Source organism: Polypterus senegalus, chromosome 10 (genome assembly GCF_016835505.1).
Source record: "Polypterus senegalus isolate Bchr_013 chromosome 10, ASM1683550v1, whole genome shotgun sequence".
NCBI lineage: Eukaryota > Metazoa > Chordata > Cladistia > Polypteriformes > Polypteridae > Polypterus > Polypterus senegalus.
In genome coordinates, this window is record NC_053163.1 from 118,855,274 (window position 1) to 118,999,452 (window position 144,179).

The following is a 144,179-nucleotide window of genomic DNA, read 5'->3' on the forward strand; positions in this document are numbered from 1 at the left end:
TTTGAAAGGAAAGGAATGTAAAATGGTTTTATATATTGCCGAAATGCTGTCTAAGTCCTTGAAAGTGATCAATATTTTTTCTAGCATAGAGGGAGGTGGAAGGTGAGAAAACTTGGGCAGGTTCTGTTGAACAAAGTTTCTAACTTGAAGATAGTGAAAGAAATGTGTTGCTGGAAAATTAAATTTTGAATATAATTGTTCGTAGACATCTATGTACAGATCTCTAAGTGGTTTAATCCCAAATGTTTTCCAGACATTAAAAACTGCATATATTTGCGAGGGTTGAAAAAGGTGGTTCTTATGCAGAGGTGCCACCGATAAAAGATTCTCTATCTTAAAATGCTTCCTACACTGGTTCCATATTCTGAGTGAGTGAAGCACAATTGGGTTGTTAATATATTGACTGTAAAGAGGGCCTGCAGGATTTTATTTCTATTGCAGAGCAAGCCTGTATATGTTCATCTATTTGTGTCAATGTTCGGGTTTTTATATGTTGTACGTTTGCTGCCCAGTAATAAAACTGAAAGTTGGGTAGAGCCATGCCAACTTCTCATTTGGCCTTTGTAGGGTCGCTCTTTGGATACGTGGATGATTTGAGGTCCAAATAAATGTGGTTATGGTTGAATCTATTTTCTTAAAGAACGATTTATTGGTGTATATTGGAATATTTTGAAATAAAAAAAAAAGCTTAGGGAGGATATTCATCTTAACAATGTTGATTCTTCCAGCTAGAGTGAAATGAAGGGTTGATCATTTATGCAAGTCTTGCTTAATTTTTTCCATACAGATGGCAAAATTGTGTTGATAAAAAGCTTTATATTTACTTGTGATATCTACCCCTAGGTATTTAAACTGATCTGCAATGATACAAGGGAAGGTGTCCAATCTGATATTTTATGCTTGAGAATTCACTGGAAAGAGCACACTTTTATTCAGATTAATTCTGAGACCTGAGATCTTTTGAAATTCTGTAAGTGCTGTTAGGACTGCAGGCACAGTATTTTATGGGTCTGATATATACAAAACCATATCATCTACATATAGAGACATTTTCTGTTCTAGTCGTTCTCTGATAATCCCCAAAGCAGCATTTTCAAGTCAGTTTTCATCCTGTAAAGCTCTGGGCCTTGATATCACCAGGGTATCCCTGTAGACTTCATTCTGTCCTAGAGGTTCTGCCATTAATGAAGGAGTCTGGCTAATATCAGCAGTAGCCTCCTGCACTTCTGCCAGCTACTAATATGGGGGTATGAAATCTTAACAACAACATTTTTTTTCTATAGCACATTTTCATACATAGGATATAGAACAAAGTGCTTTGCAAGATGTCAAAGAAACAGTTACAAACAAACCTACAAACAAACAAATTTTCAGCCTTTCATTATATTCTTGCCACCAATACAAAAATGAAATACATGTAAAATAATTGTGACAAATATATAATTTCTATGTCAATTTATTTTAAAATATGTTATACTTTAAAAAAGGTATATTATAATATCTTGTAAAAATGCTTTTAAAAATATAATTTTAAAAACTTGGGTGTGGGAGGAGTTTGGGGAGGCCATGGAGAACTACTTTCTGACAGCTTCGAGGAGATTCTGGTCCACCATCTGCCATCTCAGGAGGGGAAGCAGTGCAGTGTCAACACTGTATATGGTGGGGATGGTGTGCTGCTGACTTCAACTTGGGACGTTGTGGGTCGTTGGGTGGAATACTTCGAAGACCTCCTCAATCCCACTAACATGCGTTCCAATGAGGAAGAAGAGCCTGGGGACTCAGAGGTGGGCTCCCCCATCTCTGGGACTGAGGTCACCGAGGTGGTCTAAAAGCTCCTTGGAGGAACGACACCGGGGGTGGATGAGATACGCCTGGAGTTCCTCAAGGCTCTGGATGTTGTAGGACTGTCTTGGTTGTCATGCCACTGCAACATCACATGGACATCGGGGACAGTGCCTCTGGATTTGCAGACCGGGGTGCTGGTCCCCCTCTTTAAGAAGGGGGACCAAAGGGTATGTTCCAACTACAGAGGGATTACACTCCTCAGCCTCCCTGGAAAAGTCTATTCGGGGGTCCTGGAAAGGAGGGTCCATTGGATAGTCAGATTCAGGAGGAACAGTGTGATTTTCGTCCTGGTCTTGGAACGATAGACCAGCTCTACACCCTTAACAGGGTCCTGGAGAGTCATGGGAGTTTGCCCAACCAGTCCACATGTGTTTTGTGGACTTGGAAAAGGCGTTCGACCGTGTCCCTCGGGGAATCCTGTGGGGGGGGTGCTCTGGGAGTATGGGGTACCGGACCCCCTGTTCGGTCCCTGTACAACTGGTGTCAGAGCTTGGTCCCCATTGCCGGCAGTAAGTCAAGCCCGTTTCCAGTGAGAGTTGGACTCCGCCACGGCTGCTCTTTGTCACCGATTCTGTTCATAACTTTTATGGACAGAATTTCTAGGTGCAGCCAGGGCGTTGAGAGGGTCCGGTTTGGTGGACTCAGGATTGGGTCACTGCTTTTTGCAGATGATGTTGTCCTGTTTGCTTCATTAGGCCGTGATCATCAGCTCTCTCTGGATCAGTTCGCAGCTGAGTATGAAGTGGCTGGGATGGGAATCAGCACCTCCAATTCCAAGACCATGGTCCTCAGCCGAAAAAGGGTGGAGTGCCCTCTCAGGGTTGGTAGTGAGATCCTCCCCCAAGTGGAGGAGTTCAAGTATCTTGGGGTCTTGTTCACGTGTAAGGGAAGAATGGAGCGTGAGATCGACAGGCGGATCGGTGCGGCGTCCGCAGTGATGCGGGCTCTGCATCGGTCTGTTGTGGTGAAAAAGGAGCTGAGCGATAAGGCAAAGCTCTCAATTTACCAGTCGATCTATGTTCCTACCCTCACCTATGGTCATGAGCTATGGGTAGTGACCGAAAGAACGAGATTGTGAATACAAGCGGCTGAAATGAGTTTCCTCTGCAGGGTTTTTGGGCTTTCCCTTAAAGATAGAGTGAGAAGCTCAGTCATCCGGGAGGGGCTCAGAGTAGAGCTGCTGCTCCTTTGCATCGAGAGGAGTCAGATGTGGTGGCTCGGGCATCTGATCAGGATGCCTCCTGGACACCTCCCTGGAGAGGTGTTCCGGGCATGTCTAACTGGGAGGAGGCCCCGAGGAAGACCCAGGACACGCTGGAGGGACTATGTCTCCCTGCTGGCCTGGGAACACCTCTGGATTCCCCTGGAACAGCTAGAAGAAGTGGCTGAAGAGAGGGAAGTCTGGACATCTCTGCTCAAACTGTTGCCCCTGTGACCCGATCTTGGATAAGCGGAAGAGGATGGATGGATGAATGAATGGAAAATATAATTTAATGCCATTGTTGTATATTTCAATATATTTTCTAAAAATATAAAAATGTATGTCGTAATATATTTTAAAATACTAGAAATAATGTACTGTAAGATATATTTTAGAAACCAGTTACAATATATTTCAAATATAATGTAAATTCTATAGCCATGATATTATGTGTACATTATATATTTAATGATAGATATCTGTCTTTTTTTGTGGATTGAATTATAATTTAAAAATATATAAACCTGCCATAATTAATAAGGTTGTAAACTGAAGCCTACATATGCTGCCTCAGCTACCTAATTGAACTGATTTTAGTAGTTTTTAAATATATTGCAATATGTTCAAAAAATATGTGGACACACACACACACACACACACATATATATATATATATATATATATATATATATATATAGAACACATGAGGTTTTGATTTTTAATTAATTTAATCACTTAAAATGCAATGAATAACCTAAAATAGTAAAAAAGGCAAGCAGTAAACTGCCCGGGCTTTAAATTTAAAGTTGAGGTTAGCAAAAACTGAAATAAAGGATATTTCAGAATATTACAAATGGGCCTTTTTAGGGCACATCTAATAGATTACAATCTACAGATTTTCTGCAGCAATTAAAGTAAATTAAATTTACTTAAATTAAGTCTTGCAAGTTGAAGCAGTCAGTTTTCACAGGTGTCCCAACGTCTGTTGACTATTTAGAAACCCTCTGTTTGTCTTAAAGCAGAGTTGGGACAGACTGTTACTACACCCACTAAAGTACTGCTTGGACAATATGACAATGTAGAAAGTTATAAATTGCAAGAAATGGTAATTAACAAATGAAATGAGACTGAGCATTATTGCCTTTAGAAGTGTTGGACTTTCATTTAGTGAAATTGCAAAAAAACCAAATCAAAAGTGTCAGTGAGTACAGTGGTGTCCTACACAATCCAAAGGCAATTGGAAAGTGGAAGATCCTCTGATAGGAAGAGTTCTAAAAGACGTAAAGTCACTAGCCAATCACAAGACAAGTTTCTGGGGGTTAACAGCTTGCGTGATCACAGGTGCCTCTCAGCACAACTTAACAGTGCAGGTCGAGAACAGCAAGTGTCAGTTTCTATAGATAGATAGATAGATAGATACTTTATTAGGGTGGTCCGGATCTAATTATGCAATTTTCATTAAGCTATAACTTATTAAGTTAATTACATTTAAAATCACCCGAAAAATCCCGGATCATCGAGAAGTGTGCGAACTGACGACATGAAGAATCGTCTTCGCATCGAACTTCAATGGTCCCCGCATAAATCAGTGTCATGCAGACGATCTGGATTTGCATAAATTAGATCCGGACCACCCTGTACTGTGAAAAGGAGACTTTGTGCTGCACGTTTGACACTTTGAGCCATTCCTTAATGGACAAAACAGGGCCTTGAATTACCTGCTGCGGACTACTGCAATTTTACTGAAGTTTTTCTTCTTCAGTTACGTATCTACAAAAAATGTTACGGTATTGTTACAACATAGGAGTTCACATTAAAAATACAGAATGGATAAATATGTGTACAAATCTTTTGTCGTGCATAAAATTAGGATAACTTGAATAACCGGAAATTAATATTTTTGCACACCACTGTATGTTTGTGAAAGAGCTTGGTGGTAATTATTTTTAATAGTATATTCCCCTAATTCTGAAATGATCACGGGGCAGAAGTTAAGTACGCATTCGGCTGGCTTTTTATTCATCATTCATTTATTCATCAGCTTTTCAGTTTCTTGCCCCTCCCATTGCTGCTGATGATCACGTGAAGAACTAATATAGTTCGCATGCAGAACCGATCTAGTTCATACACAAGGCTGCGACAGGGTGTGTACGCATAACCAGTATGTGTCATATGCGAAACTGGTAGTTCACCCATAAAACCAATAGAGTTCAAGCGCAAAACCGACATGTTACCCACATGAAAGCAGTATAAGAAGAGCATGAAACGAATACAGTGCATACACAAATCCTTTACTAGACCAGCACACCAGTAGTATATGAACACATGCCAATTAGATCATACACAAACTGGTAGCATGCGAGCGTAAATCGATGATGTTCACTCACAAACCAATAACAATGGACTGGAACCAGTAATATACTCGTGCAAAGCAAAGCAGTGGTATGCTTATACAAACCAATATAGTTCACACACAAACGGATAATATAGGACACGAAACAATATACAGTAGTTCATATGAATGCAACAAATTAAGTATACACAAACCGATAGTAAATATTCATAAACAAATTGTGCTCACGTGTAAAACAATAGATTACGCACACAAATATATGATTTACGCCTTGTTTGGCTCCACATGGGGGGATTCAGGGTGTCTCGTCTGCAGAGGGCGTCTATTGTAATAGAAACGAACGGAGCCCGCGCCACATAAACGGCGCCTTTCATTATCCGAAACTCACTTCAGAAACTGCGCACCCACGGTTGTTTGCGCCCTTGTTACACAATGGACTGACCGGACAAGGCGTTCACTCACTGCAGCAGTCGAACTAAACGTCAGCCTGGCTATAAGGAGCCGCCGAAGCCCGTCCATAAGTCATTTCAAGCGGGAAAGACCGGGCCCCTGCTTTACGGCTGCCACCAAGGCACACAACCACTGTGTGTGTCTTGAAAACCATCGAGCTGGTTAAGTGAATATACAATAAATATTTCACTTTCATACTCGACTAAATTATATGATTTATTCAGGCAAACTAAATTGCATGGTTTTATTCCTACGTTGTATCGAAAACGTCAACCACAATTTCTTTTTAATATTTTACCACTAATTGCTGAAAATATAAAAGGCCAGTTGATCTTTTCGGTGATAATATATGTCACGTTCGGACAAGATTTGCGTCCTAGCAATAGGGCGAGGAGTTTTTCTGAATCTTAAACCGGGACACATGTAGATGATTGCCATTTAAAAAAAAACTGATGACCCGTTCCGCGTTGATTATTTTGCTCATGAAATCGAGCACCGATCAGTGCGTGGGGTCCCCCTTCGCTTTTCAGCCACCTAAGAACGGGCCAAATGATGTTGTGTCTGCATGCTATTCATAGTGGGATTTTTAGCGCTGCATTTGATTACCTCTCTCTTAAAGAGCTCTATTCATCAAATCACCCAAGGGATTATCCTAATATGTCTTTATCACAGTGGGTGACACCGATCCTACTGACGTTATTGAACGAGACATAGCCTGAAATCGGGACTATCTTGTTTCCCAACTTACTAATATAAAATACTGTACATACTTTTACAAGAGCAGCTGACGTAAAACACCAGAAAGGCACAACCCTTAACTTCACCGCTAACGCCCTTTTAAAGTACGACGGATACAGCAACAGAAACGAAGCGTATTAGGGCCACGGGTGAAAAAAAATACGGACACAGTGAAGAAAAAAAAAATCTAAATGTCGAGATTAAAGTCGACATGTTCACTTTATTCTCGACATTTCCACTTTATTCTCGCCATTTACATCGAGATTAAAGTCGACATGTTGACTTTATTCTCGACATTTCCACTTTATTCTCGCCATTTACATCGAGATTAAAGTCGACATGTTGACTTTATTCTCGATATTACCACTTTATTCTCGCCATTTATGTCGAGATTAAAATCGACATTTACACTTTATTCTAATAGTTTATTTTGTCAGTAGAATGTCGCAAACTAAACTTCATCTTTAAATGAATGTTCAATTTACTAGATTTTCTCAAACCCCTTCATTAATTAATGTAGCACAGTGTTGCCCGACCCAGTTTTTAATCTCTATGCGCTTCTTCAACTGACTTCCTCTTGCACTGAGAGGCGCAGACAGCGATCGCCGTACATTGACTTCATGATGTTCCTGCTCTAAGAACATTCAGAATACTAAGAGAAATACTTGATATCTTCTTCACGATGAAATGCAATAAAGCATGTATTAAACATGGGTGGTGGGGGGCACGGTGGCGTTGCTATAGAGCTGCTCCCATGCATTAAGGGGTTCCCAGTTGTATGTTCTGTGTAGTGAACTTTATGGCAAGTGTGACGAGGCTCCAAAAAACGATATATAAATAGGTATCGCACAGGTTTAACTGGAATATCGTGTAAATGTTGGGTTCGTGATGTGGTGGTCGGAGACACGAACGCAGAATTCAATGGATGTTCTTCTGAGCGGGCTTTCTTTATTACATGCGCGCTGTCTCTATCTAGCGTACTAAACTTCCAGTTCCAATCCTTGTTTTTTCTTTCTGCTCATAACCAATCACCACACGATAAACGTCTTTGTGAAATTAAAACAAGTTATAAACCTAGACCCCAGAGTTTTCAAAACTTAAAATGTACAGAACTTAAAATGTATAAAGCATATGGGGGCACGGTGGCGTGGTGGTTGCACTGCTGCTTCGCAGCAAGGGGGTCCCGGGTGTTCCCTGCCTTGAGTTTGCATGTTTTTCTGGTGGGTCTACTCGGCGTGTTTCAGTTTCCTTTCAAAGAGATGTAGGATGTGGGGTTTTGTTATGTATTATTGACCCTGCTACTTTATATGTTGCACGTATTCACCCTGCGATGTGTTGGCGTCTCATTCAGGATTTACTCCTGCCTCGCACAAGATGCTTGCTGGGATGGGCGCAACCCTGAATGGATGGCATAATTAAACATGTATAATGAAGATTTTTTTTTAATTTCTGAAAACTCCATCCCAGCAAGCACCGTGCCCCCATATGCTTTAATAATTTAAAGTTCTGAAAACTCCGAGGTCTAAGTTTATAACTTGTTTTAATTTCACAAAGACGTTTATATTGTGGTGATTGGTTATGTGCAGAAAGAAAAAGCAAGGATAGAAACTGGAGGTTTAGTACGTCAGATAGAGACCGCACGCATGCAATAAAGAAAGCCCGCTCAGAAGAACATCCATTTAATCCTGTGTTCGTGTCTCCGACCCACCAAGCCCAATATTTACACAATATTTAAGTTAAACCTGTGCGATACCCATTCATATATCCAGTTTTTGGGACTTTGTACTACACTGAACATACAACTGGGGACCCCTTAATGCAAGGGAGCAGCTCTATAGCAACGCCACCGTGCCCCCCACCACCCATGTTTAATACATGCTTTATTGCATTTCATCGTGAAGAAGATATCAAGTATTTCTCTTAGTATTCTGAATGTTCTTAGAGCAGGAACACCATGAAGTCAATGTGCGGCGATCGCTGTCTGCGCCTCTCAGTGCAAGAGGAAGTCAGTTGAAGAAGCGCATAGAGATTAAAAACTGGGTCGGGGAACACTTAATATAAAGCATTTAATGTGCTACATTAATTAATGAAGGGGTTTGAGAAAATCTAGTAAATCGAACATTCATTTAAAGATGAAGTTTAGTTTGCGACATTCTACTGACAAAATAAACAATAGAATAAAGTGTAAATGTCGACTTTAATCTCGACGTAAATGGCGAGAATAAAGTGGAAATGTCGAGAATAAAGTCAACATGTCGACTTTAATCTCGACATTTAGATTTTTTTTTTTCTTCACTGTGTCCGTATTTTTTTTTTACCCGTGGCCCTAATACGCTTCCGTAATTTCCAGGTTAGTTGCTTTTGGGATTTCTTTTTTTGTTCTCTATGTGTATATAGACCATTCCGTCCAGGCTTCGTTGCCTTTTTGCTCTTTCGATGCAGGACGGAATATGTGTAACCTGCTCGCGGCCGAGAATTGCTTTAAACGGGCCCTAAACGAAAATATGCTTGATTAAATTAATGTGTTGCCCTGTTTGTTTCTGTAAGATGATGCAATGAGAAACTATGGACAATTTAAATTAATTACAGTCTTCTATATATTTTCCAATACATCTTGATATATATATATAATGATTTTGCTGTCTCCGGGTGAGTTTTCAAATCAACTAAAATGTGAGAAGGTCTAATGCGTTAATAGCTTACTTACCAATAAGGCGCACTTTAAATGTGAAAGTGGCATGACGCCCGATAAAAACTCTTTGGAAAGGGCGTCTCCTACAAAGAAGCTTCTCAGAGTCAGGGGTTTACAAGGCTGTGTTATGGAGTTGAACCTCAACAAAATGTGTATGTAGATGCGGGAGTTTCTTATAGAAAAGGATGCTGCAGTATGTTAGTGCTTACTGCAACATATGTAAAGGAATCTTTATGTACAAATTGTAATAAGTAGCATTTTTAGCATGAAATTTTGGGAAGGGTCATACTAGAATTTTCCTTTATGTATGCAGATATCACCAGCATAAACTATAATTCATCTGACTACTAACAGCTGACCCTCAATGACTAGTGAAATAGGCAAGTTCATGCAAAACCTAAAACATTAGCCTGGTTTGTATCAATTGGCATTGGATCAATGATACCCTTTGACATCGTCAGTATCTAACAAAATACAGCCGTGTCACATTAGGTGAATTTCCCAGCAATGTTCAGTCGTAGCCTTCCTTTACATATTCTTACTAAGTTGAAGGCAGAGCTGCAGGCACACTCTTGTGAGTGGCGGTCATCTAGTCTGACATACCCTTTGACTGACTCCAACTAGTCTAGTTTGATTTTGTGTTTAGCTGTAGGTATGGACTCTGTATGCATAAGAGCTAACAACCAATGAATGCTCATCTGGAAGTACAAGGCCTATAATGCAATGAGCAGAAATAAGGAACACAGGTGTTTTAAACCTCATAAACAGAAAAGAATCTTATTTGTCCGATATCTTGTACTTTACACACCATGACAGGATGGAAAAACGAATTAAAGAGCCAAGACTGATGCTGAACTTGCCGTACCAGTTAACCCTTTGTACAGTACTAGCTCCATCAGGTAGCAGAGAGTGCTGGCTGTCAGAAAAAGTGGTGAGCATGACTATGTTGAAAAGTTGTCCTGCAGTAACTATACTTGACTTGTGGTGTAAAAGATGAACATGGTGTTGTGATCAGCAATTGCAGTTGGCAAATTTGTCACACCCTACAATTAAAAGTCACGTACTGTGGCATAGGCTTTAAATGTGAAGTAAACTGAGAGTCTTGCAACCACTTGCTTATTAAGAAAATCGATTGGTTATGAATTTCTTAAATTGAAATGGTATTGACTCAATTTTAGAACCAAATTTGATGAGGTGTAAAAGGACAAGCCACAATAACATGAAAAGAAGACACAACTGTACAAACAGCATGACTTGAATGTCACACTGCATATCAAGTAGCAGCAGTAACTACAGTGTGTTTGATGATCAGCATTTAAAAACAAAAAGAGTTCTGCATACGTATCTGTTCTTTCTGCACTTCTTTGAAACAGAAGCATCATACAACTGACTTGTTTTCCACCGTTGTGATTGATGTTTTCATTTAATTTTCTTTGGGCTTTCCTTTAGGCATAAAAAAGTCATCTTTTTTTACCCAGAAAATCAATTTCTAATGTTCTTTTTTTTGGAGACTTACTTTAAAAGTTGCTTTTTTTCACATCTTTTTCGAAAAATGTTGTTTTGCACATGAGGTTAGGACTGCCACTCTGAGAATTTTGTGTTGCCCATTAAATACAGCAATGCATCCCAATGCACTAGGATTGTATGATGGTGACATTATTGGTGTAACCACATAATGGTCACCTAGCACACGTCCATTTTATCTGGGACCGGATAAATAAGATAATGTCCTACTTTCCTTGCTAGTACAGGTTTTGATTATTAATATAAGATGACTGATTTTTGGTTAGTGTTTGTGATTTTTTTTGATTTTTCAACTATGTATTTCCTCCAGGTCATTCTCATAAATCTTTATTGTCTCTTTCTACAGTCAGTACATCCATAAAGTGGATGGAGCACACATAGGGATCCTTGGTGGCTTGGTGGTGTGGTCTCCACCATCTGTGGTGGATGTATATTAAGATGCAGTGTAATGTCCTGATATTGATCTCCTTTCATTTTTTCAGATTAGTATGTTTACCTTTAAGAGAGCCAATGGTACTGGACTTTTCATACCTTTTCACTGGTGTGTGCTGTATGGCCTTGAGTGGGAAAAGCTGGATTCTGAAGTGCAAATGTGCGATATGAAAGAAAAAAAACCAAAAAACAACAACAACAAAAACACAACAGTAAAGAACAGTCTTCATTTTAATATGGGAGATGACCCTCAAGCCTTATCATCAAGCTGGAAGATTCAAAATTGGAGTTGTTCACACAAACACAAGTGTATAGAGAACATTGCAGGGCCAATTGTCCAGCCCTTCAGACCAAAATCATCTTTCAGCAATTGGCATGAAAACAACTTTACATATTACAAGAGTCAGTCTTTTTCTAGGTAAGTAATAACATTGCGCATACAAGAGAAATTTGGGAAAAAGTGCTTAAGAAGACAAAGTTGAGTGTTTTTATAAATATTTTAATAATATATAAAATTACTGAGAAAAGGTTAATACTTCTCTGTTTTGTTCTTAATGTGGAAATGCTGTGGAATGTAATAGAAAAATGACCTTTGGGTTAAATAAAATTGCATATGTTTCTTTGACATCTTGTAATGAATTTTGAGCTACATTATTTGTATGAAAATCCATCCATTTTCCAACCCGCTGAATCCGAACACAGGGTCATGGGGGTCAGCTGGAGCCAATCCCAGCTAACACAGGAACCAATCCTGGGCAGGGTGCCAACCCACCGCAGGACACACACAAACACACCCACACACCAGGGCCAATTTAGAATCGCCAATCCACCTAACTTGCATGTCTTTGGGAGGAAACCGGAGGGCACCCACACAGACACAGGGAGAACATGCAAACTGGGAAGTGAACCCAGGCCTCCTAACTGCGAGGCAGCAGCGCTACCACTGCGCCACCGTCTTGTATGAAAATGAGCTATAGAAATGAATGTTGTTGTTGAATGAAATGAGAAGAGATAGTGAAAGGAATGAGAAGACAAGTGGTGCAGCAAAGTCATTGTATAAACTCATGACATTAAGAGGAATTAGGTGTCTTTCTGTTAGGTAAATATATATAAAATAAAAGGAGGCTATGTAACACTACCACTTACAGGTGCCGGTCATAAAATTAGAATATCTTGACAAAGTTGATTTATTTCAGTAATTCGGATAATTAGAATATCAATTAAGACCAATGCAAAAAAAGGATTTTTAAATATGATGGCCAACTGAAAGGTATGAACATGAAAAGTATGAGCATGTGCAGCACTCAATATTTAGTTGGGGCTCCTTTGGCCTGGATTACTGCAGCAATGCGGCGTGGCATGGAGTCGATCAGTCTGTGGCACTGCTCAGGTATTATGAGAGCCCATATTGCTCTGATAATGGCCTTCAGCTCTTCTGAATTGTTGGGTCTGGCATATTGCATCTTCCTCTTCACAATACCCCATAGATTTTCTATGGGGTTAAGGTCAGGCGAGTTTGCTGGCCAATCAAGAACAGGGATACCATGGTCCTTAAACCAGGTGCTGGTAGTTTTTGCACTTTGTGCAGGTGCCAGGTCCTATTGGAAAATGAAATCTGCATCTCCATAAAGTTCTTCAGCAGCAGGAAGCATGAAGTTCTCTGAAACTTCCTGGTAGATGGCTGCGTTGACCTTGGACCTCAGAAAACACAATGGGCCAACACCAGCAGATGACATGGCACTCCAAACCATCACTGACTGTGGAAACTTTACACTGGACCTCAAGCAACGTGGATTCTGTGCTTCTCCTCTCTTCCTCCAGACTCTGGGACCTTGATTTCCAAAGGAAATGCAAAATTTACTTTTATCAGAGAACATAACTTTGGACCACTCAGCAGCAGTTTTGTCTTTAGCCCAGGCGAGACGCTTCTGACGCTGTCTCTTGTTCAAGAGTGGCTTGACACAAGGAATGTGACAGCTGAAACCCATGTCTTGCATACGTCTGTGCATGGTGGTTCTTGAAGCACTGACTCCAGCTGCAGTCCACTCTTTGTGAATCTCCCCCACAGTTTTGAATGGGTTTTGTTTCACAATCCTCTCCAGGGTGCGGTTATCCCTATTGCTTGTACACATTTTTTCTACCACATCTTGTCCTTCCCTTCACCTCTCTATTAATGTGTTTGGACACAGAGCTCTGTGAACAGCCAGCCTCTTTAGCAATGACCTTTTGTGTCTTGCCCTCCTTGTGCAAGGTGTCAATGGTCGTCTTTTGGACAACTGTCAAGTCAGCAGTCTTCCCCATGATTGTGTAGCCTACAGAACTAGACTGAGAGACCATTTAAAGGCTTTTGCAGGCGTTTTGAGTTAATTAGCTGATTAGAGTGTGGCACCAGGTGTCTTCAATATTGAACCTTTTCACAATATTCAAATTTTCCGAGATACTGAATTTGGGACTTTCATTAGTTGTCAGTTATAATCATCAAAATTAAAAGAAATAAACATTTGAAATACATCAGTCTGTGTGTAATGAATGAATCTAATATACAAGTTTCACTTTTTGAATGGAATTACTGAAATAAATTAATTTTGTCATAATATTCTAATTTTATGACCGGCATCTGTACATAAACACTAATTTGAAAATTATTTATGCTTGAATAAAAAGAGTTGTGGGAATAAACTGATTACCACTATTGTTTCATAGTCAGTTTCAAATTCCAGCCAGTGCATTATCTCGTAGTGCTTGCATGTTCTCCTGATGACTTCTCTGACTTTTTGTGGGTGCTCTGATTTTTTCCTGCATCACATAAATATGCAGGTTTGTTGACTGGCAACTCTAAATATGCCCTGGCAGGTCAGTTTGTGTTCCATTCAAATACTCTGATCTTGTGCAAACCTGGTTTGATAAATAAATGAATGAATAATGTGGAACATTTATTACTCATATAGGCCTATATGTTTCCAGCAATATTTTTGACACATCATGTCCTTCAGTCTTCTTGTGTTTCTTCAAATGAGCAATGCTGTGTAGTCTTCATTTTAAAGTAATGTGCTGTATGACACGTTTGTCAGCTCCTTGTCGTATGAAGTTAGCTTTCAATCCTGATTGCCACTTTTGGGAATTAGAGTTTAATTAGAGCTGGCAAGTCTGGGTGTAGAGTATGGTGTCTTCCTCTTTGCAATTTACATTTGGGTGTACTGTGCTGATATGTTTTATTTAAATTTTATTTAGACACAGTGGCTGAGACATGAACACTCCCAGATTGTCAGCTATTGTGAAAAAAGCTTGATGGCCAAATGCCAACATTAATTTTAATTTTAAGATTTTATGTTAGTGTTATTTTGTGTTTTGTGCTGGTGTGATTAATACTGCTATTTATGGGTACTTAAGTTTTACTCTAATGTACTATGGGCATGTGTGTTAGTTTGTTTGGAGAGTCTTAGTTGTCCTAGCATGACTATGTGGTGTTGGAGTGCGTGTATCCTGTGATGTGATTAACTGAACCCCTCCTTGTATTTAGTGCTGCCAGAACAGTCTAAACACTAAAATTAGATTTCACAACTTTAGTTGGAAGATGGATGGATCAATGGAAATATAGGTTTATACATTGTTAAAATTTTGCAGTACATAAAACTGCTTCAGGTTCCTTACAATCTGAATCAAGACTGCCTCTCTATAAACACTGCCTTGTGCCTAACCAGTCTTTACATCTGGCAGTAAAATACAGAACATTAGACAAGTCATCTTGGCTGGGTCACACAAGCGCAAAACTGTTTTTTGGTATTTAGTGGAAATTTGTTTCACTTTAAGATATAATAATAATGTAATGAAAAGATATAAAAAATACATTATATGGTATGATAATACCCAACAGAGATACATCTTAAAAAGGCTTGAAATTAACCATGTAACACTAATATATAATATAAATACATTTTGAAGGTAAAATAGGCTTGGGGGTGATGTTATGGGAGGATTATTTAGGGCAAAAGCTATATTAGTGAAGGCCTTGGCGTGTACATAAATTCAATGGCCTGTTTTACTCTGCATTCTATTAATTGCTGCAGTAAATGTTGATTAAGTTTTTTTGGCCCATAAACTTTCATTGGAAACACTGACAATTGCACGGTCAAACCTTATACGTTTTATAATTAGCTAGAAAACCTAGAGGGTACATTGTAAAATCTCTGAGCAAAGTTAACAATTTAAAAAAGCAGAACCTTGAACTTAGGGTGGATACATTCAAATATTCAGTGCTGGACTCCTAAATAGTACAGAGTCTGCAGTCACTATAAGCAACAGATAGTTGAGGATACTGCTTGCATCTTGTCTTAAATACCAAGACATCCTCAACATGTACTTGACCAGATTATGATTTTTTAAGATAAATATCAATTTAAATAACAAAAGAAAATTGAAAAAGTATGTGGATGTACTAATCATGCTTCTAAACTTGCAGCCCAGTTAATGTTTGCCTGTTACCAACTGAAGAACATGTGAAATGCTATCAGTACTCCAAAGAGTAAAATGTCTTCAGATTTCTGATACAGGAACCTTGATGGTAGATATTTTTTTTGTTGATTTCTGTTTATTTTTTACTGCGGTGGGTTGGCACTATGCCCGCGATTTTTTCCTGCCTTGTGCCCTGTGTTGGCTGGGATTGGCTCCAGCAGACCCCCATGACCCTGTGTTCGGATTCAGCGGGCTGGAAAATGGATGGATGGATGTTTATTTTTTAGTTGATTTATTTAATTCTTTCATTATTGACCATAGGTGGCACTGTGGCGCAGATGGTAGTGCTGCCACCTCGTAGTTAAGAGACCCAGGTTTGCTTCTGGAGTCCTCCCTGCGTGGAGTTTGCATGTTCTCACCATGTCTGCGTGGGTTTCCTCCCACAGTCCAAAGACATGCAGGTTAGTTGCATTGGCGATTCTAAATTGTCCTTGGTGTGTGTGCGTGCCCTGCGCTGGGCTGGTGCCCTGCCCGTGGTTTGTTTCCTGCCTTGCCGCAATTGGCTCCAGTAGACCCCCGTGACCCTGTAGTTAGGACATAGCGGGCTGGTTAATGGATGGCTGAATGGATTATTGACAACACTACTGAATCAGGTATTCCTTAGAGGTTTATTCTCTCAATATACTCTTTTGCCAATTCTTGACTCATAATATTGTAACACAGAAAGATACAGAGATGTACAATTTAGCAGAAAAATGAAGTAAGGGGTAAACTTTTGCATTAGTATCTTTTTCATATGTGGCACTATTTGCAGAATGTCTTTTGTTGGTGGACCTAATCAATTTGAGCATTGTATAATCATATTCAGTGTTGAACTTACACACCAGAAGAAAAGACTCAACAACCCAACTCTATTATTCTTTAGTTATCACCATTTACAATAACACAGAACATCCAAACAGCAGGCTACTGCTGCTAGATAAATGGTCAGGAATGTGTATGGAAAAGTTGACTGGTTCTTTGCTGTTTTTTAATCATGTCTTGGGCAATCAGAATGTTTGTGTTTATTTAAACTTCCATGGATCCTTTTAACTTCATTATTTTTCAAGTCAAACTTATTTCTTCACAATCATAGTGCATATCAATTTGCCACATGAAACTGCATTTTAAAGTGAGTTTTGACAAAAATACACAAGTCATAGCATAGCTCTACCCCCTAAGGAACTGATTTCAAGTATACCCATCATGCTTCTCTGGGTTGTACTATATCTTGAAAGATGTGAGACATGAATATCTGTGACAGGTACCCAAAAGCAAAATGGTGACAATAATTCATATGTTTCACCAGGGCATCTGTGTACTGCCAGGAGGTAAAAAGTGGTAAGGCCACAAAGGAAGAGACTAACAAATTGGAAAATGAAGATATAAATCCAGAAAGTGCTTAGTGAAAAAACTACAAGTCAGTCATTAACGAGATCGCTAATTAGTTTTCAGTAAATCCTTTAACAATAAATGCACTAAGCTGTAAAGATTTTATCCACTAACTTAAAAGATGGATCCTTCACTGTGCCAGCTTTTAAACTTTTGCACAAGTAACAACACTTTTGGGGGTGGTGGTCTGGCAACTCGAGAGCACATCCTCAACTGTGTCTGCACACAATGGTGGCACCCATGTCAGGAACAAGTGTAGCAGCAATGACAAAACCATTGATGATTAACTTCTACAATGCAATTTTCACAATGAAAATAATTTAATATTGATAAAAATGTATAGAAATGTATTAAGAAAAAATTCAAGTGTCATAAAAAATGTTTTAAAGAGATGGTTGATTACCATTTACTGTACACCTTAAGAACTTTTCCAATGTTCAGGTTTGCTCTCCTAGTTTCACAGTTATCTTGAGGGTGATATCCAGAAGGATGATATGCTTCCTCCCCACCTCAGCTCAGAATAAATCAGGCTTAGAAAATGGATGGCTGGATGGATGTATACAATTCATTTTACAAAAGTAGCTCAAAAGCATTGTGAGACACCACTGTGGTGTTATTTACTTGTGAAAACAATCTCAGTCAGTGTCCAACCCGCTATATCATAACACAGGGTCACTGGAGCCAATCCCAGCCAACACAGGGCACAAGGCAGGAACAAACTCCAGGGGACACACACACACACACCCAACACACACTAGAGACAATTTAGGAATGCCAGTGCACCGGATCTGCGTGTCTTTGGACTGTGGGAGGAAACCGGAGCAAACCCACAAAGACACAGGGAGAACATGCAAACTCCATGCAGGGACGAGTCGGGAAGTTAACCCATGTCTCCTTACTGCGAGGCAGCAGCGCTACCCACTGCACCACCGTGCCGCCTGTGAAAACAGTGTAATTAATAATATTCTCAAAAGAAAATCTCACTAAACTTGAATTTGAAGAAAACTTGATTTATTAAGGTGATAAAATGTGCTGTAAACTTTTACTGCTGTAAAATAATATTATGGTGTAACTGTCTGACAGAGGAAGATCAGTAACAAAATCCATGGGTATTTCCTCTCATGTTCTGTTTTGAGGTGAAAAGGGTTGGAGCAAAAACCTTAGACCACCGGCTGGGGTTTTAATTATCACAAGTGTAGACCACAACATAACCCTTAATACGTTTTTTCATGTCAGGGCCACTGAAAATGTCTTTTGTATTAACTTATACAATTTTAATGAGTCAGGATGGCCTGAAATAACAGAATCATATTTCCGCAGAAAGACTTTCTGCCTCAGGTGCATATTCTAACTCAACTGGAGTTTGCTCCTGGACTATCTGACACTCCCTTAATTTAGAAACTTATTCACTCATATCAGAGTTTCCAGAAACTGTAGTTTGCAGCAAAGGTTCATTCCATAGGAATGACACATTTAGGCTCAAAACTTGTTTTATTTTCCTCATACAGTATAACTGAATCAACCATTGCCAGGCAGTCAAATATGTTATTAACTTTAACAGACGACACTAAGGTTGTTTTTAAGAAATAAAAACTGTTGTTTCCTGTTTCACCAACCCCAACAGGTAGAAGGTTTATTTATTTATTTTTTTCTTCTAATTTGATACACACAGTGTATGCCTGTCCAGAGTCACCACAATAAATGCATACATCTTCTCTTTTAACATCTCTGATGCTCCACTAAGCGTAAACCTGACTTGTTAAATTAATTTATGTTAGGGGATTGTTTTTCTAACTTAAATTTGTTTAGCTCAACTGAAAGAGCAAAAATGTCATCAAAAACAAGCAAAACCAGTGTGTTAAGCTCATTAACCTTTCGGCTTAGATTTGTTTGTTCATTTTGAAAATGTGTTATCTCTTCTACTCCATCTTTCAATGCAGGATTGTTATGGTCCATCCAAGGTTTTGTTATAATATTGAAAAAGAAGAGAGTGAGTGTCAGAAAGTAGAATGGGATAGAATAAAAGCACTAAAGAGTGTAACAACTCAAAACCATTATACAGGCAGAGAAACAAACAAGAGTAAGTGGCAAAACCAGAATCGTTAACCAAAAATCAAAGTAACAGTAAAATAAAAAATCCTGATACTAACTAGTATTTTTGTCCTCAACTGCTGCTAAATATAGTTTTGTGCTTAACAAAAAGAATAAAAAATTTGGGTGTAGAGTAACAGGCTTCGCCATCTTACATAGGTACTAAAGTATGTCATATCATGTAACTGGCAACAGACACAGAAATGGTAAACAGTATGGCCACGGCCATGCATGGATCGATACAAAATGGTGGCATTGATAAATAAACAGCACCATATCTCCATTACAATGATAAAAATAAATATAAGAAATCAAAGTGAAAAATTGCACATTGGGCTCCAATAATGGAATGAATGAATAGTGTATTAAATTGTAGCACAATAATTAAAGTAATACTACAATTTCATAAACATTTTGTAAGCCTTTAAGAAAGAATCTGTCCAACAATTAACATTTTTTTTACTATTGTATATGACCTCATAAAAAGGCATGAAGAACCAACTGATTCCCAATGAATTTCATTCTCTAGGGTCAATTTACACATTGCAATGAACATCTGACAGACACTTTAACAGATCCTTTTCTTTGTATGAAAGTTCAGTGTTTTATCATAAAGGAGTCAGTTCCCAATTGTTCCTGGGTTGTCAGATGTTCAGGAGACCCTTATATTGATAAACCTGTTTGTTGAGCCAAAAAAGAATTTAGTTTTAAGAGTCATATGTGGACTCGACTGTGTCACTGGGGAGCAAACAGACAGGCACATCAAATATAATGTGAAATTATTCATTGTAAAAGCAGTATGATGATTAAAGGAAACCACCTTTGATGAGGTTCACTTTCACTAAAGGACTCTCTCATATACACAGCCCTCTATTAATTTAATAAATGTAGATGCAAGAATTAATCTAGCAGACATGTCTTAAAAGTAACAGTTCTTTAATGGTGCTTTATGGTTCTTTACTATGTTGTGTAGTTCCTCGTAGCCCCATTGCTTGACAAAGCACCATTTATTTTTGGGAAGGGTCCTTTGCATATGAAGTTGTTTCTTTGTGCTTTGGAAAACTTACTAATACGTACGAAAAATAAAGTGAACTCTTTAATATAGGCTACCTAGCAGGATACTAACAGATGATGAAAACTTGGACTTAGTCTGTGTTACTGTATGCAGCAAGAGTCTTTTTAAAATCACGACCCATTGGTATATCACAAATCTTTTACTGTCTATTCACAAATATTTATTTTATGGAACCTGTTATGGGTCTAAATAAATAAAGGTACTTTCTGGAACCTTCATGTTGACAGGTCTTTTGGGAACCCAAAATAGTTCCCCCCTGACATCACTCTGAAGAATCACTCTGGCACCTTTATTTTTTAGAGTGACGGCTACCTGGAGAATGTGAGAGTCCCCTCAAATAGACACTGGGACAGGATTTAGTGAGCTTCGTAGCATCCTTGGAAGTATGAAGTTCAAGGTAGGAACAATAGACAGGGCACATTTGCATAAACACATTATGTTTTTTTTTTCTTATGCTGATTGTGTTTTCTAATTGTTTGTGTGACAACCTGTAAATTTCTCCAGCATGCTATTCACTACCTAATAAGTGCAGGATGAATTCCCAATAAAACAACCACTATTAGGACCTCAATAAAATTTATTATATTTTTGCTGTTGTACTGCCTGTGTGAAACACCAGTAAGTAGTGTAGCTTAATGGATGACATGTAGTACTTGAAACTGCACTGCTGGCTGACTTTATACCTAGAGAAAGCCTCTTTTGTTGTCTGTGATCTCTTGCTGTGCTTGGGATACTCTAAAAATGTGTTTATTTTATTAGAAAAATGGTTTATTGGCCAAGAAAATCATATTGTAAAATAAAAGCACAATCTGCAATGATACTTTTGTCACTTATCTACTGTAAACGGAGAGTAAATCACATCCAAGTATATGCTGGGTCAAGCACTTCAAGGAGGCACCAGGTAGTTTCTGAAAAATACAGAATTTTTTATTTAAATATCAATTCCCGAGCTATAATTATTTCTGGCTGTAAACTCTTGCAAATTCTATTTGTCCATGGGATGTTTTTAACCTTTCCAGTGTGGACAGACAAGCATCATTTGTTCTTGACAGTTCCTGCCTCGCCCCAAATGATACAATGTTATTTAAGCTTCACATTCTTTAACAGAAATGTCTTCTGAAGAAGCAAAAGTCTCCACCCAGAGTTCGACAATGCCTTCCTATAAAAAACAGTCCCCTTATGTATTTGTTTTCTTTTTTATTTCCTCTTGGTACATATTATATATGCAAACAAGTCCAGCAAGTATCAGACGGCACCAATAGCATATACATATATGTGAATATTAAAGGCAGATATTAAATCTGTGTGTAGTGTGGACATAAGCATCAATATTAGGAGAATGCTTTAAAATAATCCATTCCAAAGCAGAGCTCATTATTTTGTGACAGAAATGTCTGAACTGTGCATTGGTTGGTCTCTTTCATTCAGTTCTCTGCCAGGGACAATTACTGAGCTCTGATCAAGATGGAAGGACCAGCTTATAGGTATGCCTGTTGTTTGCCCTTTGTTTAAAAAAACAATATCAAGAGGAATATCAATAGTCATCCCCAATGTAAACAAATAATACTGTAAATAAATATGACTCCTTACTGACTACCATGTTGCTGTGATGTGTTCCTCACTGCCAGTCTTTACAGTATGTGGCTCAAGCATAAGTATTTTAAAACAAATAAGGTCTCCTGTAAAATGGGTGTTTATATTGTGCCTCTTCACTACTAGAGTGCACAGAAGATTTGGACTGCATTTTGTGAGAAGTGTGATAGCTCTTCCTCCACTACTTGAGGATCATTATCTGCATCACTTCCCCTATTCTACTTTTTTATTCTTACTTCTTCTTCTTCTTTCGGCTGCTCCCGTTAAGGGTTGCCACAGCGAATCATCTTCTTCCATATCTTTCGGTCCTCGGCATCTTGTTCTGTTACAACCATCACCTGCATGTCCTCTCCCACCACATCCATACACCTTCTTTTAGACCTTCCTTTTTTCTTCTTCCCTGGCAGCTCTATCCTTAGCATCCTTCTCCCAATATACCCAGCATCTCTCCTCTGCACATGTCCAAACCAACGCAATCTCGCCTCTCTGACTTTGTCTCCCAACCGTCCAACCTGAGCCGTCCCTCTAATGTACTCATGTCTAATCCTGCCCATCCTCGTCACACCCAATGCATACCTTAACATCTTTAACTCTGCCACCTCCAGCTCTGTTTCCTGCTTTCTGGTCAGTGCCACCGTCTCCAACGCATTTAAAATAGAAGGTCCTGTAGACCTTCCCTTTCACTCTTGCTGATACCCTTCCGTCACAAATTACTCCTAACACTCTTCTCCACCCATTCTACCCTGCCTGCACTCTCTTTTTCACCTCTTTTCCACAATCCCCATTACTCTGCTCTGTTGATCCCAAGTATTTAAACTCATCCAGCTTCGCCAACTCTACTCCTTGCACCCTTACCATTCCACTGACCTCCCTCTCATTTACACACATGTATTCTGTCTTGTTCCTACTAACCTTCATTCCTCTCCTCTTTAGAGCATATCTCCACCTCTCCAGAGTCTCTTCAACCTGCTCCTACTATCACTACAGATCACAATGTCATCAGCAAACATCATACTCCACAGGGACTCCTGTCTAATCTCGTCTGTCAACCTGTCCATCACCTTTGCAAATAAGAAAGGGCTCAGAGCTAATCCCTGATGTAATCCCACCTCCATGTTGAATGCATCCATCACTTCTACCGCAGACCTCACCACTGTCACACTTTACCTCGTACATATCCTGTACAATTCTTACATACTTCTCTGCCACTCCCGACTTCTTCATACAATACCACAACTCCTCTCGATATCTGTATATTCATCTTCAAGTTTTTTGTCATGTTTATGGAGTACAGTCTTACTTGCGTGTCTAACCAATATGCATCTTGTCACCATTCTTCAGGATAATGGTCATGGTTATGAATGACTTGATCTGCCATCACCAGTAACAGTAGGGTTACATTCCAGCTAAAAATATTTACTAGAACGGCTTTCATTGTGTCACATATTTGTTTCTTATTACTTTCAATAAAAGAGCACCACTCCCGGATTCATTTTTATCTTGTTTTGAGTGTTTACTGCCAGCTCTTCTCCTGACGTTGTTGGTTAAGGCAGAGTCAGCCTGACCTATTTTGCAGGTGGCAATGAAAATTAAAATATTTAATGGAGATATTGTATACTGTATGTCAAACTCTTTGGAAGGGAGAGAGTTTTCAGGGGTAGGAGCTTTAATGATCAACACAACACAGAAAACATGGGGAGGGGCCAAAGGATAATGCTATGAAGTTGCCAGGCCACCGTGATCTCTGTTTGTGACATTTTAATATGCCTCTTCGTGCAACTGCATTGCTATCAAATGGGTGTGTGTCAAAGTCAATTATGCTATAAAGGAGTTGTTAGTCAACAAAGAATTTACCTTTCGCAAAAGAATTTTTAAAATTGAAGTTTAGCAAGAATGATATCACTAATTAATTAGTAGCACACAGCCTTTAAAATGAAACCAATAAATGCCAAGGTTTCCTAAGTTCTGAATGTTTTTGCTGTTACTGCTGGAATTACTTTTTGCGGTAAAATGTTTATGGTGGATTGTTCCCATTTCCATTACTAATTTATGTCAATGATCATCAACAGTCATCCCTTTCTCAGACTTCAGTCTGGAGTCCATTGGGAGGACTAATGACAGGTTAGAAATGTAGGGGTATAGTATGTCAGTGTATTCTATGAAACCGAGGAAAGTGACTGCGTTTGGTTTTCGAAAGTCATATCCCTTTAGAGTATCCTAGCTCTTCTGAACTACTGTTACTACGGCCACTACTGGGGTTGAGAAAATTAGCATTCATTTTTTTGCTTCTGCTTGTTTCTTTTCAGCTTTAAATATGTGACTTCAACAAGCATTAGAGAAAAAAGAAAGGCACTACTACCTGTCTTAAAGTGACAAAGTCAGAGAGATACAGCAAGAGAGTGGGATGAACAGTGGATGAGCTGTTAATAATAAGCCAGTTTAGTTAAGCATGAGGTGTCAGGAAAGTCTGCATTCTACAGTTATTATTAACCATGAAACAAGACCCATGGGACATCTCCAGGCTGTCAGGTGCCGCCAAGAGTAAGTTAATGCACAGAACAGAAAGAAGAAGTGTAGGGCCCTTTATTAACAGGTCAGCACCTGAAGTGTGCCTGAGGGTGGTGTAGAGACTTTGCAGGTCCTCTTCTGAACTTAAAATTTTAATTTTGCTTTATTAAGATAGACAGGCAAAGGTTCGCTGGCACAAAGCAGAGAAATAAAAGAAAGGGGGGAAAAAACAGACAAAAATAAGAAAAAAAACTGGAAATAACAGTGCTCTTTAATGTATTGTAAAATGGGAAAAGGAGAAGTCACCCAACCATACAGCTTGTAATCTGAATTAGACCTACCCATTGTGTCTTGAAGAATTTTGTTTTGATATTTTTATTTTGGTGTATCTCCATTTGCTCACCTCACAACTTGTTTAAGGCATTTCTATCATTTATTCCATAGTTAATAAAGGCCACATCCTTCTGATGTCTAATAAAAGAGTGTCTACAGTATACACTATATTGTGGCTATATGTATATATGAGGTCTGGTCCATCAGGGCTTGAAAAGGTGAAATCATAGGTCGTAGATTGATTAGCAGTGTATTTTGTCAGTCCTACAGCAGGAGTTGTTTTGTAACAGTTGCTTTATAGTGCTGCTATTATCAAGAAATTCTGAACCATTTACCATGTTGGAATTTGAATGTACCTGGGATGGGGTCGACATTCAGAGTGTGACAGTATGTGTGTTATAAAAAGAAAACTAGTTGCTTGGTACTTCCAGAAATCTGACAGTACAAGTGTAAGCTTCATACTTTTTTCCCTTATGCTGTTGTGAACACTGTAGTAATAGAGATGTTCACTACATTAATTGGAAAGAGTGATGTACCAGGACATGAAAAATGCCAAAAAGGAGCCAGCAGAATCAAAGTCAAATACTAGAAGGGGTCAATATTCTAAAAAGTCTATGATAAAATTAGCCAACAAAACAAAGATGAAGGTCACAAATGGATTCCTGCAAAGGTCAAAAACAGACCTTTCAATAAAAAATAACCAAGCACACCATGAAGATTTTCTTTACATTATCCAAAAGCTAGGATACAGCCAATAATTTACATCCATCTTTTAGAGGCAGGATGTGATGATGTAATATGTCACATGACATGTGTCATATTACTGGCAATGGAAATAGCAGTAGTAAACAAGATGACCAAGGTCAGGAAAAATGAGCAAAGTGGTTATGTCACCTAACATAATGGTAGAAATGAATAACAATCATAAACCATATAAACCTCTAAGAACATAACACGTTAAAAACTGGAATCATGACACATGACAAATCTTTATGCTATATGAACAAATAGGGTTAGCACTAATATGAAATGTAAGTAATGTAATCTAATTTGGAAAATGAGAAATCTTTAGGTATATTTGAGAGACATGGTTCGATTATCGCAGGTAGTGATGAGAGGACCATTTTAAGTTAACTCAAATGAGTAGATTCACACGTGATTCCCATAAATGTTTTATTTGACAGACCAGCTAGCTTCATAAGACAGGAATGTGATGGATGTTTTCTATTATGTGTATCAAACTTGGAGCGCAGGGTGTGTATATTTTTGGTATAATTCCTAATCGTAGTACTTGTAAAGTGAGTACATGGTATAATAATCATTTTAAAAGTGGCTATGCTCAAAAGTAAGAAAATGGTTGGTAGAGACCAAATACAATATAGACCTGTGATTTTGGGAAGTAGTTTTACTTGTTTCACATGAATCTGTTAAGTACTAGGTAAGTATCTACTTATAAAAATGTAAGATCATCCATTATTTTAGGTTGGCCTGAGTAAATCTTGGTATTGATGAGCAAGAAATCTTATTTTGACTGTTGGATAATATAATTTTATGTTTTTTTCAAAATAGTTGTATCATTTGAGAATAGAAGGGTTATCTGAGGTAATGTTCATCCATCCATCCATCCTCTTCCGCTTATCCGAGGTCGGGTCGCGGGGGCAGCAGCTTAAGCAGAGAGGCTCAGACTTCCCTCTCCCCAGCCACTTCTTCCAGCTCTTCCGGGAGAATCCCAAGGTGTTCCCAGGCCAGCCGGGAGACATAGTCCCTCCAGCGTGTCCTGGGTCTTCCCCGGGGCCTCCTCCCGGTTGGACGTGCCCGGAACACCTCACCAGGGAGGTGTCCAGGAGGCATCCTGATCAGATGCCCGAGCCACCTCATCTGACTACTCTCGATGCTCTTTAAAAAGGGGGACCGGAGGGTGTGTTCCAACTATAGAGGGATCACACTCCTCAGCCTCCCTGGAAAAGTCTATTCGGGGGTTCTGGAGAGGAGGGTCCGTCGGATAGTCGAACCTCGGATTCAGGAAGAACAGTGTGGTTTTCGTCCTGGTCGCGGAACAGTGGACCAGCTCTTCACCCTTAGCAGAGTCCTGGAGGGTGCATAGGAGTTTGCTCGACCGGTCTACATGTGTTTTGTGGACTTGGAAAAGGCATTCGACCGTGTCCCTTGGGGAATCCTGTGGGGGGTGCTCCGGGAGTATGGGGTACCGGACCCCCTGATAAGAGCTGTTCGGTCTCTGTACAACCGGTGTCAGAGCTTGGTCCGCATTGCCGGCAGTAAGTCGAGCCCGTTTCCAGTGAGAGTTGGACTCCGCCAGGGCTGCCCTTTGTCACCGATTCTGTTCATAACTTTTATGGACAGAATTTCTAGCGCAGCCAGGGTGTTGAAGGGTCCGGTTTGGTGGACTCAGGATTGGGTCACTGCTTTTTGCAGATGATGTTGTCCTGTTTGCTTCATCAGGCCGTGATCTTCAGCTCTCTCTGGTTCGGTTCGCAGCTGAGTGTGAAGCGGCTGGGATGAGAATCAGCACCTCCAAATCCGAGAGCATGGTCCTCAGCCGCAAAATGGTGGAGTGCCCTCTCAGGGTTGGGGGAGAGATCCTGCCCCAAGTGGAGGAGTTCAAGTATCTCGGGGTCTTGTTCACGAGTGATGGAAGAATGGAGCGTGAGATCGACCGGCGGATCGGTGCGGCATCCGCAGTGATGCGGGCTCTGCATCGGTCTGTCATGGTGAAAAAGGAGCTGAGCCGTAAGGCAAAGCTCTCAATTTACCAGTCGATCTACGCTCCTACCCTCACCTATGGTCATGAGCTATGGGTAGTGACCGAAAGAACGAGATCGCAAATACAAGCGGCTGAAATGAGTTTCCTCCGCAGGGTGTCTAGGCTTTCCCTTAAAGATAGGGTGAGAAGCTCAGTCATCCGGGAGGGGCTCAGAGTAGAGCCGCTGCTCCTCTGCATCGAGAGGAGTCAGATGAGGTGAGGTAATGTTATTCCGGAATATGAGAACATCATCAGCTTTTAATTAATCAAAGTTTAGAAGGCTACCTACAGAAATTTGTGACATTTTTGTTGGTATGCAATCCATGAGTGAGGTTAAGAGAGCTTTTACAACAAACAAAGGAGAAAGTGGACAGACATAAAGTGAGCATCTCTGGACTGGCGATAGGACAAAGGTAAGCTTCAGACATGGTTTTGGCATGCAATCCACAGTGGCATCAAAATTTTAGGTAGATCCTAAATTTTAGAAGTGTGCATCAAAAGGATGTCTAAGTAGACCACTCAGTGCATATCAAGGTGGACACCATTATGTGTGCATTCAAAAATGTCATTATGGTAAGAATATCTTACACTCATGGCATCTCAGTGAGTACCACAACCTCTGCCTGGTTGAAAAAAACACTTTACAGTGGACACCCTGTGTGCACTACTTGAACCAATTACCATTGTTGCTACAGTATCAATGTGTCCAGAGAGTGAAGTTCAGTGACAGTGTCATTCAAGCATATTAATTTGATAGTGCTCTTCAGTGCTGTTAGTCTAAAAATTCAGTAAACGTAGTAACTTTTTTTCTGGATTAAAATATAAGACCATACTCAGGTCCATTATGAGATTCATTACTTTACTGTGCCAATAAATACACTATTTTTAATAGTGTCAACTTGCTAGGTAAGGTATTGAATGTTTGGCCAGTTTTCATATTAATTTTCTTTTTGGGGGTATCACAGAGTTAAAGCATTTAAGTGAGTTACCACAAAGTTAACTTTTTCTCCAGCACATTCTCTTTTTTATATTCCTCTCATTTGGTGTTAAATTTGGCAGCAGATCAATATGCTCAACTAGAACAAGCTGCTTCAGCTTCTTAAATTTCGGTCAAAATCTCCTTCAGATTTGCCTTCTTAAGAAAGACAAATCAAATTATTTCTGCTACCTTCCCAAATAAGTCATAAATTAAGACGCAGTAAAGGAAAGCCACATATTCTAACAAGCTATTTGGTTACAAACCTTTCATCAATGCAGAAGTGTAGGTTTAGAATGACAGTTGGAATAGAATCAGCACTATTTGTGTGCTTTGATAGCTCCTCTCTTGACCTATGCCAAAATTCACATTATGCCAAGAAGGCCAAAGAAGTAGGTTTATTTATACAAAGTAGACTTATTTACATAAAAATAAATACAAGTCAGGTTTATCTCATTAGAAGAGACATATACAAAACAATGGGAAAATAACAAATCCTGTGCCCTTCTGTGTAAACAGGACAGTTCCCTTCAATATTAGATGCAGAGATGGATCCTCCTCCCACCACAGTTTTTTTGCCTCAACACTCTTCTTCAGTATCTTTTGCCTGCCTCTTCATCATCCATAGCCACTTTTACTCTCATCAGTTGAGATCTTGCCAGTGCTCTTCCTCCCAACTTCAATCTCAGTAACTGATTATCCAGAATGGAGTTATAAGTCTCACCCAGGAAATATGTCTATGAATAACACAGGAAAAATGTTTGGGTTTGGGACAATCCTCTAGAAGTCCTATGGCCATATTCCACTTCCCCTATCTGAACAAGGTGTCCCTGCAATCCTGGACCTCAGTTCTGACTGATAAGGATAGGAAGCTCCCATGAGACCTGCCCACTATAACAGAGAAGATTTTGAAAAGCTAGAGAGGCTCCCAGCTGACACCGGTAATACATAAGAATGCCTGATACACTTGCCTCCATCCCCAGGCATCTTGCTACCTCGAAAATACTCTAATAATAGTTTAGCTACCTCTTTTGCAAACACCAAAGTTCTCTGTTTCAAACTCAACAAAATGTATGGACATGTCCCTATTGCATATTGACTGCAACAATTAATCTTTTTTTACCTATTTTAGAAATACTTGCAACTTCCTTTTTGCTTATATACCATTTGATGGATTTCCAAGCATCCGCAATGTTATCCAGAAAATGTTAGCATTATGCCATCTTTCTCTATGCTATATTCATTTTTCTACCTTCATTCTTCCGTAATTAAGCATTATTTTAATTTGAAAATAGTTATTTTTGAAGGATAGACAGTACAGTGGCAAGTTGTTAGAACTACTGCCTCTCTGCTCCAATGTTCTGGGTATGAATGTTAGACTTGGGCTCTGTCTGTATAGAGTTTGCATGTTCTTCTCATGCCATGTGCACTCATGTGTGGATTTTCTGTGGGTACTTTAGCTTACATCCTATTGCAGCATGGCATGTCACAGAGCCACTCAATATAGTGCCACTCAGATTTCTAACTGTAGGTAAAGGAAAGATGTGCAACTACAAAGTGCTTAATGGGAGTATGAGATAACTAACTACTCAAGCGAGATATCAACAAAGACATCCGTCATTAGTGGCTCTGTGGGTTGATTAGCACAGCACCTACATTCAGAGTATAAAAGTCTGGGCCCAGGGAGAAGGGGAAGATCAAAAATGAAGAAGGTTTACAAATGAGTGAATTGCCAGAGTAATCCAGTAAGAGAGAGAGTGGACTGTTCTCTGGGGGTCGATGCAAGCTTGCTGAGTGAAACAGAGCAAGGCATTCACAGGCTCTGAGGATCTCTCTGCACTTATCAGTGGTGGTGGCCAGGAGAGAGAACCAGGCCTTAGGGCCTGTTGATGGATATTGGCTGAGATGGCTGAGGCAGAGCCGAGAAGACCAGGTTTAGTGCCATCTTGCACCTGCTTAATCAAATTAGTGAGAGCAGGAGAAATGAGAAAAGAACACTGGTGGAAGAAACTGTGACATGGTTGATTCTGATTCTAACTTGGTCATGTCATTTTATAAACTTCTTAATCCAATCCATGGTTACAGGGGGGTTGGAGTCTATCCCAGCTAGCGTAGGTTGCAAAGCAGGAACAAACCCTGGACTGGGTGCCAGACCATTGCAGGGCGAACACACACACATACAAAACACACACTAGGATGAATTTAGTGCCACCAATTCAACTAACTTTCCTGTCTTTGGACTGTGGAAGGAAACCAGAGCACCTGAAGGAAACCCATACAGCCAAGGGGAAAACATGCAGACTGTACACAGTGAGGAGCCAGGACGTGAACCCTGCTCTCTTAACTGTGCTACCACTGCCAATTTTACATAACCACACAGCACAATGACACTGTTGCTTTTTGGTCTTAATAAATATGCACTGTTTACTGCTTGCACTATAAACTTTCCTCATTTGCCCTACTCCATCTCTGTTCATAAACTTCAAGATGCTCCAAAAGCAAATGGTGTCCATTGACTTCAGGCATGGGGCATCACACTCACATCCTGATGTTCATATTAGGTTAATTATCAACTCTAAATTGGCTCTGTGAGAATGTGAGTGTGGGTGATGAATAAAACTGTTTCAGGAATCAACTCCTAAGTTCTGGAGTTTATTAATTCCTACTTACATGGTACATTCTCCAAAGTTTATTATACAGGGAAGCACAAGATTAGTAACTAAAAAGAATACAAAACAGGATCTGAAATTGAGTTGCCATCTTTCCATTATGTAACATTTCACAAGGTACCAAAGTCTCCTTTGTAATTCCTTTCTGGTATTTCCTTTCTGGTACGTCTACAATTGCCGTGGTCCTCAGGTCCTCAACAGCTTCCTCATTTATCATTTGAAGTCACTACATTACAAGGGCTGTCTGTTTCAAAGAAACACTTTATAGACACCTTGCTACTACCCACAGTTTCTCTAGTGGTGCTTGCCAATATGGATATTTAATACATTTGTAGGGAGTCTTTGGAATGAATAATATCATTGTCTTGGAGAAAGTACTGTAGCCAAATCTGTATATAATTCCTAGTTTTTAACATAATTTTTTACTAGTCTGTTAGTCTTTTTATATTATAGAATATACCGTATATACCTGTACGGTATGTCTCCTATACTGTGAGTTTTCTCTGTATATACTGTTTGTGGAGTGATACGATATACAGTATAGTACTGTAGGTATATAACTATTGCATTCTGATCCTTGGCAGTGAAACTATTCTGGACTGAGATTCATAGGTACAGGCCAGCATAAGTTAATAGTCTGTCATACTGAACATGAAGTTACTGTCTCAGAAGCATAATGTGCTTGCTTTTAAAAAAAAAAGTTTCAGCAATAATGTTTTATAAGCTAATTATTGAATAATAATTGCAAAACTGGTTCTGTTTTTGGCGTATTAAGGAAGGTATTTTTATCAACAGAGATGTAACACATTCCTTTACCTTCGTCGCATGACCCAGCCCAACTAATTGTGAATGTCAAGCTTTCTGTTGCAATTAAAGCTGAAAGAAAGCCCTCCCACTGTCATTTTATTAAGTAAGACGTGAACAACACTTTGTTCAGGTGCATCAACTGAAAATCACAACTGCACAGTCTTTTTACAAGGTGGCAAGGAACAATGGACTGGCGTTTAAAGCTCATTTTGATTATGACCTGTTTCCTTTCAAGTAAGTCAGTAAAAATACAGCCTACATTTCTAAGTTAAAAAAGATTATATAGCCTATCAACTATTTTGTTGTAAAATGGGTAATAAGGTATATTCTATTAAGTTCATTAGGTAACATGAATGTTCTAAAATGTGAATGCAAATATTACTTATGAAAAATATATGTATGAACAAAACAGACATATTGTATGCTTAATCTGATTTATGTAGCTGTTTTCATAGGGAGCTAGTATTTTATGTGAAAAATACTTTTCTGTACTACAGTGACAGTAGAAAATGAAAGGGTTTCACACAAACAAATCTTAATTAACAATTCACTCCTTGATAAACTGTTTTATTTATTATCTTCCTAGTTTAGAATTCACCATCGGTTCCTTTTTGTGCAAAGCCAAATTAAATATTGTCTTCTTTTTTATTGGTGAGAGCAGCTTTTATAGAATTATTGTTATGAAGACATTATGAATATTTACAGCACAACTGGCTAATTACATTTTTGATAAATAAGCCTTATAATTTAAAACATGATATTGGTTTGCTGCTATAATTATACAATATGTATGTTGTTTTCTGAATTAGTCCTGAAAATCCTGCTCTCATAATAAAAAGATGAAATATAATGTGAATGAAATATAGTATTACCAGTAACGGCGTACTGCACGATAATGTGCAGTGAATACACCTGACTTGAGCATTCATACTCTTTCTCTGTATGTTTAGCATTCGTTTGCTCAGAGGCTGACGCGCTTGTTGCTTCCTGAGCAGCTCTTTTCTCCACCCTAGCGGCCAGCTGCTTCTTTTCTTTCGTCGGCATCTTTTCGAGTTAAAACTGATTAAGTTAGTTTTTGTGTTGCAATTACATAGTACGTTTTTCTTAATTTTTCACTTAAGCTGGCACTTAAGTCTTCAATCTGCCTCAAGAATAATTAAAGATATGAAGAGGTTGGGTAAGTGACCGCGAAGGTGGTAGGGAATGAGAACGTACGCATGCACCGCACGGCAGTCCTTCTGCATGCTGCAGAGAGCTGATTCTACAATTAAATAAAATAAAAATAAAAAAGACTAATAAAAATCATCTCCCCAAAAGCGGATAGTAGATGTCACGTAGTATATGTGTACAAAATTTCAGGTCAATAGGGGTAACGGTTTGCGAGCTACAGGTAATTTAAAATCCTGGACAGACAAACGAACAGCCATCGTAGCGTATTGTAACAGGACAGTTCTGTCTAAAGGTTGCAGTAACTCTAGATCATTTCTTCTTCTTCTTCTTTTTCCCTCTGGCTTTTCCTTTATCTGGATTCACTGCCGTTGAGGTGTATCTCTTTTTTCCATTAAATTATATTTTTGGCTATCTCCTTGTTACACCAACTCCTCTGCATATCCTTTACAAACACTGAATTCCAGCTGGTTTTCACCTTCTAATACCTTAGCACAATGAAAGTGTTACAGATGGATTATTTTTCTCATGTACAGCCCACTGCAGTCTTCTCTACATTCCTTTCTATCATATGTATTTCATCTTTTAACTTACTCTTATATATCTATTTGGTTTCAGAACTATTTTGTTTACCCCACAACAGCCATTACAGTATTTGATCTTCAGTTCTTCAGGCTCCTTTTTCTGCATTATGCAACATTTGTCTTGTGTATTTTTTCTTTATTCTTTGCAGCCTTCCTTTTGTCTGCTACATTTTCTCCTATTTTTCCATCCTCTTCTGATTCTCTGCCTAATTTCCGCCTCTACTGTTGGAATCATTGATAAGTGATCCCTAGACTTCTTCTAACTTAGCTGTTGAGTACTGATACACATAGAGCATAGTGATGCCAAAATACACACTTTTTTGTGATTTATGTATATAAGATATTCTAAACTTGTGTATACAGTATTTATACTCACACACATTGCTTTGTAAAAAGCTCTGACTCTTTTATGTGGTAAATTATATTACTGCAATGTGTAATACATCTTTTATTCAAATGTTGAGTTTATTAAAACAAATTAAAACATTAATATTAATAGAATTATTAAAATAGTTGGTAACACTTTATTTTAGGTACTGCAAAAATGCATCTATTACTCATTTACTATTATGTAACACGAATTTGGGTCTTCATAACATTTATAAAGCATCAGTAAAGTGTATTCATCTCTGCAATGTGACCTTCTGACAAAACATCACTTTGGAGTGGTCTGAGATGGCTTAACTGAGATCCATTTCTCTTGATATTACATATTTAGTATAAGACCTGTGGATCCTTTATATTGACAAGTAATTTTACCATCATGTCAATATGGCACACTGCACAGGGGTGAATATCCTGTGTGCTGATGTTTTATAAGTGTTATGAAGACCAAAAAACACTATTTAGGAAATGAGTAATAGTTGCATTTTTGTACTACCTAAAACTAAATTGCTACATAATAGTTTAAAATCCTTCTCAGAACAGTAGCATAATCAATAAATTCAGTGAAACATAAAATGAAAGATTAATCAGTCATCAATACTACTAGGTCTCAATAGCTTTAGGTCACACATTACACAAGCGCCCACTTGTATCCATACTGCAAATTTAATGTTGCCTGTTAGCCTAACAAATTCAGTATATCAAGCCATTTTAATACTGTGTTCTAAGAGATCAAAATTGCATTTTAGGTAATATGTAATTTTAACTAGTCAATAATAAGAAGTTAAAATGTGAATTATAGATTTTGATTGGTGAGCAGCCCTCGTGGCAGTTGTCCCGACCTAAAAACTCACATAGGAGGCAAAAAAATCAAAAAATAAGTAGAGGGAGGAGGAACATAATGAGAGCACAAAGTGCTTATAAACAAATGCAAAACAGCAAACCTATAGCTTCCCTGGCCTAACTAAATAATTATCAAACCACTGTCCAGTTTTTGCTCAGGTACCAGTTCTCACCACCTGTCAGTTAATTGTTTTTCCTCCCGACTTTCCACTGAAAAGTCCTGTGGCTGTGAGGGGACTTTAATCTCAAATCAGGATCATTAACAAAGAAGATGGGGTACACCTAGTCTCACAGGGGCCAGATGTGATTCTCGAACAAGAGACTTTAAAAATGCTGGGGTTTCAGGGAGAGAAGACTTGATGTTGTGAGAAAAGAAAAAGCTAAAATTGATGGTACTCATTCAGGAACGCAGTAGTACATGGTAACTGAAGCTTAATAATTCATTTATACGTTTTAATCAGCACCGTGACAGAGGAGTCAGACACACACACACACACACACACACACACGCCACTGCAGCTACTAGGCTCCTCACATTTGATAAGTGCTTCTGTCTGCTATGATACCTTTCTGTCATTCAAACTATTACATCACAATATGGTATAACAACAGCAAATAGAGTTTAGATAAGCATTGTAGTTTATGGATTTGCCATGTGTTAAAATGCTGCTGTTATTCTGGCATGGCATGTTTGCATTTCCAATTAGACAGTAATGTTAACTTTCTTTAGTAATTAGTAGCAGTCAGTTCTTTCAAGCTTACATTGACTCCTACACTATCATCTTAATGCTGAACAACAACAGAGAGTACACACAGCACCTGTGACAACATATTGTTCACATTCCTCACTCATCCATTAATGTCTTTCAATGCCAATATATAATCAGATGTTACAGAAAGGTTTTTCACTTGCATCAGATTATTTTTAACACATGCAATATGCTCTCTTCACACATGACACACATGTATATACCTAATAGAGTTTTTTAGGAGACATTTCAACTATAGACAATTCATAATCAGAAGCTTGCTCCCTATTGGGCCAGGTTAAAAACAACATCATTCCTCTTTGCAGTTCAAAATCACTGTCCCTACCTTGAATGCCGCCTTCATGATGCTTTGGATTAGTTTAGAAATTGTCTAATTGTTCCCATTAAGTAGAATTCACTCATGTTTTTTTTCAGACATGTATGTTACACATCTGGCTCAGTGAGACTAGGGTACACCAAGCTAGAATTTTCACTATTGGTTCCTGGTGTCTTTGCACCAAAAGCCTTCAGTTGTTCTTAAAAGGTCTACAAGGCAGCCAGCTAGGTAGACAAATATACTCTATTTGTCCCCACAGTGAAATGAAAAGTTTATATATAAAGTAGTATCTGTCCCCTGTGGCTTCACCCATGTAGTAGTGAAACAGGACAAACTTTTAAAATCAATTAAGAAATAAAAAAATGTAATTCTGGCTAATCAGACGGTAGGTACGCTTCAAAGTCAAACTTTTGCACTGTATCTGATGGTGTTCAGCTCTGATGGGAAAGTGTCAACCCGCGTGGGAAGAAAGAACGTGGCCGTGATATCTCTGGCAATCAGCAGCTACCCTCAAAAACACATGTAGCTCTGCTCTCTCTCTTAAAAAACATCAAACATTACTCCTTAACAATCTCTAAAAGATAATGTCTGTTGAACAAACCGGTATTGCTAGCTAAGCTGAGGCAAGGTACGCTTCAACACGTGGCGAGCGGTAGACCGACTTGAACGGAGGCTGGTGTGAGAGTAAGGAGGGCTCTGCTCTCCCTCCCCTCGGCTCTCAGCCACTCTCTCAGATTCTTGCAAATAAATCAGTACTGCAAGCAAACTATGATACTTAGTGCAATGAGAGAAGTCGCAAAATCAACCGGAATGTTCAAGAAATTATAGAAAAAAACACAATCTAAATTTGTTAAATAGTTTTCTCTTGAAAAGCACACAGACAGACAGACATTGGATTTTATATATATACTAGCCATCCCCCGCGGCTCAGCCCACGCAGTAGTGAAACAAGACAAACTTTAAAAATCAATAAACAAACAGGTTTCGCTAGCTAGGCTGAGGCAAGGTACACTCCAAAAAGCAGAGGTACATCGACTTGAACAGAGGCTGGCGTGTGAGTGTGATTGAGGGTCCTGCCCGGCTCTCCACTCCTGACTTCACGCTTCCCCCTCCCCTCGGCCCGGAGCCTCTGTCTCAGATTAGCGCTAATATAGCACTCCTGCGAGTGAACTATGATGTGCAATAAGAGAAGTTGCAAAATCAACCAGAATGTTCAAGCAAATTGTAGAAAAAAACCCAATTTAAATCCGTTAAGTAGTTCTCTAGTTCGCTAGCTAAGCGGAAGTGTAAGGTACATGACATTCAGTCTGTCGCTGAAGCTGCTCCTCTGTCTGGAGATGATACTGTTCAGTGGATGCAGTGGATTCTCCATGATTGACAGGAGCCTGCTCAGTGCCCGTCGCTCTGCCACAGATGTCAAACTGTCCAGCTCCGTGCCTACAATAGAGCCTGCCTTCCTCACCAGTTTGTCCAGGCGTGAGGCATCCCTCTTCTTTATGCTGCCTCCCCAGCACACCACCGTGTAGAAGAGAGCACTCGCCACAACCGTTTGATAGAACATCTGCAGCATCTTATTGCAGATGTTGAAGGAGGCCAGCCTTAATTAAAGTAGTTTTTTTTTTGTTTGTTTTTAACAATTCTAAAGGAGACTATTTAACATCATACCCTTGGTTTATTGTTATTGCTATTATTACATTAGGATCTACTATGTTTATCCATGGGCACTTTTTAACACCATTCCCTGGGTTTACTGTCTTAATATTTCAAGACTATTGAACATTATATGTTATTCTTATGTAGATATCTCTACATTTTAATCCTTAAATAATTAATTAATTATTAATTTATTAATTAATAATCCTAATAATTTCTTGCCTGCGATTAAATCTTTGTTATTTCGTTAAATTTTTGTTATTTCTGACCATGCCCCTCTGATCTTGGAGCTGAAATCATTATGCCCCACATACTCATCTTGCAGTTGGCATCTTAACCCACTTCTATTAGCAGATGAGAAATGTACAGAATTTATACCAAAACAAATCAGTTTCTTCCTAGAGACAAATACATCCTCAGAGGTGTCTGTTGGAATACTCTCGGAAACTCTAAAGGCCTTCTTAAGAGGACAGATTATTTCATATCTTTCCCACAGAAATAAATTAGAAACCAAGAAGGTATTACAGCTATATTTGTGCATGGATCAAACTACTGTATACCAATCCAGAAGCTTCAGTTTGTATTAACAACATTTTTTCAGACTACTTTAAACTAGAAAGTGGTACCAGACAAGAATGCCCCTTGTCACCACTGCTATTTGCAATCGCCATTGAACCACTGGCGGTTCACTGTCGAAATGCTTATCAGATAAAGGGGATTATCAGAGAAGTACTTGAACAGAAAATTTCTCTATATGCAGATTATTTGGTTTTGTATATATCAGACCCACAAAATACTGTGCCTGCAGTCTTAACAGCACTTACAGAATTTCAAAAGACCTCTGGTCTCAGAATTAATTTGAATAAAAGTGTGCTCTTTCCAGTGAATTCTCAACCATACAATATTGGATATTGGAATGGATACCTTCCCTTTTATTATTGCATATCAGTTTAAATACCTAGGGGTAAATATTACAAGTAGACATAAAGCTCTTTATCAACAAAATTTCGATGTCTATATGGAAAAAACTAAGCAAGACTTGCATAGATGATCAACCCTTCATCTCACTCTAGCTGGAAGAAATAATGTTGTTAAGATGAATATCCTTCTTAAGCTTCTCTTTTTATTTCAAAACATTCCAATATACACCAATAAATCATTCTTTAAGCAATTAGATTCAGCCATAACCTCATTTATTTGGAACCTAAAACATCCACGTATCCAAAGAGCGACTCTACAAAGACCTAAGACAGAAGGTGGCATAGCTCTACCTAACTTTCAGTTTTATTACTGGGCAGCAAATGTACAAGCTATAAAAACCTGGACACAAATAGATGAACATACACAGGCTTGGTCCGCAATAGAAATAAAATCCTGCAGTACCTCTCTATATTCCCTGCTTTGTGCCCCAATAAATGCAAGTTATCGCCAATATACTAATAACCCAATTGTACTTCACTCACTCAGAATATGGAACCAATGTAGAAAACATTTTAATATGGAGAATCTTTTATCTGTGGCATCTCTGCATGAGAACCACCTTTTTCAACCTTCGCAAACATATGCAGTATTTAATATCTGGAAAACATTTAGGATTAAATTGCTTAGAGATCTTTATATAGACAAAATCTTTGCATCCTATGAACAATTACATTCCAAATTTAATTTTCCAGAAACACATTTCTTTCACTATCTTCAAATTAGAAACTCTGTCAAACAGAACCTGCCCAATTTTCCCCATCTCCCACCTTCCTCTATGCTGGAAAAAATATTTCTCAGTCTCGAGGACTCAGACAGCATTTCTGCAATATATAAAAATATTTTACAGTCCCTCCCTTTCAAAGATCCAAGAGGACAATGGGAAAAGGATCTCTCATTCAACATTTCAGAAAAGGAATGGAAGGTAGCAATGCAGAGAATTCATTCAAGCTCCATATGTGCAAAGCATACAATTATTCAACTCAAAATTATATATCGAGCACATCTGTCTCGCTTGAAATTGTGTAAAACGTTTCCAAGGCAAGAGCCTACCTGTGAACGCTGCAATCAAACTCCAGCCTCACTGGGTCACATGTTTTGAGCCTGCACCAAATTAACATCATTCTGAGCAAAAATTTTCAAATGCCTTTCAGACAGCCTTGGTGTCACAATCCTTCATAACCCATTAACAGTTGTGTTTGGTGTTCTTCCAGATGGGCTTAAAGTGGAGAAGGACAAACAAACTGTGATTGCCTTTACTACACTATTGGCACGCAGACTTATTTGGCTAAACTGGAAGAATCCTAATTCTCCTCTTTTAAGTCAATGAATAACTGATGTTTTATATTATTTGATATTGGAAAAAAACAAATTCTCACTTAGAGGATCTGTGCAGAACTTTTTCAAAACCTGGCAGGATCTAATCAATAATATTTTAGAATATGCTCTTAAAGCACTGAGGAAGTAGATTCTCTCCCCATTTCTTTTTCTTCTCCATTTATCTGTGTCCGCCTAATCAACTCATCAATTTATTTATTTTCAGTATTTTTAAGTTTTAGTCCATTGGCCATGCTGTTTTTCTCAGGGGTGTGGGTTGATTTGTTTTCAATCCTATTTTTTTTGTAAAAAATTATCTAATTGTATGGAATGATTACAATAAAATCAATAAAAAAAGAAACAGTGTGGAGGGGTTTCCCCTAACGGAATGAAACCACCAAAAGGAGGGGTCAGTTCCCAGAGTTCCTTACGGCATAATGGTGAGAACCGCCAAAAAGAAGACGTTATTTTAGAAAGTTCGTCACAGGGCATGATGCAAAGCCTGGAACCAGTAGTAACAAAAATAAACATGATTAACATGAAATGAACTTGCTAAAACAGCCCTCAAAAGTGATAACTAGTAATTGTCATCCACCCATCCATCTATCCATTCACCGAATCCAATTAAACCAGAACTAATATCTTTGAAAGCCAGAATTTACCCTGACAGCACTGGGTACAGCATGGAAAACTATAAATTATAGATGACTTAATGATTTATCACAACATATCAGAAGTAATAGTACACACTAAATGCACATTAAATGCACTAAACATCTGTTATTGGGTTCCTATACTTCAGGGAAATTTAAAGTTCTCTCATTAACTGAAATCCTTTAATAAAACACATACACTGAAAGGAACTTACAATAACAATATAACTTTAAATATGCATCAGCAATATTCTGAATAAAATTGATATGTTTTTTTCTCATTGAAAACAGGGAAGAATTACCTTAGATTTTCATATTTATTTCCCATACTTAAAAAAGTTGATATCACTCCTAAGTGACAGGCACAATAAATGTTTATAAAAAATTAATTGTTCACCAGTTAGTATTATTCTGTGATTTCCATTCACTTTAATCATGCATTAATTCATGTACAGTACACCCCCAAAATTCACGGGGGTTACATACCTAGAGCACCTGCGAATTGTGAAAAACCGTGAATTTTGGATGTGGTTAAAAAAATGCCTATTTTTATAGTTTAAACCCTAAATATTCCCGCAAAACACTTTAATTTAATTTCAAACTCAGTTTAATACATTACCTAAAAAAAGAATGTACAGTAAAGGTAAATCTTTATACTGTACTGCTATGTCTCCCACAGTGATAGAATGTAAAATACAGATGTTACCGCTATATGTACTATAATTCATGTAAACGCGTTTTTATTGCCAGAAGCCTTAGAAGGTGTAGGGCATTTTGGCGGAATCTTGGGGCTCTAACCGTTAAACTGACACATACTTGGGGGTTAATGCATCCCTGGAGGCCAGTTTTTTGCTGCACTTTAAGTAAACGTCACAATTCATAAAGAAAAAGTGAAATTTTAATAGAACACATTTTTTTTTCATGCAAAGAGCATCACAATTACTGCAACACTGATCATTTTATACACTGCTAATGAACTGTAAAAACTATTTAAAAAACTACTGGAACAATATGTACAAAGTGCAACTGACGCCATGGAAGAAATTAAGTAAATCACCGAGCCAACTGTACTTGAACAGGCAGCACACAAACACACAGAGGTAAACACTGATGCTGTCTCAATCCCAGAAGGGGTCACGCTTGGGTCACAGAATTGCACAGAAACACAGGAGATTGTAGAGACAGGAACTTTATTCAAACACTTTAAACAAACAAACATGTTTCTTTCAGAAGTACAAGAGCTCAGTATGCAGCTAGTTATTGATTAAAGAATAGACAAACATCATAGGGGATCAACATCAGAGATCCGCACATTGAGTGGGAATGTAAAGGTAGTCCTACCGCTAGTTCCTGAAATGGTGAAGACGGGTTCAGGAGCGCTTCTTTCTTTGCAGGATGGCCATGAATCCACTTACAGTCCTCATGTACACAGGCAGACAGCAGACAATCCAGACACCAAACAAAAAATGATCCAGGACAAAATGAATAAGTACAGGTAAACCAACAAAAGGCAGACAGACAGACAGAAATTAGAAACACAAATTACAAAAACTTTTTTTTTCTTTTGGCCCCCTTTGTAAAAACCGCTCTGACATCCTTTAACCCCAACAGCCCAAGCACCCTCAGCAGAAGACCAATCAGAGCCGCTGCAGGGAATGCTGGGAGTCGCAGGTTCAAATTCTATTGCCTACATCCACCATCCCAAGCTGCGTTTCCACTACAGTTACTTCCTGTTCTCTCTACATTACAGTATTGCCACGAAAAAAGGCATAAAAATTGCGGAGGATATGTTTCTGCTAATAATAATTAGATAGGTTCGAAGGAAAAATCAGTGAATGACTGAGGCTGCGCACTTGTGAAGCATGACAGCGTGGGGGTCTACTGTATTGTTAGTAATTTTATATATATTTTTGAACTCTTCTTACAAGGAGCCAAACAACATAAAGTACTAAACTATTTCAAAATAGGGAGACGTTTCAATGTAAACCTTTTAAATATTAATGTTACATTTATATAACACTAGTAAGTAACTGTATGAACTCTATCATATACAGATCTGCCAGCTTTGAAAACAAATATATTTACAACAAATGCTGCATCACAGACATCTCAAGTACTATCAACCTTCACTTCAGCAACATCTTCTACAGATGCAGCTGTGCAAAGTACAAGCTCTTCTTCTTTACAAACTACATCAACATCTTCAACACCCATTTCAACAATAAGCTCCAGTACATCTACGACTGCGCAAACCACTGTCACATCAACATCGGTGACAGCTGAATCAACGTCATCCCCATCTACTACCGTGGCAGGTGCTTCAACAACAACACTAACACAGCCAACTTCATCAACCATTACTACAGGAGATGTGTCACCATCTACAACTGTTTCAATTACTACTCTGACCGCTTTGTTGACAGAAAGCACAGTGCTAAGTACAATTAGTTTGGCTACCACTGCAGTGCCAAGTACAACTACATCAGCTTCACCCAGTACATCTACTACTGTTGAAAGTACTATCTCCTCAGCAACAGTGACAACTGTTTCAGCTCCATTACCAACCAGTAGCAGTTCAAGCACTTCAACAACAGTTCCGGCAACATCAGTTTCATCAACCTCGAGTGCTGCACCACAGACATCTCAAGCACCATCAACCTCCAATTCAGCAATATCTACTACAGAAGCAGCTGAGCAAAGTACAACCTCTTCTTCTGTGACAACTACGTCAACATCCTCAATACCCATTTCAACAGCAAGCTCCAGTACATCTACAAATACACAAACCACTGTCACAGAAACATCAGTGACAACTGAATCAACGTCATCCCCATCTACTACCGTGGCAGGTCCTTCAACAACAACACAAACACAACCAACTTCATCAACTATTACTTCAACAGATGTGTCACCATCTCCAGCAGTTTCAATTACTACTCCGACCACTTTGTCGACAGAGAGCACAGTGCTAAGTACAATCAGTTCGTCTACTACTGCATCCATTGCAGTGCCAAGTACAACTACATCAGCTTCACCCAGTACATCTACTACTGTTGAAAGTACTGTCTCCTCAGCAACAGTGACAACTGTTTCAGCTCCATTACCAACCAGTAGCAGTTCAAGCACTTCAACAACAGTTCCGGCAACATCAGTTTCATCAACCTCGAGTGCTGCACCACAGACATCTCAAGCACCATCAACCTCCACTTCAGCAATATCTACTACAGAGGCAGCTGAGCAAAGTACAAGCTTTTCTTCTTTGTCAACTTCGTCAACATCTATAACACCCATTTCAACAGCAAGCTCCAGTCCATCTACGACTGCGCAAAGCACTGTCACATCAACATCGGTGACAACTGAATCAACATCATCCCCATCTACTACCGTGGCAGGTACTTCAACAACAACACTAACACAACCAACTTCATCAACTATGACTTCAACAGATGTGTCACCATCTCCAGCAGTTTCAATTACTACTCTGACCACTTTGTCGACAGAGAGCACAGTGCTAAGTACAATCAGTTCGTCTACCACTGCATCCATTGCAGTGCCAAGTACAACTACATCAGCTTCACCCAGTACATCTACTACTGTTGAAAGTACTGTCTCCTCAGCAACAGTGACAACTGTTTCAGCTCCATTACCAACCAGTAGCAGTTCAAGCACTTCAACAACAGTTCCGGCAACATCAGTTTCATCAACCTCGAGTGCTGCACCACAGACATCTCAAGCACCATCAACCTCCACTTCAGCAATATCTACTACAGAGGCAGCTGAGCAAAGTACAAGCTTTTCTTCTTTGTCAACTTCGTCAACATCTATAACACCCATTTCAACAGCAAGCTCCAGTCCATCTACGACTGCGCAAAGCACTGTCACATCAACATCGGTGACAACTGAATCAACATCATCCCCATCTACTACCGTGGCAGGTACTTCAACAACAACACTAACACAACCAACTTCATCAACTATTACTTCAACAGATGTGTCACCATCTCCAACAGTTTCAATTACTACTCCGACCACTTTGTCGACAGAGAGCACAGTGCTAAGTACAATCAGTTCGTCTACCACTGCATCCATTGCAGTGCCAAGTACAACTACATCAGCTTCACCCAGTACATCTACTACTGTTGAAAGTACTGTCTCCTCAGCAACAGTGACAACTGTTTCAGCTCCATTACCAACCAGTAGCAGTTCAAGCACTTCAACAACAGTTCCGGCAACATCAGTTTCATCAACCTCGAGTGCTGCACCACAGACATCTCAAGCACCATCAACCTCCAATTCAGCAATATCTACTACAGAAGCAGCTGAGCAAAGTACAAGCTCTTCTTCTGTGACAACTACGTCAACATCTTCAATACCCATTTCAACTGCAAGCTCCAGTACATCTGCAAATGCACAAACCACTGTCACAGAAACATCAGTGACAATTGAATCAACGTCATCCCCATCTACTACCGTGGCAGGTCCTTCAACAACAACACAAACACAACCAACTTCATCTACTATAACTTCAACAGATGTGTTACCATCTCCAGCAGTTTCAATTACTACTCTGAACGCTTTGTCGACAGAGAGCACAGAGCTAAGTACAATCAGTTCGTCTACCACTGCATCCATTGCAGTGCCAAGTACAACTACATCAGCTTCACCCAGTACATCTACTACTGTTGAAAGTACTGTCTCCTCAGCAACAGTGACAACTGTTTCAGCTCCATTACCAACCAGTAGCAGTTCAAGCACTTCAACAACAGTTCCGGCAACATCAGTTTCATCAACCTCGAGTGCTGCACCACAGACATCTCAAGCACCATCAACCTCCAATTCAGCAATATCTACTACAGAAGCAGCTGAGCAAAGTACAAGCTCTTCTTTTGTGACAACTTCGTCAACATCTATAACACCCATTTCAACAGCAAGCTCCAGTCCATCTACGACTGCGCAAAGCACTGTCACATCAACATCGGTGACAACTGAATCAACATCATCCCCATCTACTACCGTGGCAGGTACTTCAACAACAACACTAACACAACCAACTTCATCAACTATTACTTCAACAGATGTGTCACCATCTCCAACAGTTTCAATTACTACTCCGACCACTTTGTCGACAGAGAGCACAGTGCTAAGTACAATCAGTTCGTCTACCACTGCATCCATTGCAGTGCCAAGTACAACTACATCAGCTTCACCCAGTACATCTACTACTGTTGAAAGTACTGTCTCCTCAGCAACAGTGACAACTGTTTCAGCTCCATTACCAACCAGTAGCAGTTCAAGCACTTCAACAACAGTTCCGGCAACATCAGTTTCATCAACCTCGAGTGCTGCACCACAGACATCTCAAGCACCATCAACCTCCAATTCAGCAATATCTACTACAGAAGCAGCTGAGCAAAGTACAAGCTCTTCTTCTGTGACAACTACGTCAACATCTTCAATACCCATTTCAACTGCAAGCTCCAGTACATCTGCAAATGCACAAACCACTGTCACAGAAACATCAGTGACAATTGAATCAACGTCATCCCCATCTACTACCGTGGCAGGTCCTTCAACAACAACACAAACACAACCAACTTCATCTACTATAACTTCAACAGATGTGTTACCATCTCCAGCAGTTTCAATTACTACTCTGAACGCTTTGTCGACAGAGAGCACAGAGCTAAGTACAATCAGTTCGTCTACCACTGCATCCATTGCAGTGCCAAGTACAACTACATCAGCTTCACCCAGTACATCTACTATTGTTGAAAGTACTGTCTCCTCCACAACAGTAACAACTGTTTCAGAACCATCACCAACCAGTAGCAGATCAAGCACTTCAACTGCAGCTCCGGCAACATCAGTTTCATCAACCTCGAGTGCTGCACCACAGACATCTCAAGCACCATCAACCTCCACTTCAGCAATATCTACTACAGAGGCAGCTGAGCAAAGTACAAGCTTTTCTTCTTTGTCAACTTCGTCAACATCTATAACACCCATTTCAACAGCAAGCTCCAGTCCATCTACGACTGCATGCAAAGCACTGTCACATCAACATCGGTGACAACTGAATCAACATCATCCCCATCTACTACCGTGGCAGGTACTTCAACAACAACACTAACACAACCAACTTCATCAACTATTACTTCAACAGATGTGTCACCATCTCCAACAGTTTCAATTACTACTCCGACCACTTTGTCGACAGAGAGCACAGTGCTAAGTACAATCAGTTCGTCTACCACTGCATCCATTGCAGTGCCAAGTACAACTACATCAGCTTCACCCAGTACATCTACTACTGTTGAAAGTACTGTCTCCTCAGCAACAGTGACAACTGTTTCAGCTCCATTACCAACCAGTAGCAGTTCAAGCACTTCAACAACAGTTCCGGCAACATCAGTTTCATCAACCTCGAGTGCTGCACCACAGACATCTCAAGCACCATCAACCTCCACTTCAGCAATATCTACTACAGAGGCAGCTGAGCAAAGTACAAGCTTTTCTTCTTTGTCAACTTCGTCAACATCTATAACACCCATTTCAACAGCAAGCTCCAGTCCATCTACGACTGCGCAAAGCACTGTCACATCAACATCGGTGACAACTGAATCAACATCATCCCCATCTACTACCGTGGCAGGTACTTCAACAACAACACTAACACAACCAACTTCATCAACTATTACTTCAACAGATGTGTCACCATCTCCAACAGTTTCAATTACTACTCCGACCACTTTGTCGACAGAGAGCACAGTGCTAAGTACAATCAGTTCGTCTACCACTGCATCCATTGCAGTGCCAAGTACAACTACATCAGCTTCACCCAGTACATCTACTACTGTTGAAAATACTGTCTCCTCAGCAACAGTGACAACTGTTTCAGCTCCATTACCAACCAGTAGCAGTTCAAGCACTTCAACAACAGTTCCGGCAACATCAGTTTCATCAACCTCGAGTGCTGCACCACAGACATCTCAAGCACCATCAACCTCCACTTCAGCAATATCTACTACAGAGGCAGCTGAGCAAAGTACAAGCTTTTCTTCTTTGTCAACTTCGTCAACATCTATAACACCCATTTCAACAGCAAGCTCCAGTCCATCTACGACTGCGCAAAGCACTGTCACATCAACATCGGTGACAACTGAATCAACATCATCCCCATCTACTACCGTGGCAGGTACTTCAACAACAACACTAACACAACCAACTTCATCAACTATTACTTCAACAGATGTGTCACCATCTCCAACAGTTTCAATTACTACTCCGACCACTTTGTCGACAGAGAGCACAGTGCTAAGTACAATCAGTTCGTCTACCACTGCATCCATTGCAGTGCCAAGTACAACGACATCAGCTTCACCCAGTACATCTACTACTGTTGAAAGTACTGTCTCCTCAGCAACAGTGACAACTGTTTCAGATCCATTACCAACCAGTAGCAGTTCAAGCACTTCAACAACAGTTCCGGCAACATTAGTTTCATCAACCTCGAGTGCTGCACCACAGACATCTCAAGCACCATCAACCTCCAATTCAGCAATATCTACTACAGAAGCAGCTGAGCAAAGTACAAGCTCTTCTTCTGTGACAACTTCGTCAACATCTTCAACACCCATTTCAACTGCAAGCTCCAGTACATCTGCAAATGCAAACCACTGTCACAGAAACATCAGTGACAATTGAATCAACGTCATCCCCATCTACTACCGTGGCAGGTCCTTCAACAACAACACAAACACAACCAACTTCATCTACTATAACTTCAACAGATGTGTTACCATCTCCAGCAGTTTCAATTACTACTCTGAACACTTTGTCGACAGAGAGCACAGAGCTAAGTACAATCAGTTCGTCTACCACTGCATCCATTGCAGTGCCAAGTACAACTACATCAGCTTCACCCAGTACATCTACTACTGTTGAAAGTACTGTCTCCTCAGCAACAGTGACAACTGTTTCAGCTCCATTACCAACCAGTAGCAGTTCAAGCACTTCAACAACAGTTCCGGCAACATCAGTTTCATCAACCTCGAGTGCTGCACCACAGACATCTCAAGCACCATCAACCTCCAATTCAGCAATATCTACTACAGAAGCAGCTGAGCAAAGTACAAGCTCTTCTTTTGTGACAACTTCGTCAACATCTATAACACCCATTTCAACAGCAAGCTCCAGTCCATCTACGACTGCGCAAAGCACTGTCACATCAACATCGGTGACAACTGAATCAACATCATCCCCATCTACTACCGTGGCAGGTACTTCAACAACAACACTAACACAACCAACTTCATCAACTATTACTTCAACAGATGTGTCACCATCTCCAACAGTTTCAATTACTACTCCGACCACTTTGTCGACAGAGAGCACAGTGCTAAGTACAATCAGTTCGTCTACCACTGCATCCATTGCAGTGCCAAGTACAACTACATCAGCTTCACCCAGTACATCTACTACTGTTGAAAGTACTGTCTCCTCAGCAACAGTGACAACTGTTTCAGCTCCATTACCAACCAGTAGCAGTTCAAGCACTTCAACAACAGTTCCGGCAACATCAGTTTCATCAACCTCGAGTGCTGCACCACAGACATCTCAAGCACCATCAACCTCCAATTCAGCAATATCTACTACAGAAGCAGCTGAGCAAAGTACAAGCTCTTCTTCTGTGACAACTACGTCAACATCTTCAATACCCATTTCAACTGCAAGCTCCAGTACATCTGCAAATGCACAAACCACTGTCACAGAAACATCAGTGACAATTGAATCAACGTCATCCCCATCTACTACCGTGGCAGGTCCTTCAACAACAACACAAACACAACCAACTTCATCTACTATAACTTCAACAGATGTGTTACCATCTCCAGCAGTTTCAATTACTACTCTGAACGCTTTGTCGACAGAGAGCACAGAGCTAAGTACAATCAGTTCGTCTACCACTGCATCCATTGCAGTGCCAAGTACAACTACATCAGCTTCACCCAGTACATCTACTATTGTTGAAAGTACTGTCTCCTCCACAACAGTAACAACTGTTTCAGAACCATCACCAACCAGTAGCAGATCAAGCACTTCAACTGCAGCTCCGGCAACATCAGTTTCATCAACCTCGAGTGCTGCACCACAGACATCTCAAGCACCATCAACCTCCACTTCAGCAATATCTACTACAGAGGCAGCTGAGCAAAGTACAAGCTTTTCTTCTTTGTCAACTTCATCAACATCTATAACACCCATTTCAACAGCAAGCTCCAGTCCATCTACGACTGCGCAAAGCACTGTCACATCAACATCGGTGACAACTGAATCAACATCATCCCCATCTACTACCGTGGCAGGTACTTCAACAACAACACTAACACAACCAACTTCATCAACTATGACTTCAACAGATGTGTCACCATCTCCAGCAGTTTCAATTACTACTCTGACCACTTTGTCGACAGAGAGCACAGTGCTAAGTACAATCAGTTCGTCTACCACTGCATCCATTGCAGTGCCAAGTACAACTACATCAGCTTCACCCAGTACATCTACTACTGTTGAAAGTACTGTCTCCTCAGCAACAGTGACAACTGTTTCAGCTCCATTACCAACCAGTAGCAGTTCAAGCACTTCAACAACAGTTCCGGCAACATCAGTTTCATCAACCTCGAGTGCTGCACCACAGACATCTCAAGCACCATCAACCTCCACTTCAGCAATATCTACTACAGAGGCAGCTGAGCAAAGTACAAGCTTTTCTTCTTTGTCAACTTCGTCAACATCTATAACACCCATTTCAACAGCAAGCTCCAGTCCATCTACGACTGCGCAAAGCACTGTCACATCAACATCGGTGACAACTGAATCAACATCATCCCCATCTACTACCGTGGCAGGTACTTCAACAACAACACTAACACAACCAACTTCATCAACTATTACTTCAACAGATGTGTCACCATCTCCAACAGTTTCAATTACTACTCCGACCACTTTGTCGACAGAGAGCACAGTGCTAAGTACAATCAGTTCGTCTACCACTGCATCCATTGCAGTGCCAAGTACAACTACATCAGCTTCACCCAGTACATCTACTACTGTTGAAAGTACTGTCTCCTCAGCAACAGTGACAACTGTTTCAGCTCCATTACCAACCAGTAGCAGTTCAAGCACTTCAACAACAGTTCCGGCAACATCAGTTTCATCAACCTCGAGTGCTGCACCACAGACATCTCAAGCACCATCAACCTCCACTTCAGCAATATCTACTACAGAGGCAGCTGAGCAAAGTACAAGCTTTTCTTCTTTGTCAACTTCGTCAACATCTATAACACCCATTTCAACAGCAAGCTCCAGTCCATCTACGACTGCAAAGCACTGTCACATCAACATCGGTGACAACTGAATCAACATCATCCCCATCTACTACCGTGGCAGGTACTTCAACAACAACACTAACACAACCAACTTCATCAACTATTACTTCAACAGATGTGTCACCATCTCCAACAGTTTCAATTACTACTCCGACCACTTTGTCGACAGAGAGCACAGTGCTAAGTACAATCAGTTCGTCTACCACTGCATCCATTGCAGTGCCAAGTACAACTACATCAGCTTCACCCAGTACATCTACTACTGTTGAAAATACTGTCTCCTCAGCAACAGTGACAACTGTTTCAGCTCCATTACCAACCAGTAGCAGTTCAAGCACTTCAACAACAGTTCCGGCAACATCAGTTTCATCAACCTCGAGTGCTGCACCACAGACATCTCAAGCACCATCAACCTCCACTTCAGCAATATCTACTACAGAGGCAGCTGAGCAAAGTACAAGCTTTTCTTCTTTGTCAACTTCGTCAACATCTATAACACCCATTTCAACAGCAAGCTCCAGTCCATCTACGACTGCGCAAAGCACTGTCACATCAACATCGGTGACAACTGAATCAACATCATCCCCATCTACTACCGTGGCAGGTACTTCAACAACAACACTAACACAACCAACTTCATCAACTATTACTTCAACAGATGTGTCACCATCTCCAACAGTTTCAATTACTACTCCGACCACTTTGTCGACAGAGAGCACAGTGCTAAGTACAATCAGTTCGTCTACCACTGCATCCATTGCAGTGCCAAGTACAACGACATCAGCTTCACCCAGTACATCTACTACTGTTGAAAGTACTGTCTCCTCAGCAACAGTGACAACTGTTTCAGATCCATTACCAACCAGTAGCAGTTCAAGCACTTCAACAACAGTTCCGGCAACATTAGTTTCATCAACCTCGAGTGCTGCACCACAGACATCTCAAGCACCATCAACCTCCAATTCAGCAATATCTACTACAGAAGCAGCTGAGCAAAGTACAAGCTCTTCTTCTGTGACAACTACGTCAACATCTTCAATACCCATTTCAACTGCAAGCTCCAGTACATCTCCAAATGCACAAACCACTGTCACAGAAACATCAGTGACAACTGAATCAACGTCATCCCCATCTACTACCGTGGCAGGTCCTTCAACAACAACACAAACACAACCAACTTCATCTACTATTACTTCAACAGATGTGTCACCATCTCCAACAGTTTCAATTACTACTCCGACCAGTTTGTCGACAGAGAGCACAGTGCTAAGTACAATCAGTTCGTCTACCACTGCATCCATTGCAGTGCCAAGTACAACTACATCAGCTTCACCCAGTACATCTACTACTGTTGAAAGTACTGTCTCCTCAGCAACAGTGACAACTGTTTCAGCTCCATTACCAACCAGTAGCAGTTCAAGCACTTCAACAACAGTTCCGGTAACATCAGTTTCATCAACCTCGAGTGCTGCACCACAGACGTCTCAAGCACCATCAACCTCCACTTCAGCAATATCTACTACAGAGGCAGCTGAGCAAAGTACAAGCTTTTCTTCTTTGTCAACTTCGTCAACATCTATAACACCCATTTCAACAGCAAGCTCCAGTCTATCTACGACTGCGCAAAGCACTGTCACATCAACATCGGTGACAACTGAATCAACATCATCCCCATCTACTACCGTGGCAGGTACTTCAACAACAACACTAACACAACCAACTTCATCAACTATTACTTCAACAGATGTGTCACCATCTCCAACAGTTTCAATTACTACTCCGACCACTTTGTCGACAGAGAGCACAGTGCTAAGTACAATCAGTTCGTCTACCACTGCATCCATTGCAGTGCCAAGTACAACGACATCAGCTTCACCCAGTACATCTACTACTGTTGAAAGTACTGTCTCCTCAGCAACAGTGACAACTGTTTCAGATCCATTACCAACCAGTAGCAGTTCAAGCACTTCAACAACAGTTCCGGCAACATCAGTTTCATCAACCTCGAGTGCTGCACCACAGACATCTCAAGCACCATCAACCTCCAATTCAGCAATATCTACTACAGAAGCAGCTGAGCAAAGTACAAGCTCTTCTTCTGTGACAACTACGTCAACATCTTCAATACCCATTTCAACTGCAAGCTCCAGTACATCTCCAAATGCACAAACCACTGTCACAGAAACATCAGTGACAACTGAATCAACGTCATCCCCATCTACTACCGTGGCAGGTCCTTCAACAACAACACAAACACAACCAACTTCATCTACTATTACTTCAACAGATGTGTCACCATCTCCAACAGTTTCAATTACTACTCCGACCAGTTTGTCGACAGAGAGCACAGTGCTAAGTACAATCAGTTCGTCTACCACTGCATCCATTGCAGTGCCAAGTACAACTACATCAGCTTCACCCAGTACATCTACTACTGTTGAAAGTACTGTCTCCTCAGCAACAGTGACAACTGTTTCAGCTCCATTACCAACCAGTAGCAGTTCAAGCACTTCAACAACAGTTCCGGCAACATCAGTTTCATCAACCTCGAGTGCTGCACCACAGACATCTCAAGCACCATCAACCTCCACTTCAGCAATATCTACTACAGAGGCAGCTGAGCAAAGTACAAGCTTTTCTTCTTTGTCAACTTCGTCAACATCTATAACACCCATTTCAACAGCAAGCTCCAGTCCATCTACGACTGCAAAGCACTGTCACATCAACATCGGTGACAACTGAATCAACATCATCCCCATCTACTACCGTGGCAGGTAGTTTAACAACAACACTAACACAACCAACTTCATCAACTATTACTTCAACAGATGTGTCACCATCTCCAACAGTTTCAATTACTACTCCGACCACTTTGTCGACAGAGAGCACAGTGCTAAGTACAATCAGTTCGTCTACCACTGCATCCATTGCAGTGCCAAGTACAACGACATCAGCTTCACCCAGTACATCTACTACTGTTGAAAGTACTGTCTCCTCAGCAACAGTGACAACTGTTTCAGCTCCATTACCAACCAGTAGCAGTTCAAGCACTTCAACAACAGTTCTGGCAACATCAGTTTCATCAACCTCGAGTGCTGCACCACAGACATCTCAAGCACCATCAACCTCCACTTCAGCAATATCTACTACAGAGGCAGCTGAGCAAAGTACAAGCTTTTCTTCTTTGTCAACTTCGTCAACATCTATAACACCCATTTCAACAGCAAGCTCCAGTCCATCTACGACTGCAAAGCACTGTCACATCAACATCGGTGACAACTGAATCAACATCATCCCCATCTACTACCGTGGCAGGTACTTCAACAACAACACTAACACAACCAACTTCATCAACTATTACTTCAACAGATGTGTCACCATCTCCAACAGTTTCAATTACTACTCCGACCACTTTGTCGACAGAGAGCACAGTGCTAAGTACAATCAGTTCGTCTACCACTGCATCCATTGCAGTGCCAAGTACAACTACATCAGCTTCACCCAGTACATCTACTACTGTTGAAAGTACTGTCTCCTCAGCAACAGTGACAACTGTTTCAGCTCCATTACCAACCAGTAGCAGTTCAAGCACTTCAACAACAGTTCCGGCAACATCAGTTTCATCAACCTCGAGTGCTGCACCACAGACATCTCAAGCACCATCAACCTCCACTTCAGCAATATCTACTACAGAGGCAGCTGAGCAAAGTACAAGCTTTTCTTCTTTGTCAACTTCGTCAACATCTATAACACCCATTTCAACAGCAAGCTCCAGTCCATCTACGACTGCGCAAAGCACTGTCACATCAACATCGGTGACAACTGAATCAACATCATCCCCATCTACTACCGTGGCAGGTACTTCAACAACAACACTAACACAACCAACTTCATCAACTATTACTTCAACAGATGTGTCACCATCTCCAACAGTTTCAATTACTACTCTGAACGCTTTGTCGACAGAGAGCACAGAGCTAAGTACAATCAGTTCGTCTACCACTGCATCCAATGCAGTGCCAAGTACAACTACATCAGCTTCACCCAGTACATCTACTATTGTTGAAAGTACTGTCTCCTCCACAACAGTAACAACTGTTTCAGAACCATCACCAACCAGTAGCAGATCAAGCACTTCAACTGCAGCTCCGGCAACATCAGTTTCATCAACCTCGAGTGCTGCACCACAGACATCTCAAGCACCATCAACCTCCACTTCAGCAATATCTACTACAGAGGCAGCTGAGCAAAGTACAAGCTTTTCTTCTTTGTCAACTTCGTCAACATCTATAACACCCATTTCAACAGCAAGCTCCAGTCCATCTACGACTGACTGCAAAGCACTGTCACATCAACATCGGTGACAACTGAATCAACATCATCCCCATCTACTACCGTGGCAGGTACTTCAACAACAACACTAACACAACCAACTTCATCAACTATTACTTCAACAGATGTGTCACCATCTCCACAGTTTCAATTACTACTCGACCACTTTGTCGACAGAGAGCACAGTGCTAAGTACAATCAGTTCGTCTACCACTGCATCCATTGCAGTGCCAAGTACAACTACATCAGCTTCACCCAGTACATCTACTACTGTTGAAAGTACTGTCTCCTCAGCAACAGTGACAACTGTTTCAGCTCCATTACCAACCAGTAGCAGTTCAAGCACTTCAACAACAGTTCCGGCAACATCAGTTTCATCAACCTCGAGTGCTGCACCACAGACATCTCAAGCACCATCAACCTCCACTTCAGCAATATCTACTACAGAGGCAGCTGAGCAAAGTACAAGCTTTTCTTCTTTGTCAACTTCGTCAACATCTATAACACCCATTTCAACAGCAAGCTCCAGTCCATCTACGACTGCGCAAAGCACTGTCACATCAACATCGGTGACAACTGAATCAACATCATCCCCATCTACTACCGTGGCAGGTACTTCAACAACAACACTAACACAACCAACTTCATCAACTATTACTTCAACAGATGTGTCACCATCTCCAACAGTTTCAATTACTCCTCCGACCACTTTGTCGACAGAGAGCACAGTGCTAAGTACAATCAGTTCGTCTACCACTGCATCCATTGCAGTGCCAAGTACAACTACATCAGCTTCACCCAGTACATCTACTACTGTTGAAAGTACTGTCTCCTCAGCAACAGTGACAACTGTTTCAGCTCCATTACCAACCAGTAGCAGTTCAAGCACTTCAACAACAGTTCCGGCAACATCAGTTTCATCAACCTCGAGTGCTGCACCACAGACATCTCAAGCACCATCAACCTCCACTTCAGCAATATCTACTACAGAGGCAGCTGAGCAAAGTACAAGCTTTTCTTCTTTGTCAACTTCGTCAACATCTATAACACCCATTTCAACAGCAAGCTCCAGTCCATCTACGACTCCGCAAAGCACTGTTACATCAACATCGGTGACAACTGAATCAACATCATCCCCATCTACTACCGTGGCAGGTCCTTCAACAACAACACAAACACAACCAACTTCATCTACTATTACTTCAACAGATGTGTCACCATCTCCAACAGTTTCAATTACTACTCCGACCACTTTGTCAACAGAGAGCACAGTGCTAAGTACAATCAGTTCGTCTACCACTGCATCCATTGCAGTGCCAAGTACAACGACATCAGCTTCACCCAGTACATCTACTACTGTTGAAAGTACTGTCTCCTCAGCAACAGTGACAACTGTTTCAGATCCATTACCAACCAGTAGCAGTTCAAGCACTTCAACAACAGTTCCGGCAACATCAGTTTCATCAACCTCGAGTGCTGCACCACAGACATCTCAAGCACCATCAACCTCCAATTCAGCAATATCTACTACAGAAGCAGCTGAGCAAAGTACAAGCTCTTCTTCTGTGACAACTACGTCAACATCTTCAATACCCATTTCAACTGCAAGCTCCAGTACATCTCCAAATGCACAAACCACTGTCATAGAAACATCAGTGACAACTGAATCAACGTCATCCCCATCTACTACCGTGGCAGGTCCTTCAACAACAACACAAACACAACCAACTTCATCAACTATTACTTCAACAGATGTGTCACCATCTCCAACAGTTTCAATTACTACTCCGACCACTTTGTCGACAGAGAGCACAGTGCTAAGTACAATCAGTTCGTCTACCACTGCATCCATTGCAGTGCCAAGTACAACTACATCAGCTTCACCCAGTACATCTACTACTGTTGAAAGTACTGTCTCCTCAGCAACAGTGACAACTGTTTCAGATCCATTACCAACCAGTAGCAGTTCGAGCACTTCAACAACAGTTCCGGCAACATCAGTTTCATCAACCTCGAGTGCTGCACCACAGACATCTCAAGCACCATCAACCTCCACTTCAGCAATATCTACTCCAGAAGCAGCTGAGCAAAGTACAAGCTTTTCTTCTTTGTCAACTTCGTCAACATCTATAACACCCATTTCAACAGCAAGCTCCAGTCCATCTACGATCGCAAAGCACTGTCACATCAACATCGGTGACAACTGAATCAACATCATCCCCATCTACTACCGTGGCAGGTACTTCAACAACAACACTAACACAACCAACTTCATCAACTATTACTTCAACAGATGTGTCACCATCTCCAACAGTTTCAATTACTACTCCGACCACTTTGTCGACAGAGAGCACAGTGCTAAGTACAATCAGTTGCAATTTTTTTTCAACCTCCCCCCCCACTTCACCAAAGCCCGGGAAAAATTTTTTTCCCCCCCAAAATCCTTAAAAAACCCCCCAACAGAAATTTCCCAAAACCCCTTTTTAAAACCCCCATCCGCAACACTTTCCCCCCCCCAAAATTCCCAAAAAACCCCCCCCCCCTTTTAAAACCCCCAACGCTTTAAAAAATTTTTTTTCAACCCAACAAAAAATTTTTTTTCCCCAAAAATCCACCCTCACACAAACACTCAAAACCTTACAAAGGGGAAAACAAATCATCCCCCTCTACCCCCAATTTTTAAAAACCAACCAACCTTAAAATTTTTAAAATTTTCCCCTTTAAAAAATTTCCCCCCCCTTTTTTTCAAAAAGGTTAAATCAAAAATTTTCCCCACCTTTTCAAAATCAGTTCACCCAAACCTAAAAAAGCCCCCTTTTAAAAATACAACTTTCCTAACCCCAAGCATTAACCCCAAAAAAATTCCAAAAAAATTTATCACCCAACCAAAAGCCTTTTTTTTCCCCCAAAAACCCCCTCATCATCCCTTTTTTCTTAAAAACAACCCCCTTAAAACCCTATTCTTAAAATTTGTCCCCCCAAACCCCCCCACTTTCCCCTTTCCAAAAAATGTTAAAAATTAAATCAACCCCACAACCCTGCGGCCCAAAAAAAAACAAAAAAAAACCCTTCATACTTATTAAAGGTTTTCCCCATTCCCAACGTTTCTTATACCCCGTGGGAGGCAAGGTTGAACAGTTCCCACCCCCTTTTTTCCCCCGGGAAAAACCCACACCACCATCACTACTACTTTAAAAACCCCTAAAAGTACAACTTTTTGTCCATTCAACCAAACTTCAAGCATTCAACCCGGGAACATCGTTTTTTCCCAACCCATGCCACAAAAATCAAACCATAACCTTTTACAAAACTACTGGAGCTAGCAAAAAACCCCCTTTTCACTCCCAAATTAACAATTTCAAAAAGTCCATCATCTAGCAAAAAACGCCCAAAAAAAGTACAATAAATCCTACCCCATCCAATTGGGTCCCAACAAATAAACCAAAACACAAAATTTTAAAATTTTCACAAAGGGCAAAAACCCCGCCCCCCAAAAACCCCCTTTAAAACCGGAAATTTTCAAGGTCCGAACATTCCGACACACCTAAACCCCCAATACTCTCCGTGAAAATTTTTTCCCCTTTTTTCCAACCATAAAAATTTCAGACAACCCCATCCCCCGCCCAAAACTCCTAAGGGGAAAAAAAAAATCAAACCCCCTTTAATACTACGGGGGGCCCAAACAACTTTTTTTTTTTCCCCTTTTAAAAAACAATTTCCCCCAATATCCCCCAACCCTTTGGGGAACCGCCCTTTTTAAAAACCCCCCATCCCATTCCCGGGGTTTTTTCAAAACCACAAACAAAAAACTTTTAACTTTCTAAGGGTGGGTTTTCCATTCCCCCGTTTATTCACCCCCACGTTTCCGGGGAAAAAATCAAACAGTTTGCTACCACCTCTCCAATCAACACTCCAAAACCCAAATTTAAAAATTCCTTTTTTAAATTTTTACCCCTAAACCACACCCAACTTAAAAAATTTTGCCCAAATTCACACCCCGGTGCTGACAACATCTCCCAACCCTAAACCCCCATTTCCCAAACACAAAAAACCCAAATAAACTTTCTTCGGAAAAATTTAAACCCCCTTTCAAACAATCCGCCCTTTAAAAGAAACAGTAAAAAATGTACAAGTCCCTATCCCCCCCTTTAACCTGGGGGGGCCCCAACAACAACCCAAAAAAAAAAAATTTACAAATTTTAACAATGTTCCCATTCCAAATTTAATTCACCCAAAAAGTTCCGGGGCAAGTTAAAAAAATCAGTTCGCACCACCCCTTCGGCCGCCCCTTCACAAATTCACCCGGGCACCAATTTTTTAATTTTTCTCCCCCCAACAGGCACTTTAGCCTTTTTAACCCGAGCTAAATTCCCAAAACCCCCCAAAATTTTTATCAACCTAGGGCCCACGAATCAACACCCTCAAACCCCCCATTCCAAAACCTACAAAGCACCAAAAACTTTCTTTTACAAACCTCCAACATTTAAACCATTTTTCACCCCCAGCACATGCCTTCACAAAACATCATGCAACCCTAACCATCCCCTTCACCGGGAACCTTAAAAAAAAAAACCCCCCCTTTATCAATTTTCAGATTTAAAACCAAAAGTTAACCTTCACGGGCACCGTCCAAACCCGGGGGCCCCCCATTTCCCCCATTAAATTCAGAATTCACAAACCCCCCCTTAAATCTCTTTGTGAAACTTTCCCCAAACCCCCATTCAAAAACCTTCCCCAAAAAAATTCCCAACACGTCCCAAATGGTTTTCCCCCAAAAAGGGGAAACCCCCCAAACAAAAACAAATTTTTAACCAAAAATTTTCCCTTTTTTCTTTTTAAAAACCCTTTAAAAAACACCCAAAACATTTTTTTAAAAAACATTCGGCCGATCACATCCTTACCCTTTTTCCCCCAAAACCAAAACTTCCAACAAATAAAAACCCCCTCTTAACAATTTCCCAAACCCCCCACAAACCCTCTTATAAACCTTTTTCCCCGCCCCCCTTTAAAATCACCCTCACCCCCTAAAAATTTCCCAAAAAATCCGTTTAAACCCCAATCAAAACCCTTTAGCAAACCCCTTGCCTCCCAAAGTTTCAAACTCACAAAAAACTTTTTCCCTCATCCGGGAACTCCAAGCACCCAAAAAAAATTACAATCTAAAGGGCCATAACATTTTAATTTTTTCCGCCATTTTTTTAAATTAAACCATTCACAAAACCCCCTCCATTTCAAAAACTTCATCACCCTACCAATTTTTAAAAACCCCAAAATTTTCAATTTTTCCCAACCCCTAACATTTCAAACTTTTCCCCCATTCCGGAACAAGTTTTATCAACCTTTAAAGGGGCCCGCATCCAAGAACAATCCTTCACAAAAACCCCAAAGCGGTAAATTTTCCTTAAGTAAAATTTTTTCCCCCGGCAGTCATTTATCAAATAAACAAATCCCCAAATTTTTAAAAAAATTTAACCCCCCCTTTTAAAAACAAACCCAAAAACAACCCCCTTTAAAAAAACTTCAACAGGACTTACACCCTTTTTTTGAAACCCCCCAATTTCCCCTTTCCCCAACCCGCCCCTAAAATCCAAACCCCCAGTAAAACCCCCCAACCCAAAACCATCCATTTTGGAGTCCCCACAACCCAAAAACAAACCCAAAACCCTTTTTAAACCCCAAAATGGGCCCCCAACACTTTCCCCCCTCATGTCACAAAACATCAATAAATCCCTCCCAAAAACCCCCAAAACGCAGCAAAAACACCTTTTTTTTTCCCCTTCAAAATTTAAAACCCTTTCACAACCCATCTCATTCAAACCACGGCATTTTTAAAAAAAACGGGCCCCCAATAAACCCGGGTTTAAAAAAACACAACAAACCCCCCTTTTAAACAACAACCTCCGAACACCCAGGCCCCTTTTTTCCCCCCCCCGGGAAAATTAAAAAATCCCCTTTCACCGCCCATTCACCAAAAAAACCCCCCCCAAAAAACCCCCAATTTTTTAAACTTTTCCCAAAAACTAAACAAACCCTTTTAACATCCCTTTTCCCCCCCTTTCCCCTTTCCATACCCCCCCTTTTAAAAAAACCAGGGGCCCCCCTCCCTTTGCCCCCAACGTCCAAAACAATTCCCCTACTTCAACTTAAAACTTTCCCCAACCAGTTTTGGGTTTTCCCTTCCCAAAAAAACCCCGAATTAACAACAAAACAAAAACCCCCACAAAACCCCACCCAAACCCAAATTTAAGCAATTTATAAAACCCAAAAACCCCCTTTCCCTGGGAAACCCAACATAAACCCCCTTTCACCCGCCCATTCGCCAAAAAACACTTAATTTACACGGGCCCCCAATAAAACATTTAAAAATTTTTTCCCCGACTTTCCCCCTTTTAACCCAAAAACCCCATCAATTAAAAGTTGGGCCAACCCCATTTTTAAACAACCCTTCACGGGAACCCCCAAAAATCACCAAAAACCCAAAAACAGTAAAAACACTTTTTTCCCCCTTTAAAACCCCTTTTTGCACAGGCTCTCCAAATCCCCCCCAAAAAACAAACACTAAAACACAACCAAAAACCCCCCGGGCTTCCAAAAACCTAACACTAACCCCATTAAAACAACAGGGCACCTTCCAAAGAAAAATTCCCTTTTTCCCAAAAACAATTTCCCCCTTCCTGGGCCCCCCGCCCAAATAACACCCCATCAACTTAAAGGGGCCTTCCCCTTTAACCCCCCGAACCCCCCCAACCCCAATTCAAAAAACCATTTTCCCAAAATTTAAAACAACCCCTTTTCCCCCCTTTTTAAACCCAAAAACCCCTTAATACTTTCCCCCCCCAAAATTTAGCCCCCTACAACTTTCCCTTCAACCTAATTAAAAATTTTAAAAATTTCCTCGGGCCGTAAACCTTTACTCCATTAAAAATGGAAAAAACCCCACAAACCCTCCTTTTTCAACCCAAAAAACCCCAACCAAGGCCTTCCCCCAAAAAATTCACCAACGTAAATTTACACCCCAAAACCCCCTTTTTTTAACCAAACCCAACCAAATCAAAAACTTAAAGAAAATTCACCCTCAACTTTAAAAACTTTTCCCCCGGGGGGAACCCCCAAAACAACCAAATTTTCCCCAAAGGTTTCAAAATCCAAATTTTTTTCCCCATTTTAAAAGGGAAACAATCAACCCCCTTCAAATCATCAAAGCCAAAAAAAAAGCTTTTTTTCCCCCTAATTTAAAGCTTTTCCCCGGCCCCTCCCCTCCATCCCAAAAAAACCACGATAAGCAAAACAACCCCCCTTTTAACCCCCCTTCCCCCAAAAAAACCCCCATCCCCCAAAATTCACAAACAGGGGAAATCGCCCCCCCCTTTTTACCCATCCCAAAACAACAAAGGCCCCCCACATTCTCAAAGGTTTCCACAACCAAAAACCACACTTTTAAAACCTCTAAAACAAAACCCTTTTTCCCCAAACCCCCTTTCCCAAAAAAAACCAACCCCGTCATTTTTACCCCAAATTGCCCCTTCAAAAATCGTCCCTACCAACCAGCGGGCCCCCAAAAAAAAAATTCCCCTCATTTTAAACCCTTTAAACCCCCAGCCCTCAACTTTTCCCAAAACCAAAAACAGGGAAAAACCTTTTACACTCCCCCTCCACCCAAACAACCAACCCCCCTCCCTTTTAAAAAAATTCCCCAAACATACAAAACCCTTTTTTTTTACAAAGCAATTTTTAAAAACAAACCCAACCCCTTTTTTCAAAAAACACCCCCATCAACTTTTCCCCCTAACAAAGGGAAAACCCTTCACCGGGGAAATTTTAAACCCTACCAACCAACAAAACCCCCTTTTTCCAAAATTTTAAATTTTTCCCCCCCCCAAAAACACCCCTTTTTTTAAAAAGGAAGCCTTTAACAAATTCCACAAAGCCCAGCAGTTTAAAACCCTCGTCCCCGAATCTTTGAAATTTCCCCCCAACCCCGAATTCAAAAACCCTAAGAAAACGTTTTTTCCCCCCCTTTTTTTCCCCCCAAAAAACCCCGAACCCAACCCTCATCTCATTCCCAAAAAAGGGGGGGAAAACCTTTTTCTCCCACCCTGGGGCAAACCCTAACAACCCCTTTCCCCCCTATCCCCCCCCCCCATTTCCCCCATTACACACCTTTTCCCCCCCGGGGGTTTTTTAAATTTTCCAACCAACTTCAAAAACCCCTTCAAAAATTTACATTCATTTTAAACCCTTTTCACAAGGCCCTTTTAAAAATACCCCCCACAATTTTGGGGCCCAAAATCGCTTTTCTTTTTCATTTACTTAAAACCCTTTAACCCCCCTAACCCCCCCCAAAACCCCAACCCCCAAAAAAAAAAATCCCCACCCCACTTTTTTTCCCCCCAAAAAACAACCCCCTTTTAACTTTCACAATTTCCCCTAAAAAAACAAAACATTTCCCTTTTTCCCGGAAAACAAAACAATTTCCTCCCATTCTCAATTTGGGGCCCTCCCAACATTAATTTAAAACCCGCCCTTTTCCCCCAAAAAACCAGTCTTCCCCCCCAACCCCCCCCAAAAAAACCCCAGGTTTTTCAGGTTTTTTCCCCCCAAAAGAAAACTGTTAGAAATCCCTTTTTAATCAAAATTCAAGCCCCACTCCCCCCTCCCTGACCCCCCCCCCCCCCCCCCCCCCCCCCCCCCCCCCCCCCCCCCCCCCCCCCCCCCCCCCCCCCCCCCCCCCCCCCCCCCCCCCCCCCCCCCCCCCCCCCCCCCCCCCCCCCCCCCCCCCCCCCCCCCCCCCCCCCCCCCCCCCCCCCCCCCCCCCCCCCCCCCCCCCCCCCCCCCCCCCCCCCCCCCCCCCCCCCCCCCCCCCCAAAAAAAAAAAAAAAAAAAAAAAAAAAAAAAAAAAAAAAAAAAAAAAAAAAAAAAAAAAAAAAAAAAAAAAAAAAAAAAAAAAAAAAAAAAAAAAAAAAAAAAAAAAAAAAAAAAAAAAAAAAAAAAAAAAAAAAAAAAAAAAAAAAAAAAAAAAAAAAAAAAAAAAAAAAAAAAAAAAAAAAAAAACCAGTAGCAGTTCGAGCACTTCAACAACAGTTCCGGCAACATCAGTTTCATCAACCTCGAGTGCTGCACCACAGACATCTCAAGCACCATCAACCTCCACTTCAGCAATATCTACTCCAGAAGCAGCTGAGCAAAGTACAAGCTTTTCTTCTTTGTCAACTTCGTCAACATCTATAACACCCATTTCAACAGCAAGCTCCAGTCCATCTACGACGCAAAGCACTGTCACATCAACATCGGTGACAACTGAATCAACATCATCCCCATCTACTACCGTGGCAGGTACTTCAACAACAACACTAACACAACCAACTTCATCAACTATTACTTCAACAGATGTGTCACCATCTCCAACAGTTTCAATTACTACTCCGACCACTTTGTCGACAGAGAGCACAGTGCTAAGTACAATCAGTTCGTCTACCACTGCATCCATTGCAGTGCCAAGTACAACGACATCAGCTTCACCCAGTACATCTACTACTGTTGAAAGTACTGTCTCCTCAGCAACAGTGACAACTGTTTCAGCTCCATTACCAACCAGTAGCAGTTCAAGCACTTCAACAACAGTTCCGGCAACATCAGTTTCATCAACCTCGAGTGCTGCACCACAGACATCTCAAGCACCATCAACCTCCACTTCAGCAATATCTACTACAGAGGCAGCTGAGCAAAGTACAAGCTTTTCTTCTTTGTCAACTTCGTCAACATCTATAACACCCATTTCAACAGCAAGCTCCAGTCCATCTACGACTGCGCAAAGCACTGTCACATCAACATCGGTGACAACTGAATCAACATCATCCCCATCTACTACCGTGGCAGGTACTTCAACAACAACACTAACACAAACAACTTCATCAACTATTACTTCAACAGATGTGTCACCATCTCCAACAGTTTCAATTACTACTCCGACCACTTTGTCGACAGAGAGCACAGTGCTAAGTACAATCAGTTCGCCTACCACTGCATCCATTGCAGTGACAAGTACAATTACATCAGCTTCACCCAGTACATCTACTACTGTTGAAAGAACTGTCTCCTCAGCAACAGTGACAACTGTTTCAGCTCCATTACCAACCAGTAGCAGTTCAAGCACTTCAACAACAGTTCCGGCAACATCAGTTTCATCAACCTCGAGTGCTGCACCACAGACATCTCAAGCACCATCAACCTCCAATTCAGCAATATCTACTACAGAAGCAGCTGAGCAAAGTACAACCTCTTCTTCTGTGACAACTACGTCAACATCTTCAACACCCATTTCAACAGCAAGCTCCAGTACATCTACAAATGCACAAACCACTGTCACAGAAACATCAGTGACAACTGAATCAACGTCATCCCCATCTACTACCGTGGCAGGTCCTTCAACAACAACACAAACACAACCAACTTCATCAACTATTATTTCAACAAATGTGTCACCATCTCCAACAGTTTCAATTACTACTCCGACCACTTTGTCGACAGAGAGCACAGAGTTAAGTACAATCAGTTCGTCTACCACTGCATCCAATGCAGTGCCAAGTACAACTACATCAGCTTCACCCAGTACATCTACTATTGTTGAAAGTACTGTCTCCTCCACAACAGTAACAACTGTTTCAGAACCATCACCAACCAGTAGCAGATCAAGCACTTCAACTGCAGCTCCGGCAACATCAGTTTCATCAACCTCGAGTGCTGCACCACAGACATCTCAAGCACCATCAACCTCCACTTCAGCAATATCTACTAAAGAGGCAGCTGAGCAAAGTACAAGCTTTTCTTCTTTGTCAACTTCGTCAACATCTATAACACCCATTTCAACAGCAAGCTCCAGTCCATCTACGACTGCAAAGCACTGTCACATCAACATCGGTGACAACTGAATCAACATCATCCCCATCTACTACCGTGGCAGGTACTTCAACAACAACACTAACACAACCAACTTCATCAACTATTACTTCAACAGATGTGTCACCATCTCCAACAGTTTCAATTTCTACTCCGACCACTTTGTCGACAGAGAGCACAGTGCTAAGTACAATCAGTTCGTCTACCACTGCATCCATTGCAGTGCCAAGTACAACGACATCAGCTTCACCCAGTACATCTACTACTGTTGAAAGTACTGTCTCCTCAGCAACAGTGACAACTGTTTCAGCTCCATTACCAACCAGTAGCAGTTCAAGCACTTCAACAACAGTTCCGGCAACATCAGTTTCATCAACCTCGAGTGCTGCACCACAGACATCTCAAGCACCATCAACCTCCACTTCAGCAATATCTACTACAGAGGCAGCTGAGCAAAGTACAAGCTTTTCTTCTTTGTCAACTTCGTCAACATCTATAACACCCATTTCAACAGCAAGCTCCAGTCCATCTACGACTGCGCAAAGCACTGTCATATCAACATCGGTGACAACTGAATCAACATCATCCCCATCTACTACCGTGGCAGGTACTTCAACAACAACACTAACACAAACAACTTCATCAACTATTACTTCAACAGATGTGTCACCATCTCCAACAGTTTCAATTACTACTCCGACCACTTTGTCGACAGAGAGCACAGTGCTAAGTATAATCAGTTCGCCTACCACTGCATCCATTGCAGTGCCAAGTACAATTACATCAGCTTCACCCAGTACATCTACTACTGTTGAAAGTACTGTCTCCTCAGCAACAGTGACAACTGTTTCAGCTCTATTACCAACCAGTAGCAGTTCAAGCACTTCAACAACAGTTCCGGCAACATCAGTTTCATCAACCTCGAGTGCTGCACCACAGACATCTCAAGCACCATCAACCTCCAATTCAGCAATATCTACTACAGAAGCAGCTGAGCAAAGTACAACCTCTTCTTCTGTGACAACTACGTCAACATCTTCAATACCCATTTCAACAGCAAGCTCCAGTACATCTACAAATGCACAAACCACTGTCACAGAAACATCAGTGACAACTGAATCAACGTCATCCCCATCTACTACCGTGGCAGGTCCTTCAACAACAACACAAACACAACCAACTTCATCAACTATTATTTCAACAGATGTGTCACCATCTCCAACAGTTTCAATTACTACTCCGACCACTTTGTCGACAGAGAGCACAGAGTTAAGTACAATCAGTTCGTCTACCACTGCATCCAATGCAGTGCCAAGTACAACTACATCAGCTTCACCCAGTACATCTACTATTGCTGAAAGTACTGTCTCCTCCACAACAGTAACAACTGTTTCAGAACCATCACCAACCAGTAGCAGATCAAGCAATTCAACTGCAGCTCCGGCAACATCAGTTTCATCAACCTCGAGTGCTGCACCACAGACATCTCAAGCACCATCAACCTCCACTTCAGCAATATCTACTAAAGAGGCAGCTGAGCAAAGTACAAGCTTTTCTTCTTTGTCAACTTCGTCAAAATCTATAACACCCATTTCAACAGCAAGCTCCAGTCCATCTACGACTGCGCAAAGCACTGTCACATCAACATCGGTGACAACTGAATCAACATCATCCCCATCTACTACCGTGGCAGGTACTTCAACAACAACACTAACACAACCAACTTCATCAACTATTACTTCAACAGATGTGTCACCATCTCCAACAGTTTCAATTACTACTCAGACCACTTTGTCGACTGAGAGCACAGTGCTAAGTACAATCAGTTCGTCTACCACTGCATCCATTGCAGTGCCAAGTACAACTACATCAGCTTCACCCAGTACATCTACTACTGTTGAAAGTACTGTCTCCTCAGCAACAGTGACAACTGTTTCAGCTCCATTACCAACCAGTAGCAGTTCAAGCACTTCAACAACATTTCCGGAAACATCAGTTTCATCAACCTCGAGTGCTGCACCACAGACATCTCAAGCACCATCAACCTCCACTTCAGCAATATCTACTACAGAGGCAGCTGAGCAAAGTACAAGCTTTTCTTCTTTGTCAACTTCGTCAACATCTATAACACCCATTTCAACAGCAAGCTCCAGTCCATCTACGACTGCGCAAAGCACTGTCACATCAACATCGGTGACAACTGAATCAACATCATCCCCATCTACTACCGTGGCAGGTACTTCAACAACAACACTAACACAACCAACTTCATCAACTATTACTTCAACAGATGTGTCAACATCTCCAACAGTTTCAATTACTACTCCGACCACTTTGTCGACAGAGAGCACAGTGCTAAGTACAATCAGTTCGTCTACCACTGCATCCATTGCAGTGCCAAGTACAACTACATCAGCTTCACCCAGTACATCTACTACTGTTGAAAGTACTGTCTCCTCAGCAACAGTGACAACTGTTTCAGCTCCATTACCAACCAGTAGCAGTTCAAGCACTTCAACAACAGTTCCGGCAACATCAGTTTCATCAACCTCGAGTGCTGCACCACAGACATCTCAAGCACCATCAACCTCCAATTCAGCAATATCTACTACAGAAGCAGCTGAGCAAAGTACAAGCTCTTCTTCTGTGACAACTACGTCAACATCTTCAATACCCATTTCAACTGCAAGCTCCAGTACATCTCCAAATGCACAAACCACTGTCACAGAAACATCAGTGACAACTGAATCAACGTCATCCCCATCTACTACCGTGGCAGGTCCTTCAACAACAACACAAACACAACCAACTTCATCTACTATTACTTCAACAGATGTGTCACCATCTTCAACAGTTTCAATTACTTCTCCGACCACTTTGTCAACAGAGAGCACAGTGCTAAGTACAATCAGTTCGTCTACCACTGCATCCATTGCAGTACCAAGTACAACTACATCAGCTTCACCCAGTACATCTACTACTGTTGAAAGTACTGTCTCCTCAGCAACAGTGACACCTGTTTCAGCTCCATTACCAACCAGTAGCAGTTCAAGCACTTCAACAACAGCTCCGGCAACATCAGTTTCATCAACCTCGAGTGCTGCACCACAGACATCTCAAGCACCATCAACCTCCAATTCAGCAATATCTACTACAGAAGCAGCTGAGCAAAGTACAAGCTCTTCTTCTGTGACAACTTCGTCAACATCTATAACACCCATTTCAACAGCAAGCTCCAGTCCATCTACGATTGCGCAAAGCACTGTCACATCAACATCGGTGACAACTGAATCAACATCATCCCCATCTACTACCGTGGCAGGTACTTCAACAACAACACTAACACAACCAACTTCATCAACTATTACTTCAACAGATGTGTCACCATCTCCAACAGTTTCAATTACTACTCCGACCACTTTGTCGACAGAGAGCACAGTGCTAAGTACAATCAGTTCGTCTACCACTGCATCCATTGCAGTGCCAAGTACAACTACATCAGCTTCACCCAGTACATCTACTACTGTTGAAAGTACTGTCTCCTCAGCAACAGTGACAACTGTTTCAGCTCCATTACCAACCAGTAGCAGTTCAAGCACTTCAACAACAGTTCCGGAAACATCAGTTTCATCAACCTCGAGTGCTGCACCACAGACATCTCAAGCACCATCAACCTCCACTTCAGCAATATCTACTAAAGAGGCAGCTGAGCAAAGTACAAGCTTTTCTTCTTTGTCAACTTCGTCAAAATCTATAACACCCATTTCAACAGCAAGCTCCAGTCCATCTACGACTGCGCAAAGCACTGTCACATCAACATCGGTGACAACTGAATCAACATCATCCCCATCTACTACCGTGGCAGGTACTTCAACAACAACACTAACACAACCAACTTCATCAACTATTACTTCAACAGATGTGTCACCATCTCCAACAGTTTCAATTACTACTCAGACCACTTTGTCGACTGAGAGCACAGTGCTAAGTACAATCAGTTCGTCTACCACTGCATCCATTGCAGTGCCAAGTACAACTACATCAGCTTCACCCAGTACATCTACTACTGTTGAAAGTACTGTCTCCTCAGCAACAGTGACAACTGTTTCAGCTCCATTACCAACCAGTAGCAGTTCAAGCACTTCAACAACAGTTCCGGCAACATCAGTTTCATCAACCTCTAGTGCTGCACCACAGACATCTCAAGCACCATCAACCTCCACTTCAGCAATATCTACTACAGAGGCAGCTGAGCAAAGTACAAGCTTTTCTTCTTTGTCAACGTCAACATCTATAACACCCATTTCAACAGCAAGCTCCAGTCCATCTACGACTGCAAAGCACTGTCACATCAACATCGGTGACAACTGAATCAACATCATCCCCATCTACTACCGTGGCAGGTACTTCAACAACAACACTAACACAACCAACTTCATCAACTATTACTTCAACAGATGTGTCACCATCTCCAACAGTTTCAATTACTACTCCGACCACTTTGTCGACAGAGAGCACAGTGCTAAGTACAATCAGTTCGTCTACCACTGCATCCATTGCAGTGCCAAGTACAACTACATCAGCTTCACCCAGTACATCTACTACTGTTGAAAGTACTGTCTCCTCAGCAACAGTGACAACTGTTTCAGCTCCATTACCAACCAGTAGCAGTTCAAGCACTTCAACAACAGTTCCGGCAACATCAGTTTCATCAACCTCGAGTGCTGCACCACAGACATCTCAAGCACCATCAACCTCCAATTCAGCAATATCTACTACAGAAGCAGCTGAGCAAAGTACAAGCTCTTCTTCTGTGACAACTACGTCAACATCTTCAATACCCATTTCAACTGCAAGCTCCAGTACATCTCCAAATGCACAAACCACTGTCACAGAAACATCAGTGACAACTGAATCAACGTCATCCCCATCTACTACCGTGGCAGGTCCTTCAACAACAACACAAACACAACCAACTTCATCTACTATTACTTCAACAGATGTGTCACCATCTCCAACAGTTTCAATTACTTCTCCGACCACTTTGTCAACAGAGAGCACAGTGCTAAGTACAATCAGTTCGTCTACCACTGCATCCATTGCAGTACCAAGTACAACTACATCAGCTTCACCCAGTACATCTACTACTGTTGAAAGTACTGTCTCCTCAGCAACAGTGACACCTGTTTCAGCTCCATTACCAACCAGTAGCAGTTCAAGCACTTCAACAACAGCTCCGGCAACATCAGTTTCATCAACCTCGAGTGCTGCACCACAGACATCTCAAGCACCATCAACCTCCAATTCAGCAATATCTACTACAGAAGCAGCTGAGCAAAGTACAAGCTCTTCTTCTGTGACAACTTCGTCAACATCTATAACACCCATTTCAACAGCAAGCTCCAGTCCATCTACGATTGCGCAAAGCACTGTCACATCAACATCGGTGACAACTGAATCAACATCATCCCCATCTACTACCGTGGCAGGTACTTCAACAACAACACTAACACAACCAACTTCATCAACTATTACTTCAACAGATGTGTCACCATCTCCAACAGTTTCAATTACTACTCCGACCACTTTGTCGACAGAGAGCACAGTGCTAAGTACAATCAGTTCGTCTACCACTGCATCCATTGCAGTGCCAAGTACAACTACATCAGCTTCACCCAGTACATCTACTACTGTTGAAAGTACTGTCTCCTCAGCAACAGTGACAACTGTTTCAGCTCCATTACCAACCAGTAGCAGTTCAAGCACTTCAACAACAGTTCCGGAAACATCAGTTTCATCAATCTCGAGTGCTGCACTACAGACATCTCAAGCACCATCAACCTCCACTTCAGCAATATCTACTACAGAGGCAGCTGAGCAAAGTACAAGCTCTTCTTCTGTGACAACTACGCCAACATCTTCAATACCCATTTCAACAGCAAGCTCCAGTCTATCTACGACTGCGCAAAGCACTGTCACATCAACATCGGTGACAACTAAATCAACGTCATCCCCATCTACTACCGTGGCAGGTCCTTCAACAACAATACTAACACAACCAACTTCATCAACTATTACTTCAACATATGTGTCACCATCTCCAGCAGTTTCAATTACTACTCTGACCACTTTGTCGACAGAGAGCACAGAGCTAAGTATAATCAGTTCGTCTACCACTGCATCCAATGCAGTGCCAAGTACAACTACATCAGCTTCACCCAGTACATCTACTATTGTTGAAAGTACTGTCTCCTCCACAACAGTAACAACTGTTTCAGAACCATCACCATCCAGTAGTAGATCAAGCACTTCAACTGCAGCTCCGGCAACATCAGTTTCATCAACCTCGAGTGCTGCACCGCAGACATCTCAAGCACCATCAATCTCCACTTCAGCAATATCTACTGCAGTGGCAGCTGAGCAAAGTACAAGCTTTTCTTCTTCGTCAACTTTGTCAACATCTTTAACACCCATTTCTACAGCAAGCTCTAGTCCATCTACGACTGCGCAAAGCACTGTCACATCAACATCGGTGACAACTGAATCAACATCATCCCCATCTACTACCGTGGCAGGTACTTCAACAACAATACTAACACAACCAACTTCAACAACTATTACTTCAACAGATGTGTCACCATCTCCAGCAGTTTCAATTACTACTCCGACCACTTTGTCGACAGAGAGCACACTGCTAAGTACAATCAGTTCGTCTACCACTGCATCCATTGCAGTGCCAAGTACAACTACATCAGCTTCACCCAGTACATCTGCTACTGTTGAAAGTACTGTCTACTCCACAACAGTAACAACTGTTTCAGAACCATCACCATCCAGTAGCAGATCAAGCACTTCAACTGCAGCTCCGGCAACATCAGTTTCATCAACCTCGAGTGCTGCACAGCAGACATCTCAAGCACCATCAATCTCCACTTCAGCTATATCTACTGCAGTGGCAGCTGAGCAAAGTACAAGCTTTTCTTCTTCGCCAACTTCGTCAACATCTTCAACACCCATTTCAACAGCAAGCTCCAGTACATCTACGACTGCGCAAAGCACTGTCACATCAACATTGGTGACAACTGAATCAATATCATCCCCATCTACTAACGTGGCAGGTACTTCAACAACAATACTAACACAACCAACTTCATCAACTATTACTTCAACAGATGTGTCACCATCTCCAGCAGTTTCAATTACTACTCCGACCACTTTGTCGACAGAGAGCACAGTGGTAAGTACAATCAGTTCGTCTACCACTGCATCCATTGCAGTGCCAAGTACAACTACATCAGCTTCACCCAGTACATCTACTACTGTTGAAAGTACTGTCTCCTCAGCAATAGTGACAACTGTTTCAGCTCCATTTCCAACCAGTAGCAGTTCAAGCACTTCAACAACAGTTCCGGCAACATCAGTTTCATCAACCTCGAGTGCTGCACCACAGACATCTCAAGCACCATCAACCTCCAATTCAGCAATATCTACTACAGAGGCAGCTGAGCAAGGTACAAGCTTTTCTTCTTTGTCAACTTCGTCAACATCTATAACACCCATTTCAACAGCAAGCTCCAGTCCATCTACGACTGCGCAAAGCACTGTCACATCAACATCGGTGACAACTGAATCAACATCATCCCCATCTACTACCGTGGCAGGTACTTCAACAACAACACTAACACAACCAACTTCATCAACTATTACTTCAACAGATGTGTCACCATCTCCAACAGTTTCAATTACTACTCCGACCACTTTGTCGACAGAGAGCACAGTGCTAAGTACAATCAGTTCGTCTACCACTGCATCCATTGCAGTGCCAAGTACAACTACATCAGCTTCACCCAGTACATCTACTACTGTTGAAAGTACTGTCTCCTCAGCAACAGTGACAACTGTTTCAGCTCCATTACCAACCAGTAGCAGTTCAAGCACTTCAACAACAGTTCCGGAAACATCAGTTTCATCAACCTCGAGTGCTGCACTACAGACATCTCAAGCACCATCAACCTCCACTTCAGCAATATCTACTACAGAGGCAGCTGAGCAAAGTACAAGCTCTTCTTCTGTGACAACTACGCCAACATCTTCAATACCCATTTCAACAGCAAGCTCCAGTCTATCTACGACTGCGCAAAGCACTGTCACATCAACATCGGTGACAACTAAATCAACGTCATCCCCATCTACTACCGTGGCAGGTCCTTCAACAACAATACTAACACAACCAACTTCATCAACTATTACTTCAACATATGTGTCACCATCTCCAGCAGTTTCAATTACTACTCTGACCACTTTGTCGACAGAGAGCACAGAGCTAAGTACAATCAGTTCGTCTACCACTGCATCCAATGCAGTGCCAAGTACAACTACATCAGCTTCACCCAGTACATCTACTATTGTTGAAAGTACTGTCTCCTCCACAACAGTAACAACTGTTTCAGAACCATCACCATCCAGTAGCAGATCAAGCACTTCAACTGCAGCTCCGGCAACATCAGTTTCATCAACCTCGAGTGCTGCACCGCAGACATCTCAAGCACCATCAATCTCCACTTCAGCAATATCTACTGCAGTGGCAGCTGAGCAAAGTACAAGCTTTTCTTCTTCGTCAACTTTGTCAACATCTTCAACACCCATTTCTACAGCAAGCTCTAGTCCATCTACGACTGCGCAAAGCACTGTCACATCAACATCGGTGACAACTGAATCAACATCATCCCCATCTACTACCGTGGCAGGTACTTCAACAACAATACTAACACAACCAACTTCAACAACTATTACTTCAACAGATGTGTCACCATCTCCAGCAGTTTCAATTACTACTCCGACCACTTTGTCGACAGAGAGCACAGTGCTAAGTACAATCAGTTCGTCTACCACTGCATCCATTGCAGTGCCAAGTACAACTATATCAGCTTCACCCAGTACATCTGCTAATGTTGAAAGTACTGTCTCCTCCACAACAGTAACAACTGTTTCAGAACCATCACCATCCAGTAGCAGATCAAGCACTTCAACTGCAGCTCCGGTAACATCAGTTTCATCAACCTCGAGTGCTGCACAGCAGACATCTCAAGCACCATCAATCTCCACTTCAGCTATATCTACTGCAGTGGCAGCTGAGCAAAGTACAAGCTTTTCTTCTTCGCCAACTTCGTCAACATCTATAACACCCATTTCAACAGCAAGCTCCAGTACATCTACGACTGCGCAAAGCACTGTCACATCAACATTGGTGACAACTGAATCAATATCAACCCCATCTACTAACGTGGCAGGTACTTCAACAACAATACTAACACAACCAACTTCATCAACTATTACTTCAACAGATGTGTCACCATCTCCAGCAGTTTCAATTACTACTCCGACCACTTTGTCGACAGAGAGCACAGTGGTAAGTACAATCAGTTCATCTACCACTGCATCCATTGCAGTGCCAAGTACAACTACATCAGCTTCACCCAGTACATCTACTACTGTTGAAAGTACTGTCTCCTCAGCAATAGTGACAACTGTTTCAGCTCCATTTCCAACCAGTAGCAGTTCAAGCACTTCAACAACAGTTCCGGCAACATCAGTTTCATCAACCTCGAGTGCTGCACCACAGACATCTCAAGCACCATCAACCTCCAATTCAGCAATATCTACTACAGAGGCAGCTGAGCAAAGTACAAGCTCTTCTTTTGTGACAACTTCGTCAACATCTATAACACCCATTTCAACAGCAAGCTCCAGTCCATCTACGACTGCGCAAAGCACTGTCACATCAACATCGGTGACAACTGAATCAACATCATCCCCATCTACTAACGTGGCAGGTCCTTCAACAACAATACTAACACAACCAACTTCATTAACTATTACTTCAACAGATGTGTCACCATCTCCAGCAGTTTCAATTACTACTCCGACCACTTTGTCGACAGAGAGCACAGTGCTAAGTACAATCAGTTCGTCTACCACTGCATCCATTGCAGTGCCAAGTACAACGACATCAGCTTCACCCAGTACATCTACTACTGTTGAAAGTACTGTCTCCTCAGCAATAGTGACAACTGTTTCAGCTCCATTACCAACCAGTAGCAGTTCAAGCACTTCAACAACAGTTCCGGCAACATCAGTTTCATCAACCTCGAGTGCTGCACCACAGACATCTCAAGCACCATCAACCTCCACTTCAGTAATATCTTCTACAGAAGCAGCTGTGCAAGGTTCAAGCTCTTTCTATTCTGTTTTAGTTATTAGTTTCAAAAATAGGTTGTCCGTGCTGCTGAATCATCATTCTATGGTTTATTTATTGTCACAGTCATTGTCCATGTGATGTTTACACAATTGTGCATGGTTCTAAGATGTTCCTTTGGATAATCAGTGTTTCTTTCTAATTCTGAGAAATGTACATGATATATTAATGTCTCGTTAAACGATTGATGTAGCTGGGATAGATTTTGGGATAGATTAAGATTGTATAATGGTAAAATCAGGTTATAAAAACAGAATAATTGATAGATTAATTTAAAAAAATATATTTTCGTAATTTTCCAACTTACTCATGCTTTGTTTGGGTTACGGTGAAGTTCCGACGCATTCTTATGGAAAATGACTGCATTAAAGTGCAGTAGTTTGTTTATAAAATAACTTACACAGAAGCAACCAAATAGATAAAACAAGTGTTTAGCATACCTTCTAATTGTATTTTTTTTTCTTTCCCCAGGATTCTTGTACTTCACAGTCAACTTTACCCTTGCCAATTTGACGTTTACTCCAGCTATGTCTTCTGCAAACAACTCAATGTCTATCAATGTGACTTCTTTGGTAGGATGATAATCTAATGTTTTATACATCTTGACATTCTGCCTCTGCTATCAGTAGTCATCTTGTGTGAAACCCTATGGTAGCAAACAACTTCTCTTCGTTCATTAAGTCCCCTGAAAAAGTCTCTAACAGCCAATTGTTTAGTTATCCTCCTAACAGACCCTGCCTTCAGATTAGTCTGTGACCTTTGACTCCATTTGTATTAACATTTATGTTACAAAACCTAGGCCTTCATGTAACTGCCCCTCATGCAGCTATTAGCCTGTCCAGAATAAACAGGACCTTAAACAGTATTGTAGTTTTTTTTCTCTGCCTGCTCAAGTTATCACTTACCACTTTATTTTATGATTTAAACATTAGACAGATAAATGGTGTCTTTTTAGTGATTTCCTATGCCATAAAATTGTACAGCATCCTTGCTTCCTTACAACAATGATGTGACTTAGGTGACTACCATTATTGTTTAAGCAATGGTAGTTCTTCATTGCTAATCAGGCCACTGCCTTTATAGCCTATGCAACAGTCCAGTTCTGCGTCTGTGCACTGCTCCTGCCTTAATGACAGCATACAAAATGTCAATTACAACATGGAGGAATATTTTATTAGGAATATATCCATGCATCAGTGTTATTAAGTCAGCACGACACAATAAAACAACCTGAAAGTCTCTTTTCTTCATGTAACAGAAAAACAACTACAAAGGAATTCACTGTCATTTACAGTTCTTTGCAATCCAAATACTTTCAGTAACATGAATATTTTTGTCTTTGTCTGTAGGTAGCCCAAGCTTTACTTGAAAGTAACATTGCAGGCACCTTTTCTGCTTGTTATCCTGTTGCCCTCAGGTATGATTTTCTCCAATGCCATTTCAAACTAAGAGATGTGGGAATTCAGACCATGGTCTGTAGGAGGGTGCAACATTGGCACAAGCAAAGAAAACAAAGTGATGTGGTGAGGTGAACCTTAGCAGAATTAGGCTTCTCCTCTTAATAATATTTGTAAAGACATAGACATAAATGTAATGAATAAGCTGGTTAAGTGTGATGATACCAAACTTGGTAGAATAACAGATAATGAAGAATTAGCTAAATTGTTACAGGAGATCTTGGACAGCACATGGGCTTGGGCAGGTTTGTGGCAGGTGAAATTTAATGTAAGTAAATAGACAGATAGATAGATACTTTATTAATCCCAAGGGGAAATTCACATACTCCAGCAGCAGCATACTGATAAAAAAAACAATATTAAAGTAAAGAGTAATAAAAATACAGGTAAAACAGACAATAACTTTGTACAATGTTAACATTTACCCCCCAGGGGTGGAATTGAAGAGTCGCATAGTGTGGGGGAGGAACGATCTCCTGAGTCCCAGTGACAGCAATCTGAAGCTGCTCCTCTGTCTGGAGATGATACTGTTCAGTGAATGCAGTGGATTCTCCATGATTAACAGGAGCCTGCTCAGTGCCCATCACTCTGCCACAGATGTAAAACTGTCCAGAAGTAGAAGTGCTACATGCTAATGCTAATAGAAGTACCCATTATGAGAAGCCCCTAGGAGTCACAGTAGACTCAACACTGTCCATATGAAGACAGTAGTACAGAAGTGACCAGGAAGGCTAATAGGAGGTTAGGTTACATATCATGAGGTGTGGACTGCAAACAAAGAGAGGTTCTAAATAAGTTATGTTCCACACTAATGAGGCCTCACCTGCAGTTCTGTGTAGCAGTTTCGGCCTGCGCAATACAAAAAGGAAATAGCAATGCTAGAGAAAGTCCAAAGGAGAGCAAATAAGATGATTCCTGGGACTGAGTAGTATGAGCTGTGAAGAGAGACTGAAGCATTTAAACCTTTTTACTTTAAGCAAATAGAGATTGAGAAGGAACAATACTGATGAGTTTATAATTATGAAAGGAATAAGTGCCGTAGAACCCATTTGTTAGTTTAAAATAAACTTGCCAACAAAAACATGGGAATATTGTTGGAAACTTGTTAAGTGCAGATTTTACACACATAGTAGGATGTTTTTCTTCATACAAAGAAACATAGACTCATGGAAATGCTAACACTAGGTATTGGTGAAGAGTAAAACTTTAGGGATCTTCAAACCCTCACTTGATGTTAATTTGGACAATCTAGATGAACAGAATACAGAGCTTGTTAGATTGAATGCTCTTGTCACAATTTTCTAATGTGCTAATCAAACTGACAATATTAGGATATTGACGAAAAATAATATGACACTCCTAAAGGCAATTGTTGAATATTACACTGTGCAGTGACCATATATGACTAAATTTGTTTATTTTATTATAGCTCTGACCTGGTGATCGGCACATATGTGAATCTCAGCTGCACTTTTAAGAATGACACATCAAAGCCACCTTTGGACAGAGTGACTGTGTACAGAGAATTGAAAGGACTCACTCACAACGGCAGCACCTTGGGACCCTATGCCATAAGCAGCAATAGCCTCTACGTGAATGGTAATTTGTGCCTTACACTAACCAACTTCTTAATGCAGTTTTTCAGAGCCTAGTGGGCAGAACCTAAACGAACTTAGATTCATGACCTCCCCCAGTTTAGCATTGAAACACGATGTGTCAAGGATGAATGAAGCCTTAAGCAAATCATATGAAGCTGCCCAATTTGTGAAAAGAATAACATTAAAGAAACTGCATTAGGTAGGAGGTGTGTCTATGGTTTTATATAAACAACTACAGATGGGGGATCTAAGATAAAATGTAGATTAGACTATGTAAGCGTGTAGCATATCTTGATTTTATATATTAACCTACTCGATGTGAGCTATAAACTACGGGAAGAAAATATTCATCCAAGAATAAGACAGGGACAAGAAACTTCTTTCTCACTAAATCAAATAAAGAACTTATACTGTTTCTTCAAACGAAGACATTACCTCTAAGGGAGGGCTGGTTTTGAGAAACGATGGCAAAAGATTCTCGTCATGTGCAATGAAAAGTAGTTGTCACATTTTAATACCTGCACTGTCCTGTCATCATGGAAATTACAGACATAAATAATCGAAAATTATATAAATTATAACAGTTCTTTTCTTTTTATTCAGGATACCAGGAAGTCACACCTATTGTTGGTAAGTGTTTTTATTATAAAAATGTGATTCCATCTCTACATTTTGTAATGATTTCAATATGAAAAAAATATAATTCTCCTAAAATAAGGAATAACCTTGAAAATGTCAGCTTACACAGAATACATTTGATGTGAGGTTAAAAAAATAATAAATACACTTCAGGGAGCAGTCTTATATGCAAGAATACCTGGACATTAGAAATCAAAAAATATCTTCTGAAGTTGATCTTTCTCATCCTGACTTCAGCTCTGACACAGCTCTTGGTTTATTTCTGTTTTTTTTCAGATATGCTACATTTCTCAATTAACTTCACTCTCAACAACCTAGCATACTTGCGAAATTACTCTTCTTTAAATGACCCCGTGAACAAGAATGTTACCTCCCTGGTAAGTCATTGACGAGCCTAATTTGGGTCTTGAAAGATAACGGCGACCAATATTATTTCTTCTGCCATGCCTTATTGTCTCAAAAAATGTTTTCACAATAAATCTCATTTGTCCTACCTTAGGAAAACTGGCTTTTTAATATTTGAAAACATTTTCTGTTCTTCCCAGGTGGCCCAAGCCCTACAGATGACCACCATTGGTCCACTTTTCCAAGCATGTTATCCAGTTTCTTTCAGGTATTTTTCATTTCTTCAAAATAAGAGTAAGAGCAAATGGACAGCTTGAGGATCAGTATAGTGTCTACCAGACGTGCTCATGGTGTCATCACCATTGCCTGGATTAGGATTTTATTAACGTTTTAATCTGATGTGATATCAGCAAATGAGAACTTCAGACTTGGAGGTGAACTGTAGGATAGCAGAAGAGAGATGAAAGAATAGAGAGTTATGTGCATTTAGTTATTTGTCTTTAGTTATTTTCTCATGGATGAGAAACCTCAGCCTTGTGCCCCTGTTTTCTGATGGCATCTCCTCCCTTTATTATACAGAGTTGAATCTGAATAATTGGAAAAGCAGTGCTTTTCTACTGTGATCAGTTTAAAGTTGATGCTGTTAGTTGTATCATCAAAACGCTTTACCGGTAACCTGTAGAGAAAGGTTTTGGAATTTTGTCTTGTTTAAATAGAAAATGTACCAAATTGATTTATATGATTAATATTGAGAATGATAAAAATATATTGTCATTTATTGTGTTTGTTTTTCAGTCAAGATTTGGTTGCTGGCACAGATGTGAACCTCAGCTGCACTTTTAAGAATGACACGTCAAAGCCACCTTTGGACAGAGTGACTGTGTACAGAGAATTGAAAGGACTCACTCACAATGGCAGCACCTTGGGACCCTATGCTATGAGCAGCAATAGCCTCTACGTGAATGGTAATTTGTGCCTTACACTAACCAACGTTTTAATGCAGTATTTCAGAGACTAGTGGGCAGAACCTAAAAGAACTTTGATTCATGGCCTCCTCAAGTTTAGCTGTGAAACATGATGTGTCAAGGATGAATAAAGCCTTAAGCAAAAGCATATAAACTTGCCCACTTTATTTAAAGAATACCATTAAAGAAACTGGTTTTGGTAGGAGGTGTTTCAGTGGTTTCATATAAAATATTAGGGACGGGGGATCTGACATAAAATATAGAGAAGACCATGTATTTTAATGATTTTGAAATGCTGACATCCTAATTTGTACATTGTAGAATCTAGCATATCCTGTGTTTATGTATTAACCAACTGGATGTGACCTATAAAATATAGGAAGAAACTATTCAGCCAAGAATAAGACAGGGACAAGTAAATTCTTTCTCACTAAATCAAATAAAGAACTTATACTGTTTCTTCAAACGAAGACATTACCTCTAAAGGAGGGCTGGTTTTGAGAAATGATGGCAAAAGATTCTCGTCATGTGCAATGAAAAGTAGTTGTCACATTTTAATACCTGCACTGTCCTGTCATCATGGAAATTACAGACATAAATAATCGAAAATTATATAAATTATAACAGTTCTTTTCCTTTTATTCAGGATACCAGGAAGTCACACCTACAGTTGGTAAGTGTTTTTATTATAAAAATGTGATTCCATCTCTACATTTTGTAATGATTTCAATAGGAAAAAAATGTAATTCTACTAAAATAAGAAATAACCTTGAAAATGCCAGCTGACGAAGAATAAATTTGAAGTGTGGTTAAAAAAATAATGAATAAACTTCAGGGAGCAGTCTTATATGTAAGAATACCTGGACATTAGAAAATAAAAAAATATCTTATGAAGTTGATCTTTCTCATCTTGACTTCAGCTCTGATACAGCTCTTGGTTTATTTCTGTTTTTTTTCAGATATGCTACATTTCTCAATTAACTTCACTCTCAACAACCTAGCATACTTGCAGAATTACTCTTCTTTAAATGACCCTGTGAACAAGAATGTTACCTCCCTGGTAAGACACTGACAAGCCTAATTTGGGTCTTGAAAGATAACGGCGACCAATATTATTTCTTCTGCCATGCCTTATTGTCTCAAAAAAAGTTTTCACAATAAATCTCATTTGTCCTACCTTAGGAAAACTGGCTTTTTAATATTTGAAAACATTTTCTGTTCTCCCCAGGTGGCCCAAGCCCTACAGATGACCACCATTGGTCCACTTTTCCAAGCATGTTATCCAGTTTCTTTCAGGTATTTTTCATTTCTTCAAAATAAGAGTAAGAGCAAATGGACAGCTTGAGGATCACTATAAGGTCTAACAGACGTGCTCACGGTGTCATCATCGCAGCCTGGATTAGGATTTTATTAACGTGTTTATCTGATGTGATATCAGCAAATGAGAACTTCAGACTTGGAGGTGAACTGTAGGATAGCAGAAGAGAGATGAAAGAATAGAGAGTTATGTGCATTTAGTTATTTGTCTTCAGTTATTTTCTCATGGATGGTCCTTGACAACCTCAGCCTTGTGCCTCTCTGTTTTATGATGGCATCTCCTTCCTTTATTATACAGAGTTAAATCTGAATTATTAGAAAAGCAGTGCTTTTCTACTGGGATCGGTTTAAAGTTGATGCTGTTAGTTCTTTCATCGAAATGCTTTATCATTAACCTGTCGAGAAAGGTTTTTGAATTTTGTCTTGGTTTAATACAAAATGTACCAAATTGATTTATATGATTAATTTTGAGAATGATAAAAATATATTGTCATTTATTGTGTTTGTTTTTCAGTCAAGATTTGGTTGCTGGCACAGATGTGAACCTCAGCTGCACTTTTAAGAATGACACTTCAAAGCCACCTTTGGACAGAGTGACTGTGTACAGAGAATTGAAAGGTCTCACTCACAATGGCAGCACCTTGGGACCCTATGCTATGAGCAGCAATAGCCTCTACGTGAATGGTAATTTGTGCCTTACGCTAACCAACGTTTTAATGCAGTTTTTCAGAGACTAGTGGGCAGAACCTAAAAGAACTTTGATTTATTGTCCTCCTCAAGTTTAGCTGTGAAACATGATGTGTCAAGGATAAATAAAGCCTTAAGCAAAAGCATATAAACTTGTCCACTTTGTTTAAAGAATACCATTAAAGAAACTGGTTTTGGTAGGAGGTGTTTCAATGGTTTCATATAAAATATTAGGGACGGGGGATCTGACATAAAATGTAGGGAAGACTTTGTATTTTAATGATTTTGAAATGCTGACATCCTAATTTGTACATTGTAGCATCTAGCATATCCTGTGTTTATGTATTATCCTACTGGATGTGACCTATAAATTATAGGAAGAAACTATTCAGCCAAGAATAAGACTGGGACAAGTAACTATTTTCTCACTACATCAAATAAAGAAGTTATACTCTTTTTTCAAATGAAGACATTACATCTATGGGAGGGCAGATTTTGACAAATGATGGCAAAAGATTCTCGTCATGTGCAACGAAAAGCAAATGTGACATTACAACACAAGCACTGTCCTGTCATCATGGAAATTACAGACATAAACAATCGAAAATTATATAAATTATAACAGTTCTTTTCCTTTTATTCAGGATACCAGGAAGTCACACCTACAGTTGGTAAGTGTTTTTATTATAAAAATGTAATTCCATCTGTACATTTTGTAATGATTTCAATAGGAAAAAAATGTAATTCTACTAAAATAAGAAATAACCTTGAAAATGCCAGCTGACGCAGAATAAATTTGATGTGTGGTTAAAAAAATAATAAATAATCTTCAGGGAGCAGTCTTATATGTAGGAATACCTGGACATTAGAAATATAAAAATATCTTCTGAAGTTGATCTTTCTCATCCTGACTTCAGCTCTGATACAGCTCTTGGTTTATTTCTGTTTTTTTCAGATATGCTATATTTCTCAATTAACTTCACTCTCAACAACCTAGCATACTTGCGAAATTACTCTTCTTTAAATGACCCCGTGAACAAGAATGTTACCTCCCTGGTAAGTCACTGACGAGCCTAATTTGGGTCTTGAAAGATAACGGCGACCAATATTATTTCTTCTGCCATGCCTTATTGTCTCAAAAAAAGTTTTCACAATAAATCTCATTTGTCCTACCCAAGGAAAACTGGCTTTTTAATATTTGAAAACATTTTCTGTTCTTCCCAGGTGGCCCAAGCCCTACAGTTGACCACCATTGGTCCACTTTTCCAAGCATGTTATCCAGTTTCTTTCAGGTATTTTTCATTTCTTCAAAATAAGAGTAAGAGCAAATGGACAGCTTGAGGATCAGTATAGGGTCTACCAGACGTGCTCACGGTATCATCATCGCAGCCTGGATTAGGATTTTATTAACGTGTTTATCTGATGTGATATCAGCAAATGAGAACTTCAGACTTGGAGGTGAACTGTAGGATAGCAGAAGAGAGATGAAAGAATAGAGAGTTATGTGCATTTAGTTATTTGTCTTTAGTTATTTTCTCATGGATGAGAAACCTCAGCCTTGTGCCCCTGTTTTCTGATGGCATGTCCTCCCTTTATTATACAGAGTTGAATCTGAATAATTGGAAAAGCAGTGCTTTTCTACTGTGATCAGTTTAAAGTTGATGCTGTTAGTTGTATCATCAAAACGCTTTACCGGTAACCTGTAGAGAAAGGTTTTGGAATTTTGTCTTGTTTAAATAGAAAATGTACCAAATTGATTTAGATGATTAATATTGAGAATGATAAAAATATTTTGTCATTTATTGTGTTTGTTTTTCAGTCAAGGTTTGGTTGCTGGCACAGATGTGAACCTCAGCTGCACTTTTAAGAATGACACGTCAAAGCCACCTTTGGACAGAGTGACTGTGTACAGAGAATTGAAAGGACTCACTCACAATGGCAGCACCTTGGGACCCTATGCTATGAGCAGCAATAGCCTCTACGTGAATGGTAATTTGTGCCTTACGCTAACCAACGTTTTAATGCAGTATTTCAGGGACTAGTGGGCAGAACCTAAAAGAGCTTTGATTCATGGCCTCCCCCAGTTTAGCTTTGAAACATGATGTGTCAAGGATGAATACAGCCTTAAGCAAAAGCATTTAAACTTGCTCACTTTGTTAAAAGAATACCATTAAAGAAACTAGTTTTGGTAGAAGGTGTTTCTATGGTTTCATATAAAATATTAGGGATGAGGGATCTGAGATGAAATGTAGAGAAGACCATGTATTTTAATGATTTTGAAATGCTGACATCCTAATTTGTACATTGTAGAATCTAGCATATCCTGTGTTTATGAATTAACCAACTGGATGTGACCTATAAAATATAGGAAGAAACTATTCAGCCAAGAATAAGACAGGGACAAGTAACTTCTTTCTCACTAAATCAAATAAAGAAATTATACTGTTTCTTCAAACGAAGACATTACCTCTAAGGGAGGGCTGGTTTTGAGAAACGATGGCAAAAGATTCTCGTCATGTGCAATGAAAAGTAGTTGTCACATTTTAATACCTGCACTGTCCTGTCATCATGGAAATTACAGACATAAATAATCGAAAATTATATAAATTATAACAGTTCTTTTCCTTTTATTCAGGATACCAGGAAGTCACACCTACAGTTGGTAAGTGTTTTTATTATAAAAATGTGATTCCATCTGTACATTTTGTAATGATTTCAATAGGAAAAAAATGTAATTCTACTAAAATAAGAAATAACCTTGAAAATGCCAGCTGACGCAGAATAAATTTGATATGTGGTTAAAAAAATAATAAATAAACTTCAGGGAGCAGTCTTATATGTAAGAATACCTGGACATTAGAAATAAAAAAATATCTTATGAAGTTGATCTTTCTCATCCTGACTTCAGCTCTGATACAGCTCTTGGTTTATTTTTATTTTTTTCAGATATGCTACATTTCTCAATTAACTTCACTCTCAACAACCTAGCATACTTGCGAAATTACTCTTCTTTAAATGACCCCGTGAACAAGAATGTTACCTCCCTGGTAAGTCACTGACCAGCCTAATTTGGGTCTTGAAAGATAACGGCGACCAATATTATTTCTTCTGCCATGCCTTATTGTCTGAAAAAATGTTTTCACAATAAATTTCATTTGTCCTACCTTAGGAAAACTGGCTTTTTAATATTTGAAAACATTTTCTGTTCTCCCCAGGTGGCCCAAGCCCTACAGATGACCACCATTGGTCCACTTTTCCAAGCATGTTATCCAGTTTCTTTCAGGTATTTTTTATTTCTTCAAAATAAGAGTAAGAGCAAATGGACAGCTTGAGGATTAGTATAGAGTCTACCAGACGTGCTCATGGTGTCATCACCATTGCCTGGATTAGGATTTTACTAACGTGTTAATCTGATGTGATATCAGCAAATGAGAACTTCAGACTTGGAGGTGAACTGTAGGATAGCAGAAGAGAGATGAAAGAATAGAGAGTTATGTGCATTTAGTTATTTGTCTTCAGTTATTTTCTCATGGATGGTCCTTGACAACCTCAGCCTTGTGCCTCTCTGTTTTATGATGGCATCTCCTTCATTTATTAAACAGAGTTAAATCTGAATTATACTGGGATCGGTTTAAAGTTGATGCTGTTAGTTCTATCATCGAAACGCTTTATCATTAACCTGTCGAGAAAGGTTTTTGAATTTTGTCTTGTTTTAATACAAAATGTACCAAATTGATTTATATGATTAATATTGAGAATGATAAAATATATTGTCATTTATTGTGTTTGTTTTTCAGTCAAGATTTGGTTGCTGGCACAGATGTGAACCTCAGCTGCACTTTTAAGAATGACACGTCAAAGCCACCTTTGGACAGAGTGACTGTGTACAGAGAATTGAAAGGACTCACTCACAATGGCAGCACCTTGGGACCCTATGCTATGAGCAGCAATAGCCTCTACGTGAATGGTAATTTGTGTCTTACGCTAACCAACGTTTTAATGCAGTATTTCAGAGACTAGTGGGCAGAACCTAAAAGAACTTTGATCCATGGCCTCCCCCAGTTTAGCTTTGAAACACGACATGTCAAGGATGAATAAAGCCTTAAGCAAAAGCATATAAACTTGCCCAATTTGTTAAAAGAATACCATTAAAGAAACTGGTTTTGGTAGGTGGTGTGTCTATGGTTTCATATAAAATATTAGGGACGGGGGATCTGAGATAAAATGTAGAGAAAACTTTGTATTTTAATGATTTTGAAATGCTGACATCCTAATTTGTACATTGTAGCATGTAGCATATCCTGTGTTTATGTATTATCCTACTGGATGTGACCTATAAATTATAGGAAGAAACTATTCAGCCAAGAATAAGACTGGGACAAGTAATTATTTTCTCACTAAATCAAATAAAGAAATTATACTCTTTCTTCAAACGTAGACATTACATCTAAGGGAGGGCAGATTTTGACAAAAGATGGCAAAAGATTATCGTCATGTGCAATGAAAAGCAAATGTGATATTACAACACACGCACTGTCCTGTCTGGAAATTACAGACATAAATAATCGAAAATTATATAAATTATAGCAGTTCTTTTCTTTTTATTCAGGATTGTTCTTTAAACAATGAGATAAATAATACAACCCATTAGAATCAAGTGGGTGACCATGTGAAATGGTGACTTAGGGAGACTCAGCCACTTCCTTTAAGATCCATTGGTAGCCAAAGCAGGAGGTGACATTAAGTTCAATTTCCCTATGTCCATGATGTGTTCGTTTAGTGATGGTATTGAATTAGGGTTGTCAGTGTTGAAGTAAAGATACTACCAAAATGATTCTGAGGGAAAACTTGCTGAGAAAAGGTTATTTTAATTATACAGATTTTTGGGTCTGTTTGTTGTTTTTTTTTCTTATTCATTCATCAGTTTTTATTTTTTTTTAATTCTTTCTTTTAAAGACATGACAAGACAAGAATATATTAATTATTACCGTGCTTATCTATGTGCACACTAATTATCTAGGTATGCACTGATTGTAATTTTTTTTCTGTTGAAGGATACCAAGAAATTACACCTGTGCCTCCAATCGGTGAGTGACTGATAAGGAAATTAAAATGCTTCCAATATATGAGACAAATCTACCAACTTGTGCATACTTATTACATCAAAATGGTGGTTACAAAACTTAAAGTGATGTTGTATCCTTGAAATTAAAGGCACAAGAAATACAAATATCAGCAAGTCACCTCCTTAAATTCGTGATTCTGATTTCATGTCTGATGCAATAATGTTTTCTCTTATTATTTATAGAAATGATACAGTTCTCTGTTAACTTCACCCTCAGCAACCTGACTTTCTCACCAAATTTCACATCTTTGAATAACACTATAACCAAGGGGGTCACTTCCCTGGTAAGTCATTAAGTTTATTATTTATTTATTTATTGCTTTGAATACCTCCAAAGAGAAATGCTTCTTCTTTTTTATCATCATTGATTAAGAAAACAATTTAATATGAAGTGCTAATTAATTTGACTAAAAAAGGCTGCTTTCTTTAATAAGAAAAAAATGTTTGTTCCCCCCAGGTGTCCCAAGCTCTTCAGATGACCAGTATTGCCAAGACATTCTCTGGATGTAGTCCAGTTTCTTTTAGGTATTTTCTGTTTCCCTTAACATTTAAACTGAAATCTTGAAGTGTTATGGATGTCCAACCAGACATGCTCATTACATCAAAGCAAAGGGCTTTTAAACTATCATCATGTGTTCCACGTCCTGATAGTATAATTGGGGTCAGGTAAGAGTGGGAGCAGGAAACAAATGAGCAGGATTCTACATCTCAATTTGGAATACTAGGAATGTATGAGTTTACCAATTTTATTTTCCTGTCTGGTGCCACCTTATATATATGAGCCTGAGTTTCTCCTGGTGAAGAGATTTCACCCATAGATATCACCTACCTTTATCTAACTCAGATATGTAGTCCTTTATGTAGAAAGGGGATTTGATTATTTTTTGCTGTAATAATTGGTGACACTGGTTGATGTCCATTTATTTTTAAAAACTGTCTCTGATATAATGTTTCTAATGCTGGGAAAGTGTTTGTATTATTATTATTATTATTATTATTATTATTATTATTTTGTTGCATTTATGCAATTTTTCCAAATTCCCTTTGATATATTCAAATATTTGATTCACATTTCTTGCATTTTATTCAGCAAAAATCTTGTTGGTGGCACAGACGTGAACCTCACTTGCACCGCTAGGAACATCACCTCAGAGCCACCTTTCAACAAAGTGACTGTGTACAGTGAACTGACACAACTCACTAAGAATGGCATATCCTTGGGATCCTACAGTATGACTAAGGACAGTCTCTACGTGAATGGTAATTTGAATGTTCCATAAAAAGTTAGGGGATGTGAATTGCCCAAAATAAGCGGTGTTGATAGGATGGTACAGGCTCATCCAATCCATAGAAGAATATGTCCACTATTAAAATGTGAGAGGGGACTTACTTTGTTGAAGACATTACATTCGCATGTTGGCTAAATGAGGGGGTTGTCATTGTTGAAATGAAGTAATCAAAATGATGAGGTGACTGTGTAGATATAACTGAATAAGGTCATTAAAACGAGACCCTACGCCATAAATAGTGACAACCTGCACTTGTTCCTTGGGTAACAAACATGGAAATGACTGGTGGTTTGGTTTGCAAAAGATGACAATTTATTCTTGGCTGACCTAGTGTTCTGATTCACTGGCTGTCAGCAGTAATTTGTGAATTACAGTAACAAACAAGCTCATTGATGTGAAATGGCCGATACTACTTTGGTGGTGGTGCAGAAAGAACTAGCATATGATGTAAAGAGGTGAGGATAATGCAAGTTGAATTAGAGTGATGTACTTTATCTGCTTTCATTTCCAAACTTGTATGTCCACTGCTTGTGCTATATAGTAATGCGTCACTCATTAATACAGTACACAATATATTAGCTTTGTAACTTGTTTTCAGTAACTCAAGAAGGAAGCAAGACTTGAAATATGTTGTCAGCCCCCTGTGAATAATGCTCTTTCTTTTCCTCTTTTAGGATATCATGAAGCTACTGTCGTTAGTGGTAACACAATACTGATCCCTCTCAATTTTACAATTATAAACTTGAAGTTTACCTCAGATTTGGCCAAACCTAATTCCCCACTCTATCAATATATGGCAACGTTAATTGTGACATTGGTATGTATCACATAATCCACTCAATTTTCACATTTCTTTCTTTTTTTTTTTAAAGTTGCTTGATTACCCAATAATCTGTTTTTTTGCATTTTTTAGATTTTGCGCAAGTTTTGTTCTGGTGGTCTAGCTAATTTACATTTAAATATATTATTCAAATCATTTTTTTTATTCCTTTGTTTTATAATATCCCTTCCACTTGTTTTGCATAGCATTCTTAGATAATGGCCTTGCCCACAGCTCAAGTAAAAATGAATTCTGTGCTCATGTCATCCTATCACTACCTTATTACCTATCACCTTTGCTCTTACTAGTCCATTCTAAACTCCTTCTGGTGCATAATGTGGTCACAGGCCATATTGGGTAAATCTACAGATATCCTTAGCACTTGCAGTCAGAGCTACTTGAAACAATGAGCAGTGGTTTAGAGCCAGAATGGTTCTTTTTTGTATGTCTTGTACTATAAAATGAATAGCATGTTGTTTTGGAAGAAAGCAGAATGTCTGGCCACGCATTCAACATTGTATTCATTTAATCCAGCTCATTTCAAAATAAATAGAATTCTGAATATTGATGTAGATGAAAATATTGTATAACCAACCCAGATCTACTCATCTTTATCCTATGTAACTCTGTGAGAACTGGCCCCCATTTATATGAACATCCACTCCTTCCTGTCCACTAATATTTTGTCAGTTATCTTATACCAAGTCTGGTTTGTACCATCAAGAATCATGAGTCCATGTTGTGTCTCACGGAGTAAGGTTTATTCCAAAATGTGTTTGAAAGCCATTAAAAAGTTGTAAAAGTAGCACAACATGTCAAGCATTGTCAGAAGCAAGTGGAATAAGTTCAGGCTTTAACAGGACTCATGTGTACAAGTCTTGTGAGTTTGATGCTCTAAGAGGCTCACTTTTTGTGCAGAGTGAGGATATTGGCTACTGATAGTGTGTCAGATGAAGGTGGGATACTGTCTCTGTGTACAAGAAATCATCTGTTCAAGAGAAGAAGAAAAGCCATAGCAGATTTGGGTGAAAACATGATGAAATATAATACAGTAAATGACCCATCAACTCTGAATGACCTTTACTCCTGTGCTGTGCAATTTTAGGCAGCTCCTTCTTTTTATATTACAAAATGTAGTTACATTATACCAAAGATGAAATCATTTAGATATATATATATATATACAAGTACTAAATTAAAACAAAACTTTGTGTTATTAACAAAATTGGACTAGCATACTGAATTATAAACAGTCAATATTTTCATGGAGTATTCATTTCAGATGGAGTGCTTTTAATTTGCCTAACATTGAATAATGCCAGTGGTGTATTGAATATGCAAAAATAAAAAGAATAATTTATCTAGTTAGTATGTTACTGATATTTAACTTGTTTATCCTTCTTGCAGATTAATAAAGTTTTTAAAGAAAATTCCATAAACGGCAATTGTAACCTAGTGGATTTCAGGTATTTATTATTCCCTTTAAATGGTTTTGCTTTGACACTGCAAACAAATAAACAATATAATAATATTTAGAAAAATAAATGTTTTAAATTATATCCAGCAACACAAAAAGGAAGCAGTGCTATCTTGGAGGATTGTGTAATGGCGCTTTCCCTCTGTGTACTCATTTCTCTCTCGATTAACTTCTCAAAGCCTCTAGTTTAAGAGCAGTTGGTATACAGACCTGTATAATGTTTATTAATGTATATTAGGCTAATTATCTCACTATATGACTGACAGAACGTCAACTGTTCTGTTATGTTTATATTATTTTATAGTTAAACTTGACATTATTAATGCATAACATATCTTTATTTACAGGGCGGCTAAAAAAGGAGATTTTACTACAGTGGATATGCAATGTCAGTTTGCTGATTTTATTACTGCTCGATCGCTGAAAGACTTCAGTACGATATATGACGTTTTTAAAAATGCAACACAAAATCTTAGCAACCTGGGGCCTTTCCAGCTTGACCAGAATAGTCTGTTTGTCAGTGGTGAGTAGAGTCGAAAAACAAAATACATGTCTACACAGGAAGGAGTCTTTATATATCTTAAATAGACCCGTGAATCTGGTGAAGTAGAAGACAGAAGACAGGGACGCTATATTGTATACAGTATGTATAGGTAGAAACAACCTATTATTGCTACTATTATGTTTTTCAATAGCTGACAATACTGCAAGTAAACTCAGCTCCTCAAAACTTCACATTTAATCTTCAAACCTTTGTTATAAATTAATAAAAGAGTGTATTTAATGTTGTTTAAATTAAAACAATGAATTCTTCTTATTTACTGATTGATATTTTATCTACAAAATTGCTTCCGGGGCTTAAGCCACCACTAGTCCGTTATGTGTTTCAGAAAAAAATCCCTTTCTGTCATTAAACAGTTTAGTCAGAAGGTGATAAGGTATATAATTTATATTTGATTCAATTAAATATGATTGAAAGAAACATGAATCAATGCTGTCACTTAAAGGTTTTTGTTCTCTGCAGAAAAATAAATGTTTTTTTTTTCCCATTCCAGACTATACTTGGACATATCCAACTACATCTCCAGTCGTCATCACGGCCTCCACCACCACCACTGTTCCAGCAGTTACCAGTCCTGGAGACCAAGGCTATGAACTTGACTTCACTATTGTGAATCGAGAGTTTACTTCAGCTCTTAATGACCCTACTTCCGACTTGTACAAACAGCTCACAAACAATGTCAGTTCAATGGTAAGATATTTCAAGTGCTATACTGACCATGGGTTTTTTACTCTTATTGTTTGATTTTGGAATTTCATAAATAATGCAAAAGGACAATATTAGCTGTGTATGGCCTACAGAAGTATCCTCTGTTATCTACACTAAATGCTTGTGTGCTGAGCTCAACCTTGAAATGTAAGTAAAGGATGAAGTTGATGTTAGGTTCATTCATTGCTAGAGTCCCTTTTGCTGACCCTAATTAATTATTTATTAGTTATTTGCAGAGTTTACATGAAAGACTTATTTTCATTACCACACACACATTCAGTGCATTGATGCGCTGAAACACTCTAAAGTTACAATTATGTCACTTCAGATATCAAACAAATTTTCAAAATCTCACTCTGCTAGATAACATTTTCTTGTGAAAAAAGCACTAAATTGTAAATTTATTCCTTACTGCTAACTCACAATCTTAGTCCTGTGCATGTTACTTAACCTGTGAGTGTTCCAATTACAGAAGGAACTGTACAACACGTTTGTGTTTTAAATGCAATTTAAATGTAAAATTGGTCCATTAATCCATCAACTTCCAAATCATTTGAAAACCAGTCTAGTAGGCAGAAGACATACAGTTTTGCTATCATACCATTTGAGATTACAACTAAAAAAGTCTGATTTAGTGTAAGTTGTCTTAATTTGGCATGTTCATAAAAAATGTAATAATTTACTTCATGAGGTAGAAGTACATAATTAACAAGAATAGGCGCATCACATATTTGAAATAGTAAAATTTGTGCTTCAGTTTAAATGTGCAATGTCAAAATATTCTTGATTATAATATAATTTGTAAATTTTCAGCCTCTGTCATACAGGCCTAGATCCATAGTAAAGAAATAAAAATCAAAAATAACATCATAATCACTGGCATTGAAATAATCTAAAACGATCCCCCACAGGCTTATGTTTGAATTCTGGCACTTGTAACCTTCTGGAAATGTCCCTAAGAGGGCTAGGAACACCAGTAAAAAATCAAATATCAAAAATATTATCATGTTGATGATCAGCAACCTTAAAATAGGATAAAATGACACTCCACATGCCTATATTACTGATTGCCATTTCTTTGACGTTTTGTGAAAAGGAGTAACTTTGACCCCCTATATCCCATTGGAGATGATCCCCTGAGGTCAGTTGATGTAGCATGCACAACTTCAAGCCCTTCTGGTCACTTTTTACTGAAGACATCTATTGGTTAACTTTTTATCATAAGGGTGTAATTTTCTGCACAAAACAGGGTCCAAAAATGGTGTAAAAATGAGAATTATGTTGGATCATAAGGGACAAAAATAGAAATGAACCACAAAAAGCTTCAGACGAGTTGAACAGTATATCACATGTGGGTTTTGTCATATGGGTGAGTCAGAAGGCGCTGGACAAAAAAACCAAAATGATTTCAAAGCATTCAAAAGTAGTTCTTAGGAACACAAAAATAACATAACACTTCATCCTCTGACCCTTGTAGCTCAATTCAGAGCTGCACAAAGCCAAAGGTGATTTTGGCATAAAACAGAAGAAAGACTTAAAATTATTGTTATTTAAATCAGTTTAATAATACAGGTCTTTATGATAATTGCTTAATGGGTTGAGGAAAAATTATACACAATAGGCACTTTTGAAGGAATTTCAAAATCAGAAATGGGTAGGATGCATTTTGTGACAGAAAAGATAGAGAGCAGTTTAGCAGAGTTGAGTCTTCTTGTACTGTACTTTGGTAGTTTCAGCTGAACCCACACTGGTCCATTACATGGCAGAATATAAAAATGAAAGTGTAATAGTGTGTGAGTCTTGTCTTTTATCCAGGATCCAAGACTACTTCTGGTGCCACAGCACTGTCTCTCGGAAGCACTTCCGATTAGGTGGAAGTCCCATGAAGTAGGGACCATTAATCCCTTCAGCGCCTTCTGGGAGCACCCATGGAACCCAATAGGGCTGCTCCATAGGATTACATTTCCCATCATACCTTGTTCTTATCCTTAGAAGTACCGTACCCAGGGATGCTGCCATCTAGTGTTTTGGGGGAATAAATAACTCAAGTAGTTGCCTCCCTCGCCCTTCCTTTTTTGTGTTTCTGTATAAACTGTTTCAAAATGATTAGTTTAGTAACCACCACATATTTTATTTTACCCCATAAGTTTGTAGACCTTACCAATCAACACTTTATTTCACACTATCTATCTATCTATCTATCTATCTATCTATCTATCTATCTATCTATCTATCTATCTATCTATCTATCTATCTATCATTTTATTGTTCTAAATACGATATGAAATATGGTAAGCAATTAACTAAATACAGTACAATCAAATATTAATAACTTTTTGTGCTCCTAATTACAGCTCTCTCAAGTGTACAAAAACAGTTCAGTGGCTAAGAATTTCAAATACTGCAAGGTGACAGGCTTAAGGTGAGAATTACATTCTTTTTCATGCTTTATATGTGTGTGAAGTTCATTTGATATTATTTTCAGCCTGAAGTTAAATATCAATTTAATCATTTTTCTTTTTGTCCCTAATCTGTTGTATACATGCACCATCTTACTTTGGTATATACTTAATGAGTTAAAATACAAAAGATATTGTGTATGTGAAGTAAAATAAAAACATGGCTGAGAACCTTCTATTGTTGACATGCATCTTAAATATACAGTTAAGCTATGAGCCCAGCACAATAGTCTTTACATGTATTTCTGTTAGGATTTGCCCTTTAACTATTAGTGTGTTAATTGTAATAGAAGCAGAATACAAATGCTATCCACTTTATTGGGTTTTAGCTAGATGCATTGACTTGGCTTTCTTTGTGGCCACTATCCCTCTGCATGACTTGCCTCCAAATATACCTTGTGAATCTCCAGTTTTTCAACATTATTTTGTACAGTAATCTCATCCCCCATTGCACTTTCATCTACTCTATAGAATCTTACAAAACTGACTGAAAACCCCAGTTTGTACTTTATACTACAGAAAAATGTGACATTCCCAACATATGCACAGTAATAATTGAATGTGACTTTCCTATTTTTGTTATAGAATTGGATCGGTGAAAGTATCTTGCAATTGTGTGTTTAATTCATCCAATGCAACAGCACCCATTAACAGCGTGACTCTTCAGAACATCTTTTCAAAAGCAACTAATGACACCACATTACTGGGAGGAGTTTATGAGCTTAAGAAAGGAAGTGTGGTTATATCAGGTAAGATTATACTGTAGATCTGAAATTATGTAACAATCATGTAGAATGTTATGTCCTAATGGGTTAAAAGCCATACACAGGTCATGTAGTAATAACCACTTGAACAAACACTTCTAGCATATACAGTAGTCCTTTCATTTGTTTAAAACCCTACCTATATGTTTAAGTCATCTTTGTTTGTTTATCTTTTTATAGTAAACATTAAAAGAATAATGTAAGCGTACAATACTAGCTGAGCTGTGAACTCTTCTACAACTATGATCATTTTTCTTTTCCCTCAGATCCAATAGTTTATCCTTCATCCAATAATTGGAATCTTTCATACTGGGCCGTCATTCTCATAGTACTGGGAATATTTCTGCTTTTATTGTTGCTGTTCCTCTGTTGCTTTCTGGTAAGATCTTGTTTTCTTGTTAAATGATATTTACTTAGAAAGCAGGCCATATTAACATATTACAACTTAACAGACTCAAACATAAAAATATAGTATTAATGCAAAATGTATTTTGTTGCTGTATTTTCCATACAGAGCTTTTGATAGGCCCATTGCAATCTTAAATATGAAAAGTCTTTGTGTGTCTCATAGCTCCAAAACACTTGCTTTGACGCAGTCCCAGTTACTAACACACAGCACAACAGCCTTCGATTTGTAGTTATCAGTGTCTCTAGATTAGCCGGGTTTAATTAAGGGTATGGGCTCTGTGATTAGCTGGCAAAGCACACTGTGCAAAGCTGGTTCCTACCTCATGCTGGAGGATTCATAATTGCCTCTACAATTGCATTAAGCAGATTTAAATGATGATGGCAATTGATTAATATGTAAAAAATAAGATGTAAACCAATGTAGTGATTACTTTTGAAATTAATGGAACGCGGTTTCCACAATTCCTTTGTAATCTTTATATTCAAAAAATGTGGGTACACAAAATAGATGGATGATAGTGTGTTGAGAAAAGCTGATGCTAACAGTGAAAAAAAGCTCAAAAAGCCTGAAAATAGACCCACCAACCAGACCTAAGTCTTCATTAGCCTTCCTAGACTGTTTCTAGACCTTATAGATCCTATTCTCAAACTCCACAGGCAGGCTTTGGCCTGCACAGGTCCAAAACAAGGAAATGGCTTATCACATTTAGAATATGCTTTATATTTTGAAAATGCATGAAACTGCCCTTCAAGGCTAGGAGTAAACTTCTGGTTTGAGAAACAAGGCAAATGATAATATTTATAGATAAATAAGCATATGCCTAAAAAGGCAATCCATGTCCAAATCAATATTCAATCATCAAAATCCAGAAACAATAAGCAAATTAATGAAAATAACCAAAACAATCCAAATAACAATACTTGCTAAAAATACACTTTATACCAGTCAATGAACTTCTATTTGAACCAACTCTACCCCCATAATATAAAGACAGAGGCTGGTCCTAGAAGCAGTAACATCTGGCTGCCTTTTGGGGATCCATCTGCAGAACTCAAGGAGCATAAGTAAATAATAGGCTAAATAACATTTAAACATAACAGTATTAATTAAAATTACATAAAAACCAAATTAAATATGAAAAATAATTTAAAAATGACAAATATGAGAAAAAAGGAATGTATGTACAGTAAATAAATAACCCTGTTTGGAAAATAACACAGCATCACTTACCAGAAGCAAACACATTAAAAGCCATATGCCTGCCTCACAGTGCTGCCTTTTAACAACCTAAAACTCTCTTCTGTAATAAAAATCTCACAGATGTTTTAAGGACACATAAATATAAATTAGATTTTAGAATAAAATCACCTAGAATGTTGATCCATAGGATACAAATGGTATAAACCTGCAGATCAAGCTAACCTGAGCTTTCCTCATATCCAGTGAGAATATGGATACAAGAAGGGTAAAGGGGGTGGGCAATTAATCATATTTAAAGAGAAAGGATGCTTTCTTTGATCTAAATAAGTGAAGCTTAATTAGATGACTGAAGGTCTAAAGTAGGACTGGTGGTCCACAAATGATTTTAACCAAAGATGTATGAATGGGCAACAGCTCCCCATGACCCTTGATGCATGGGTTAGAAAATGAATTGATGGACAAATGGATGACTGAAGCTGCCCTGTCATATCCAGTGGTTTTCAGCAAGCTATGTTCTACTGTAGATTGATGTGCCAAATAAAATAAATGATAAGAGTAGTAAGTATTATGCCTTTGACTACAAAGTGAACTTAAACATACTGTACTTTGATGTCCACTTTTCTCCTAGCTTGCGATGTTAAGAAAAAACAGACATAAAGGCTTTTATGACATAATGCAAGCTCCCTATGGCCAGTACTACTCTCACCTGAAATAAGCTACTGCTACTGCCTGACCCCAATAAGAGTGAAGTGATGATATGATGCTTCAAGAAAACAAAGGACGAAAACGGAATCATAATATCAGAAGTAAATTATTATACACATCTATATTTATTTTGTGCAATATGATTTTTCTTTTCTGTTTGGAACACTGAATATTTCAGTGAAGAACTTAAAGGAAGTTACTTTTCATTGAACTGCCAATTTAATCAACTTAAAGTTTATTTGACTAGAAAAAATGTAAAGGTTACTGGATGAACATAAACTTTTATTAGTTTGCTGGGCCACAGAGAAAGATTAATAACACAGTTAATCCGAGTTATGTAAGAATGTAAGATTATCCTCACTTCTTCTCACTGATTATTGAGTATTATTATTTGTATAGTGGTATTGATTTTAAGCGACCAAACACAGTGAGTCACTTTAGCAAAAATGATTAGAAACCTGAACAGAACCACAGTGTTCCTGCAATAAAGATTGACTGATGGCCAATAGTTCACCAGAAAAAGTCAAAGTGAAACAAAAAAGTGAGTTAAAACTTTTAATTGTGCTACTTTCTTCACATTTACCAATAAATGTCTCTTACTGCTTTATTATGTAACTTATGTAATTTAGAACTAATGTATGCATTTGATGAGTAACTATTGTAAATCTGTATTTTTAAATTATTATTATTATTATAAATAAATTCTATTTTTGAAAATGTGTCCTGTTCTGGTCTATACAGTGCTTTAAACACTGTGTCAACTTGGAGTCCTACACATAACTAATGCAGAATATCAACTGAATACAAAAAAAACCAAATCTAAAGCTTCCGTCTGTCTACAATGGGCTGTGGCTCTTCATCTACTTGATACCAAACTAGGTGGAAGGGTAGATGATGGCGAATCTGCTAAACTGTTACTTACAGGGGGACTTGAGCAACATATAGTCTTGGGCAGATTTGAGGCCGTTGAAGTTTAATGTAAGTAAATGTAAAGTATTACACAAAGGAAGTAAACATGTTAAATTTGAATACACAATAGGAGTCTAAAACTTAAAACGTATGACAAGGACCTAGGAGTCATAGTGGACTCACCACTACCAACATCCAGACAAGTAAACAAGTGATAAAGAAAACTAATAGGATATTAGGTTATATATCACGATGCATGAGTTACAACTCAAGGAAGGTTATGCTTAAGTTATATGACACACCAGTGAGGCCTCACCTTGAGTACATTGCACAGGTTTGGTCTTCATATTACAAAAAACGACAAAACAGTGCCAGAAACAGTTTAGAGAAGAGTGACTAGGCTGATTCTGAACTAAGGGGTATGAACTCTCTTGAGAGATGGAAGGAACATTTTAGTTTAAGTAAATGTAAGTTAAGGGGAGACAATACTGAAGAGTTTAAAATTACGAAAGACATTAGTACAGTAGATCCCAGTTGCTACTTTAAAATAAATTTGGCAACAAGTACACAGAGACATGTTTGAAAACTTGTTAATGGCAGATTTCACTCAAATTCTACGTTCAAAGAACAATAGACACAGGGTATAAATTACAAAGTAGTGTGGTGGAGAGTAGGTGTTTCGGGACCTTCAAAACTTGACTTGATGTCATATTAGACATTCTAGATGACTATGATGGACAGACTTATTAGACTGCATGGCCTGTTCTCATTACAATATTTCTAATGTTCGTTCTGCTCCTTCCTTTGTTTTATATTTTATGCTAGTAATTAAATAGGGAAAACCCTGGCCCTTCCTTTTGGGTCTCTTTTTCCTCCTATGTATGACTGTTTGGTAACACCTTTTTTTTTTTGCAACAGCCACCATTTTCAGGCTTCCAGGTGCCTTTTTGTCATTCTATTTTTTGCTTAGCAATTTTCAGCATTTACTTATCCAATTTATGATTTTTTTGTCTGATTTTTAGCATGCCTTTGCTGTGTTTGCCTGCATTTTGTGTTTTGACCTTTTTGCCTATTATTAAATCCTGAATTTGTCTTCTTCTTGTAGTTCATTTGTTCACCCCTGCTTCATGTCCCCAGAGTGAAATTCAGCTTTAGATGGTCAGCTTTGTGTAGAATCTGACTTACAAATTTTAAGCAATGAATAATAATATCCAATTCTGCTAAAAAGTAGTAGCGATTACATGATTAAGATCAAAAATGAGCAGGGGTATAAAGAATGCACAATCTTTTTGGCCCTAAACTACTAACCGGGTTCCTTATATAGGTGTGCCCAAGCTCCACAGGCTTTCCAAAGCTCGGAAAATTGATTTCCTTCAATAACATAACATATAAGTGATGACTGGATGGTTTATGCCCTAAATTACTGTTACAATGTTTCTGTTACAACTCTCTTGACAAAACACATTTCCTTATTTAGGAATAATATGTGACATTGAAGATTAATATTATTTGAAAGCATTTTTTTGCAATATGGACACATTTCAGTTTCAAACCAAGCCATAAGGGAAAGTCGGAAAACTTATGAAGTCATTTGCCAACATTGCTTCTCTTTAGTATTTGCTCTGTTGATGCCTTCTTTTTCTTTGTCAACATCATCATCATCGACATCATCCACATGCATTGTTTTTTAAAATGTCTGATCATACTTATGTTATGATTCACTTTTATAAACTTGTTTGCCTATATGCTGGTATGCTTATAACATTTGTTATTTATAGGCCATTATTTGCAATTGCACCTTTATTTAAATAAAAAATTATACCTTTTAAACTAAAATTGGGATTGTCATTAAATAAAAATGCATGGTTAAATTATGGTTACAAGTAACAGGACCTTAACTTCTTGTCATTGCCAAAGGGGTGGATTGCCTAAAAAAACATCATCTGAATAACAGAGAAAAGTCAACCCCATAGTACTGGCATAAAATAAAACTCTTGGTAAATTAAGCAGACTGAAAAGAATGGAAAATATGGAAACCCTGTTGTGTCATCCCATCACATTTCTTAAACAGTTTGAGGAATAAAGGCTAAACACTGAATAAATTCATGCCAGAGTGACCTCCTGCAAGCCAAATAAGATCCCAGTGAATTACAGGCCACACACACTAGTAAGAGCTGAAAAATCGCGTCCTAAAAGTCCTAAAAAGTTCAAGAGAGACAAAGCTAGTAGACCTAGCAAAATAGAGCTGCAGTGATATCTGAGGAACTGGGCAAACAGCTAAGTGATCAATTATCTCTCTGAAGTGAGAATCAATCAAATCAAAGTGACAACAATTCTGATGTGTTTTGGGTGGTATAGAGGGTGACCACCTGGGGAAAAAAATGTTTACTCAGTCAAGGTTTAAGAGATTATGCTGAGATTACGAATACTTGAGCCTAAGTAACATTTTCATCTGATCGGTTCAACACTTGCGTTGTGATGAAATATATCAAATGAATTAACACTCGACAGCATCTACAAGTAAACACACTCCATGAAGTTGTACACATCTCTTGAATGCAAATACTGATTCTTATGTTTGAAGGCGTATAATTACATGTTCCTTTGCCAGATTCACCTTCAATTAACAAACACCCACTGAATAATTTTCAATTGTTATAAAATGAAACTTTAATCACTGTGCTAAATCTGTAATATAAGGCTATGTGCTGCTGTTAAATCCATCCATTTTCCAACCTGCTGAATCTGAACACAGGGTCACGGGGTCTGCTGGAGCCAATCCCAGCCAACACAGGGCGCAAGACAGGAACCAATCCCGGGCAGGGCGCCAACCCACCGCAGGACACACACAAACACATCCACACACCAAGCACACACTAGGACCATTTTAGAATCAGCAATCCACCTAACCTGCATGTCTTTGGACTGTGGGAGGAAACCCACGCAGACACAGGGAGAACATGCAAACTCCACGCAGGGAGGACCTGGGAAGCAAACCCGGGTCTCCTACCACTGCGACACTGTGCCGCCCTGCTGTTAAATGTTTCATTTAATTTTTTAGAATATGGTTCAAGGCTAAAGACAATCCCTGATTGTACTGTAAGGTTACTTCAGGTCAACATGGTCTACTGTATGCTTTTAGCAGCATTTAAATGACGATTTAAATGTCTATATATGCAACACACTAACACGTCTAAGCCTGAACTTAAACAAATGCGCTGAGAGCAAAGATAAACAAGGCAAAATATTTTATTCAGCAAGAAAACATAAATGCCATTATGGCCTCTTTTACTATGTGGCCTCTTGCAGGGGACTTAAAGGTAACTCAGTAGTGGATGTAAGATGTTGTGAAGCTGGAAAGCAAGCCAACAAAGACAGTGCATTGCTTTCCAAACAACAAGCCCTGGGAACTAAAAGGTCTCCTGAGTAAGAAAAAGAGGGCATTCAAATCCATTGATAAAGAGGCCCTGAAAGACGTACAGCATGTACTAAAGTAAAAGCTGAGTAAAGGAAAGGCAGCTTACAAAGCTAAAATAGTAAATAAACCCACTCAGACATGAAGGATGTCTGGAATACACTAGACGTAATTACTGGACTGAACAAATCCAGGGCTCAAATGCTAGAAGGGGATGTGGATAAAACTAACACCCTGAACCAATTCTTCAATAGATTTTCACCCCAACTTCCATCCTTTTCCTTTGAGTTGCCTCCTCACACCATCCCTACTACATCAACAACTTCTACCACATCAACTGGAATGGCCAGGTACAAGTCCACCTCTGACCATCAGGATGGACTTTCCATAACTGAAGACCAATCACGGAGACAACTGAGGAAGCTACACACAGGAAAAGCTGCAGGACCAGATGGAGTCAGTCCTAGAGTTATTAAGGCCTAATTCCAAAATGCATGTGTATATTTATTGCTTTATTTTTATTTATCTTTATATTTATGTATTTATTTATTTAAAGAGCTTCTGTAAAGATACATTTCCCACTGGGGACAAATATCTATCTATCTATCTATCTATCTATCTATCTATCTATCTATCTATCTATCTATCTATCTATCTATCTATCTATCTGTCTATCTTCTGATTATTCAGAGAGGTACAGGGTCAAAGTCTCTATTAAGTCTAGACAAAAACACAATCACAGACAAAATTGTGTATGAAACCACTAGGATTGGCGCCAGAACAAATTTATCATTGGTGATGTGTTTGTACAATGTAAATAAAGCCCACAGAATTTTTGATTTACAACAAATATGCCAGACAGTGCATAGACAGCAGAGACAAGTGCAAGCAGAACTTCAGCACAATCAATGGTGCAGGTTCACAATGTGGAGTGGTTGCGTTGATCAAACAAATGCAGGGTGGGAAAGGCACATATGCAGGAGAACAACACACAGCACTGCACTGGAAATCATAAAAATGAAATAAATAAATAAGTTCAGCCTACTGCTACATGCCACTAATGAGGATGAGAATACTAAAATAACACTTTTAATACACTGGTGACTTAATATTTAGTGCTGTGAAGAAATGGTTGAAATACATTTACAACCACTATGGACACCCAATAAAAGATGAATTAAGATGTCCAAAATATTTATTAGTTCCTTTCAAAATTAACACCCAACATGAAGGTGTGGTCTACAACAAATAATAAACGTAATATTAGCTATAACAAATAATTATATCTTAGCTTATTATTGTTTATATGACGGTTAGCAATAGAATTCTGGTAGGTAGCAGTTTCATTGAAAACCCAGTAGATGGCATTCTATGTACAGAAAACACCAACAATACGATGGAAAATAATGTAACGTAATATGAAATATAATATAAAATTATATAACATGTTATATAATATTAAATTAATTTGAAAGTATATGAAATATATAACTCACCTACAGATATAGGTCAATCTTTAAATATATGTTTGAATAAATATTAACTTAATAATGCTAAAAACACTGAAAATAATCCTAGCAATAAACAATGTGTGTAACTTCCAAAATGGTGCCTGTTTGAAAGTACTTTTAATCCCATAAAATGCTTAAATAAGGTCAGAAGGAACAAAACAGTGTATAAATGAGAGGGAGGTCAGAGGAATGGTAAGGATGCAGGGAGTAGAGTTGGCGAAGGTGGATGAGTTTAAATACTTGGGATCAGCAGTACAGGGTAATGGGGATTGTGGAAGAGAGGTGAAAAAGAGAGTGCAGGCAGGGTGGAATGGGTGTAGAAGAGTATCAGGAGTAATTTGTGACAGACGGGTATTAGCAAGAGTGAAAGGGAAGGTCTACAGGAAGGTAGTGAGACCAGCTATGTTATGTGGGTTGGAGATGGTGGCACAAACCAGAAAACAGGAGACAGAGCCGGAGGTGGTAGAGTTAAAGATGTGAAGATTTGCATTGGGTGTGACGAGGATGGACAGGATTAGAAATGAATACATTAGAGGATCAGCTCAAGTTGGATGGTTGGGAGACAAAATCAGAGAGGTGAGATTGCGTTGGTTTGGACATGTGCAGAGGAGAGATGCTGGGTATATTGGGAGAAGGATGTTAATGATAGAGCTGCCAGGCAAGAGGAAAAGAGGAAGGCCTAAGTGAAGGTTTATGGATGTGGTGAAAGAGGACATGCAGGTGATGGGTGTGACAGAACAAGATGCAGAGGACAGAAAGATATGGAAGAAGATGATTTGTTGTGGCGACCCCTAACACGAGAAGCCGAAAGAAGAAGAAGAAGAAGACTTTACAATATGAATTCAGCTGTTCAAGTAGACTTACTTTATTGAAACATACACTATAGGGTGGAGTGGTGGCACTGAGTCTAAAGATCTGCGCTGGTATCCAGAAGGTTGCCCGTTCAAATCCTCGTCACTGCCAAAAGAGATCCTACTCTGCTCGACACTTGAGCAAGACCCTTAACCTGTAATTGCTCCAGGGGCGCTGTACAATGGCTGACCCTGCGCTCTGACCCCAAGGGGTATGCGAAAACTAACAAATTCCTAATACATAAAATAAAGAACAAAAACAAAACAAAACTTGCACATTTAAAGAATGGATTAAACAGAATTGTCTGCTCTGCTACTGAAACACTACTAAAGTAACTACAAAGTAAAAAAACAAATAACAACTGGTTAATTTTCAACTTAGTAAAGGCCAATCACAAACTCTGATACTACTGGGGTACTACTATAGGCAAAAGAAGAAAGAGCACTAAAAGGTTACAATATTTATCTATTGTCCTTTTAACATTCAGTTACTAAAATACTGTTAATAACATGCTGTTGATCTTGATCTTCCTGACGTTCAAACAAATACAAAGGCTGATGTTAATGCACTGAACTTACCATGAGAAGACTTGATGAGTCTAAAACTAGACTAACACACATGAAAACTAAGCAGAATGCAGGAACTAGAAAGTAAAAAATTAAGATCTGTGTCTGTTTCGGTGTAAAACACAACTTTAGATCTATCCAAACCGGTTGTTGCAAAGGTAATTCCCTCATTTTTATTTCCTATTTAAAAAATAAAATTAAATAATCAAATTCAATTTAATATTTTCAATATAAAACAAACAAATCTGTAGCAGGCCTAATCCAATTAACCAAAAATGAAGGTTATAATACTCAAATTAAAAATAAGTCAATATTTGAATATATTTAAATGTAGTTTAAATATTTTTGACTGCAACATATATTGTTTGTGCTATATATGTTTTTCTCAAATAATATTTTAATTTTATGTTCATTTCACACTATAAAGCATGAAAAGCTTATGACTTGTGCACAGTTGCTTTACAAAATCAGATCTGAGTGAGTGTGACAGCATTCTGTGGGCATAAAGTGGCATAAAGGTGGAGAAAGTGGAATGGATTTGCAGTTCCTCTTTGTTTCTGCAATATGCATAAAAAAACAAAATCATTAAACACAGTCATAAATGAATTCTTTTTTTCCTTTTTACCATTCTTTAAAAAACACAACCAGTTGATTAAAGATTGGAAAGTTTGAACCCAACCGGACATACTTCACAGGACAGGAATAACAAACGGCCTGAAACTAAAGTCATTTTCTCTTTTTTCCCTCCTTCAGAATTATATAACTCATGAGACTTTAATTTTTATTTTTCACTATGACTTTGTTTTAGCAGCCACCTAAGACACAGACCGTGTGTGACTCTCTTGAAAACTCCCCAGTCACATGTGAGTGACTAACTGTAGAAAATCCTCCATTAAAAATTTTGCTTTTGAATGCACACTTGGACTTTTTTCTCTGCTTTAATTCTAATATGTATCCATGTATGTAATTACACCCACCTACCATGTTGTTGTACTGAGCAGAATTTTATAACTCTTTTGCAGATTTTATTTTTTCTCCAGCCGTCTGGAGTTTTTTTTTTTCTGTCCTCCCTGGCCATCGGACTTTACTTTTATTCTATGTTAATTAGTGTTCTCTAATTTTAATTCCCTCTTTGTCTTTTTTCTCTTTCATCATCATGTAAAGCACTTTGAGCTACACTATTTGCATAAAAATGTGCTATATAAACAAATGTTGTTTAAAGGGTTGTCATGGAAAAGGTTTGGAAACTACTAAGCTATTCTATCATGAGACAAATTCAGAATTAAAACTGCTGGACAAATAGAGGACAAAGTCAAATAAATTTTGTCTAAAAGGCGAAGAACAAGGTGTGATTAGTGTAATGATTTTTCCTGACCTTAAATAAAATGCTGCACTTGTTGCAATCCATAGGTGAAGTGTTTCAAAACAGACACTAGATGGCGCAATGTGCACGAAATATCTGCGTAAGGAAATGCTGATACAGAACTGCACAGCAGCGCGGCTGGAGAGCAAAACGGTAAGAGTGTCGCTGTCCTCAGCCAACCATAATGTCAATGTCAATGTCAATTTATTTATATAGCACATTTAAAACAACATAGTAATGCTGTGGCCAAAGTGCTTTACAATAATAGAATAAAAGAAAAAAAACAATAAACAATAAAACATAAATAGTAATAAAATATATGAACATAAAATAAGATAGATAACAAATAGAAATAATGTTATATGATCACAAAGAGGAAACCATCAGTATTATTGAAGGTCACTGAATACAAGTGAAAAGAAGTGAGTTTTTAATCTTATTTTGAACTGTTCAATTGTAGACAACTCCTTAATATGATGAGGTAGAGAGTTCCACAGGCGAGGGGCAGCAGCTGCAAAGGCCCTGTCCCCCTTGGTTTTACATTTGGTGCGAGGGACAACAAGAGACAACTGACCAGAAGATCTAAGCACTCTGGATGGCTGGTGTAAAACACACAATTCAGATAAATAGGCAGGAGCAAGCCCATGTAAAGATTTAAAAACTAGCAGCAAGATTTTAAAATCGATTCGAAAACTGACAGGCAGCCAGTGTAAAGAAGCTAAAATAGGAGAAACAGACTCATACTTCCTTGCCCCAACCAGAAAGCAAGCAGCAGCATTTTGGACCAGCTGTAACCTGTGTATCAGTGATTTGTTAATGCCAGAATAGCAACTGACCAAGCTGCAAACAGGCAGCAAACACTAGTTTGCTCGTTATATTTGGGTAGTTTTCATCAAGAGAATCTGAGAAAAGAAAGTATAACTGCTTATAAAGTTACAACTAAGTACCATAAGAAGGTAGTAAAAAAACATTTTTATTACAGATTTTGAAAATGAGCTAAATATGGGACATTTAGGTGTCCCTGAAAGGTCAGTATGGGACAGGGGACAATTATCAAATATAGGACATGTCCTGTATATAAGGGACGACTGGCAACCCTACATGAGAGGGCTCATCATTGGATGTTGAAATGTTGCTGCTGCCCTCAATACTCCAAAGGAACAACTTGATATTGCCATTGCTCACATAAACTTTCTTTTAGAAATTTCCTTTTCTGTCAATCAATCATTTGTAAACTTATCAATGAAACAAGGTATTATTTGCAGTGGCAGACATTTAAATTAAAAATAAATGAGATAATCTTCAGTAAGAATTTCATAAATGAAGAGGAACTCTAAGCTTTGAATTAATTTGTTGCTCAATTTATGAGAGGATTTAACGTATGTTCTGTAACAAAGGTGTAACACAAAATTGTCAGTGCAAAATGTTCTAAATAATCCTTCCATCCATGCAATTCCCTGACTGTTTATCTATATCAGCGTCACTCTACATCACTAAAAATGAAACATTCTTAAGATGAAGATTTCATTTGCATTTTTATTTTTTGAGAGGTTTACTTACCTTGGCAGTGACATTCATGTCTCCAGTGACTCTTCATATGTAGTCAGTAGACGGATTGGGAGAGCATGGGGGGTCACGAGGTTGCTGGAAAAGGGGTGTGTGGTGCTCCCGATATCTATGCAAAAGGACGAAGGTCCAAGTCTTTAGAGTCTTTAGGTGCTTCCTGTCTTGCTATATGGTTGCGAGACATCGAAGCTATCCAGTGACCTGAGACGAAGACTGGACTCCTTTGGTACTGTGTCTCTCTGGAAAATCCTTGGGTACCGTTGGTTTGACTTTGTGTCGAATGAGCAGTTGCTCATGGAGTCCCGAATGAGACACATTACCTGCATTATAAGGGAGCATCAGTTACAGCACTACGGCCATATAACGCGTTTTCCTGAGGGAGATCCAGCTTGTAAGATTCTCATTGTTGGGGACCCGAGTGGCTGGACCAGGCCAAAGGGTCACCCATGTAACTCCTGGCTGCGGCAGATAGAGGGTCATTTTCAGAGGGTGGGACTGGACTGCGTGTCTGCCTGGGGGGTTGCCAACCGGGACCCCAAGTTGTTTCGTCATGTAGTGGGTGTGACACCGCATTGTACCAGTGCATGCTCCCCAACTTGACTTGACTTGATTTTTTGGTGGGAGTTATAAATTCTTAGAGTTCACTACCAACTTAATTAAATAATAGGAGCTGAACAGAGAGAACTTTCTACCACTTGGTCTCATATTGATTATTTAATTTAACTAAAGCCAAAAAAGATTTTTAACTATTAACTATTTTTTTTCATTCTGGAATATTAAGTGTTGCTTGATGTGGAGAAAAAAAATACTGATAATTTTATATACTGATATACTTTATATACTAATACTGATAATAATAATACAATAATTTAAATGATATTAGAATACCCATGCAGCATAACAAAATGTGAAAAAAAATGAAGGCGTCTGAATAATTTCTGAAGGCACTGTATATGGTGTAGTAACAAATCCTACACCCTGGGGTTTAGTTTGAGAAGAAAAACTGGATAGATTTTCTGTGGTGACGTATATGAAAACATTAAAATGTGTGCATGATAACGAAATACAAGTTAACACATTCAACATAACATTAAGAAATGTGCAAAACTCACCACTCACATGCAGGTCACTAATGTAGGAATTCTTTCATTTACAAATTTTGCTTGTAATTGTCAACTTGTAAATGTAAAATCTGTCCATGTAGGTAAATTTGCATGCCAATTATATTGTTGTCTTTTAAGTGTTGTCATGGGAAAGGTTTGGAACCTACTGAGCTACCCTATCATGATTCAAATTTATAATTAACATTGCAAGACAACAACAAATACAGGAGATAAAATCAGAAACATTTCAGCTGAAAGGTGAAGGAGGTGTGATTAGTGTGGTGAGTATTCCTGACCACAAATTAAAGACTGAACTTGTTGCAATGCACAAGTGAGGTTTTTAAGGACTGCCACTAGATGGAGTATGTATACTAGATAACTAAGGAAACAGCAATGGCACCTATGGAAGAACACCAATGTAGGACTAGAAAACCTTAGTGGGCTTGGTCATCAGATGTTGAGACATTGCTGTTGCCCAGAATACTGCAAAGGGGCAAATCAATATTGCTATCATTCACATAAATGGTCCTTTATCAGTGCTAAGAAGTTCCAGTTTGTTTATTTATTATTTTTATTGATTTTGTTTTAACTGTTGTATTTGTATTGTATTGCTGTTCAGCGCTCTCTGGCCTTTTGTCTGTGAAGGGTGCTATATAAATAAACTACTACTACTACTACTTAACAAACTGTGTTTCCTGTCAATTAATAATTTGTGAATGTAACAATGAAACAAGGTTTTATTGGCAGTGGCAGACATTTAAAGTAAAAATAGGTGGTGTAATTTTCTGTAGGAAATTCTTAAAACAAGAGGAACTCCATGCTTCCAATTACCTGGTTACTCAGTTTATGGGAGGACTTACTGTACGTAGCACAGGTATACCACAAAATTATCTATGGATAAAAATGCTCTAATTAATTCTTCTGTACATCCATTTCCTAAATCTGCTTATCTAGAGCAGTGTCACAACACACTCTGGACCACAAAAAATTAAACTTCTTCAAAATGAAAATGTCTAATCTGCATTTTTTTTGGCATTTTATTGATTTTGTTAAAATAAAATAACATTCCATACAAGCAAGTCAAATCTAATCTGCATTTTTTAAGTAGGAGTCATTCATTCTAAGAGTCTACTACCAAGTTAATTAAATAATAAGAGCTGAACAGATAGAACTTTCTGCCATATCTGAATGCAGAAGAGCTATGATCTCAATTTCATCACTTAATTTAATTGGGACCAAAAAATAATTTTTTTTTCTAATTGCTCATTATTTTGTTTCATATCACTAACCACAGCTGAAATTACACTGCCTACTCTTTTAATTACTCTTGCACATTTACTCTAAAAATGACTTGAATTCCCACAGTATATATGCACAAGTCTCTTAAAACTTATTATGTTTTAATTTTCTTAATTTGTTGCCTTCTTTTCAAATGCATGAAGCTTAGTGGACCTTTTTAACTGCCAGAACTAATTTTAAGATTTCTTTATACACTTGTACAAAGAGCTCTGAATGTTTCTGAACATCCTCTTTAATGATGTGTGACTGTGCTTTGCAGTATATGCTCAAGTTCAGAATGAACCCTAAAAGCCATGAGACCTGTTATAAGAAAGGTTCACGATTATGTACTACCAGAGTGGAAATTGCAGAAAAAAAAAATGAAAAATAGAATCAGGAGATGAAAATGAATGCTTGTGTTTAGGCCACAAAGATCACCAACACCCAATGCACAGACCAAAAGTCAGAAGCCACATATAGTCCTAACTTCCTAAAAAGATTTTTTTTTTTTTTAGCTGGAACAATGGGAAGGTTGCTAAATCCAAACTCTTGGATGCTAGAAGTGCCACCATCTTATCTGCAGACTAGGTGATGACATCATGTGACATAACTCCTTTACAACTTGTAATGTACATAGAGCAATATTATTAAGAAGAATATGGCGCAGTTATGAGTTATCACAGGTAGTACCCCGGTAACAAAACGGTAATACAAAAATAAAGAAAATTGAAAAGGTAAATGCTAAACACGTACAGAATGACATTTATAACATTTAAAAACCCTAAATCAAAACAGGAAATCTCAATTTTGTTTTAAGTTTGACCCTGAAATGCAACCAAAATTAATGGCTGATGAGGAGAACTGAACAAACAAGCAAAGAAATGTAACCAGAAAAAACTATTAGAGCAATCATCAAACCAAAAACGTAACCCAAAAATTGTATTACCCTTATCATTATAACCTGTTTTTGTTATCACCCTTCACTGTGTGCAGGTCGAGTGCACTGTGAACAACTCTTGTTGTGGAGAAAGATTCCTTCTCTCTTGGATTAAAACACACAGTTTGTGGATAGGCAATCAGAATTTAGACTTTATTGTATAAATGCACAGAAGCCATCTCAGGTTAGTGAAGTGAGTGTCATAAGTCGGACAATACATCATTTTAATACAATTTCTTATAATAAGATTTCCTTACTCTGTACATTTTCCTTATCATTACCTAACTCCAACATTCCTGTGTTTTTGCCTAGTCACCAATATTTTCTAATTCCTTATAAACATTGATAAGTTTGGATATCATTAATTGATAAGTTTGGATATCATTGCCCCAATATCGGCCATCAGTACCTTGATCCAAAGCGCATCTTCTATTTACCTGTCTCATTCCTGCCCTCTAACTTTTACATTTTACCAATGAATATTTGTGAATATACCTGAAAGACATGACTACCTTCCCACCGTTATCGTATGACCTAAGAAAGATCGCTGTCTTCTGACCACAGGAGTGTCCATCTCTTATTTACTTGACTCATTCCAAAACCTTGCTTTTGTAACTATTGGTGGCCTTCCAGATTACTTTAGAGAAAAGATATGGGCTTTAGCCTTCACTCACTCATTACTTATTACATTCATTACTTATAGTTTCAATTTCTATACTCTCAGTTAAAATACAAGTATAGATTATACTAATTGCTAAATACAGAACTAGTAAACATAAAAAATACAGAATTGTTAAAACACACAGAGAACAAGGTAGGACTATGATTAAACATAAATGGAAACTAACAATATCTTTCCATTAGTTAATTGATGAGCTATGGCCAGTTGAAAGAAGAGGAGATTAAAATCGAGTCAAACACAAAGTTATAGTGCTTGGAGACCTTGGCCAACTGGCAGCCTACCACCTGCTGGGTTTTCTATAGTAGAGGTTGTGCTAGTCATCCAATAAGAGAATCTTTCCAACTGATTTCAATGCTAATTTATCCAAAATTACGTATCCATACACAGCTTGGCAGTAGAGCAGTGGCACCAAGTAAGGGTTAGTAACAGAAGGTTAGTAATGGTTTATAAATATTACATTATTTGTATTCCTGTAGGAATGACTAACAAATTGAAATTCAGGATATTATGTACTGAAGTAAGTTCTCACCCAGACGAATGTCCTGAAAAAGACTCCAGTTTATTTTCTGAACTTTAGGCGTCACATTGTGCCAAAACAAAAGTAAAACATCAAGAACATAAGTCAAGAGAAAAACCTATGGGAATTATACATGAAAACAAACAGCACCATCTGCTGGCACGAACTAATACTAGGCAGTATATTAAATTCCTCCTCCCTGAATAGCATAATCCTTTAGATAGGTTGGCTGGTAAGTTATTCTTTTAGGATGTTCCAGTTCAACCTCTGATGGGCCCTCAGTAAGAGTAACCTTAGTGGGCTCCTCCTGAAACTGATCAGGTGTCATAGGATTATGCCCAGCTGATTGTTGGGGCATAGCTGTCTGTGTGTTATAGAGCTCCTCATGATTTTCCAAGGTGCTCGCTTTCTACTGATGCATTGAATTAGCTACTCACCCTCTAAGCTGGTCAGTGTGTCTCATAACGATTCGGCTGTGGCATAATTTCCAGCATACACACTATCCCTTACTTTAAACTATCTTATTGGACTGCATGTTACTTTACAGCACTGAAAATCCTGTTTCCTTTGCAAATTTGACGCTAGATGCGATTGAAGACAATGTAAGCATCTTTTAAGTTTCCTGTTCTTCAACAGTTTGGCAGGACTGTACTTCGTACTGGAACAAGGAGGAACATACTGTTGCAGCAGGAACTTTGATAGTCCAGGATGCCAGTGGTTTGACATGAGGCAGCAGCATACTAATACAAAAAACAATATAAAATTAAAGAGTAATAAAAATGCAGGTAAAAACAGACAATAAAATGTTAGCATTTACTCCCCCGGGTGGAATTGAAAAGTCGCATAGTGTGGGGGAGGAAAGATCTCCTCAGTCTGTCAGTGGAGCAGGACAATGACAGCAGTCTGTCGCTGAAGCTGCTCCTCTACCTGGAGATGACACTGTTCAGTGGATGCAGTGGATTCTCCATGATTGACAGGAGTTTGCTTAGTGCCCGTCGCTCTGCCACAGATGTTAAACTGTCCAACTTTACTCCTACAATACAGCCTGCCTTCTTAACAAGTTTGTCCAGGTGTGAGGCATCCTTCTTCTTTTTGCTGCCTCCCCAGCACACCACCGGGTAGAAGAGGGAACTCGCCACAACCATCTGGTAGAACATCTGCAGCATCTTATTGCAGATGTTGAATGACGCCAACCTTCTAAGGAAGTATAGTCGGCTATGACCTTTCTTACACAGAGCATCAGTATTGGCAGACCAGCCCAATTTATCATCCAGCTGCACTCCCAGGTATTTATAGGTCTGTACCCTCTGCACACAGTCTCCTCTGATGATCACGGGGTCCATGAGGGGCCTGGGCCTCCTAAAGTCCACCACCAGTTCCTTGGTCTTGCTAGTGTTCAGGTGTAAGTGGTTTGAGTTGCACCATTTAACAAAGTCTTTAATTAGCTTCCTATACTCCTCCTCCTGCCCACTCCTGATGCAGCCCACAATAGCAGTGTCATCAGCGAACTTTTGCACGTGGTAGGACTCCGAGTTGTTTTGGAAGTCTGATGTATATAAGCTGAACAGGACTGGAGAAAGTACAGTCCACTGCGGCGCTGGGACTGGAGTGATACAAGATGTTTTCCAAAGCCTCAGGACTCTCCCCTGTTCCAGGCTCAGGTTGAAGATGCGCTGTAGAGGACTCCCCAGTTCCAGCGCACAGGCCTTCAGCAGTCGTGGCGATACTCCATCTGGACTCGCTGCTTTGCTGGCACGAAGTCTCCTCAGCTCTCTGCTCACCTGCACTGCTGTAATTGTAATTGTGGGTGGGGATGTCTCTGCTATGCTGGTTGAGAGTGGGTTAGGGTGGTCAAACCTATTAAAGAAGTTGTTCATTTGGTTTGCTGTCCCCACATCTCTCTCGATGGTGGCAGTGATGATCTTCATCCCATCCCACACTTCCTTCATGCTGTTATTCTGCAGCTTCTGCTCCAGCTTTCTCCTGTACTGCTCCTTCGCCACCCTGAGCTGGACTTGAGAGTTTCTTCTGCACGCGCTTGAGCTCATGCTGATCACCGCCTTTAAAAGCCCTTTTCTTCTGGTTCAAAAGGCCCTTGATGTCACTTGTAATCCATGACTTGTTGTTAGCATAGCAGCGTACTGTTCTTACTGGAACTACAATGTCCATACAGAAGTTGATGTAATTAGTTGTACAGTCAACAACCTCCTCAGTGTTCTCACTATATGATCCCTGCAGGATATCCCAGTCTGTAGTTCCAAAGCAGTCTCTCAGAACTTGCTCTGCCTCAGGGGACCACTTCCTGAATGAGCGTTGGATTGTAGGTAGCTCTCTCACTCTTGGTTTGTAGTGAGGCTTAAGCAGAACCAGGTTATGCTCTGCATTCCCAAGCGCAGGCAGCGGGGTGGCGCTGTATACATCTTTAACGTTTGCATACAGTAGGTCAATAGTCCTATTGTGTTACAGTCCACATACTGGGAGAAGGCAGGTAGTGTTTTCTCCAGCGTTACATGGTTAAAGTGTTCAGCGATTAGCACAAGTGCCTCAGGGTGCTGCGTTTGTAACTTAGCAACTGCGAAACGGATGACGTCACTCGCTATCTCCCCGTTTGCTCGAGGGGGGATGTAAACAATAACAACAATGACGTGTCCAAACTCTCTGGGCAAGTAATTGGGATGCAAACTTACGGCCAACAGTTCGATGTCCTTGCAGCAAGTGGAGATTTTAACGTTTAAATGTCCAGAGTTGCACCATCTTGTATTGACATAGAGAGCGACACCCTCTCCTTTCTGCTTCCCGCTGGTACTTGTGTCTCTGTCCGCTCTAACTGTGCTAAACCCGGGTAGCTTCATGTTAGCATCTGGGATGTTAGTTGATAGCCACATTTCACTAAAACACAGCAAACTGCATTCTCTGTAGATCCTGACATTTTTCACCAGTGCAGCCAGTTCATCGATCTTATTTGGTAGTGAGTTCATATTTCCCAGGATTACAGAAGGCACCGAAGGTTTGTAGCGCCACTTTCTTGCTAGACGCGTGGCTTTTATCTTAGCACCGGCTCTTATACCGCCGTCTTACCTCATCAGGTAAATAGGGAACCACACCGGCGTGCGCATTTGTTCTCAGCGTTTGAAGTTGACTACTTGACTAGATGAGTCTCGGCGTGTAAAAATCCACTCCAAGTAGTAAAAAGTGTCCATGGAACGAGTCCACATAAAAGAATGTGGTAGGAGTTAACAGTGAAATAAAGAAATATAGTAAAATAGAGAAAAAGGTAGAAAGATAAAGATAAAGACTTTAAAGATAAAGTCATGCACAGAGCTGCTGGAAAGGCTGCCAGTCGCGTCAGCGCCTGAGTCATGATATATATGATAGTTACCCATTGTTCTATTTGCTCATCCATTTTAGGCCACCACACATAGCTCCTGGCAAAAGCCTTCATATTTACCATACCAGGGTAGCCTTCATGTAGAGAAGCAAGCACTAAGGTTTGTGCCTTCTGTGGAATTATTACTCCGTTTCCTCATAAAGGCCCCTGTATAAAGACAGCTCATGCTGGCGCCTTTTAAACGGCTTGAAGTCCACCCCTAATTTTTCCTTCAGCAACCCCTTCCACACCCAGTTCAGCACATGGGCCAACACTGGATTTGCTGCCGTCATGCAAGTGAAATCAGATGCAACCAAGGTGGGGTCTGGAAAAAAATTCTAGCATTAGAACTTCCAATACTGGAGGTAAACGGCTTAATGCATCTGCATTAGTAATTTCTTTTCTTGAGCGATATTGACATTCATAGTCACAAGCATTTAACATTAATGATCATCTGAGTATGCGAGGTGAAATTATTTACGGTGCAAGCCCATTTCCTTTAAACAGCCCCAATGATTGTTTTGGTCTGTGATGATCGTGAAACTCCTCATGAAAAATGCATGATTTTTTTTTACTCCTGCATCAATAGCCAATGCTGCTTTTTCAATTTGTGCATAATTTCTTTCTGTGTTGGTTATAGTCCTTGAGTAATATACATATGAAGACTACTTATTGTGTATTGTATTCTACAGGGGGAAGCATCATAGGTGAGATTAAGTGGAGCATTTCCAGACAGCATTTTTATCCAGTAGTCTGTGAAGTGGCTCTGCCACAGTGGCTTTATCTTTTAAAAATGAATGATAAAAGTTTAGCAGTCCCAGAAATGCTTACAGCTCCTGTTTAATACTTGGTGTTGGAGCTTCATGGATTCCTTAACATTTGTGGCAGTTGGATGAATTCCTTCAGCATCAAATCTGAACTCTAGGAACTCTACACCTGGCATGCCAAACACACATGTATATTTTTTTAGCCTCAAACCCACACTGGGAAATCATTGTAGTACTAAATGCAGCTAAGGCATGTATAGTGTTTACTCCAAATAAAATATCATCAAAGTAAGGAACCACTAGGCAATATATTAGACAGTATGCACAGATAATCATCATCTCTAGTCACGGTATGTTAAACTGAAATAGTGAGTCTTCAGCCTGGATTTAAAAGCTGAGACTTAAGGAGCCCTGTAACTAAAAGCACAATCTCCCACTGCTATTTTATTAATCCTTGGAATCTTAAGTAGGCTGGCTTCTTGATATCTCAATGTGTGCTCTGCCTTGTAAGTAATGATACGTTCAAATAAGTAAGGGTGCCTTGGCCATTTAAAGCTTACATTTTAAAAGGAGGATTTTGAAATTTGACCTAAGCTTAACTGAGTGCCAGCTGGAGTTAAGTGTTTGTATTTTCTGGTTCATGTAATAATTCTTGCAGCAGTGTTTTGAATCAACTAAACATGCATAAAGAACAATCAGAATGGGAAATGAACAATGCATTACAGTATTCAGTCCTGCTAGAAACAAATGCATGAATGAATTTATCAGTATAAATAGAAAAACAATTAAAAAGTGTCAGAAATCCAGGGATCTTTAGAATGAAAGAATACATGCAAAGGTTTATTTGAGATCTGTCATACTCAGGCAATCTTTAAAACATCGCACTGATGACATAATTCATGAAACTTCTAGTACCACACTCCTTGGCAACCACAGATGTGAGATGGCTACCATGTCTCAAAATAGCAGCAATCGCAAGTAAACACATTTACGGAACTGTTTCAACAATTTTCATATGAAACAACAATATTCATTTGAAAACCAAAAAAATATTTATATTGGATAAAAATAAAAAAAAACCAAAGAAGGAATCATGACAAATTTACCTGAATGTGTGGCTTGGCAAGTATAGTTTCAGTATTGTCCAAGCAGCATTGTGTATCTACTCATTATGCCTTATGCACTGTCCAAAGAATCATACAGAGTGTGATTCCTTTCCAAAGCTCTACAGATATCACAAGAAAGAAACTGTAATTAAATTAGTTTCGGTCCACTTTTGCTATCAACAGAAGATTTTGTTGGCCAAGCAAGGTTCAATGTTACAGCATGTGGACATGAAAGAATTACAGAAAAATGAAGAAGATTGTTTGTAAATGTTAATATAAACATTAACACATGTGACCCTAATACTGTCATTTTTTTTACAGTAAAATTATTTGTAAATTGCAGTGGTGACGTCTTTATACACTGACAAGCTCTAGTGCTTTTGTGAATGTATTTTTGCATTGGTTTCCTCTACATTTTCTTGAATATGTCCACAAGTGTTTATTTAATTGGCTTTTTTAAAGTGGTTCAGTGAATGTGCCTAGCAAGGGATTGAACCCCTCCACGGTTCTGCTTGGTGCCAGAATAAGCAACAGCTACTATTGGGTGCGCAATGAAACGATTGAATAGATTCCACATAATTTAAGAAATCAAATGTACATTGGCAAATATGTGGAAAATTAGATATTTTACAGTTTTAGAGACTTGATTGGCCAGCTTTTTGCCCTCATGAAATATTAATTTGACAGACAAAACTTTATGAAAGGCATGCAGTACAACATATAGACACTAGAGGACGCAGTTGTTCTGTGCATTTATTTTTGAAAGTCAAATACCTCATGTGGTGTGGTACTGTTAATTGTGAGTCTGAGGTTTTTATTGAGTCCAGTGGTTTATGTTTTATGAGTAGAATTGTCAGTAAAGGAATTTTAGTCTTTAATAATCCATTAAAATGTCTGTTTACAGCAGCGTTTCTCAACCTTTAAGTATTTGCGACCCGAGTTTTCATAATAGTTTTAATCACGCCCCCCCTAACATTTTTTTTGAAATGTAGCTGCATATTTTATTATACCTACTTAACTTTTATCAACATTTATCTAACTCTATATTTATTGTTCTAGTATCAGAATGTAGTTTAAGTTAATTTGTTTTGGTTTCAACAGATGTTTTTTTTCATACTTTTGATTCTTTTTTCTTTTTTTCACATCTTCACGCCCCCCTAGGGGGGCCCACCCCACAGGTTGAGAACCACTGGTTAACAGAGTTCCCTATCCAATGTAGTCTACTTTCAACATTTGCCAGTTGTACTTTCCTTTCATGACACTTTTTCCCTAAAACATTCTTGAGGCATACAGAATTACAGTTTGGGATTTCTTTCTCTGTCTTATCACATATAAAGTCTAGTGGGTTGCTATGAACTGGACAGTACTTCCTGTTTTGGTGATGTTAACGGGTGTGTCTTGTGGAACACAGTGCACGTCCTAGGTGACTTTGGGTTATTATAGCAGTAACTAAAACTCAACCCTAATGAAAGGATCTTTCTGTGATTTATGAGCACTAAGTCAAACTGCCATGGAACTGAATACAAAATGAAAGCCGCAGTGCACTCTTCACATAATTTATTAATGTTGAGACTGAAATTCTGAAAACAACAGTAAATGAAATTGATTTGCTTTTGAGTCATTTAGTCACCACCAAACTGGATATGTCTAAGAACAAATCAGTTATAAATTAAGAAAGTACAGGATTCCATTCACAGAAAAATGATATTGTTTTTTTGTTTTCACACATAATAATAATAATAATAATAATAATAATAATAATAATAATACATGTTATTTTTTTAGCACCTTTCTCATAATCAAGGCACTTCACAGAGTCTCAAAGAACAGCAGGATATACTGTATATAGTATTTCATACAATTAATATCCACATGGAACATTAAGAATAGATAAATAATGGATATACAAGGTATTAAAAAGAATAAAAGACAATAAACCAGAGTAAAATACTAAATACAACACTAGATGAAAACCATGAACAAATAATTTGTGATATAACACACACACAAATTATCCTGAGCATCTGGACAGAGAGGTGAACTGAAAGAAGGGGCAGAATGTTAGGTTAAGGTAAGAACCATCCTGAACAGATACGTTTTAAGTTGTTTCTTGTCGTAGCAGGGTGTTGTACCATGTTAGCCAAGTTGTAGGAAGCAGGGGCCTAAGCTGCCTCGAAAGCTTGCATATTATAATCTGTTCAGTTAGCCAATAAATCCAAGTCCTAGTCTGGGAATTTTTCAGCTGAAGGCCCCGTCATCCCTAGAGTGCAGGTTAGTGTGAGGTACAACAAGACTGCAAGAAGCAGAGGACCTCAGTGGGCAAACAGGAGCACAGAGATGGAGAAGGTCACTGATGTAGTTCGATGTAAGGCCATTTAAAACTTTGTAGGTTATTAACAGAATTTTATACTCGATCCTGTAAGACAAAGGGAGCAAGTGGAGGCGAAAAAGGATCGGTGTGATGTGCTTACTGTTGCTGGTTTGTTGTTACAAAGGAGCAAGTAAGAAAGTTCCTTAATGTTGTTTATGTGGGTGGAATGAGAAAGGGGGGAATTCAATAATGACATCAAGATTGCTTACATTAGAAGAAGGTCTGATGAGATCATCGTCTTTAGTGCCAATTCAGTTCAGTTTTGTTGTAATTTAATTTTAAAGGGTTCTGTTCCTTCCTGGTTTTAATTTCACTGATGCAAGTTGTGAGCTGTGAAAGCTTTAAGGACGTTTCAATTTTAACATTGAAATAGATTTGAGTATCATCTGTACCAAAATGATAACTCAGTCCAAAGCTATAAATAACATGGCCAAAGAGAAGCATATATATACAGAAGACCACTTCTTCTAGAAGAAGAAGAAGAAGAAGATATCTTCTAGGGTTCAAAGTGTGAAAATAACTTGCCTGCCCTTCCCATCTTGTCTTTTACATTTCAAAAGATCTTAATCATTCCTTTTTATCTCACTTACTCCAAATTACAACTGAAGGTAACAAATTGCATTCATATACTGTACCTTAAAATGAGCTGGTACTGAAATGGAGTAGGTCTAATTTTATTTGATAAAAAAAGGATTAGTTAGCTTGCTGCCTTAACCATTTTGTTAAAATGCAAAGAAAAATATTTTTCGAAAATATGTCAAAGTAGATTTAATTGTTTTTTTCCTGTGTGGATTTTCAGTTTTTGGGATGGGCTCCTGCAATTCTGTGGTGCAGTAATCATATGCCAGCAATTACAAATATGTACGTGTGGCATAATATTCAGGTGTGTACATAGACTTGGTTAACTTGTTTGAAAGTTTTTGCATTTTTCAATTTTCTAGTCACTTCAAAGAGTTTGTCATAATTTTGCTTAATTTACATATTTTTGTAACAGTGAGCCATATTCAAAAACATCAGTGATAATTGAATGCAACTACAAGTACTACAGTAGTAATGTACATAAAATACAGTATGTCTTTAATGCCATTTCACAATATCTAGCAGCAGAAATTGCTTTCATAGACAGCAGATTCCACCTCAGGTAATTAAAAAAGTTCACGTTCTGTTCTAGTTGTTGTTAAATGTAGAAGGTCTGTGACTAAGTAAATTGCAAATGTCTTAAACATAATTTTTTAAAAGAAGTACCTGTTGGAGATTTAAAGGTATATGTAGTAATAAGCTAAAAATGTTGGCTGCTTTGGAACATGATAGCAGAACATTGTGGCATTTTGCAGTAAAATAATAGTATATCAGGGCAATACCAAATTATTTTAATTTTCAGATAATGCAGCTGTGAAATTATTTTTAGTGGAACAGAAATACTGAAAACACGATTAGTCACTGCAGCATGAAATGTTAATGATCCATATTTCATACATTTCAACACGTTAAGCTGTTTAGAGTTTTTACTTTTACAGAAATCAGCTTCATGTCACTTACCTCCTTCCATTTCAAGGAGCTGGCGAAGCAAGCTGCTAGAACTGAGGTTCACACAGGACACCACATGGCTGCAAAGATGAGACAAGCATGTGAGGCAGAAGCCTGAACAATAGCATATAATGCGACCTACCCTGAATTCATACAGTAAGGAACAGTGAACAATGAATAAACAGTATCAATAATATTTATTGAATAAATTAAGAATATCAAGATAAGCAAACTGAATAAATAAATACACATCTAATGCCATATCTTTCTTATATGGTAATACTTGCCCATCAAACACTGCCTTCATCTGACCATGACACATTCCTTGTCTGACTACCATCATTTCACTGTTTTGCCATCAATAACAGCTGTTGAATGAGTAAAAGTTAAAAAAATACAAAAAGTATACAAGCTGAAGTAATCATCCCATGGTAAAATTGGAACAGTAAACTAATTTGTACTTGAAGTTGCACAGAATGTTTCTTAAGATAAAATGAATTTGCTAATTTGCTAATGCTTCTCAATAGGTGATTTTGGAATTTCTAAAATATGTACAGTACACTGTATTTCAGATATTTCAATGAAGACTGAACTGTCCTGACAAATTTCCTTGAAGAATAAGTGTACCAAGTTGTTTCATGCAGACAGACAGACAGACAGACAGACAAATGTGACTTTCACAGTAGATTCTTTTCACATTATTTGTGAACATTCATAATAAAAATGAATGTGGAAAAATTGAGTTGTGTATACGACAAACATGATAAAGTTTGATGACAAATTCATTTCAACATTTAAATGGATTTTTGTTTTAAATTAAATAGTATTCAGCCATAATATAAAATTCATAATTACATTTTTGAAAAGTGTCTGGTGGAGCATGTGGTTTCTTCAAATAGTTATTTTTACAATGATACAATTGACATACCTGAATAGTAGAAAATGTAACAAACACAGACATAGAGACAAAAAGGCAGACTTCCATTTCATGCACTGTACATGACACATTCCATCTATACATATAAAAGCCCTCACTGACTCGTCACTAATTCTCCCACTTTCCATATAGGTGGGAAGCTGAAATTTCACATGCTCATTCCTTGTAGTATACTTACAAAAGTTAGGTATGTTTCATGTTCTATTGCAACACTCAAGGGGGGGGGGTGGATGGGTGTACCCCCTAAACTGTATATATAGATGGGGAAACCCCTCCTCATTATTTCTGTGACATCTAGTATACGTAGGAAACCCAAATTTCCCATGCTCATCTTTTACACTGTACTTCCAAACGTTAAGTATGTTTCATTTCGCGCTGTGCCCCAAAACAAACTTTGAAAATAACGTCTTCTTTTTGGCGGTTCTCACCATTATACCATAAAGAACTTTCATAACTGACCTCTCCATTTGGCCGTTTCATTCCTTATTTCCGTTAACAGAGGATTTATTTCACAGCAGAGACGCACAAGGGCTGCCCCTGGTCCCCCTTCCTTTTTTTGCACAGCTGCTGTCTGCACACCTACCATGTGGTTGGCTCCCTGCCTATATACATTAACGACATCCAACGCTCATGTGCCTCCTCACTCGCTTCCTTACTTTCCTCAGCTGTTCGTTGTGCTCTCTGCTCCCTTCTTCTTTACTCCACCGCTTCAAGCCTGATATTGTTCACCTTGCGTCACATCTTCTTGCTGGTTACTCCTACCTTTTCATTTAGTTTCTTCACACTCTTAATCCTCCGGGCATGCCTCCGCATACTCTACTTTTGAAGGTTGGCGCACCAATTATGTTACTACAAAATTTACAACCACCAAAACTTTGTAATGGCACCAGGCTTCAAATCAAATCTCTGCACAAGAACCTCATTGAGGCAACTGTTTTCACTGGAACTGGCTCAGGAACTGGGAAGACTGTATTTATTTCTCGCATCCTTCTCATACCCTCTGACCTCCCATTCTAATTCAAACGCCTCCATTTTCCAGTAAGGGTTTGCTTCGCTATGACAATAAATAAGTCACAGACTCTAAAAAAGGTTGGCCTTGACTTGACACAAGATTGCTTCTCGTATGACCAACTGTACGTTGCATGCTCAAGATTAAGCTCAGCAGACAGCGTGGTCATTTTACAGCCCGAAGGCAGAACTGCAAATGTTGTTTACAAAGACATCCTTACATCCTAAAAATGTGCATTTCTCATACACAACATTTACAATCATAAATTAAACTCTTTACAATCATCAAATTCACTCTCAGTACTAAAATAAGCCTACGATGATTACATTGACAGCCATGGATATAGCACATGAGCATGCATGCATTATCCTTCAGGTAGCCTGATTGTCCTTTGACAAAATGTATGCACAAGAATGATTGGTAGTTCTAAATTGTCTGTATTAGATTGTGCGTGTGAGTGGGCCTTGGCACCCATTACTATCAGTTTAGGCTCCAAGCTGTCTCAACCGTAAATTGAAAGAAGCAGTTTAGAGAATGTTATTTCTATGTTATGTTGTTTGATCATTGGAGTGCAGCATTCATGTGGTATTTCCAGCTTATTTTCAAATATTCTTGCTTGTGCAGCTCTGAAATGTGCAGTATCATCAATTATTGCTTTTTTATTGCAGCGGTGATGGAAAAAGTGTTTGTTGTTTTTTCTTGGCTTTCAGTACAATTCTTTTTTTTGTGAGACCATTTTTAATCTCTTATTGTACTTTTCCATATCATCCTTGAACTGATTTTATTTTATTTTGTAATTCTCCTGTAGAGTGACCTTTTATACTTTTGTTTTCATAATGTCATTATATCACACTTTAATATTTATTAAATTAGGTTAGATTAGATTAGCTTTATCAATCCATAGGGAAAATTTAGATGCATACAGCAGCAGAAATATAAGTAACAAAGATACTCACAGAACAAATAATACAATCAATAGATAGACAGATAACTAGACAGATAGATAGATTGATAGATGAGTAAATGCATACTATGCAGAAATTTCAAAAAGAACATAAATAGCAAAAGCATTTAGTTTGGGACTTTAGGAGGAAGCACTGAATTGCCTGATAGCAACAAAGAGAAAAGATCCCCAGTAATGCTTTTTAGCACACCATAGTGGAATGAGCCTGTGACTAAAAGTGCTCCAAGACAGCACCTCCTGGAGGGGATGGAGGGGATATTTCATGGTGGTATCTAGTTTTGCCACCTTCCTCTTTTCCACAACAGCTTCCAGTGTGTCCATGGTTAGCCTTGTGTTGGAAAAGGTTTGCCTGATAAGTTTGTTTAGGCTATATGTGTCTTTTAAAACACTATTTTGTGTATTCATTTTATTTGTCCTTGAAATATATTTAATTTGTTGTACTCTTTAGATTGCAATTACAGCTATTATTGTTTAGTGTTTCTTTCCCATATTGTTTTTACTGTTGTTTAAAGGAACCTTCCTGAATCCAGAAAGTCTTCTGTGTCCTATGATGGATTGGTGTCCTGTCCACATCTATAGTCTGTTCTGCATCAAGTCCTCCATCACCTGTGACACCAAATTGGATTAAGTCAATCTGATAACATTATATTATGTGTTATTACACCCCAACAATGTACAGTTTATCTGTTTGCTTATTATATAAAAGTAACTTTGGTTGCTGGTTTCTATTTATAAATATAACAAGGGTAGTTCAGAGTTCAAGTTTCTTGTATGATGGACAGGTTTGCCACTGTTTCCTTTCTAGAGACCCAAATAAAATTATAATACTGTCGTACATAAGACAATATTATTTTGGGGAGGTCAAGTGCAAATAATTTGTAGATCTATACATCAGTAACAACTCATTTAAGCCTGCTAATACACCTGCAATGTAACATTGTCAAACTCACTTAATCCAACTCAGGCTCAGGGGGTCTGGGGGCAAAGTGTTTATTAGTCTTTTCAAGTTAAGACAGGAAAACACCTAGTCAGGATGCTAGTTCATTGAAGTGCCCATGCACAAACATGGAGCTAATTGAGTGTTGCCAAATAAACTCATTTTAGATGGCAGTACTGCAAAAAATGTGGAGGATAAGTAAAAGAGTGAGCTCATCTGATGTCACCCGAAAGCACTCTGCTTGTATACAAGTATAGGAGTTCTCCTATTGGCTCATGCTATACAAAAGCTGCTTCTGAGGACATTAGTAATCCAATTGTCACTGGTTCCTGGCTAGCCATCACCACTGAGCCCAGTGCAAATGTTCAAACTGGGATGGATCTTGGTGTGATTCCATTAGGAAACATTTGGCATAGTCGGCAGGATTTGCACTGTCAATGGGTGGAGTGTAGTGGTGCAAAAGGTGGGGCTGAGTGAGAAAGAGTTAAACTGATGTGACTTGGAAATTGTCTGCTTGCAGTGCTTAGAGGTAGTCCCTGTGTGCACAAGTTTAGGAGTTTTCCTATTAGCTTATGCTGTAAAGGAGCTGCTTCTGGTGGCCTTTGTAATCAGGAAGTGGCAGGCAGTTACCACAGTACAAATGTCCTAAATGGAATGGATTGTGGTATGACTGCACAGCAAGACAATAACATGCACGTCTTTGGAGATTTGAAAGGCACCTGGATCTATTGGCAGCAGCACTTACCACAGCACCATTCTGCTTCCATTCCTTTTTGTTCCTTTCTTAATTTGTTTCTGAAGGAATAGCAAAAGTTAGAAAGATTAAACTAGGGACAGAACTATTAGGGTGCTCCACAATTATTGCACTTCCTAGTCTCCTCATAATTATCAACTATTTACAAATTTTCTTTAACACATTCAGTAGTTAAAAATCTTTTAATGATAAAGCTGAAGCAATTTAAATTTCATCTCTAATGACAGAAACCAGTACAGACCATGCAACAAATCTGTATTCTGAATTGCTTTCACTTATGTATTCAAGTGTGACAACGTTTGTTTTTTAAAGATTTCAGGTATCTGGATAAGCACTCATGCATTACGCTTAGCTTAAATTAATAAGGGCGTTTTTCAAAATAAACCCACACTTTATAGGGAGTGGAAGATTTCCAGGAGATAGGCTAAATTCTTAGTGGTAAGATACACCTACAAAGTTGATCTACAAGCATTTGAAACAAAGCAGTTCATTATTATTACACATACTTTTTTTTGTCAGAAATTATAAAAAAAATAGAAAATGCTTATTGCATTGCACATTTCATAAAGAGCACATTGTGTCATACCTACAGTACTCTGGTAATTACTTCTAGCGATTACTTTAAAACACCTTGCAGAACTGCTTGCATTTTAGTTATATATTTGATGTTTGTAGTCTTTTTGTAAAGAACAATTCATTTAACTTGTGCTTAATATAGTCATACTTAATACACATTTTTGTAAGAAATAAATATTAGTTGCAGCTTCCCTGAGTCTCTAAATCGGAATAATGTTTTTAGAAGAGGTGATGTCTTTTGCTTTTTGATAAGATGAAATGTTGACTTTGCTGAAAGTTTTGCTAAAATATTTTCTTTGTTGCCTCACTACACTGTTTCGAAACTAATGTGTTTGAACAATTAATGACCTATAATGTTTTGATTTATGAAATTTTTAAATTGTTCTTACTTTTAGTAAGTACATGAGTATATTACTTTACCTGGATGGACTTGCACCCTTTCCAGGGCTGCCAATGCACTGTGGTCCCTCTCCCCACCATTCCCTGTTTTATCAAACATAAAACTGTGAGCTCAGAACATGAAGGGGGGATCCCCAGCTAAACAGATGTTAAACTGTCCAACTTTAATCCTACAATGGAGCCTGCCTTCTTAACAAGTTTGTCCAGGCGTGAGGCGTCTTTCATCTTTATGCTGCCACCCCAGCACACCACCGCGTAGAAGAGGGCACTCGCCACAACCGTCTGGTAGAACATCTGCAGCATCTTACTGCAGATGTTGAAGGATGCCAACCTTCTCAGAAAGTATATTCTGCTCTGAGCTTTCTTACATAGAGCATCAGTATTGGCAGTCCAGTCCAATTTGTCATCCAGCTGCACTCCCAGATATTTATAGGTATGCACCCTCTGCACACAGTCACCTCTGATGATCACAGGGTCCATGAGGGGCCTGGGCCTCCTAAAATCCACCACCAGCTCCTTGGTCTTGCTGGTGTTAAGGTGTAAGTGGTTTGAGTAGCACCATTTAACAAAGTCTTTGATTAACTTTCTGTACTCCTCCTCCTGCCCACTCCTGATGCAGCCCACAATAGCAGTGTCATCAGCGAACTTTTGTACGTGGCAGGACTCCGAGTCATATTGGAAGTCTGATGTATATAGACTGAACAGGACCGGAGAAAGTACAGTCCCCTGCGGCGCCCTGTATTGCTGCACACGATGTCAGACCTGCAGTTCCCAAGACGCACATATTGAGGTCTGTCTGTAAGATAGTCCACAATCCACACAAGGTGTGAATCTACTCCCATCTCAGTCAGCTTATCCCTAAGGAGCAGAGGTTGGATGGTGTTGAAGGCGCTAGAGAAGTCCAAAAACATAATTCTTACAGCACCACTGCCTCTGTCCAGGTGGGAGAGGGATCGATGAAGCATATAGATGATGGCATCCTCCGCTCCCACCTTCTCCTGGTATGCAAACTGCAGAGGGTCTAGGGCGTGACGGACCTGTGGCCTCAGGTGGTGAAGCAGCAGCCGCTCCATGGTCTTCATCAGATGTGACGTCAGAGCAACAGGCCGGAAGTCATTCAGCTCACTAGGACGTGATACCTTTGGGACAGGAGTGATACAAGATGTTTTCCAAAGCCTCGGGACTCTCCCTGTTCCAGGCTCAGGTTGAAGATGCGCTGTAGAGGACTCCCCAGTTCCAACGCACAGGCCTTCAGCAATCGTGGCGATACACCATCTGGACCCGCTGCTTTGCTGGCACAAAGTCTTTTCAGCTCTCTGCTCACATGGGCTGCTGTAATTGTGGGTGGGGATGTCTCACCTATGCTGGTATCAGCAGAAGGATGGTTGGAGGATGCAGTACTCCGAGGTGAGCGTGGGTTACTGTGATCAAACCTATTAAAGAAGTTGTTCATTTGGTTTGCTCTCTCCACGTCTGTCTCGATGGCGGCACCCCGCTTCGAGCTGCAGCCAGTGATAATCTTCATCCCATCCCACACTTCCTTCATACTGTTTTCTGCAACTTCTGCTCCAGCTGTCTCCTGTACTGCTCTTTCGCCGCCCTGAGCTGGACTCGGAGTTCCTTCTGCACGCACTTCAGCTCATGCTTATCATATTATATATATATATATATATATATATATATATATATATATATATATATATATATATTATATTATTAAGAAGACAAGAATAAAAAAAAATCCCTTGTAGGAAATAAAATGGAAGAAATCTTGGGAAAGGCAATCCAAGTAGAGAGAGAACCCCCTCCTAGTATATTGGGCGTGCAATGGGTGTCAAAAAATTGGAGAATATACAATATACAAAACAGAAAACACCAATTTATAGAAGATGCTTCATTCATTTTGAACACTGCGATGAGATTTTGGCAACAACTTCTGCACATATAAAGATCCCCCTTTAGGACACAACCACAAGATCACATACACTTAGTCAAAGGAGACCATTTAAGGATCAAAACTTAAACTAAAACAGACATACCTGTACATTTAGGAGAAAAATTAGGGTATGTGGAGAAAACCCCATTTAAACATGCAAAGGACATGCACACCATACACAGATAACTACTCAGAATGCAAATCAAATCCAGTCCCCTAGTACTCTAAGGTAGCAGTACAAGCCAGCATGGGCCCCAAGTTCTATTACACTGTATGAAATAAAAACTGATTAGACAGTAATAGACTTTATAACTAAAATGTAGAGCACTGCCTGTATTTATTTAGCACCTCAGAATTACTCCTTAGAATTGCAGTAAATGTCTGACTAGGACAAGAATTAGTCTTACCCCAGAGTAGGACATACGAAGTAGTTATGAAATGTCCGACACTTACTCTCAGCTTAGAGTAGGAGTTCATGTTTGAGAATGAATGAATGGCACCCCAAGCCACAAAACTGTACTCAAGAAGGCATTTTGTATTTTCCTTGGAAACCATGATGGCACAAAGTAGTTTTCTGATACTAACACTAAGGCTTCACCACAATAATAATAATAATAATAATAATAATAATAATAATAATAATAATAATAATAATGAATACATTTAAATGAAAGATTTATACCACTCTCTTGAAATACTCTAGAGTCATGGATAGAACCTGGCCATTCGCAACATCAAGAATAATACTGTAATGAGCACCGAGATGGAAACACAGAGACTACAGAAGGGCTACTTATGAACATTCATGTTAAGTAGAATGCTCAGTGGGGTCATGACAATTTTTTGGCCTCAAAACCCCTACAGATATTTTTAAAATTAAATTTTAATTTATATTAAAATTTTCTGTCCAGTCTGGCCACATGACCTTATTATCAGATTCACATTTAGAGACAAAATCAATTCTATATTTAAGAACTTTACTTCTCTTGATTATACAGTATATCTGTCTTATGTAACTGTGATTATTTATTTGTTGCAAACTACAGTATTTATTCATTATTATTCTTATATGATTTTAATTCATTTTTTCTTTGCTTGTAACTATTTCTTTGACTCCTTGTAAAGCACTTTGAGCTACATTATTTGTATGAAAATGTGCAATAGAAATAAATGTTGTTGTTGAGACACATACAACAATTGAGAATAAAGCCCAATAATGGGCATGTTTATTTAAACGATGAATGACCCGCAGCCATATTTTCAAAAGAATCACCTTCACGCTGTAATGGCTACAGGAAATGCCTCTGAAAGTAACAGTTATACAGAAACTAACCACAGCCGTTCTTGTCCTGTTACTTAAGTTATGTTCATTCTCCCACTGTTCCCGATTGTCTGACTGTCTCTATGATCCCACCTTAATGTCTGTGCCTGCCTTCTTGAACATTCTTGGCCTGGTAAATTGTAATTATTGTCCTGTGTTTTCATAATATTCCACTTGTCCTGGAATTTGCATGCTGATTTCTGCCTGAACGCCATCTTCTGGCAGCTCCTAGTGACGTGGGACAGCTCATGAGCTCTTAAATTCTGGTGAAGTTAGGAGAAGTCTGCTAAATTACAAACACTGATAACTTTTACTTGTAAGAGTAGGACAAAATTTGTGTCAGTTAGGACTGTTTTCGTACTCTTGAGACACTTGATTAATACAGACATTGGTTAAACACTATTATCACTAAATGATTCATGAGTTTTGGGTCTGGTGCCTCCTGTGCTCCTCAGGTTTCTTACCCTGACCAAGAAAATTAGCTTGAAGCCATGTTGTTTTTTTTTCTAGCCCTCTCCCTTGCATACAGATAAATAGCACTTCAGCTGTTACCTGCATATTTCAACGTACTATATGATGCAACTTATTTTTTTCTGGTTTGGGTACATTTTCATTCTATAATGACTGCTGAGGAATGATTGACTATTTAATTTATTGCTTGTTGTACAAATATATGATGCTTTTTGCTCCCTGACACACAAATGGCTAATGCTTAGCAGCATTATCCTGTATACTCCTTTAAATGCCCTGCAGCCTACACCAAATTAGTAGGAGTAATACCCTACCTGTGTTACTCCAGGAAACATTTGTTACAACCTTTTAGCATGATGGAATTTAGCTGGATCTTGTTCAAAAAAACATGTATTTCTCTAATTCTACTGCTTTCGTTATGCTTACTTCAGAGGTATCCCCTGTTGATATTTGCCCCTCCATAGCTGGTTTGTCAATGCTACTCCAGTTTTCAATAACTTTAGCACCTTTTCATCAAGGAGGTTCCACATCCTATTTGTGTCCGCCTATGTTTTCCTTTTATATCCCGAAGACATGCTTTTTAAAATGGTTGACAATTCCGAATTGGCATTGCTTGAGTGGGTGTGAGTGTCTGAGCTTGTCTGCTGATAGACAAACAATCCCACCTTGTGTTGGTTTCTGCCTTGTACCTAAACAATGCCTGGATAAGCAATGACTCCTGGCAACCTTGAGCAGGAACAGCAGGTATGAAAATGCAAAGATTGATAGAGATTATATATTTACTTCATTACACCTGAAATAATGACATAATAGCATGTTTTATCTAAATGGTTATGATTTACCAGGAAAAAGAAGGAAGGACAAAATCAGGAAAAATAAACTACAACAGAAACATACTAAAAACAACAACCTTGCTCCCACTGACCTTCTTACACAGGTCGTTGCCCTGTCTCTGTTAGTTTTGGTGGCTCCCTCATATGTATAGCTTTCAAGTGGCACACAAAAACACTCCCATCTTAGGCCATTTCTCTCTCTCTCACACAAACCTTACTTTTTTTTTTACCTCCAGCAAACTTTATCTCTAGTTCTCCCTGTAACTAAACAGGATTTGTGGCCCGAGTCACCTTTATGCCTCAAGCCAGGATCACTTTTGGCTAAGCCCCAGAATTAGTCTTAACAAGAAGGAGGGGTCCTTCTTTGGCTAAAGGGACACCAGACTGTAGTCCCTAATATATAGTCTAAATTTCACCTGTTTCCTTAAAAGCATAGTACAATCCAATATGTTTTGACTCAGGACAATTTGATGTCTGATTAGCCTGGAGAATAGCTGGTCATCTGCCAGACTTTCTCCCATTTTTTCGAGTAAACATAAACTCTTGCTGCTTTGTCTACTCCCCTTGTGAGACCGAATCCACCATATAGACCAGACTGCACTGCTCAAAGTTGCCGCAGTTACCAGGGCACCTTGCCTTTAGCAGAATGCCACTCCATCTTCTTCCTGCTCTACGATAACAACAACAAAATGTATTTATGTGGCACATGTTCAAACAGACTTATAGATTAAAATGGTTCATGCATGGTAGAGGACAAATTACAATATTAGGTATAAAGTTTCTAATGGCTATGTTGGCCAATCTAAAAGTAAATGCTATCTAATGATCAGCGGGAAGAGGAAAACCTCTAGGGTGTACACAGCCAAAAGCCCACTAAGCTCCTGCATACTCTACAGGAACTTAAAAAATATGTACCCCCTGTTACACATCAACATCAAAGCTCTTAAGTTAAGAAATGTTAAAAAATAAAGGAATATTTTTATTTTAGAAAACAAATCTTCACCAACTTGACTTCACAATTTAAGACAGAACAAACATCAGACACCTGGACATTGTCCAAAACTTATAGGCAACAGCAACAGTCACCACCTGAGATCTTTAGACATATCAAAGAGAAATGAAGAACCCGTTTCTTGTTTATTGTAAAAACACCATATGGTCCAAATTTAGACCTGAACATCAGCATTCTTAGTGTATGCCATAAGGATGGCAGTGTTTTATATTATATCACTGCTTCACAAGATGGTATTTTTATAGCATTTATGCCAGGTATTTCTTAAAAGCATCTTAGAGAAATATACCTACGCAAATGGCTGCACACACCTTCACCATACCAGTGACGTGCTGCATTTCAGTATGTTGTTTATGTACAGTAAATACATGAACATTGACCACAGAGGACAATGGCTGATTGAAAGGGACTCCCTTGCAAGCCAGCAGTAGTTTTTTAAGAGGTGAACTAAGAAGAGAGCAGAAATGCATAAAAGAGACCAATCAACGGGAGAAACAACAACATTTAATTTCTTGTATATCCCAAAATCACATAAGGAATGTATTAATGGGCTTTAACAGGCCCTGCTTTTCACAGCCCCCTAGCCTTGACTCCCAAGGAAGAATGACAAAGAAAAAAAAACATTCTATGGAAAAAAAAATTGAAGAGACATGGGTACAGCAATTCAGATAGAGACCCCCTTTCAGATAGGTTGGGCGTGCAATGGGTATGTAAAAATGGGGTAAATCCAACACAAGTAATCTTCTTCACAGAGCAAGATGAGCGATCTGTCACTGCTACCTCAGAAATCCAATACAACAGTACAAGCGACTTTGTTTTTGCACCAAGTGCAGGCACAACATGCCACGACAACTGTAAAGGCAAAATACAAGAGTAGATTATACCTCTCACTAAATAGAGAGCGATATCATATGATGATGCAGATTTGTTCAAATACTTCAAAAACAAAGCAGAAACTAAATTACATTAATGAAAAATGAAAATATCGGTCTATCATTTAATTGTATAACCACTGTCAGATTATAGAAAAGGAGTCGAGTAAGCCAGAGACAGTCGGAGTCCACCATATTGGCCATTCTACAGCTGAGTCATTGCTGGCCAGCTAATCTGAATAAAGGAGCTTTCTACCTCATGGCTACAGTGCTCCTGTATCTGAGATACTGTGGTGGGCTAGTGCCCTGCCCGGGGTTTGTTTCCTGCCTTGCTCCCTGTGTTGGCTGGGACTAGCTCCAGCAGACCCCCCGTGACCACGTAGTTAGGATATAACAGGTTGGATAATAGATGGATGGATGTATCTGAGATGAGAATGGTGAGAGCAGTTGAGAGTGTGGGTGCAGCCACTGAGATTAGGGAAGCTGGGATCAGAGAGGTTTGTTGTTTTGGTGGTATCTCGAGTGGTACTAATAGCAGGAGTGGGAAATATTACAGCAGGGCCTGCAGTGACCAAAATCCAATTGTCCCTGGGCTTGTCAGCAAACTACGTACAATCTGCCACAATAGACGAGATGTTTGTACAATACAATAAGTGGTTCAAAGTGCTTATTGTTTATCTCAAGCATACAGCAAACATTATTAGTATGAACGTTTAATCAAAAGCAGAGAAATTGCTTATTGCTTGTGCTGTTTTTAGATATGGACTTCAGTTAAATTCATGTTGCACTTCTTGCCAAATACAGTTAAAAATGGTAAGCACATTTTTTTAATGACATACCTTAGCAGAGGAATTTAAAAAAACGTTGACTTGAAAAGCAATCAGGACCATACTAGTCAGTTTATGCCTTGTGGCAAGTCAAAATTATGTAGGTGTATAACAGAAACTAAAGCCAGTTAGTGCCCATTTGTTTTTGCTTTTTTTTACTTTTTTTAGAGAAAGTACACCAAAAGGTAATACGTGACATAAAGCAAGTATAATTGGACCTCATTATTCTGTACAGTCATGATAAGAAATGTCCATTTAATTAGAAAATTCAGAAGAAATTCTTTCATGGGAGTTAGTTGAAAGTTAAAAAAACCTTACAGCTTGATGAAATTGTGCTGGTTAAGGAGCAGTAAGCCCTATGGTGACCTCTTGAACAGCTTTACCAAGGAGGGATGTTTCCCTGCGTAAAATATAAATGGTATCTTGATGGCTGTCATTTTTTAAAGAAACACTCTGATAGTCTTACAGTATATATAGTGCATTATGCTTATTAATTTACAGATAGTTTATTAATTCATTTTTATGAGATTTTTATTTCTTTATTTCCCCAAATATCCTAAATCCAACATCATCCATACCTTATAAATTGCTAGAGCTAAAACTGATTTGATTAAATCTAAACTGTAGTACTAGGCTGTTATACCGTGTTAGCCATTATGAATGAAGTGAGAAGTCAAGTAAAATGACACCTTTTATTGACTAACTAGAAAGATTACAATATGCAAGCTTTCAAGGTAGCTCAGGCCCCTTCTTCAGGCAAGATGTCAGGTTGTGATGAAATTACATCTTGCCTGAAGAAGGGGCCTGAGTTGCCACAAAAGCTTGCATATTATAATCTTTCTAGTTAGCCAATAAAATGTGTCATTTTACTTGACTTCTCAATTAAATCGAATCTAAAATAGTGCTCTGAAAAGTTGAATAAATTTGCATTTTGGTGGCTGTGCCAAATATACAAGATAATAATGCTGATGATGTTTATACCATTTTGCCATTTTGCACAATTCCTTAACATATAGTATTGCCGTATGTATTGTAAAATAAATCAAAACAGACAAATAAGGAGTTGGATTCCCTGGGCCCCACTTAATGGCCCCATTGTTCTGAGCACAATGATAAAAGAAAAAGAGTAAATTGGAATGATACTTCAGTTTCAAATAAGTACCTCTGCACATCGTAAGCTCTGTCCTTCCTGGATGCTGGTTTGAACCATAAGGTTTAGCACTTGGTATGCATTTCCAGAAGTGATATCAAGTTGGTTATGTTAAATGTCCGTTTTCTGCTTTGCACTTGATGCTGCTAGGAAAGATGCTAGGTTTTTGATCCTTTGATGAGACAGCTTAGAGAGAAGACATTTGCCTTCTGATACAGTGGCACAATGAAAACAGCCTAAACCATAATACCAAAAAGACCAAGGTGCTGGTCATGGACTTCAGGAAGCAATAGGCCGATCAGACTCCAAACTACACAGAAGGAGAAGCCATGGAGAGAATTAGCAGCTTTAAACATTTTAGAGTTATCATTGCTGATCTAAAGTCACAACACATTTTGGATATTGTCACGTTGACTAAACAGCACCTTTAATTCTTCAGCTGTTTTGGGAAAATCAGGATGTACATTTGTACTTTCAAAACTTTACAGGAGCACAATTGAGCCTATCCTCACAGGTTTCTTAAAATTCTGTTATGGGACTTTGTCGAATTCAGGATGGCAGACAATATTGAGTGTTCTGACATCAGCTCAGAATGTCACTGGTGCACAATTCCCTTCTGTTCAGGATATAAGGTATTTCAAACTCTGTTTCAGAAAGACTAACAGCATTATTAGTTTTAGCCATTCTTTGTAGTCACTTTTCTTGGACATTTTAATGTTGTTTGCTGTTTGTTCAGTGTTGGTCTCCATAGAAACTTATTGTGCCAGAAACGTTGTTTTCTCCATTCTTCATAAAAACAGGAAAAATTAAAAAATATCGTACCAGATAACACATAAAAAATATGGTTTTAGGGTGGTTAATTCTTTTAAAAAATGATCCTCCCACACATTTTAATATATCTCTCACAGAGGAGTTTACAGTATGCCTGGTATTACTCAATAGTGTTTCATTTCAAAATAGTGGATATGTGTTTCCATTTTCAGTTTGATTTGCCCTCTGCTCCAGAGAACTTATATAAACATTAAAATAAACTGTTGCACAACTTATCTTATATCTTACTAATCACATGTATTATTATTATTATAATTATAATGAATACTAAAAGACATATTTGCGTTGCACACTAGATATTGCATTTGTTTTCTATTGACATTATTTTGCATTTACATTATGTTGAGACATGTTTACATTGTTCTGAGTCAATAGATGAAAAATGGAATTAAACTAAAATTTAATGATTTCAGAAATGTACCATAATAGTGGTGTGACTTGAGATGATTTTGGTTACAAAAAGTGTGCCACTACAGAAAAACGGTTGGGAAACACTGAAATAGAGAAGAGCATGTGGCTAATTGTTTTTGGCAGGTTTAGTGAAATGACTACATTTAATCAGAAAGTAATAAGAATTTTTCAGTCCTTTATGGAAAGGAGGGCAAAATTTATGTTCAAGGAAATATCGGTATCCTGATTGTAAAGGCAGAATAAGATTTAGGTTGGGTATAGTAGAAGAGAGGTTGGAGGGTGAGTTATGTTTTAAAATGGGGTCTGTGGATTTTACATTGTGAATCTGTGCCCAGGTGAGGTAAGCCTGGCAAACCTGCATAGGCCTGGGCAGGCTGGCAGCAAATGTAGAATAAAGTTCAATTGGGAATAACTCTATGAGTGTGTTAAACTGGGATGCAAGACTTGAGAAAAATCAGAGGACTAGTGATTTAATCACGTGGTTTTATGGAATACAATGGGAATGGCCAAAAACTGGTCATTCTATTAGCAGAGGCAGAATAGATTTGGATTGAATTATGCAATGTATGTGTTAGAGGACAGAGGGAAGTCCACGTTATTGGAAGATTACAGAGGTGGACGCACAGACATTATGGTGTGGGTAATGGCAAAATGGGGAAGTAGGCAAGCTGACAGAGGATTTGGCAATTTAGAGACAGGTGCAATATAAAATTTGGGTGGCAGGTGCACCTGTTCCTTTCCACATCTATAAGGCAAGTTATGGAAAGAATAAGGGAACTATGGATGCCATGGACTGAAGTTTTGGAGCACAGTGGAAATGGTAAAGCTGGTATCAGATTGGACAACATGGTGGAAAGAATATAATACATTTTAGCCTGGATTTGCCCTATAGGTCTGGTACTGGACAGGCCAAGATGTATATGATGAGAACCAGGAGATCATGTGGATTGACTAGCTAGATAGATATGAAAGGTACTATATGATAGATAGATAGATAGATAGATAGATAGATAGATAGATAGATAGATAGATGGATTTTTTTTCACCAGTTGTCACTGGTAGGCGCCATGTCCTGGGAGATGTCTTGCACTTCATTTGGAAGTTATAATGTCTTTTGATAGTTAAGTAGTGGTTATCAATGTACATTATAAGCATTCAAAAGCAGTAAGAAAGTACTTTTTTACTTTTTTTATAGTTTTTTTTCTTGCTCAATTTGCCTTCTGTTTGTAAAGACTTGGGTACAGGAACTGTTTGCATTAATGAAATCCTACACTTTCCTAAGCAAATGAGATGAGATGTCTGTATTTTCAGGCCATAAATGTGTTTGCTTAAGTGCTTCATCTGAATATATATTTATATAATAAGTTATTGAAGCTGTCAGGCGTCTGTGTCTGGTGTTCTTTTTCATTTGTAATTCATCTGAACACATATGCACCGTTCCCTGGGGGATTTTCAATAGAGGTTTGCATAGATGCAAAAGATAAGGAGTAGATGATACTACATACAGTATGTCTTCTAAATGTATGACTTACTTTGTGATCAGTGAGAGTTTGTTTTCACAGGAAGCTCTCTGGGTTTGTTGTACCTGCATTCTGTGTCCTGCAGCTGATGCGTGCCTCATAGCCTTTGAAATGTGCTTCATGGAGTTTTTTATGTTTCCCATCCGCAATGTCATGTGCCAGCACCTCATTTCTGTTTTCATGTCCACTGAGCACAAGCATGCATTTCCTGTCAATCGCAGTGCGCTGCTACATTTCTGCTGGCTATGAGAAGAAATCATAGTTTGAGTTCAGGGCCTCCATGGACTGTATGTTGAATTAATGGGTTGTATTGTGTGTTTCACAGCATAAGCTGTCCATTGAAACCAAGATGAAGCTTTAAGAGCCACATGTATGCACGTTTTTGCAGCCTTTAACATTTTATATATAAAGATAAGTGCAAAATATGATACATGCCTTTAGAAAACCCAATACAGAACAACTGTGCACAAAAAATAAGCTGAAAGAAGCACAAAGGTATTTTTAGTCTAGTTTTCTAGACTGAGGTAGAGTGTTTGGAGTTAATATATTCACCCAGTATTGCAAAAGATCTATTTTGGCGAGCCCAGTTTTACCGCACAGTCTAAACACTTGTATTTAGGATTTTAGTGGCAACTCTAAAATCTCCTGTAAAGATTGTATGTTCCGTATATCTGAGAGTCTTGACTTTATGCTGTCTGGCTCTGTAGGTACATATTCTTGTCATCCATAAATGAATAAGTGAGTAACAGATAGTAAATGGTGACAGCATACACAGACGAAAACACACACACACAAAGTGTCACTAAGTAATATTGAACTAAGAGAAGAGTTACCTCATATTAAAAAACTGATGAGATAACACAGCTATATGAGGAGCAGCTTGACAGTCTATTAAGTAAAATGTGCAATAACGTGTGTTATGACTAAACCATTCCTCAATAAACCTCTTGGAGGCTTCTTTTTTCTTTGTTTCAATTTAAATATATTTTATCCATTTTAGATTTTTTTCTAATATTTGATGCCCTTTTTTGTTTATTCTTTTTCTTTCAAGGTTACTTACAGTCTCTTTGTGTTTCCATTTTCACTATTTAGCTTGACTAACAAACATATTACTCCACACATTGTACCAGCCATTTAGGACCACAAGGTGAAAAATCAACTGGTTACATTTTAGGTTTCTTTTATATTTAACTTATATCTGACTTCGGAGGCCTGGCTATTCAAAAGTAACTCTGTGCATGGTGGATGTGAGTATAATGGACAGGTAAGAAGAGAAAGTGACATAGTCAGTGACATTCAAATGTCTGTACATTGAACAAGAGCATCGACAGTGGCCTGGGTACATTTTGTTCATAGGTGAGTGAACATAACAGCTAACAGACATCAACTTTAGATGCACAGCCACCTACCCTCTCACTATTCTGACTTCCTGTCACACCACTAAGATTTGATGTTGTAGTACTACTGGTTTTAAGGAGAACATACAGACTAAAAAATAAATATTGAAGCTCTTCAGTGGTAAGCCCTTTCAATATGTTGGAGGACAGATGCAAAAAAATAAATAATAAACAAGCTGGAAGACAACAGTCTGAAAAGAGTGGCCAGGCTGATATAGTGGTAAGCACCAGTACTACACAGCTCCAGTGCACTAGGTTCAAATCTCAGAATCTCATGCTCGGTCACTGTGTGGAACTTACTTGTCGATCCTATTTGGGGTTTCTCTGGCGTTTCTTCCAGTTTCGAGCATTGTGTATATTAACCTAAGAACCAATCAACTTACCTGCTTAATTCAAGTTTGTTGGGTGCCAGAGCCCATCTCAGCAGAATTAAGCAGAGGGTAGGAAACAACATTAAAATAGTCCATTTCAGAGCCCAATTATATCAATACTCACATGGTGTCAAGTTGGCCTCCCCAGTTTAGGAGGATGTGGGAGGAAACTAGAATAATCTAAGAAAAACTGTAATTACAGAAATGCAGACATGGGGAGAACACACACAGATAATGAATGGGTGCAGGGTTCAAGCCTAGAGCTACATAATATTTGCAGTAAATAATAAAATAGTGTAATGAAGTTAAATATGGCTATGTTTGAGTGAGCTATACAATAGCCTTTTATTCCATCTAGGGCTGATTCCAGCAGCCTGTGAGTCTAGGCTTTGGCTGCAATTCAGTCCCACAATGTAAAAGTTTACTTTAAGAATTAGATCATTAAATGGACAAGATGCTAGAACTTAAGCATATCTGGCCTGGAATCAATAGGAACACCTGTCACCTAATCATCTGATGAAATTATTTGAGTAGGAACTTCCTCAATGTCTGTTAAGCGCAGTTTTTCACTTTTAATTCTGTCACCACAGTATGCAAATGATGTGTGAGGTATGTTATGCATATCGGAATTTAATTTAATTTTTGTTCTTTTATTTTTCTCAGTAGTGTAAGAAAGAAATCCAATGCAAACACTCTACCATTTCTTTCATACTTTATGCTCATTTGTCAATTAAAATTTCTTTACAAAAATGCCAGTCTTTTGTAGTTTCTGCCACCTTATGTGCTAAAAGGTCTAGAAAAAACTGGCCAGTCATTAATGGTGTTGGAATTCATCTGTGGTGGTGTACTGTAGAAGTGGATCCTTTCATATTTTGGAGGACTCTGTAGTGGTATGTACATAAAAGACACTATAGAAAGTGGATGGTCAATGTTTTTAGTATTAGAGTAGTTTATGGTTGGTACATGAAAGAAGGATGCTATAAACCAGGCTAATTAAATGAGTTCTACATTTAGAAACAGTGCCTTTTGCTCCTGTGTGCTGTGGCCGAAACCATGCTTCACATAAGTCTTGTGTGAACACTGCAAATGCTACCTCACAGCATTTACAATTGTGTTTTCAATCTCACATTATCAACAGTGATCATGTATAGCTGCATTAGACACTTCTCCAGGACTATGACCAACATTCATGCTGCCAATCTCCCATTTTACAACATCCCAAAGGTGTTCTGTTGGATTTAGATCCAATGACTAGGAAGGCCACTGAAGAACACTGAAGTCATTGCCATTGTTCATGAAATCAGTCTGAGATGACCTTTGCTTTGTGGCATGGTGCATTACCATCCTAGAAGTAACCTTTAGCACCTGGGTAAATTGTGGCCATGAAAGGATGTTAATTTTCAGCAAAAATAGGCAGAGGTATTCAATTAATGGCTGATTAGTATTATTGGGTCCAAAGTGTGAAAATAGTACCTACTGTATTAAGCCATCACTACCAGATAGGAATGTTGACAAACGGTAGGTTGGATACATGGATTCATGCTGTTGGTGCTAAATTCTGATCCTACCATCTGACCAGGTTCTGCTTTTCCAGTCTTCAGCTGTCCAATTTTGGTCAGCCTGTGCCCAATACAGCCTCAATAACCATGCCACGGTCAAAATCACTGACATCTAATTTTTTCCCCATCCTGTGGTTTGATGAGAACATTAACTGAAGATCCTTTATCAGCATGTTTTTTTTCATTAAGCTACTGACACATAATTGGTTGATTAGGTAATTGCATGGAAAAGCAGGTGTACAAGTGATCCTAATTATTTGGCCACTACAATACAATGATTAATTCAGGTGGAAAAACATATTAAAAGGTTAATGCCATCATAAATGATAAACGCAGTCCTGCTAAACACTCCTAGGAGTCAAAATTTGAGGTCTCAAATCTTGGCTCCCATTCACCTCCAGTCATGTCTCAGCCAGGGTTCCTTCCCTGGCTGGGGTTCAACTTCATATTTTATGCTTTGTTTGTTAATTTTGGGTACTTTTATTTATGTTGTTTATCACATCACATGTCATTAGAATATTAGAACATTAGAACACTCTAGACGAGAACAGGCCGTTCAGCCCAACAACGCTCACCAGCCCTATCCACGTAAAAACCATCAAGTCGAGTTTTGAAAGTCCCTAAAGTTTTACTGTCTACCACACTACTTGGTAGCTTATTCCAATTGTCTATTGTTCTTTGTGAAAAGAAAAACTTCCTTATGTTTGTGCGACATTTACCCTTAACAAGTTTCCAACTGTGTCCTCGTGTTCTTGATGAACTAATTTTAAAATAACAGTCTTGATTTACTGGACTAATTCCCTTCATAATTTTAAATACTTCAATCATGTCACCTCTTAATGCGCATCATTCTTTATTTTTGTTTTGTTCTGTGTATTTATGCTGCCTTTGGTTTGTTCCATCTGTTTGTTGGGGGGAACCCTGGCTGAGATATGACACCTCCCCAACTAGTACCTCTGTTTGTTGTTTTTTAGTACTTACTTATTGAGCATTATCATTGATAATTACAATACTACAAAAATACTTCATTGAGAAAAAGAAAAATGTTTAACTTATCCACGCAATGGCAGGCATCATTATCTAAAATAGCTGCCTTGGGTTTACAAACAAACAAAACATATTATTTCATAAACATACAAAAACCTAAAAAGGGTGTATCTGTAATGAAAAGTATGTAAAGTTCAAGGATACTTCAATATTTACTTGGATATTGGACTGTTTTGTAATTATAGTGCAGTATACTAATAATTAAAACCTGTTTT

At 38.9% G+C, this 144,179-nt stretch overlaps 2 protein-coding genes across 2 annotated transcripts; both read left to right on the top strand.

The window, feature by feature from the left end:
- Positions 1–32,096: 32,096 nt before the first annotated feature.
- Positions 32,097–66,205, top strand: LOC120538220 (serine-rich adhesin for platelets-like; the record flags this gene model as incomplete). Its single annotated transcript, XM_039767675.1, is given in 4 exon segments — positions 32,097–32,165; positions 42,651–46,635; positions 46,638–48,059; positions 64,378–66,205. Coding segments are annotated over 4 exon segments (7,284 nt in total), but the record flags the coding sequence as incomplete, so codon positions are not given.
- Positions 66,206–66,212: 7 nt separating this feature from the next.
- LOC120538221 (serine-rich adhesin for platelets-like) lies at positions 66,213–99,710 on the top strand (the record flags this gene model as incomplete). Its single annotated transcript, XM_039767676.1, has 33 exons — positions 66,213–70,495; positions 70,554–76,438; positions 76,939–77,039; positions 77,817–77,884; positions 79,354–79,523; positions 80,126–80,152; positions 80,438–80,538; positions 80,707–80,774; positions 81,302–81,471; positions 82,118–82,144; positions 82,431–82,531; positions 82,700–82,767; positions 83,303–83,472; positions 84,120–84,146; positions 84,431–84,531; positions 84,700–84,767; positions 85,295–85,464; positions 86,111–86,137; positions 86,422–86,522; positions 86,691–86,758; positions 87,273–87,442; positions 88,530–88,562; positions 88,784–88,884; positions 89,058–89,125; positions 89,691–89,860; positions 90,564–90,706; positions 92,117–92,175; positions 92,534–92,709; positions 93,242–93,438; positions 95,811–95,878; positions 96,501–96,664; positions 96,946–97,058; positions 98,917–99,710. Coding segments are annotated over 33 exons (13,350 nt in total), but the record flags the coding sequence as incomplete, so codon positions are not given.
- Between the last annotated feature and the right edge of the window lie 44,469 nt (positions 99,711–144,179).